The sequence below is a fragment of the Danio rerio genome, chromosome 4 (genome assembly GCF_049306965.1).
Source record: "Danio rerio strain Tuebingen ecotype United States chromosome 4, GRCz12tu, whole genome shotgun sequence".
Taxonomy (NCBI): Eukaryota; Metazoa; Chordata; class Actinopteri; order Cypriniformes; family Danionidae; genus Danio; species Danio rerio.
In genome coordinates, this window is record NC_133179.1 from 50,662,023 (window position 1) to 50,800,000 (window position 137,978).

Sequence of the window (137,978 nt, forward strand, 5' to 3'; positions counted from 1 at the left end):
ATCACTGAAGGACAGAAAAACACAAGCCAAAACCAAAGATGAAATCAACTGAGAAAAAAAAACTCTAAATAAAATAATAATCAATAAAAATAAAACAAATTACACAATAAAAAATGTTATTTTTCAACATCTTAAAAAAAACTCATCACATTAAACAACTTATCATGGAGCTTCACCTATTACTGACCTTTGACTTTATTTCTGTCATGTGAACAAAAGCTCTTAATGAAATTTCTGTTGTTCATTTGAAGTCACCATGATGGAGGACAGAGTCTGCTTTAGTCAGGCTCTTCAACTTATTACTATAAATGACTTTTATTTTGGCTGCTATAGATAGTGTTAATTACACTATTAATACATATAGCATGGAAAGCTGAAAGAAAATTAAAGTGTCAGTCTGAAGAGTTTTTTAATGATAACATAGCCATCCTTTCCAGCTTGTTTTCTAATTCAATATCATATTAGTTATGTGTGAGAAATAAATAATATACATAAGTGAAACCACTGAAGCTCCAATAAAATAAAACCAATATTTACAACGAGAATGCTTGATCTATGGCAGAACTTAAAAACACCCACACATCAACAATTAGTCTTTGAATCTCAATGATGGTGACAAACAAAAAAATAAAAATCAAGTAATAAAAACACTACTGAAATATCACCTCCCAAAAACAACACAAATAAAGGAAAAGAAAGAGATTGTAAGAACATAAAGCTGCATAATTTATTCATGCTGCGAGCTTTGTACTATGCTGGTACCCAGCATGCATTGTGGCATGAACTATGCAGCTTTTTTTTAGCAACCACAGTTGAGGTTCAGATCCTGATTCTTGATGTCTGTGTGTCATTAAGAGCAAGCTGGAGCTTGAGGGTTTAGTGCATAACACTCTTGATTATTAATTGCATCCTAATTGTTTGTTGAATCTTCTATGAAGAGCAGCAGATTATCAGTAGTTTTGGCCCATGCAGTTTTAATGCAATTATATTTGCATATTTTTAGCAATCAACTTATTAAACTCCTGAAATTATATCTATAACTATTAAGCACAAACAATATAGTTTCTCTTGACCTTTCTTGCTATAACTGATGAGTTTTAGAAACACAGCTATAACAGTCTGAGAACCATTAGGATATAAGTGTACAGCTTCAAGAGCTCTAATAAGCAGCCTCTGATCTCCATGATGGTGAGGTCAAATGAAATATTTTTAATAAAAAAATATTCTTACAGAAATGAAGTCAAACTGTAACCAGTGAAGCTGCTTAAACTATTATTTAATGGAGTTGTTTAATCCTCTCTTTTAATTCAGCTGGTTTGGTGTGAGGCTGTGTCTGTAGTTCCTTCAATTTCTTATTCCTTCAGTAATTGTGCTTGTTAACAGCAGGTGTCTGAATTCACTTATTTGTGGTCATTCACTCTGTCTGGACTAAACTAATTGATCAATTTAAGGGCCAGGTGAATGAGGGTATGGTGAGATTTCAGACACTCTGATTAGTTTCTCAAATACAAGGGTTTTCTACAAAGGTAGATACATGTTACTCTGTGTGACAAGGAGGCAAATCAGCTTCTAACACCGAGAGGGTTATTTTACCTTTATCTAACTCTAGAATTTTAACACTACTCTGAATTACCACAACACTAGAAATTTAACACCAATTAATTTGATTTGCAATGAACAACTGTATTTTCATTAACTAACATGAACAAATACTGTAGTAAATGTATTGTTCATTGTTCATGTTAGTAAATGGATTAAGAAACATTAACTAATGAACCTTATTGTAAAGTGTGACCAATTACTCTCTCTCTCTCTCTCTCTCTCTCTCTCTCTCTCTCTCTCTCTCTCTCTATATATATATATATATATATATATATATATATATATATATATATATATATATATATATTATAGGTTAGAACAGAGAATGTGTTAGGGTTAGGTTTACATGGTTATGCAAATAAGTTAAGAGGCATTTAGGCATTTACTGAATTTTGCATTTTTTAGAATAACATCACAGAATAATTTTAAGTTAATTTACCATTTTAAATAACTGTATCGTAGTCTTAGAATATCATAAATGCATTGGAGAATATTTGAGGTATGAATGAATCAAGGTAAATAGCAATATGTGTGGCTCATAATAAATGGATTTGAGTTTCTGTGGTTTCTGAGCGCCATCTGCTGGTTGATGTCGGTTGCAGAAAGTGTTGCTTTCAGTTTTACTTTTATTTGGAAACAAACAGCGTTAAAGCGTTGTGCTAATAGTTTAGATATTTCCTTCAAGGGTAATAACCTTTAAGCACAATTTTTGCAAACTGATTTGATAAATGTTACTGTAAATGTAAATGTTTTTTTCTGTTAAAGAATAGTTTTGTTTTGTATTACTGCTCATTCATGATGGCATCAGGAGAACATTATTATGTGATAAAACACTGCACAAGATTTATATGAGAGAGTCAAAGAGATTTATTAAAAAAAAAGAGAGTTTTACAAAAAAAAAAAAGAATCTAGACAAAAAAGACAGATCTTCAAACTGCATCTGTGGTTATGTTGCTGACTGAACAGTCAGGCAGCCAGTGTTAGTGAGGCCAGTACAAACTGTTTTCTTTATAATTGTCATTTTAAATGTCATTTATTCTTGTGATTCAAAGCTGCATTTTCAGCATGGAGATCTGCTGTTTTTCTATGATCAGATGTTATTGGTACAAAATCACTAACAATGATTCTTACAATTATTAAAAAGAAAGTTTAAAGTAATAATTTGTGTAACATTGCAATAATTTTTAAAAAATTATACATTTATTTATAATGTTTAAAGTATTTCTAATTATTTAGAAATTTATTATTTTGAACTTTCATTTTTATCATTTTCACAAAACACAGATGGAGATTTAAAAATCAATGTAAGAGATTTACCAAACAGCTTTATTACAGAAAGTAAATTAAATAAATTACAGTAAAAACAACTTAGTTACTGAATTGTTCATTTAAACTGACTTTAATTCATTGAAAATCCTTGATGATATCTTTATAAATAGAGAGATTATTTAGAATGATGGAGTAATAGCCACCTTTATTTTAAGCAGAAAAAGTTATTCTCAGTTTATCTAAAACCAGTAAAGCTTGGCCATGAATTAAATTGACTTAAAGCTCTTTAGTTGACTAAGAAGTTCTACAGTAAACTGCTCAATACACCTTTTTAAGTTCACAGCTGTCACAGTCAGACCAGGTACTCCACCCTTCCTGATTCCTCATCTGGTCATCGTCCTGTTCGTCTTTGTTTCTGTTCCAAGACCCACCACTGCAACAAAAATAACCCACCACTGCACCCACAATAACCCAGCACTGCAGGGGGCTAGCACTGTAAAACAGCATGGTGGTCTTGCACCCATTTGTTCAAGACTTTGAAACTCTTAAAACACATGGTGTATACATTTAAGAGTTAGGAGATTATGTAAAAGGAAGTGTATTGTCATCTGATAATCTAGGTGCTCATTCAATTTGCAAGACTACGGGAGATTTCCACTGTTAAACACACATGTCGATTTTGAATTGCCAGGAGGTGTGAAATCCAGGAAAAGGGGGTCCAGTCAGGATCATTAAAATTGAGAACCAAAGAGGAACATGCCAGGCAAATTGCTGAAGTGGTACATGATGATGTTTTTAGTGAACAGTTGGAAAAAAGTATGTTAGAAAAAATACAGACTGGAATGTATTTTCAACAGAAATATTCTGTAAACTGAATTTATGAATGTTAAAAACAGCAGATTACTGGCAACCACAGCTGCCAGTATTTTTCCGTAAAATCCAGAAAGGAAAAATAAAACAGCAAAACGTTTTTTGTGTCACCATTGTGGAGGATAGTAGTGTCTGTGTTCAAGTACAAGATGACCTGAGAGTATTTGATGTTATGCTGCATCTTCTTTTGTTTAAAGGTAACTGTGTAGTTACTAATGCAGTCAAAATCTGGTCACTAACTGCAATCACACATGAACATATTAATACATCTAATGACTTTACACTTTGTGCACTAAGCTATGATTTTGTAAACTGTATCAGTTCATGAAATATGGTTTCACGTCAGCCATCCCTACTATATGGCTTTTTTTTATTTCCATAAAAAACTTTTCTTTTTGTCCTATTGTAAACAACTCAACAAACAGCATATTTTCTTTTTGTTAACATGCTTAACTTTATTTCTGTCAGAAGAGTTCGAAATAAAAATACAGACTAAAATGTGTTTTTACCTAAATATTCTGTACGTTGAATTTATGAATGTAAAATGTTTAAAACAGTAGGTTACTGGCAACCACAGCTGCCTGTATTTTTCTGTAAAATCAAAAAAGTAAAAAAAAAAAAAACAGCAAAACGGTTTTTGTCACCATTGTGGAGGTTAGTGGCATCTGTGTTCGAGTCCAAGATGAACTGAGAGTATTTAATGTTATGCTGCATCTTCTTTTGTGTAAAGGTAATTGTGTAGTTACTAATGCAGTCAAAATCTTTTTGCTATTTGCAATAACACATAAACACATTATTGCTTCTAATGATTTTACATTTTTGTGCACTAAGCTATGATTTTGTAAACTGAACATTGTATCAGTTCATGAGATATGGTTATTTTTCCTAAATTTATACAGTTCTATAAAACTTACATATTTTTCACAGAAAGTTTCTGGTAATCACAGCTGCTGGTATTTTTTCTTAAATTTAACAGATATTTTACACAATAAGAGTTTGCTAATTAACACTCTCTTGGTGTTGATAATGTTAACACTTTCAAAAGTGATATTTTAAACACTTTTATAGTGGTTCCCATATAAACTCTGAGGGAGTGTTAATTTTAAGTTAAAATCTACTATCTAACTACTTTAGATATCTTAGTTAAATCTACTATCTAAAATTTGCAGTGTGTCTACTAAAATGCACAACATATTAGTTTGTTTATTGTCAACATTATTGTGAACAGTGTTTGCTTTACAAGGGAACTTTTCATTCACTGAGTCACTATGGTTACTTCTAATGTTTGAGGGAAGTGCATTTATTTTGAACTTTGATCAAAACTGACTGGACTTACCTGTGCATTCAGTTCATACAATATATAATATTATATATAAATATAAATATTATGATATAATGCATAATAATTAAGGGCATCGCAGTGGCGCAGTAGGTAGTGCTGTTGCCACATAGCAAGAAAGTCGCTGGTTCGAGCCTTAGCTGGGTCAGTTGGCATTTCTGTGTGGAGTTTGCATGTTCTCCCTGTGTTCACGTAGGTTTCCTCTGGGTGCTTCAGTTTCTTCCACAAGTCCAAAAGCATGCGGTACAAGTGAATTGGGTAGGCTAAAAAAAATTGTGTATATCTGTGAATAAGTGTGTTTGAATGGGTTGCAGCTGGAAGGGCATCCACTGCGTAAAACATATCCTGGATAAGTTGGCAGTTCATTCTGCTGTGGTGGCCCCTGATTGATTAAGGGAATGAACAAATAAAATATTAAATTAATTTCTTATATTGGACACATTCCAGTCAATCAGAATCAGTAATTTCAACAGACCATCGAATTTATTATTTAATGCAATAAACAAATATTCCATATTTTTGTCATTATTATGGTTGTACAACTTTGATGTTCTTGATCTTAGAATTCACCTTTTGCTGTTGAAGTAGCTCTAAAAATGTTTAAACTATTTTCTTAATTTTTTGATCACTATTTTTAGGTGAGAATTGGCCCCAATTATTCAATCACAGGTGAACAGTTTGCCCATGTGAATTGGTGTTACGTAGCGGATGCACCCCGCTACGCACATAAGTTTAAGGATGACCGCTATAAAAAGTGGTCACCCGGAGTCCCCGTTCCTGTTCCCCCAAGCACACACACACAGGCCAAGTTGTCAATAAGGGGTATCAGATTTATTAAACAAAAATATCAAAATCAGAATCAGGGAACAAAAAGGCCAAAACAACAAACAAAACAAGGTACGCTACCTAATATTAAACCTCTTACCTATACCAAAAATAAAATTCCATAAATAAAGCATACAATTCTAACCTCCATAACTAACCACAAAACAGGAGAAAACTGGACAAAAGAAAAAGGGCCTTCCCGTTGATCATTCAGCATTAAGGTAAATATTAGCCACAGCTAACACATGATACCGTCCTAGTACCGTATTTAACAGAGTATCTCACCAGATGACTTTGAACAAAAGGTTTCAGACAGATCACTGCCGCACAGAGAACTCAGAGCGAACTGCTCGCTCGCTCGCACACACACACGCACACACACACACGCACACACACACACGCACACACACACACACGCACACACACACACACACACACACACACACACACACACACACACACACACACACACACACACACACACACACACACACACACACACACACATACAAACTCACACACAAACATAGACACTCTCACACTACACATGCACACACACACACACAAACGTGCACACTCTCTCTCTCACACACACACACACACACACACACACACACACACACACACACGCACGCGCTCTCTCTCACACACACACACACACAGACAGACACAAACAGACTTTCTCTCACTCACACACACACACACACACACACACACAAAGCTGCTGACTGCTCCTGCAGAGGATTCTGGGTAAATCTCTCGTCAGTCTTCAGCTCAGTTTCACTGATGATCCAGAATAAAGCCCAAACCCAGGGCAGAGCGGCTCAGTGAATGTGGTCTGGACTGAGTGGATGAGGCTCATTGTGTCTCTATAGATGTTGTAGAAGATCAGAGTTCCTGCACTGTGATCCACAAACACTCCTATTCTCCTGCTGAGCGCCTTCACTGGGAGATCAGTGTGTGTGTGATTGTGACTGAATATGAATCTGGAGGAAGAGCAGAGCAAACTCCAGGACTGATCATTATATCCAAACCAACACTCATCACCTCCTCCCTTCCTCCTGATGCTCTTATATGACACTGATATACACACACCATCTCCACTCCAGTCAATCTCCCAGTAACAGCGTCCACACACACTCTCTCTGCACAACACCTGACGATCATAATCAAATCTGTCTGGATGATCAGGATACGGCTGATTCTCTCTCACACACTTCACCTCTCTGTTCTCCTCAGACAGAATGAGTTGAGTGTGTGCTGTGTTTGGATCCAGAGTGAGGAAACAGACATCTGAACACAAGAACACACACATTTACAACCACAGCTGTGTGTGTGTGCGTGTGTGTGTGTGTGTGTAAGAGAGAGAGCGAGAGAGAGAGAAAGAGAGAGAGAGAGAGAGAGAGAGAGGGAGGGAGGGAGGGGGGGGGGAGTATATGTGTGTGTGTGTGTCTGATTGTATAGCTGCGTCCCAAATCGCATATTTATGCACTATTCTACGCCATTTTGTAGTATAAATAGTGTAAGTAGTGTGTTCACACTGAAAATTTTAAAAATAATTAGTGCACTTTAATTACCCGGATGATGCACTTATTCAGCCGCTAAAATGAAGTGTGTAATGATGGACACTTTACGCACTCAACGACCGCATGTTTGCTTACGTAGCGGAAGGGGCGGAGCTATCGGACGCACACGTTGAATAACTTTATTTATTTTGGATGGTAAAAGCAAAATTCTCCTACGATTGTGATTATAGCGCCTCCTGATGGTGAATGCGGCAATACTCACGGCAGGTATTATTTGATAATTCTGTTGTTTATTTCACTGATTTGGCAACCGTCAAACGTCATCAGGGAAACGGTTTGAATTTCCGCTTAGTAAAAAAAAACATAAGTGTGCCATTTGGGACACCACTACATACATATACTATCCTGTTGAGTGTGTAAGTGCATAAGTACATAGTGCATGAGTGCATAGTGTATAGTGTGCCATTTGGGACGCAGCTTATGAGAGAGAGAGTGTGTGTGTGTGAGAGAGAGAGAGAGAGAGAGAGAGAGAGAGAGTGTGTGTGTGTGTGTGTACGCATGTGTTTACTGCTCTGTGTGTATGTGTGTCTGTTTGAGAGAGAGGAAGTGTGTGTGTTTGTGTGTGTCTAATTGTGTGATCATGTACATGGGTGTGTGTGTGTTTGAGAGAGTGTGTAAGAGTGTGTGTGTGTGTGTGTGTGTGTAGTCCTACATTTGCATGGTCCTGCTGTAATCCTCTTCCCTCCTCCATGATCCAGACTGTAAACACACACAGATGTACATTCAGTCAGTACGCACACACACACACACACACACACACACACACACACACACACACACAGGTTTTCCTTTAGTCAGTACACAAACATCAGCTTATAACACACACACACACACACATACACACAAACAGGTTGTCCGTTAGTCAGTACACAAACATCAGCTTATAACACACACACACACAAACACACACAAACACACACACACCACACACACACGCACACACAGACACACAATAAGACATGTGGAGTGTGTGCTGAATGCTGGATCGTGATTGGCTGATCTCAGTGCATTAATAACTGCAGTAAAACAACATGAGTGTGTGTGGAGCTGTCAAATCAGCTTCTGAATGACACACAGAGCTTTTAGATCAGATGTGGAAACAGAAAACAGAATGGAAACACAGAAACAGACAGATATAAAGACTGAAGGATTCATTCAATGATCAATTGACAAAAGCGCAGCACAATAATAAAGCAGAATTCAGTGTTAAATAACTTGAAATATGATGGAGATCTTCATCTTCTGTCAAATGCCTCTTCATCATCTCCAAACATTGCTAAGTTGGAGAGCAGTGAATCCAGACCAATCTGCAGTCCTCCTCGCCCTTTGGAAGCTTGGTGGGTTTGTGTTCTGTTTATTGTTCATAATACTTCAGTTATAAAGGATTAGTTTAGGAGTTTTTTGTCATTTGCTTTATTTGAGTTTGTTCAACATGTGATTGTCACTGGACTATATCAGAACCAGCATCACTGTCTGCTGATCACTTTTATTGCCTGATATTTTGTGTTCATGTTAGTTTAGAAGCAGAAAAGAGCCAGATTACAAGATATGTGAGATATTTGCCAGAAACATCTTTGTTATGTCCACATTGTGAATGTAAATTGATATTGTTTATTTTCTTCCTGTTTATAGTTTCACTCCGCCCTTATTAAAGTGTGATAAAGGACATTCTGTGTCTGTGAAGTTCATGAGGGAGAGTTTAACTTGCTGTTAAAGTATGCACAGGACGTATTTGGAGAACAGTACACACACATCTCTGACCTGATACTGTACAGTTCTTCAGCAGAAATGTAGAGAACAAGTTTCACTGCTCAACTACAATGCTGAAACTGTACAGTGTTAATATGAGATATAATATCACGCTTAATGTGAGAACTGCCCCAGTGCACTGACATATTTAACAGGTTTGATTAATATCTGGTCACTAGAAGAAGAGTGAAATATCAAAGTATCTGTATTCACAATAAAAAAGGCAGTGCTGCTCCACATACTTGAGTTTGTCCAGTGTGTAGTTTGGATCCTCCAGTTGTTCAGAGAGCAGCTTGACTCCTGAATCTCCTGGATGATTGTAGCTCAGATCTAGCTCTCTCAGGTGTGAGGGGTTTGAAGTCAGAGCTGAAGACAGAAAACCACAGCCTTCCTCTGTCACCATACAGCCAGACAATCTACAAACACAGCAATAGTCCACATCACACAGTTGGACAATCACACATCTCTTTGTGTTGTGAAGATGCTGACTGCTGTTTCTGCTCATGTCAACAGCAGTGATGAACACACACATCCTGATCAGCTCTCCTTATTGATCGAGCCCTCGCATCAGCAAACACACTCACACACTCAACAAGGACTCGACATCATCTGTAGAAGTGTACAGAGCAAAGACATTGTTCATAATACACCAAATCAAGCTGTAAAGTCTGCTGTGAGGAGGAAGAAGACACACTTGAGCTCAGAAGATCATCTTAAAGTCATGTATAAAACACAACAGGAAATGAGCTGATTTCATCATTTATATTGTGATTCTGTTGTGGACTAAAACAAAATGAGCTCAGACAAACACAAAGCCGCTCTCTTCATGTGTTCATCACCTGACCCACAGTCACATTCACACTGATGGTCCATTAGGGGACTTTTATTCTGTCAGGAGAGAAACACCTGATCAATATTCATGACTGCTGACTCTCCTTCACATTCAGCCTTTCCCAGATATTGTTTTAAATGAGCAAGTAATCAGGATTATTTCAGACACTTTATCATGAGACTTTTATTTGTTTTCAAGAAACTGAAACTGCACAAATATGAGAGCAGCTCAAACCTTCTGCAGGACACAAAACAGCTTGACTTTAGCGTTTAACTCTGCTGCTTTCACACCTCCAGATCCACTGTTCTGCTCTGAAACAGGATTAACACTGGTATAATGTTTATTTGTGTTCTTGCTGCGCTTCACTTTCACACGGAAATGTTGAATGTCGACATCTAGACAGACACAACCTGGTAAAGTTTTCAAACAGTGAACTGAGACTGCAACTATTAGTGAAATCTATATTAAAGCTCTTCATATGATTTAGATTTACAGTAATTGTTTTTCATGTTTAAATCTGATTTATTCTTGTGTTTAAAGCGTTTGTCATTCCTCTACTTCAGTGTCTCAGACTCATTCAGAAATGATTATTAAATGCTGGATTAATGCACAAGAGAGTTTGGCGAACACGTTTTACACCATTTCAAATATATATTATATGTGCGGCTGTATAAGTCACATACAGCGCTCAGCATAATGGAGGACAGCCCATTCTGAAAACCAAGACTTTCCTCCATTTCTCAGTCAATATAGGCAGTGTATTCTGCTGCATTTAAACAGAACACATTTATTAAACTGATTTATTTATGACAATCATATTTTAGTCACCAAACATATTCAGAAATTGAAAGATAATACAATTAAATTCAGGCTAAATACTGCAAAAAAAACAAAAACAAAAACAAAAAACTACTTAATTTCAGCTAAATGTTTTATTGTTAATTTTCCTCTTTTTACATGTTGTATTTAATATTTTTCTATAACATATACATTTGAGTGCACTAGTTTTTGGACCATTATCCTGAGTTATTTTGTTAGATGAGCTCTAGATTTGGCTAATCTATTGTATATGCACAAATATAATACTGTAAAGCTTCCTATTAAAATATGAATGTAAAAGAGAGATTAGTGAGGGGTGTACTTATATATGCTGAGCACTGTATATTGTTCACCCAGAGTGTTTACATGGTCACACAGCAGTAACACAACAAGCATTAGCCGCATTTCCACTATCAGGCCAGTGCGAGCCAGGGCTTATATCGGGCCAGGCCGGGCCAATCGCCCGGGAGGTTGAGCAGTGAGGCCGAAATCATGTCGCGTTTCTACTGTGGGGCTAGTAGCTCGCAGCGCGTCACGTAAACCCCGCCCCCAGAACATCCCCCGAATCGAACGTCACTCAAACCGCCCACTTCAGCCAGAATCATGCAGATAAAGCACACCATCACATCATCACGAAACTATTAAAATTAGGACAACCAAAACAAACAAATGACACGTTACTGTACAGCAGTACAACGCATGTCTATACGCACATGCCTGTGTGTTTTCATTCATCATATTCATTTACTCGCCGACCGACTGGCATCGAAATCCAGTGGTCTCGCCACTAACGGAGGGACCCGGCGCAGGGAGCACACACATCCATAATATAACACCACATATATAAAATTCTCCGTTAATAACTCGATATAAAATGTTTTTTATAACATCCTCTAGACAGAATCTGTCCAACATTCATCCCAAATGCTCCGGAGAGAACTGAAACATGATTTTTTCCCACTATAGGCTTTATGACACTTAATAGGTGATTCCCTTTATTTAAAAATGTTGCTTATTATATCTAAAGTAAAGGAAAGTGTTCAGTGTTTCAGCACATAAGAGCAGCACGTAATAAAATATACCCTATATTTCGTTGCGCTCAGCAGCTATGCACTAATAAAGCTCTTTATGTATTTAAAATGTCCTTTTTTAATTTTACCACGTTATATAAAAACATACACACTTGTTTGAGGACACAGAACACATTTTGAACTTGCAGTTTTCCCCGTCAAAAAAGTGCTGCGCGGCTGCAGACAGAAAAAAAGGTCACCTAGTTTCTGCTTTCACTCACCCCGAAAATGCTCAGTTTGCATGATTTGATTAATTTCATCGTATCCAAATACTTTATAAATAATATTTAAAACATTTTCCGGTGTTTATTTATTTTTGTTTTTTTTAGAAAATATCTAAAATCTTTTTTTCAAAGAGGCTTTTGAAAAATGAAAGTTTAATATAAATTTGAAACAGTTTGATATAGTACCTAATTGTTATAGCTATAGCTTTTGTTAGTTTTATATTGGTTTATTTATTTAATGTGATTTTATTATAGGCCTATCTAATATTTGTAATTCTTTAAATTATTTCAATATAGGGCTATTTTATCTAGATATGACACTATTGTTTTGAGCCTACAAAAGTGGGCATGAAATTTGTAAAGTTTAATGTCCTACTGTTGTATTCATATAGTGTATTATCTCCAAAATAAATTAAAACAATAAAAATAAAAGAAAAAAGCCGCTCGCGGCATCAACAGAGCTATGAATGGAGCGCTTTTTTTCGGTCTCACACACATACACAGGCATCTAAACGCGCAAAAACACACTTACAGTATTAAACTTGACAAAACCTCTTGAAAACCTTTACTGTCTGCTGTGTCTTTAATATGGTGTAAAGATTATTATGCGTTATTGAAACATCAAAGATGCAGCAAAGAAAGATCATTTTATGCAACAGCCTTACATTTAAAAGAGAAACTTAAGGGCAATCATATGCAAAAAAGACCCCAGCCTATAATTTGTTCCAGATGTTTTCTTTCCCTTATTTATTTATTTGTTTGGCGCATGTACTCGAGTGCGAACGGAAAACTGTGCCCGCCTCTCCTTTCACTCCGCCCCGAAGCCCCGGCTGGCCCTCCTTGGCCCAAGGTATTCGGCGGGCCGAAAAAGGCTGGCCGTTGGCCCCGAGAAAGCCCCGCTTTGGCCCGATTAGGCCCCGGAAGTGACAGTGGAAATGCCACTGGCCTTGGCTCGCCCTGGCTCGCTCGCTTTAGGCGCGATAGTGGAAACGCGGCTATTGAGTTTGGGCTAGCTTCTGCAGATGGACATTGCTGTACACTGCCCTTGATGGGTGAGTGGGGGAGTGTCTGTTGTCTCTCAGGTGTGAATTATTCATAAGAATTGTCACTCACACATACAGCTGAGATCACCCAAAACAAACTTAACAAAATGTAGATCATTGTAATGTTTTCTCTGAATGAGAGAACAGAATAATTTCCACATAATTGTGCAGTAAATATTCTAGTCTACAAGACTGCTTACTCTAAACTCTTGTTCAGGCACATTCAGTGTGGTTTATGGATCTTATTTCAGCAATTTTTTTCTTCAAAACCTACTAACCACACATAATATTTGTTTTCTAAAAAACACAAGCATGTGCATCAATATTTCTCACAAATTATTGTAGCTCAGTTTGTGCTGAACACAAATAAAACACATGTTGGCCAGTTCTGTGTAATAAGTAGCTGAAATCAGCACAGATGTCAGGGCATGTCAAAACATCTCAGGGGTCCCAAAATCACCTCAGACCCCTGATGGTTAACTACAGGTATAGTATGAGCAGTGTGAAACATAATCACTGATAAACCATAATTCCTGTTATCTGGGGTTTAGTATCACCCAGGGTTAACATGTTCAAGCATGAAGAGCTCTAATATGAAACTGTCTGACTGTAGCTATTGTAGGGTAGAGAATAATTTACCTCAGTGTCTCCAGTTTACAGTTCACAGTCTTCAGTCCATCAGAGAGTTTCTTCACTCCTGAATCCTGCAGGTCATTGTTACTCAGGTCCAGCTCTCTCAGCACACAGTTTGAGGATTGTAGAGCTGAAGACAAACTCTCGCAGCACTGAAGAGTGAGTTTACACATGACCAATCTGAGAAATAAGAACACACATTACTAAAAACCACACTGTTAAAGTGATCTGTCTGATGTAACAAAACAAAAAATCATTCAATCAATCAATCAATCAATCAATCAATCAATCAATCAATCAATCAATCAATCAATCAATCAATCAGGTGTTTAAACTCAGACCTCAGTGTCTCCAGTTTACAGTTTGGACTCTTCAGTCCATTAGAGAGCTTCTTCACTCCTGAATCCTGCAGGTCATTGATACTCAGGTCCAGCTCTCTCAGCACACAGTTTGAGGATTGTAGAACAGAAGACAAACTCTCACAAGAATCTGCAGTGAGTTCACACGTCATCAATCTGAGAAAGAGCACACATTACTAAAAACACACTGTTAATGTGATCTGTCTGATGTAACAAAACAAAAAATCAATCAATCAATCAATCAATCAATCAATCAATCAATCAATCAATCAGATGCTTAAACTCAGACCTCAGTGTCTCCAGTTTACAGTGTTGACTCTTCAGTCCATCAGAGAGCTTCTTCACTCCTGAATCCTGCAGGTCATTGTTACTCAGGTCCAGCTCTCTCAGCACACAGTTTGAGGATTGTAGAGCTGAAGACAAACTCTCACAGGACCGAACAGTGAGTTTACAGAACTGTAGCCTGTGTAGAGGACAAACACAATATGTATGTGTTAATTTGGTGTGTTTGATAGTCTGAAGCACATCTGACTGTAGTACTGGTTTAACTTCACTAGTTAGTGAGCACATCTGCTGATTTTAGCTTTAAATAGTATGTTTGTCTATAAAACACAATTAAATAGCTTTATTCAGATGTTCCAATAACCCAACTCTTTATTAAACACCTAACACAAGACAGGAATTTGTTTTAATTGTTTTATTTATTAATATTTTAATGAACAAACTAATGACAATAATCTTCTGTAGCATCTTTAAAGTTGCATCTCAAAGCACTTTTCAGAATACAATTAAACAGATGCATATGTGACAGAATTATAGAAGATATATAAATATATTCGAAGAAGATATATAAAGAAGATATATAAATATAATACATTGTTGTTTGCTGTTTGTGTGTTTTTGTTTCTAAAGATTCCTCCATGTCAGTGATCAGGACTGTCTGCCCTGTAATCTTGCCTGCAGTTCCTCAGCCTTATCCAGCCATGTCCACCGTTTCAGTTGACTCTAGTACAGCAGTTTCAGTCTTCTCCAGTACATCAGACACAGTTACTAGCGCTAACAGTATGTTGTAGCGAGGACATAAACAAGGATGTAAACAACGGGAAATACTGTTTGGCACTGCTAACATTTCAGCTAAAAATTCAGTGCAAATTCAGTGCAAAAAATGCAGAGTCTCTCTATAAGGACACTTTCCCTGCATTCTACATCTCAGATAACTAACACTCTAAAGATATAAGAATGTTTCATATGACTCACACATGCTTATTCTGAATATATGTGACAGACTCTTGTCAGATGATATTTTAGAGAGCTGGCGTGAGCTTCAGCTGTGTCCTCTGTGTCATTTTCTGTCTGATTCAGGCTCACACTGATACAGCTAACAGCTACTCTGACTGATAGGATTTACACAGCGCAAAAGTGTGTGCTTGTTGGGCCGTGACACTTTTCCTGGTGATGTGGAGCCGATCCGCGAATCACAGCACAATTTTAGCTGACAACAACATTAGCTGACCAATCAAAGCCTTTTGAGGACGGGCCTTTCAGAGGAACTAGGAAATATGACATGTGTCTTCATGTTAGCTGAGTAGCTGTATATAGTCAAAGTTAGAAATATGAAAAATAAGCTGATTTTCTACAAATGAAGCATGAGCACACATCGCATTGCATCTTATCAACACAACCAAGCCTTAAAAATACACTCTAGACCACCGCTTTAAGGACATCCAGGCAGTCTAGAGGTGTTTGAAACCTCCAGAAAGGTGGGATCGCATCATCATGGAGGGTTTCACCAGCTCCACTATTGCTCTGTGCTCCTGCTGTTTATCCTGATCAACTCAACTCAATTAACTTCTAAAGCACTTTCAACCAACCACAATGGCTACCAAAGTGCTGTACATAAAACACAGAATACAAGCAAACATACAAGAAACCAAATACATCAACTTACAACACACGAGTAAAAGCTGAAGAAAATAAGTGTTTCAGTGACCTCTAAAAACACTCAAGAGTTGGAGAAGTTCTTAAAGAGAGTGGAAGATCGGCCCAAAGTCTTGGAGCAGCAACTGAAACAGCTCTATCACCTCCACATATCAAGCGTGATCGTGAAACTTGCAAATAGAGTCGATCCTTAGAATGAAGAGATCTCACGGGTTGGTGTATATTAATTAGCTCAGAAATATACTCAGGGGCCATGGAGGGATTTACAAACATACAGCAGTACTTTGTACTGAATTCTAAACTGTATTGACAGTCAGTGTAGAGAAACCAGTACAGGTGTAATGTGCTCTCCTTTTCTGTGCCTGTTAAAAGCCTGGCAGCTGAGTTCTCCAATCTCTTATATCAGTCAAACTATTAAACAAAGCCTGAAGGGTGGATTGATTTGAGAGTCATCAGCATATAGATGGTAATTTATGCCATGCTTTTCCAAAAAATTTCCAACGGAAATAAGTAAAGGGAAAACAAAACTGGACCCAATATCAAGCCCTGCAGAACCCCACACAGTAAGTGAAAGACAAAAGAACAAGAGTTGCCCAAACTGACTGATGTAGTTCTATACTTCAGATATGAAGAGAACCAGTCCAAGGCTAGACCCTGGATACCAGCGTGTTCTCTAAGATGATTAATGAGGATGTCATGGTCCACTGTATCAAAAGCAGCAGTGAGATCCAATAATAGAAGAACAGGGCTACCTGAACCAAGCTCCAACAAGACATCATTTGAAACCCACAATAGAGCGGACTCTGTGCTATGACCAGCTCTAAACTGACTGAAATTTATCAAAAACATTATTATTAAACATGAAATCATTCAGCTGTACAGAAACAATCTTCTCCAAAACCTTTGAGATAAAAAGCCAGATATACAGGATCTGCTCTGGTTTACTGTCCAGTAGTCCCTGCCTTGGCTTTATCCTCCTCTCTGTCCACCTGCCTGTCAGTTTCCCTCTCACCATCTGTCCTGTACCCTGTCATTGTTTCATTAAGCTGCCTCTCCCCCCATCACCCTTGTCCACTGAAACCCATCCAGCTGCTGAACTCACTCTTGTTTCGTGTTTTCCTCTGAGGATTATCTGGAATCTTCTCCTAGAAGGGAGCTGTGTCACGGTCCTGGTTGTCCTGTCCTTGTACTGTTGTGTTTTCCTTGTGTTCTCTGTGTTCACCCCAGTTTTCCCCATGTTACCCTTGTTAGTTACCCAGTTACTCTCCACCCCCTTGTTAACACACTATTCTCTGTGTGTTTAAGCTCCCCTGTTTCAGTCATTATATGTTGATCATAGTTTGCTGTATGTGTGTGTGTTTCTCTTGCTTGTGTTTTCTGCTCTTCAGCTCTGTCAATATTTTTGTGTATGGATTTTATTTAACATTAGAACTGAACCTAGATCCAGCTCTTGCATTTGTCTTACCTGCCTGCACATTTAAAAGAAGATATTATAAAAAAGATGGTTGTATGGCGGTTAATTGGTAAACACTTTCGCCTAACAACAAGAAGGTTGCTGGTTTTAGTCCCAGCACCAGTTTCCCCCACAGTGTGGAGACATTTGGTATAGGTGAATTGGGTGAACAAAACTGACCATAGTGTACGAGTGTGTGTGTGTGTATGTGTGTGTGTGTGTCTGTGTCATTGTTACCTAATAATTATCAGCATAGATATGAGTCAAAATAGACAGAATGGAGAAAACATCGGTGTGATCATTCCACTCCAGTCCAGAAAGGACTTTAAAGGTTCTGTATCATTTTATAGCTGACTTGTGTGCAATTTAGACGATGACAGCCATGTCACCCTCAAGCCCAAGACCGGTTACTTCCTGGAGCTAAGCAGGGCTGAGCCTGGCCAGTACCTGGCTGGGAGACCACATGGGAAAACTAGGTTGCTGTTGGAAGTGGTGTCGGTGAGGCCAGCAGGGGGCGCACATCCTGTGGTCTGCGTGAGTAATAATGCCCTAGTGAAAGTGAACGGGACACTACACTGTCAGTGGGCGCCGTCTTTCGGATGAGACATTAAACCGTGGTCCTGACTCTTAGTGGTCTTTAAAAATCCCATTGCATTTCTCGTAAAGAGCAGGGGTGTAACCCCGGTGTCCTGGCCAAAGTCCCTCAATTGGCCCTTACGATCATGGCCTCCCAATCATCCCCATGTCTTTTTATGACAGCTAAACACCATTAGCTATTGACCTACGAGGTAGGAAAACCAACTGGTGTGTAAGTCAATGGTTACAGGTTTCAGCTTTCTTTAAATTATCTTCTTTTGTGTTCAACAGGAGAAAACAAAGTTTTAGAAAGGTTTATATCCATGAAGAGTGAGTAAGAATTAGTAAATTCACTTTTTGGGTAAACTTACCCTTAAACAACCACTGCCAAAACATGAATCTGAATGTTATTTAAAAAACACTATAACATTACATAATGAACAATTATTAATGTATTTTGCAGTTTAGTTGATATCAATAATGTTCATGTTCATTAACATGATGTCATGTCATTTCTTATTTTCATCCGCTTATCCATTGCCGGGTTGCAGGGGCAGCAGTCTTAGGAGAGAACCCCAGACTTCTCTCTCCCCAAACACTTGCACCAGCTCCTCCGGGTGGATCCTGAGGCATTCCCAGGCCAGCCGAGAGACATAGTCCCTCCAGCTCGTCCTGTGTCTTCGCCGAGGCTTCCTCCCGGTGGGACAGATGCCTGAGCCAACTCTGCTGACTTCTGCTCTTCAGTGTTTGAACTCTCAGCAGTGAAAAGTAAACCACACTGAACTGAACTAAACTGAACTTAAACACAAAACTGAACTGACACTGTTTCAATTTACTATGATCTTCTATGTGAAGCTACTTTAACGCAATCTACATTGTTAAAGTGCTATAGAAATAAAGATGAATTGAATTGTTGATGTCGAGGAGCAGTGGCTCTACTCTGAGCTCCTCCCATATGGCAGAGCTCCAGACCCTGTTTATAAGAGTGCGCTCTGCAACCCTGCGAAGCAAACTCATTTTGACTGCTTGTATCCAAAATCTTGTCCTTTTGGTCATGACCTAAAGCTCATGACCATTAACATAATATACTGTATTATTTAAATTCAGGAAACGTCTACTTCTTAGATGAAAAAAAGAAGCACTTTGACTTACAGAGCTCTTTTGGAGTTTTTGATGACTGCTGATAGTCTGATGAGACACTCGTCTGATCTCTGGAATTTCTGAAGCTCAAACTCCTCCAGCTCCTCCTCTGAGGTCAACGACACAAAGACCAGAGCAGACCACTGGGCAGGTGAAAGGTCAGCAGATGACAGACTTCCTCTACTGAGGTGAGACTGAATCTCTTTCAGCAGAGTTTGGTCGTTCAGTTCATTCAGACAGTAGAACAGATTGATGGATCTCTCTGGAGACAGATTCCATTCAAGTTTCTGCTTGATGTAGGCAATTATTTCCTCTTTGCTCTGGTCTCTGTCATCCTGCTGTGTCAACAGGCCTCGTAAGAGTTGTCGATTAGACTGGAGAGACAGACCGAGAAGGAAGCGAAGGTAAAGATCCAGATGCCCATTCTCACTTTCCAGAGCCTTGTCCACTGCAGCCTTCAGCAAATCAATCATGTCTTTATTTTTGCTTTTCTGTTTAAAAAAACATTCATTCTTCTTGTCTCTGTCTAGAATCAGATGTTGATAAAGGGCTGCAATGAACTCCTGAACGCTCAAGTGAAGAAAGCAGTACATGGTACCAAGAATGATACCCGTCTCCTCCTTAAAGATCTGGGTACACATGCCTGAGTACACCGATGCCTTGTAGACGTCAATGCCACAGTCTTTCAGATCGCTCTCATAGAAGATCACATTGTTTCTTTCCAGCTGCTGGAAGGCCAGTTTCCCCAGTGAAAGGATGAAGTTTGGATCCCAGGAGACATCTGGTGTGTTTTCTCCATCATACTTTCTTCTGCTTTGCTGGATCTGAAAGCGGAGAAAGTGTGTGTACATCTGTGTCAGAGTCTTGGGAGATTCCTTCAGTGTTTCAGCATGAGCCCTGTGTTTCAGTTTCAGTATGTTCTGGAGAACAGTGGCTGAAATCCAGCAGAAGACTGGGATGTGGCACATAATAAAGAGACTCTTTGACTGTTTAATGTGATCAATGATTTCTCTGGCCTGATTCTGATCTGTGAGTCTCTTTCTGAAGTACTCCTCCTTTTGGGCATCAGTGAATCCTCGTATCTCTGTCAGCCGGTCGATACAGTCAGCAGGAATCTTACTGGCAGCTGCTGGTCTGCTGGTGATCCAGATTAGAGCAGAAGGAAGCAGATTTCCCTTGATGAGGTTCGTCAGGAGAACATCCAGAGAGACTGCTGAAGATACATCACCACACGTCTCATTACCAGCAAAGTTCAGAGGAAGACGACATTCATCCAATCCATCAAGGATGAACAGGACTTTGAATCGTGTGCTTCTTGTAAGGTTCAGTCCTTTAGTCTCTGGGAAAAACTGAGTTATGAGGTCTTTTAAACTTTGTCTTTCTTTCTCCTTTAAGTTCATCTCTCTGAATGGAAGAGGAAATATGAAGCTGATGTCTTGATTTTCTTTCCCTTCAGCCCAATCCAGAACAAACTTTTGCACAGAGACTGATTTCCCGATGCCAGCAACTCCTTTTGTCAGGACAGTTCTGATCTGCTCGTCTTGTTCAGCTGCTTCAAACAAATGTTTGCATTCAACTTGTATCTCTAGTGACTGATGACGTCTGGAAGCAGCTTCAATCTGTCTGATCTCATGTTCAGTGTTGACCTGTTCACTCGCACCCTGAGTGATATAGAGATCTGTGTAGATGTTATTCAGAAGTGTGGAGTCTCCCTGCTGAGCAATTCCTTCAAACACACTTTGATATTTCTTCTTCAGGCTACATTTAAGCTGATAAACGAAGAACAGCTCATCTAAACACAGGAGCAAAGAAACAGAGAGATTTAGTCTTGACTTATTTGTAAGTGACAGTCTGACAGATCACCATGAGTAGGGCCAGACAGAACTTTCAGACTTTTTTTGCTATTTCTGAGAATTGTGTAGTATCATAACTAAAAAGTTAATATATGAAAAAAAACTTTTAAACATAAAAATAATAATATTTAATATTTACAATACAAATCCAATTAGATCCACTTAATTGTTAAAAGCACAAGTCTCGTATATAACAGATCTACTAAAGGACAGAAAATATGACTCTACCAACTGTATTGTAAATAAATCATATGAACATTTTTATATTAGTCAACAATATCACTGAAATTAAATAAAAACTGAATGAATATAATTGAACACACATCTACACAAGTAAATAAATAGGCTCAATGATGGACTAAAAATCTGTTGAAATCTGCAGGTTTCGTGTATGTCTATCCATGAGTCTCTTACCCTGGAGAGTATCAGCAGCTTGAACTTGCTTCATCTCTCTCAGGAAGAAGAGTGTGAGATCAAGAGCTGCTTCTGTGATTCTGCTTCTGTTCTCATTAAACTCCTTTACAAACTCTTGTCTGTTTTCTTCTTGTAAGATTTTCCTAAACTTTTCCAGTTCATTCTTCACAAATCTGATCATTTTGCTCTCAAGATTCTATGAGTGAAGAAAAGAGAAGATCAACTTTTAACCAACAGATTCATTCACACAGAGTTGTACATCCACAACCTCCTCAATAAATGAAAATATATTATAATACAGTATACTACTGGTCTGTTAAATGCTTGATTCTGATTAGCTGATGAATATTCAAAGGTTATTTTCAGATAAACACACAGTTAAAGTACATCCAAGCAGGTTTTGAGCACATTACACTTTAGGGGTTCACACACCAGATGAGGAGCTCAGCGCTGCAACATGGCCTGCACATGACAGCTGGAAGTATCACACACCAGCAACACACATTCACGTTATTAAAAATAAAACTATCCAGATGGCGGTCCTGTGGTGCAACAGAAATATGAAGTGTCCTGCGTCATAGCTACCCAGCCAGCAATGACATGTAGGGCACGGATGGGTAAAGTACGGATTATATGGGAACTTTGGGGGCATGGGCTTTGGCTGGGTGAAATCAGCGGATCCTATGAAGGTTTTGTAGTACAAGTCCCACATAGGAAGCCCAAATGAGCTGATTACATGGGCCCCATAAGGGACAGGCATGGGCCAAGTGGGCATTGGTTTGGTCTGGGAACACATATATGGGTCTTGCATGACATATTTACAGGGTTCTTACACCTTTTCTAACTTCAAATTCCAGCACTTTTCAAGCACTTTCAAGGTGCATTTTTATGCTTTTCCAGCACCTAACAACCGCAGTAAATTACGTTTATATTTGGTGTATGTACTTTTCCACATTTAAATCCATAATTTGTGCTATTTTACAAAACACAATATAACATTTCAAATTAAATTGTTGAATACTTGAGCATAGATTTATTGGAACAGTTCATCCAAAAAATGGTAAAAAAAATAATAATTCAGTTATTGGATGAAGTATCTTTTTAAGTTTGGTCTTTTTCTACCTAAAGTTGATTTGTCTAAAATGAACTTACAGTCAGATTTTGTTTGAGTGTAGTACCAAACTTTCAAGACCAGACGTTCATGATATTTCATGTGCATTGCTATTTAAAATTCCTGTAACAAATTGAATCCTTACGAGTCTGAGAATATCCTTGCTGCAAATCAATGAACTCTTCCTCTGTCAACTGTTTTGAAAATCGGTCACCAAATATGGAAACCATAGTTTGCAAGCTTTCATAAATTAATTTTCTTTTCAGCTTAGTCCCATTGTTAATTAGGGGTCACTACAGCAGAATGAACCGCCAACTTATCCAGCATATGTTTTACACAGTGGATGCCCTTCCACCCGCAACCCAACACTGGGAAACACCCATACACTCTTGCATTCACACAGATACACTATCCAATTTAGCCTATTCAATTCACCTATAGCCCATGTGTTTGAACTGTGAAGGGAAACCAGAGCACCCAGAGGAAACTCATGCGAACACAGGGAGAAATTCCACACAGAAACACCAACTGACCCGGCTGGGACTCAAAGCAGCAACCTTCTTGCTGTGAGGCGAACATGCTACCCACTGTGACACCATGACGCCGAGCTTTCATCAATATTACTTTTTATTTTTGTCAATATTACTTTAGGTTAGGACTAAGGTACTGTTGTAACTGTATGCAAATGTCCAACCTGACAAATTGTGACAGTTAAGGGGTTAAAGGAAAACATGTTTAATGGTTCAAAAGGTATCACCTCTCTGTATAAGTCTTTATATAACCTATCTATAAATGACAAATAATCACCAGACTAGGGATGTGCACAATTATTCGATTAATCGAACGCATCAGCGACAATCGAGCATGAAAACAATGATTGATTGGCTCTAAAATTAAATTACTTTCATTCTTTCTGATTGGTTATGCTGGTATTTGCGCTGTAATTTGATATTTGATTGGTTATGGTTGCAGGGAGTAGTTGCGGTCTAGAGGCGAGACTTGAGCGCAGACCAACATAGGGGGGGGTCACACACCAGCTTTATTTTATTTACTTCCACCGACTGATCACTGATCACCGACTGATTACCTATAGCTATCGTAAAAATATTCAGGCTATTTTTGTTTTAAGTTTACGCAGCCAAATTTTGCTAGCTTCTAATTTTAGTTAGGCTGTGCTACTTAACAGTCGTTTGGTTAAGTTTTGGTGAAACTTTATTTTTGCGAACCTTTTACAAAAAAAAAAAAAAAACTTTTTTGATCCACATCTGTTGTGATGCTGCTGAAGTAAAATAAATATTTTTAATAAAATAACTGAAATGCAGAGTATCGTGTGTTTTTATTGCTGTTGTCTACAATATAGAAAAAGGTAGGCTATAGTTTTAAAACGGATACAAAATATTTCTATAAATAATAAGACACATATTGAAGGGGTTAATACTGTAAAATAACTGTTTTCTTTTTTCTGCGGGGCTTCAGTTGCCGTTGTTTTAAAGCGCCCAACGGGAGAACCGCATCCACTACATTCTGGTTGGCCTGTAGATCAAGCTCACATGCATTTTGTGTAGATAAACACAATTTGTAATATAACATTTTCATATTGTGTCTCTGGGCTTTATTATTAATTTTATTTACAATGCGTCATATAGAAAACCTATACATGCCTCAAGTCAGTGGCGGTTCTAGTTTAAAATGGGACCCTGATCGAACCACCTGCTTTTAGAAATGTACTTAGAAATAAATAATAATCTTTATTATTATTATTTTTAATATTATACAATTATTATTCTAAATATATAATAACAGAAATCCATCCTACATGTAGCCTAACTGAAAGAAATGTAAAGACACAACTAAAGTGATATGCTAAGATCTCTTAAGAAATCTTTTGCTTGAATATTAAAGACAAATCTATAGAATACAAAAAAAAATCTTTTATGTAGCCTAATTATCTGTTGTCTTAGACCCGACACATGGCTGAGAATTAATGTTAAGTCTTACCTCCCTGATTCATCATCTCTTCTGCTTCATAGCCATATAGTCAAAATAAGATCATTATCATCAGTTACTCCGGTTACACAGTACATAAGTACACAATACATTTTATCGCCGTGCATTTATACAGCCGGTATTCAGATCGGGAGCGGAGCAGAGCAGAGCAGCGCATGAGGCGCGCGGGAATGGTTTTCTGCGCGCATGATTTCGGCTGGAGGTCGGCAAGCAGGGCCGGATTAACCAATGGGCCTTATGGGCACAGGCCCAGGGGCCCGTGCGCACTAGGGGCCCCTGCGAGCGGGGAGAAAAAAAGACAATTTCGGAGTGTCTTTTTAGGCTAATTACAAATAGCGCATCTAGTTGGAATCTAGTTGTAATAAGCTATTTAGGGTTTACGCCCATCGATGCCTGATTGATAGAGACAAGATGAGTAGAGAGCTGTTTAGCAATACAGCCTCAGTGGCGCACCTTGTAAGGTGCGCAGCTTCATGTTTTGACGCTATTGAACATCAACTCGGTTCGAATCCACCATCAGCTGAACTCGTGCTACTTTTTTTTTTCTCCCCGTTACATATCAGATTGGAAATATATTTATTTTTGACAGGAAGGAAACATTTTTTTAAAATAATGCAAATGTGATATAAAGTCACAAGTGTCTCGTGGGTATTTAACAATGTTTAGCCTTATAGGTGCCTCCCTCTCTGCAAAAACTATATTGCTCAGACAACTGTATTTCCTCTGAGCAAAAAAATCGCGATCACATATTAATATTATTATTATATTTAAATTGCCTTTCTTTCTTGAACTAAACAGGAGGCTGTCATTGGTCAAGCGCGGAAACGTCAGTTTTGTAATAACCGGCACTAAACTGAGCAGACTGTATTTGTAACGTTATATCTGTCATAGATTAAAAATGAGTGGACAAGTGGATTTAGCAAACGCGAGAGAAAGAGGAGAGGAGGCATCTTTATTGAGGCATTTTCCATACACACCATCTTTAAACAGACCCATGATCAGGAGAATGAGGGTACAGAAGAAGACGTTATGGTAACTTTAAATGATGAGTGGCTAGCATTAACCAGGCGGAGGAGGCTAACGGCAGCGCAGCGCGGACTGGATTCATCGTGTGAGAGACAGACAGAAAATATACATAAATACATAAATATACATAAATATATATATATATATATATATATATATATATATATATATATATATATATATATATATAGTTTTATTAGTATTTTTATTCAATGCTTTGAAAAATAAGTTAAATCTTTGTAGACTATAAATACATATGTACTATATATCATTTATTTAATATGTGGGCAAAAAATTATAGATTCATTTTATTTAAAAATTATTAAATTCTTATTTTTAAATTCAACTAGGGGTGCGGCCAGGTAGGGGGCCTTACAAGACAATGTGCCCAGGGGCCCCTGAGGTCTTAATCCGGGCCTGTCCGCAAGGCATTTTTTGAGACTCGACCAAACCGTGCGCGCGGCGCCGCGTTTGATTTGAGTTGAATAGGAAACATTTTGAAGAGATTTTGTCTAAAACAGTATCAAATCTGCCAGTGTTCTTGTCATTATCTCTGATCCAGACCTTTACATTTTCGCGGCAGCAGCTCTCTGTCATCTGAACTGAGTGATTGACAGTTTATATTAACCAATCGATTCGGGTTCATTGCAAGAGCAGTGGGCCAATCAGAAGAGCTTTAAGGTGGGGCGGGCATTGTGGGCTTTGTTTACTGCAGCACGTTGACATGACGACTGTTTAAAACTGTTTCTGAGCGCTGCGTTCAGCGTTTTTAAGTGCAAAAATGCATTCTGTGTGAAGCTTGCATTGATAAAATTTCGGGCGCCTATGCAACCAAAACGGTCGTAATTTCGGAGTCCTGCAATTTCAAATTCAAGCAGTTTCAAGCACTTTGTTCAAAATCCAAGCACTTTTCTAACCTTGAAAACACTATATTAAAAATCAAGCATTTTCCAGGATTTCCAGCACCCGTACGAACCCTGTATTTATGGACCAAGTGGGCATTGGTTTAAACTAGTAATGCACATAAGGGTGCTGCAGAGAATTTCTATAGGCCAAGAGGGCATGGGCTTGAACTGGGAACACAAATATGGGCCTTGCATGTTTGCCCAGTTAGGACCAACATAAGATGCTTACAGAGCCCACTTTAAGCCCATATGAGCATTCAGGGTTGAATTCTGGTGCAAGCCCACTTTAAACCCCTTTAGGCAGTGGGGCCCAAATGGGTCCTTCATGAATTGCCTATTTAAGACCTACATAAGACCTTATAGATCCCACTTAAAACACATCTGAATTACCCAGTTAGGACCCATGCAGTACCCTTACAGGTCCCACTTTTAGTACGTCTGGGCTTTCATGGCTGTCCCCAATGTGGATCCTGGGTGCAAGCCCATAATGGGGCCCACATTTGCTGCCCATGAAGCCCTCATCTGGGCCCCACATGTCATTCCTGGCTGGGGAGGCACCCTAATAGAAATCTGTCTGTGGCAGTTCAGCGTTTTGTGGTGCCGAGAGGCGCATGCGTTGTGTGAGCCCCTTTACCCATCACTACTGCTGAATGATTTCAGATATTTCACAGCTACAAAAGACAAAAATCACACCAAAACACAACACAGTCTTTGAGTAAGATGTTTAGGAGACTAGTCCTCCACACAATGTAGTCCTGTTTTAACCAAGCCATCTGTGTTTAGACGTCTATTACACTGATATATGGAGAAATTGACTAGTCTGTTGAATTATTAGAGAATAATGCACATCTGGGACCTGTTTCAGTAAAGATGTTTAACCAACTCTGAGTTTACATTTAAACTCTGAGTTGATTTACCGAGAGATTGAAAACTTTGTTTCAAGTTTTCGGTTTCAAAACAACTTATCTGAGTTGGGTCAATCAACTTTGAGTAGACCAACTCAGATTTAAGCGCGCACATCGTGACTATAAAAAAAGCATTATCAATGAAGCAAAGATATTACGAGTGACTATGACAACATCTTAAAAAAAGAGATCAGCATTTCTTTCTCCAGCTGAACTTGATCTGCTCATGCAGAGTTATAGCAAATATGACCATATATTTAAAAAAGCAACACGAATGCATCAGTGAAACAGAGACAGTTAGCATGGGAAATTATAGATGCCTAAGTTAATGCGTAATTTTACATTTAAAGTATTTAAATATTTAAGTATAATAAAATAAGTAATGTAATGTGTGACGTTTATAAAATCTTTACACACGTTCCCACTTTTATACATGTTGATCAGTTTTAATAGATTTAAAAATGCACTTGTGTGTCTGCCTTTTTATTGATCACTTAAGTGATAGAGGTTGATATGACATTTAGAATGTAAGCAGAATGGGCGAGGCAGTGGCGAAGTAGGTAGTGCTGTCGCCTCACAGCAAGAAGGTCGCTGGTTCGAGCCTCGGCTCAGTTGGTGTTTCTGTGTGGAGTTTGCATGTTCTCCCTGACTTCCCATGGGTTTCCTCCGGGTGTTCCGGTTTCCCCCACAGTCCAAGAACATGCGGTGCAGGTGAATTGGGTAGGCTAAATTGTCCGTAGTGTGTGTGTGTGTGTGTGTGTGGATGTTTCCCAGAGATGGGTTGCAGCTGGATAAAACTTGCTGGATAAGTTGGGGGTTCATTCCGCTGTGGCGACCCCAGATTAAAAAGGACTGAGCGACAAGAAAATGAATGAATGAAAGTAAGCCGAACTAAAAATAGTTTTTAGAAAGACTAATAATCCTAATTAATGTACCTGTCCCTGTTGAAGGTCAGTTTATTTAAGCTTTATTTATTAAAAAAGGACAAGCCATTCTCGTACGTGACTTTGTTCTTTGTGTGACTGTAATGTAGCCAATAGCAGTGTTTCCATCCAAATATATAAATTAAATGTATGTGCAAAACTGGAATATTGCATAAAACATGCGAGTAAACCAACATTTCCATCCAACGAGTCAAAGAGAACAAAATCAACACTTCCTGATTAACTGGTGCCAAATATTAACAGTAAAAATTTACTGCAGTAGAAGAAGTTGAATCAATTATTTCTATATTTAATAAATGTCCCTGCGCCTCAGAAGACAATGCTGACACACAATGAACATGTAGGGGCATTTGAAGGCATGAGACACAGAGAACAGACACTCCTGACACGCTCCAAACGCTCTGGAGGTCATTAATAAAATAATAACAGTAATACTGAAATGGTTAAGACTTTTTTAAATGAATGAGCAAAAACAACGTTTCAGACGTGTTACAGTGTGCTCAGCCTGCTGGTTTATCCATTCACACACATTTTTATCATCAGCATATGATCTCTTATAACAAACCTTTTTTTTAATGCACATTCTGTTATTTGTTCAGTAAAAGTGTTTTCATCATAGTTTATGTGCATCTTTTCTATCGAATAATAGTTTATCCTACTCAGTTATGCACGTGTTTTTTATGTGTATTTTCCAAAGTGATGTGCATCATGTCGTTTCAGTCAATCGTTTTTATGTGCATCTCCAAAATAAGCGTTCAAATAGGTGGGTGGAAACGTAAGGCTAAGACGAGAAATACCGCTTCGTCTTTGAAAAAGATGAGGAGACCGACAAAAACTCTGAGTTGAGAGAATAAAACCTGCTCCTGACCAGGTTAGGTTCACAGAGTAAGTTACCACAGTAACTGACTCTGAGTTAAAGTTACCTCTCTTTTAGAAACAGGCTTGACTTACCCTGCTTTCTCGAGTTTGACAAACCTGCCATTTTGAAACGGAAAACCCAGAGTTTCTCTCATTTGAGGGTTAAAATACTCTGAGTTTTCACTTAACCTCCTTTCTGAAACAGGCTCCTGTTATATATGATGTCAATTTCCTTAAAAAGAGCTGAAATACTCATTTTGATCATGTTCATGAGATAAACACAGATCTGAACAGTAAAGGTTATTATCATTTTTATTTGTGTACATTCATAATCACAACTAAACTACAAGTTATTATAAAACTGACAGGGAGTCGTTTCTCTTTCTGGGTCTTCTGTCAACATGACTGACAAACATGTCAGAGAAAACAGCTGAATCTTCAGGAGCAAACTCATTTACAGAACAAATGCTCTTTATTTTAGAAATCTGTATGAAAAGAGTGCAAAGCAGAACTCTGAGCTCATCAGCCGGCTAATCACATGACAAGTATTTTAAGAGTGTTTTGTGACCATCATGAAATTACAGAGTGTGTTTCTATTGGGGACTAATTCATCATCTCCTACCGTCTGTTTCTACTGTGCTGTTTGTCGTCTCCAGTCTGCATTTTAGAAATGTGTTAAAGGGTCACGAAACACCAAAACACATTTTTTGAGCTGTTGACAGTCGTATATGTGTCCCACACTGCTAAAAACACTATTAAGACACCTATATTTCACTAAAAAGTGTAAATTGTTTGTTTTTGCGTTATTTCAAGCAAATTCGTACTTCCTGTTTGAAACGAATTTTTGAAGCTGCGTCACGGTCATGACATAATAGCCTGTATTCCAGCGTGCAGACTGGGCGTCTGTGCCAGAGTGAGTCTTATTACGTCTTACAGTGTGTTGCATTAATGCATGAGGAAGGCTTGGTTCAAACCAATCAGCGCGCTCTATTGTGCAACTTCATTAATATTCATTACTGTCACAGTGTAGACGGCAGAAACGCCACGTTGTGTTGGCAAAACAAGCGTGAAGTGTTGCTTTTATAGTTTGCTGCAGTAAAGTTTCGTTTTCATTTTCTCTCTGTGAGAGCGCAGACTCACGCGTGGATTAACAGTGTACGCGACGCGCGACAACAATAATTTACGTGTCTAAGGAGGATTATTGTTTACCTGAGAGCTGTTCTCATCTGTAAACGCTGAGATCCAGATTCGCTAGTCTCCTCTAAATAAAGACGCGGCTCTAGTTGCTGGTGATTGTCCTGTCTCTACAGATTTGGTAAGTGAGCGACCAGTGCTCTTTGTTTATTCAGTTCGTATTTTATTTGTATCAAACAAACTATTGCACCGAGTGTAAACAAGTTAGCACTAACAGTTACAACCAAACTATAACCTCGTGTTGGATTTTGTGACCGGAATAACACACGCGGCTTTCTGACGCTATCTGCCGTGTGCATTTAAGTTTCCGGGAAATGCAGAGTTTTTTTTTCTCTCATTCGCCGTGCGGTATCAAACATTGCATGAAAAATACACGCTTAGAGGAGTTCCTCGAATCAAATATCACGTTTGTCGGGAGGGGCATGAATGAATTCCCTGAATGAAAGAGCCAAACTGCAGTTAAAGTCCACCATTTAATAATTTGGCAAATAATTCGACTACAGATGTCCATGTAAACACAGTCACATTGTCCGCTGTGGGTGTGTGTTTTGACTCTGAAATTCAGCGCGCCCAAATAGACACTCCCACACCAAGCCGCTTTTCTTCCTCCGACACTCCCCCCTAAACAGAGCTGGACACGCCCACTTTTCTGACTTTTTACAAAGTAGAGGTGTGAAAACACACAGCTGAAACGAGGGGGTTTCATGGCCCTTTAAATAAGACCCTCTCTCACCACACGCCTCCAGTGCACATGGTAATGCTTAAGGGGGCGTAATATTGAAATATTCAATATGGGTGATATTTTAAAAATTTGACATGGTTCACAAAATTATTCCAATATTATCGCTAATATTCACTGTATCACCCAGCCCTACTCATGATTATTGTACATGCATGTTTATATTTCATGTATAATATCATCTTTCATTGTTTACAATAACATTCCCTCAACCGTCACCATTTTAAAGCACAGTTCTGTATAGCTCAAAATAAGCTGCTGCATGAATGAATGAGATGATGAAGAATGATGAAGATCTGCTTATTCTTTAATGTGTCCTTTCTGCAAGTGATTTACTATTACTTTCAAAAGTCAATCCCTGCAGATAATGTGATATGAAGATCCGGTATGCATGTCTAGTGCAACATCTTAGAAGAAGCAGAAACATTAGATCATTCCAGAAAGACATAATAATAATAATAATAATAATAATAATAACATGAATAAATAAAAGCAAAAAAAAAAAGTTGGTATAACTAGAAACCAACTTTTTGCCATGTCGAAATCATGAGAAATTAAGTCGTGATCACAAGAAAACAAGAGAGAAAATATGTTTATTGCATGACCTCTTAGGACCTCCATAGACTATTTAAGACTATTTATGCAAGTTTATTTAGGCATGGGGCCAAGTTCATGCAGGTTACAAGATTCAGTTCTCAAAGGTCTTGTGAACAAATATTTCTGTGTTTCATGGAGTTATTTCAGTGATTTTATGACTCAAAATGAGTTTTTCCTACCTGGAAGATGGACTGGAGATTGTCTGTGAAGCTCTTGTGTCTCCAGAGAGTCTCGTCTCCTGAATCTGCTGACTCATATTCATCACTGTTAACAGATAAAACTACTGTAATCATAGAGGCAAACGCATACAGATACATCTTACAAACACTGAACATAATACATGTTCTGTATACAGATATTCATTCATTTTTCTTCAGCTTAGTCTCTTATTTATCAGGGGTCACCACAGCGCAATGAACTGCCAACTATTCCAGCATATGTTTTATGCAGTGGCTGCCCTTCCAGCTGCAACCCAGTACTAGGAAACACCCATACACTCTAACACACACACACACACACACACACACACACACATGTTTGTTTTTGTGAAAAGTGGGGACATTACATAGGTTTCCATTCATTTTATACTGTCCAAACTGTATATTGTATTGCCCTCACCCCACCCCACCCCTAAACCCAACCATCACAGGAGACTGTGTGCAGCTTTACTCTCTGATTAAACTCATTCAGTGTGATTTATAAGCATTTTGAGAAATGAGGACGTCACCAATGTCCTCATATTTCACCTCCTTTTTGTAATACCTGTGTCATACCCATGTCATTATACAGATTTGTGTCCTGATATGTCACAAAAACACGTACACACACACACACACACACACACACACACAAAATGGCCATTTTAGTTAATTCATTTCCCCTATAGCGCATGTATTTGGACTAATATGTTCAAAACAGTCCATGTGTGAGCAATAATGTAAAACACTGAATATCTTTCGGAAGATGATGGGGTTTCCCCACTGAAGTTTGGTGGATTCCACCCTTTTGACTGGTCACTCTTCAGAAACACTGAGCTGGACACACATGATCCTGATCTCACACTGAACACACAAACACACCAGAGGAAAAAAAAAGTGTCACCACCTGCTGCAGTCTCTCTTATGAACACAAGAGGGCACAGTGTTTCATTTCCAATCAGCCCCTGTGCTCCTGGTTGTCTCTTTGTAGCAAAATTAGCTCATAGAGAATTATAAATGATTAATTACTCATAATTTCCTATGAGCTCAATTAGTTAGTGCTATAACTTTATTCATCACTTGTATTGCCTCTTCCTAAAGCAGCTGAATGTTTGTCAGATCAGTTTCAGTGTTCAGTGGAGTTAATTAAGCCTTACTTGTGTCACACTTCAAATTGTTCATTATTTGCTCGTAAATTAAATCTGTCAGAATACTCTAAATTTTCATGCCTGCGTTCTCTCAGAAAGGCAGAGGATCACAGGAGTTATTGAACTTGTAGATTTATTGTTAAACACTCACATGGAAGACAGAGGAAATTTTCAATCTCTGAATTAATCTACATTAAAATGGCTCTTCTGCTGAAGGCATTCAGAATATGTGTGCTACCCAAGCGGCAACCTCCCGCTCTCCCTTAGGAAGCCAATACGGAAGTAACTAAAATTGCAATTCATCCTAAATTCCGCTAGTCCTGGCCGCTTCTGGCTCCAAAACAGAGCAAATTTCAATTGAGCCCACTGTTAGAATGGCCAACTTTACAGCAGAAAAAAAGGTGTTTACAGCCTGGTACAAAAAAAGATTTTTCGTTAATACAGCTAATATTACCCTTCATGACAACTGTGAGGGGGATGAATTTTTTTATAACTCATCCGTTTTCTTTATATTAAGTTATATTAAGTTTGCATAATTAAGGGCGTTTAGGTTTGCATAATTAAGGGCGTGTCCACTTGAGTGACAGCTAGGTCTCGTTGGTCGCCGTCACGTCACCTCAGCTGAATCCTGCAGATTAGCCACTGATCTCGGCATATTTATTGTATTTCTGTGTTGTTTTATGTGGCTTTACACAGTCAACTGCCTTTTGGACTTGTTTCCAACAATTAGATGCAATATCATGCTGAGTGCACTTAATTGTGCTCACAAACCATTCATGTGGCCTCTGTTTCCCATGTGAGTAAAGTTATATACTTGTATACCATCTCTATACATGTATTTGTTTTATTTAAGATCATTTATCGTTTATATTTATATTTGAAGCTGTAAAGCACTAAAGAATCTGTCAGATTGATTAGCTGTAGGCTCTAGAACAGTCATCTGAAGCGTTGTCATACAGTGTTATGCTGGAATAGTCTTACATTAACTAACACAGACTATATCTGAAGTGTTTGGAAGTAATTTGCGTTTTCCTCCTGTTGAAAAACGTCATAAGAACAATGTCTAGTGGCTCGATGTATTACAGCAGTGTTTTTAAAAGTCTAAACACTTTATTGATATAGTATACAACCAAGCACAAGTGGTCAGAACACAAACGAGTCACAGGTGATAAAGTATTAAGCGTTCTCCCAAAGTAAAGCGTGTCTGAACCAGGTCCAAGCTAAATGCCAGCAGGTGTCTGAATCTCCGCTCACTCTCCGCCTCTTTGCCCTTGTTTGGTATCCCGCCGTGGGTGTGATGACGTGCAAACAAAATGGCGACGGTTGGCCGCGCCTACTTGTGGCTTCTTTTGCGCTCTTTAGAAACCTATGGGTGACGTCACGGACACTACGTCCATATATTTTACAGTCTATGGTGCTACCCAAATAATAAGTCTTTGAGCCAGGTGGAGCATTAGACCAGGGGCTCATCTCCTGTTTCCAAAATGCATCACAAACTGCTTGAGGAACTGTTCTATTCTGACAATTGGTGATGAAAATAAATGATGTTCAATAAGATTTACTTGTGTTTACTCACTGTTTATTCAGTTAAACATGAATGTTAAACTGTAGGCCTACAAACAATGGATTCTGGAACAGTAAACAGAGATTTTTGATGACCCTAATGCGACTAAAGTCATAACTGAACTAAACAGAAATGGGATTAAGACATGTGGAGTATGCAGATATTAGTGGCATTACTAAAGTAAACACCGCCATCAGACTATTACTGTCATGTAGGACTTTTCAATATATTTTCCGCCAAGATCCACACACACGGCTGTCAGTAAAGGACCGCAAGCGCACACACCACGAAATGCGGAAGTTTTTTTCTCTCCATTCGGCGTGCGTTATTAAAGGGTCACGAAACACCAAAACACATTTTTTGAGCTGTTGACAGTCGTATATGTGTCCCACACTGCTAAAAACACTATTAAGACACCTATATTTCACTAAAAAGTGTAAATTGGTTGTTTTTGCGTTATTTCAAGCAAATTCGTACTTCCGGTTTGAAACTAATTTTTGAAGCTGCGTCACGGTCATGACATAATAGCCTGTATTCCAGCGTGCAGACTGAGCGTCTGTGCCAGAGTGAGTCTTATTACGTATTACAGTGTGTTGCATTAATGCATGAGTAAGGCTTGGTTCAAACCGATCAGCGAGCTCTATTGTGCAACTTCATTAATATTCATTACTGTCAGAGTGTAGACGGCAGAGACGGCACATTGTATTGGCAAAACAAGCGTGAAGTGTTGCTTTTATAGTTTGCTGCAGTTAAGTTTTGTTTTCATTTTCTCTCTGTGAGAAACGCGTGGATTAACAGTGTAAGCAACGCGCAACAACAATAACTTACGTGTCTAAGGAGGAACATTGTTTACCTAAGAGCTGTTCTCATCTGCAAACGCTGAGATCCAGATTCGCTTGTAGTCTCCCCTTCATAAAGACGCGGCTCTAGTTGCTGGTGATTGTCCTGTCTCTACAGATTTGGTAAGTGAGCGACCAGTGCTCTTTGTTTATTTAGTTCGTATTTTATTCGTATCAAACAAACTATTGCACCGAGTGTAAACAAGTTAGCACTAACAGTTACAACCAAACTATAACCTCGTGTTGGATTTTGTGACCGGAATAACACACGCGGCTTTCTGACGCTACCTGCCGTGTGCATCTAAGTTTCCGGGAAATGCAGAGGTTTTTTTTCTCTCATTCGCCGTGCGGTATCAAACATTGCATGAAAAATACATGCTTAGAGCAGCTCCTCGAATCAAATATCACGTTTGTCGGGAGGGACATGAATGAATTCCCTGAATGAAAGAGCCAAACTGCAGTTAAAGTCCACCATTTAATAATTTGGCAAATAATTCAACTACCGATGTTCATGTAAACACAGTCACATTGTCCGCTGTGGGTGTGTGTTTTGACTCTGAAATTCAGCGCGCCCAAATAGACACTCCCATACCAAGCCGCTTTTCTTCCTCCGACACTCCCCCCTAAACAGAGCTGGACACGCCCACTTTTCTGACTTTTTCCAAAGTAGAGGTGTGAAAACACACAGCTGAAACGAGGGGGTTTCATGGCCCTTTAAACTCCATAACACTCTTACTAGTCCTCACTCCTTATTTGCGTCTAATAGCCCAGTTTGTCACGGCAGCATGAATGAAATGTTCATGACTTAAAGTGAAACTGTTGAACTGCAGTTAAAGTCTGTTTGCTTTTAATGAGTCTCCTGTTTTCATCACTGCAGACTAAATCAGTAATCAGAATGAAAGAAGAAATGCCCGCATGTGTTTAGCATTTTTTGTTATCACAAACACAACAGTAATCTCTTAGTGTTTGAGCTGCTTTAGCTTGTTCAGGGATAATTATTATGATCTCCTAACAACGGAGAAATACTGAGAAATCTCTGTAAACTGATGGCAGCCGTTCAGCCTTATAATCTTAAATGTGAGCAAAAACAGCTGTTTTACCATCTCTTTAGAAATGACGCTAGAGAATCATTCAAACACTAAATTACTATAAAAGTGACACTAGTGAAGTAGAAACGGTTTCTGTTGTTCTGACGTCAGCTGCAGAAGAAAGTAGTTCCTCATACAAAAGAGTTTTAGACTCATTGTGTTTGGTTTTCTTTTTCATATACACATGATCATGCTGTCACACTGTTGTATAAACACATCCCAAAGCTGCTCTATTGGATTGAGATCTGGTGACTGTGGAGGCCATTTAAGTACAGTGAACTCATCATCGTGTTCAAGAAACCAGTCTGAGATGATTGAGCTTTATGACATGGTGCATTATCCTGCTGGAAGTAGTCATCAGAAGATGGAGACACTGTGCTCATAAAGGGATGGAAAAGGTCAGCAGCAATACTCAGGTAGGCTGTGGAGTTGACACCATGCTCAGTTGGTACTAATGAGCCCAGAGTGTGCCAAGAAAATCTCCCCCACACCATTACACCACCACCAGCCTGAACCACCGATACAAGGCAGGATGAAGCCATGCTTTCATGTTGTTGAGGCCAAATTCTGAGTCGAGCATCCGAATGTGTCAGCAGAAATGGAGACTCATCAGAGTTTGGTTTCTCCAATCTTCTATTGTCCAGTTTTGGTGAGTCTGTGTGAATTGTAGCCTCAGTTTCCTGTTCTTAGCTGACAGGAGCGGCACCCGGTGTGGTCTTCTGCCGCTGTAGCCCACCTGTCTCAAGGTTGGACGTGTTGTGTGTTCAGAGATGCTCTTCTGCAGACCTTGGTTGTATCGAGTGCTTATTTGAGTTACTTTTGCCTTTCTATCAGCTGGAACCAGTCTGGCCATTCTCCTCTGACCTCTGGCCTCATTAACAAGGCATTTGTGCCCACAGAACTGCCGCTCACTGTATATTTCCTCTTTGTCGGAGCATTCTCTGTAAACCCTAGAGATGGTTGTGCATGAAAATCCCAGTAGATCAGCAGTTTCTGAAATACTTAGAGCAGCCCGTCTGGCAGCAACAACCATGCTGCCATGTGATTGGCTGATTAGAAATTTGTGTTAATGAGCAGTTGGACAGGTGTACCTAATTAAGTGGCCGGTGAGCATATAATATAAATCAATCGTTTGCATGATAAGATAGCTAAAACTTACACATTCATTCCTTTTCTCTTTTTGGTCAGGTTATCTTCATCCCCGTCATAAACTTTAGGGGTGAGTCATCTAAAATGTGAATATTTGGGAGTGTGATAGTGAAATAACAATCATTTTCATTCTGTACGATTAGCTTGTCTGTATAAGAATGTTACATTAATCAAACATGAACATGTTTTGGTGTTTACGCTCATATCTGCGCTCGTTTCTACATTGCATTAATAAATGAGGCCCGTTGTGTTTGCATCTCTGTCTCTCTGTTCTGGGGATTTTATTTTTGCCATTTCCTCACATTAGAATTATAAGGTTCTATCTAGGGCTGGGGAATATGGCAAAAATAAAAATCTAGGTTTTTTTATAAAGTTTGACCGATTCACGATTCATGATTTCGATTTTTTTTTATTGTGTAACTAGTCAACTTAAAACATTACAACAACATGACTGAAGTAACATTCTCTTTATAAGTAACTGGAAACCCCATCTGGTTAAGGAACATTGTATTTTTAATGGTCATGCCATATATAAACTGGTCAACAAGGTGTAAATTGTTTGCAGAAGATAAAAATAAAAATATTTGTGTAAATATTGCAGTTGTGGGAATACAGAGGGATTTTTTGCAAGTTTTGCTGAGCTTGGGAAAGATAGGCTGTCAGCTCGGCTTCGACTTTGTCTTCTTCTGATTAAATGTCAGGTTGTAATGCTGCTGCCTTTTTCTTAAAAAGATACAGTGGAAGAAAAGAACTGACCATTAAAACTGTAAAGCCTAATTTAACCCAATGTGTGAAGTTGTGGACGTATAGCAGGAGCAAATACAAGTACCAGATGTGTCTAATATAAAATAATCTATTTAATATATTTTTCTTCTTTCTCCCTTTTAAATAACGATCATTTGATGCGCTTTGCAGCTCTCTCTGTATTATGCTGCCTGACTGCATTGCTGGGTTTCAACTAGGTCCGCTAAATAACGTCAGGGGGGCAGGTACTTTCACTTTTACTGCTACAGCTTCTCACCTCTGCTTGAGTTTAAACCAAAAGAACAGTGCTGTTCGAACTATAAGATCGATGCAGTGTTTCACAAAGCAGGTTTTTACATCCTTCGTATATGTTGTGATTGAGTTTATTGACTTGATGAGGGAATATGTCTTGACAATCCACACAGACGCGACTTAGTAAAGCGTGAAGTCATGAAAGGTTTTACTTTTTGCATTAGTCTGATTGTAAATCCCCTCGCAGTGGTGGAGTAGCGTGAGAGAGTGGACCAAAGCGCATTTAATGCAAAGGCTATTAACAAAATAAAAATACACAACTGAAGACACTTAAATGCTTGTATTTGTTGTTTTTGCACCAGCTCTGCGATGCATGCCCACAACTTCATGCATTGGGTTAAATTAATAAATTGGGTTAAATAAATGATTTGATTAGGCTGTCCAGTCTCTGTGTTCAGTCTGTCACTACCATGATTGAAACCCAGACAGGCAGTCAAGCAGGTCACGACACGGAGCACACATGACAGTTTAAAGAATCACACACCAGACGCGCACATTCGCATGATATTTAACATGAAACTAATCTGATGGCGGTCTGTGGCTCGGCTGAAATATGAACTGCGTCCTGAGTCATGGCTGGGCGCCCTGAATTGCGGCGTCGGTGTGTGTTCCCTGATAGAATCCTGTGTTTAGAATTCTAAAATACATGGCGCTGCACGTCGCTGAGCAGTGCTTCTTGTGTGCGACCTGCCTCATACAGAGAGAGAACCAAAGCGCTTTGGTGCAATTATAATGTATAATGTATGAAAAAAAATCACGATACCTCGATTAAATATAAAATTAAATAGTCTTAAAACATAAATTTGAATTAATAAAAAAATAAATAAATAAAATCGCCCAGCCCTAGTTCTATCTGACATTTTTGTTAATTTAAAATTAATGGACAACTTATTTACATTATGGGATGTTTTTTTTATAAGTCATTGACATTTTAAGACTTTATTAAAAAAAACAAATGTCACACACAAACTGTTTGCTCTGGAATGCAAAAACTTTAAAGCTCAATATCTCAAAATCATTCAGAACACAGAGTGAACCTTAAAACTTCAAGGTGATGATTTGTCTGCCATCTTGTTACTTGGATTATTCTGTGTTTGCTTTGATCTTCACCTTGTCTTTGGGATTTTTTTTAATAGATGCTGAACATGGAGCTTTTAAAGCATTGTGCAAATATAATAAAATGTTCTAACAAATCCTGAAACAGTCCATGAGTGAGCAATAATGTACAACACAACATACCTTTGGACTGATGATGGTGTTTTCTCTCTGAAGTCTAGTGGAGGCTCTTTTGACCGGTCACTCTTCAGAGACACAGAGCTGGACACACATGATCCTGATCTCACACTGAACACACAAACACACCAGAGGAATAAACTGCAGGACAAACTTCAGTCTCCTTTACAAGAGATTATCAGCCAAATACGAGTTTGTTCAGTTTAATTCAGCAAAAACTAATAGTTGACTGAAGGTCTGTCTGATCAGGTCACCAGATTGAGCTGTCTGTAATCTAGAATGATCTAAACACATTTGCTGAAGCTGTAAACTGAAGCTTTGTTCATCATTTGATCAGGCAATAGCAACACAAATAAGTGCATTGTTGTTGGTCTTTGTTCTTCAGAGAAAGTGTTGAAATAATGGTGTAAAAACAGAGTCAATACCTGTGTTTCTCTGAGAGAGAGTCCTTTACTCGCTCCTTTGCCATACTGCAGCTAAAACACCAATGCAGACATTAGCAGAGCTTTGAGGAAACAATTAGCCGCTGACCATCACCTGGAGATGACAATATACTGAGATGCACACTTTATAGCAATCAATGCTCACTTCACTAATAACACCACACTCAAACAGACCACATGATGAGGGACACCACAAACTGAGTCTCAGTCATCTCAGGCATTCACAGCATATATAAATAAAATGATTAACATTACTGCAGTTTGTCTGTCACGATAATTTCTGCTTTAGACAGCTATTAACTTATTATTTTATTTATTTATTTGCTTAGTTAATAGTTAGTTAGTATTGATACGTTACCAGCAGGCCCGGCCCCAACCAATTTGGCGCCCTAGGCAAGATTTCAGGATAGAGATAAAGTTGGTTTTATATTCACACATTCGGACTTTCCCCTTAATAATATAATTTCTTTAAAGTATTATTTGCAAACTCTAAATAGCGAAATCATATTAGCACTCAATGACTATCAAAGTACAACATTGTTCACAGTCAAATAAACAGTGTTAATGTTGTTTTCAAGTCACACTTGCATGCTAATTCCTATTGAATATTCAAAGTAACATGGTAAACAATATAGAGACTTCTAAATGAACGAATGTGCGAATATAAAACTAACTTTACCTCTATGATTTCAGGTGGCGTCCCTTCACATGGCAGTAAATTACACTGCTAGTGTACATACAAGAAACTAAATAGCTTTTTGGTCGACTACTGCAAGCCAGGAAAACGTCAGATAAATATGCCAAAGCAATTAACAATAATGTTGAACAGATCTAATATTTACACATTTGCTTGAGGAAGAAATGATGAGGACAGTTAAATGCAGTTTAAGGATCAACCGCATTCTTCCGGTTAACGGAAGCTCTGCTTTCACTTTCGATTTCCTGACTCTGTTTAAAGTTTATTTTGTGCTGAATGAGCTGAAATTATCGAGTCAACCTGATATAGAAAAGCACAAACACATTCAAGAGATACAAATGACCCATTATATTGTTCAAATGACCGTGTTTGGACGTGTTTAATCGGTGTTTAAGGCTTTGAGCTTCAGGAGCAGACAGTGCTATAAATCACGCTTATAAACACGCTTATACACATATAAACCCCTTCATCATCTCCACAAATCAGCTTAATGTAGAAGTGTTAAACTCACATACAGAAGTACAGACGTTCTTGTGCACCAGGAACACGATGTGAGCTCTTTGACGTTTTCGGTTTGTCAACTTCTTCAGTATTTTGGCGGTTGTCAAACTATAATGTGCTTCACCGCCTCCTGCTGGACTGGCTGATTCTAACATGGAGAGAGACGGGGAAAATCTCACCATAAATTCAAGGGAAATAAATCAAATAAATCGCTGATTAAACAAAGAAATCCGGTTAAAATTGTATTTTTTTTTAACAGACCAGATTCTTTCAGACATGAATTATTGTAGCTTCCATATGTTGACTCTAGTATATAATCCAGAGTAAATGTAAGATTATATCTAATAAATACTTCTCTTAATATTTGTCTTTTGTATTGATAATCTTGACATTATTACATGCTGCACATGTTTCACACTGATTACAATGTGAGTATAAGTCATGTGTGTGCTTCTCTATAAACACAGTGTCTTGTTTAGTCCTGTATGTGAGGCGGTTATGACCATTTCCTCACTCCGATTATTCCCCATTTCTCTTCCTTCACAGATACACCATTGGATTGTATACAGATGTCTTCCTGAGTCATTTATACCCCAGTATTCCTGCCTCATACTCTCTGTCTGTATCTTTATTATAGTTTTGACTTCAGCTTCACTTAATTTACCCTGATCTGTGTGTAAATGTGAGACTGTGTGGGTGTTTCCCAGTACTGCATTGCAGCCACTTTACTTTTCTCTTGCATATGTCCTCCATCAAATCGAACATGTTCTCTAGAACTCTACAGTCTCCACATTAATCATGTTCCTGAACTCCATTAATGTCAGTGTTTAGTTTAGTCGAGTGTGTCCTCACCTCAGTCTAGTTCACATCACTTCCTCCTCTCTGTTACTTACACACGTTTCTTTGTCTCCACTAATATTTTAATGTTATATAAATGTCGTCTCTCCTTATCTTCATCCTAAAATCCTCATCATTCTGTCTTAATATTTCCCTTGATAATAGATTTATTTCAGCTTTTCCTCCATCTTCCTCCTCTTCATCGTCTCCTGTGCAGATTGATCAGCAGTCTGATGTCCATGTGTTCCTCTATGTGCAGGTCTCCAGCAGAAATCAACCGTCCCTCTTTCTGATATAGACCATATAGAAGTGTGAACAGTCTGAACACATCAGCCCCAGGGTGAGCGCTGGGATGGCAAAACAAAAGTAAAGGAGGTTACATTTAATATATTTACATTTATGCTTATAAGATTTCTGATAAGGTGACGCAGTGGTGCAGTAGGTAGTGTTGTCGCCTAACAGCAAGAAGCTCGGCTGGGTCAGATGGCGTTTCTGTGTGTTCTCCCTGCGTTTGCATGGGTTTCCTCTGGGTACTCTGGTTACCCACACAGTGTGCAGTACAGGTGAATTGGGTAGGCTTAATTTTCCATAGTTTATGAGTGCGTAAAAATGTGCTGGATAAGTTGGCGGTTCATTCCGCTGTGGTGACCCCAGATTAATAAAGGGACTAAGCCGAACAGAAAATGAATGAATGAATAATAAAAATATTCCAGTTTCATTAGATTTCTGAGTCGACTGCACATTTCTTGAATTTCTAAACTGAATTGAAATTGGGTGTCAGCTGATGTGTTCTGGACATTTTCCTCGCTCCACTTCAGAAAGCCGCCACTAAACCCTGAACCAGAACTGTTGGTTGCAGTTTGTTGCCATTATAAAGCTCAGAACTGTCAGTGTTGAAAGCTCATCGTATTAATCTAACAGAAAACGTAAATAAACTTTCATAAATAACATTTTCATAAAATAAATACATTACAAATACATTAAACTTAAAGAGCATGGAGTAATGTTTCAGAAGGAAGAGCACACTGACTCTGCTTATTTTGATGGGGTTTATGCTGAAGTAGTTCAATCGGCATGCACATTAAACTGCATCTGGACACATATTGGCTGGACAGAAAGCACCAAGGCCTTAAAGAAAAACAAATAAAATCTTCTTTCAGGGGAAGCTTGCTTGTACAAAAAGTGTAGAATGATGCTGCGTCGTCAAGAAAAGTCACAGAAGAGCTGAAGCAACTGAGCAGAACACAGAACTGGGGGGTCAAGGCTATTGCTCTCACGGACAGAGCCCTTCATGTACTGTATGTCAACAGAAGTGCCGGCCGCTTGTGCTTTCACTTCAGTTAATAGTTGTTTATTTCTCTCAGTCCTGGAAGTCCTGCTTTAAGTTTGTGGCATTCTGTTCAGTTTTATCTGTGAGGACAGAAGTAAGACAGGTACTCAGTCTTCTAGCACAGAGTCATTGTGTTTGAACTAGACTGGCTCATCACTAATGCCTGAAGCACATCTGACTCCATGTGTTTCTGAAAGGGTTCAAATAAATTCAACCCAACGCAGAAAACATTTACACAGTGATGTTGCCCAGATCAGTGAGGCCTGCTGGCCATGTTAGTGGATGTAGACTAAACACTGCATTTGTCCCAGCCCTCGCCTCTTGGATTTCTTGAAGCAGTGAGTGGATGAGGTTATAAGAGATTCACATGTGATTTAACAGTCAGAGGAATGATTGTGGAGCTGTGGAGCATTATTTACACATGCATAAATGTGTGGTGAGAAAGAAGAAGAACTGGGAGAACTTTCAACATTTCTGTCACAAACCAAAGCTATCTGTCATGTCCCCGAGGCACTTCTCTGAAATTGCATGTAGAAACAAATTAATAAAATGCACACAGTGTCTACATTTTTTTTTCAGTATTAAACTATTTATTCGACTTAAAATAAAAATAAAAAATAAAAATAAGATTTATTTTAAATAAAAAACAGGCTACAAAGTTTTGTCCCTAAATATAAACTCAACCCTATTAAGCCAGCATTGTTCCACCTATAGCAATTTATATGTATTATTACATCACAGACAGGAAGTGACATCATTCAGCTCTCTTTAACAGCACGGTGGAAAATAAGGCGAGATATATTGTCATTTATTTACATTATTTGATGTTTATTATGGTTAGGAAGGGTACGGTCAAGCTTAACAATTCAACCCTGTAACGTAAAACTAAGATGGAGTATGATTGTTTTCTTAATTTCCAAACAATTTGACATATTCTACACTGTTAAAAATTGTCCCGTTAAAAAACAGTAAAATACTGGCAGCTGCAGTTGCCAGCAATGTACTGTTATTTTACAGTATGTTGCTGTAAAAATACATGGACTACATTGATTTACACAATACTCAAGTGAACTCATTTTGCTCACTGAAAGCAACTGCCTCAACTTGGTCAACTGCTGAATGAGTTTATGAAGTAATGTGCTATATATGCTTAGAAGCATACTTATAATGATAACTTATTTTAGTTAATTAGAAAAGTTTGGTTTAACTCTAATGTCTTATTTTTCACAACAGCACACATACATGTAAATCTGGAATCACCAGAGAGATTCTGACTGCATCAGCCACTAAACAGCCGCTATCTTTAAATAGAGAAACATACAGAATAACATCAGCAGCTCATTGTTCATCTTTAACTCATACACTGGCTCTACTCTCCTCCACAACGGTGACAGACAGAAGAAATTAGCTTCAGGTTTTACAGTAAAATACTGTTTTTTTCCTTGATTTAACAGTAATCTACTGGCAGCTGTGGTTGCCAGCAATATACTGTTTTTTTACAGTCTATTTCCGTAGTGTAAATTAACAGTATATTACTGTTAAAATACATTTTTACACTGTGTTTTTACCTCTCACACCTTTAACCCTTTAAACCCCAGAGCATATACTTCAATTTTAATTGAAGTGTCCACACTACTGAGTGTTCAAGAAACATGGAGCAAAGCTGAAGTAAATTCATTAATTAACTGACTAATTAAATGATAATTGAAGATTAACAATGAACAAATGAAGAAATACTGAAGGGAAAAAACAAGAACAGAACATACAAAACTTTAGTCACAGCTTTATAATGAAATAACCTGAAGAACAACAAATGATTAAATCATTTAAATGATCAGCGGATGATTAAACAACTCTACAAACATCATCACCAGCTACACTTATTACTTAATACATGTATTTTTGTATAACATCTACTAAAGTTCTTCTTGAGAAAAAGTGAAAGTTTTACGTCTCCATCATGGAGAACAGAGTTTGCTTTAGTTGGGCTCTTAGCCCTGTCATTTTTAACATTAATATATCTTGGCTGCTGCAATTGTTGAGAACTATGTTTAAAAAGCTCCTTTGTTGAGGCAAGCCAGCCAAAAACCTAAATAAGATCTGGTGATGTTCATGTTGCTATTAAATGGCAGAGTCTGTTCTCATTTAGTATAATAAAATTTACTGCTCCTATTCAATGTTAAATCTATTGTTTTACATTATATGTATATATATGGCAATGATTTCTGGAAGTTTTTAAGAATATCTTGGACATTAACACTGCTCTATGGTGTAAATCGCACTCAAAGAGACATCAATAATCAGCGTATGAACCTCAATAATGGTGACAACTAACAAAATTAACAGTTTAACTCACAAACAGGCAACTGAAAGTCTAAACATAAACAACAGCAGAATCAAACACAAATAAAGAAAACTGTTAGACCATTATACAACATTTATTTATACCGCAATGCATGCTGGGATATTTGTACAGTGCCACTCCCAGCATGCATTGCAGCATGAAACATTTGAGATGTTACCATTGTTGAGATACAAGGTCAAATTCATGAGGTCTGAGTGTGTATTTGTCATAACTGAACTGTTTTTGTATGTTATTTCTTAACTGTTAAGTAATTACGGAAGTATCTTTTCTGTTTCCACTTCTCATTAATTAAATTAATACCTGCAACTAAGCATAAAATCTATTGCATGTGGCCCTTCTTCCAGATTTATACCAAAATATTTATCAGAACTAATTTCAGACAAATGGATTTCTCTATTTATTGACTTCCCAACTTTATTGCTATAGTACAAACGTTTTGTAAACTCTGTATTACAACAGCTGGAAAGTCGTCTTAAATTAGATCAAGGGTGAAGAGCCCAACTAAAGCAGCCCCTCACTCCATTACGGTGACACAAAAAACACCTTAATTTCTGTTGGATCTCAATGGGAATAGTATGGAAGTCAAATCAGTCAGTAATAAGTGTGTGTCTGCTGTTGTTTGTGGAGTTGTTTAATGATCCTCTGCTGAGACTGAAGCTGTTTTATTTTATTTTATTTTATTTAATGTTGTAACTCAAGTCACTGTTTGTGTTTCTTTTCTTCAGTAATTGTGATTATTAACAGCAGGTGTTCATCAGTGTCTGAATTCACTCATTAGTGTTCATTAAAACTGTCAGGTGAACTATATTAGTTAACTAGTGTATGAAATAGTGAACAAGGACACAAAGTGTGATTTCAAACACAGACTTCAAAACATCGAATCTGAACTCTGTTAGCTCACAGTTTTCTGCAGTTGGTTACTTTCTCGAAAACAAAAATGATACCCAGAAAGCACTGTTTTTAACAGAATATTACTGTTTTAGTGAAAAAACATTATTTTACCGTAGAATCTGACCGTTTTTTAACAGCAATTTTTTACAGTGTAGCACATAGACACTAAGACAAATTGTAACCTTAAAAAAGAAATAAGGAAAAACAGTTAGCTGTAACTGGCTGTAACAACCTATAAAAAAACAATGTTAACATGTATGCCAAACCAAATGCAGGGATATGTGTCTGCTGTATCATTTATTAAAATATTGTAATGTTTTTTTTTTCCCCAATACTTGTTAAATCATAAAACTGACAACATTTTATAGTGTGTAACATTTTTACACATTGTACTTTGCTTTAACTCCACAGAACCACACTGTAGAGAGAATGTGGCCTGAAGTTAACAAGCGGGTCAATTTTCCAATCAAGAGAGCACTTATTCAGATGGTTGACCAGGAGTCTTTGGATATGGAAGATGGGTTGACAAGATACTGTTTGTCCAACCTTACATGCCAGATCAGCCAGATTGGGGTGCAGAGATTTGTTAATGCATGGAACAGTCATTATATTACAGGTATGTTACAGTGCTTTAACATTTGTTTAGACCAAAAATTGATTATCTTTTCTACATTTTGCTGTAAATCCACCTATGACTTGACATCACACACGTATAAATACCCATATACACGCAAGTAATATCCTGCAAGACCACTTACTGTTGTTTATCTTTAAATCTAATCCTTCAGGAGAATATTTACAGGAACAGTAGGTATCTATGACCAGGGTGAATTAAGAGTGAACCAAAATTTGCTTTAATGTAAAATCAATAGTTTATTTTTTTACCTCAAAACTAAACCCTTAATTTCTAGGTAAAGGCATCCCCAATCTGCTGGCAAGAGATGGCTGCAAAACAAGGATTGTCGAGGAACTTTTGCCGAGGGCTTCAGAAGCTGCTGAGTTGTACCATCAGGAAATGGGACATCGTTTGACCAGTTCGTCAGCATTTGGCATTGACCCATTCCGGTCTGAGGAGGATAAAATTAGGGCAGAGACAGAATTTAACTCCCTTTATTTTGACCTTAGAGACGTCTTGAATTACACTGTGAATGAGCATTGCCACTTGTTCCAAGACTGTTTAACTCAGCTAATAAACATCACCAGAAGATGTGCACAGATATAACCCAAAGAGGTGCAAGAATAAATTCCTCAATGTTTTTGTATATATTTTTTACTACTGTAATACATATGGTGTTGTCTACTGTAGCATGCACTGTATTTAATGCAAGACCAGCAGTTATAGTAACTACAGTAGTTAAATTAAAATAAGTATTCTGCAAAAAAGTATTTGAGATTGATTTGTATTTAAGCATACTGCAAATGCATTAAGCAAAACATACTGCTGATGACAAATTCAATGTAAGTTTTTTTTTATTCTCAAACATGCCAACAGAATGTTTGAAACATTGTCTTTAAATCACAAACTGTATGAAAAAGGTAGTAATAACACTAACATACTGTATTTTGTAAACTGCATATAAACATGCATACAAACTAACACAAAACATTTGAAATAAGGGGGGTGGGGGAGTTGTTCATTTGACAGCTTCAACGGGAGTTGTACTGTTCGTCTAAGGCCTTAATGACACTTAGAACCTCAGACAAGCCAGCCACAACCACAATGGAGTCTCTTGATACTGCAGACCTGCATTTTATACAGGCTTGGCCCTCGTCCACTATTGCCTCTATGCACTGTCGACAGCCAATAAGGCTACGACAGCACCGTGACAAGACAGGACTGTCCATCACTCCTGTAATAAACACACACAGAAAAATATCATTAAACTGGAACTTTACATAGTTCTGGTACATACTTCACACAGCTCTTATGGTCAGGGCTGGATTAAGAACACATTGAGCCCTGGGGTTATAGCAAACCCAAGGACCCCAATTTATTTTATTGGCTCACAAAAGTCGTTTTATTGCTATTAATTTTTTGCTAATAGAGATTATCTAATTTTCCACTATTTGATTTATACTGCATTTGATTATTATAAATGTTTTCTATTTTACTAAAGTAAGCGTAAAGCATAAAAACTTAATCACATAACATGAACTTTATTTAGGCTGCCAAAATCAGCAAAAAATATAACTAACCGAAAAACACCTGCAATACTTTCTAAACAAGTGCTTTACAACACTTCAAATAGGGTTTAAAATGTTTACTTTACAATTTATCCAAGCAGAACTTTCAGGTAAACATTAAAAATCCTTGGTTCCAATTTCCCAAAATTTTGGTCTGAAGTCAGTCAATTTCAGAAGGTTAGCATCTTTTTTTTTGTTGGCCTCAGTTAAAATGTCAGATGAAAGCTTGTACCAATATTCAATTGCTTTGGATTATTACTGTAATTTTTATAAAGTAAACATTCCTAAAGTTTGCTTTCTAACTGGTTTAGTTAGACTTGTATGTATTCTTAAAATAGACACTCTGCAATGATGGACATTTTGATAACCGATTGTGTAGGCTATTTTATTTGGATGCACAAAGTCTTGGTTATATTATTTGAGAAGAATGGAACTGACATCGCTTCAGTTATAAGTCCATTCAGCATAATCCCGCCTATCTCAGCCTATCTGACTGCAAGGTAATAACAGATACAATTTATTTCTTGTTCTATGATGCACTTGGCTAGCCTACCCTTGACTGGCCTGTTCTTGCAGTAGAGCCGAAATAAGGGACTAAAACAGGGCTACTCAAAATACAGATTGGTCTACAGCCACTCTGAACCAGTTTAGAGGCCTCACTTTTTAACCCTAATGAGCCAAAAGAAACACTTTACAATATCTGCATGTGAAAGCATAAACTAAAGCAAAAAGGTGTTTCCTGCATCATGACACAAATTAATTAATATAATTAAGGGCCTCCCTTCTGTGGGCCCTGTGGCTTCAGCCCCACCTAGCCCTTGTAAGCCCGCCCTGCTCATGATACTTCATACTGATGATCACTAATGACACCAAGACTGAAATTTTATAATAATACTGCAGCAGTACTTTAAAAAAAAAAAAAAAAAGTAATTTAGTCTTTATGACTGGGTTTCTGAATCATTTAAACATGTAAACACATTAACAAAACATAGTTGTGTTTGTATTTGTAGCTTAATTTAAACTTGTTTTTATCATTGTATCATTATATCATTTTATCATTGTATATAGTGTAACATTGCAGAGCAGTTAGAATTTAGGGAATCATATTGCCATGTAATGCTATAACCCAAATCATACCTTTTCTGCAGTATGCATTTATAATCTTTTAGAGTGTTATTACACCCGTGTAGATTTCTACTAAAGTCTCTCTAACATAACTATTTTATGCAGCACAAGCCATCAGTTACATTCAGTAAAGCCGAATTTATAGTACATGATTTTAACCCTCAACAGATCACTGTGGTGTTCAAAATACTTGTTAATTACACTATGCGACAATACATAAATGATCCTGAATTGGAATATTGTAAATATCGTAAATATTTAATGGGTGTTTTTACAACATATTTCAGAAAGAAACTATTGATATTATGCCACACAATATTTTATATCCAGGGCTCCCTTCAGGGAAAGTTTTATAATTTTGCATGTGAACTATGGTTCTTTTAATGAACATATTGTACATGTCAGCATGTTGCCTAGGTGATTACCTCTGCAAACACAGCACTTGAACGATGTTCTCAGAACATCACTTTGCCGTTCTGTGAGGCCCTCACTGCATTTGCACAGCTCTCTCAGCCTAGCAGACACAGCAGGTAAACCTTCAGATGCTAGTAGAAGCTCCTCAATTTTGTCTTTTATATCACAGAGCCCAGAGTCATCATGTCGTGAAGTTTGCCTTTTACAGAAAAATAAATATAATTATTGACAGATGATAAGACAACAATAGTTTTATTTTTTTTCTGTGAATGGCTTAAAGAACTCAAGGCTCTTATGAGGTCGTAATTGTAGCCAAAGTATGCATTAAAGCAGGGTGTCCAAACTATGTCCAGCTAATTTGAACTCCAACTTGCCTTAATACATCTGTCTGGATGTTTCTAGAAAGCCTAGTAAGAGCTTGATTAGCTAGCCTAGTAGTGTCTGATTGAGTTTGGATACCAGCTTTAAGGCACACTTTGGCTACAGTAGGACCACATGAGAGCCTTAAGTTCTTTAAGCCATTCATAGAAAAAAAATATCAAGCAGTGAGGTATAGCAGGGGTGTTTAGGTCCGTGTGAGGAAAGGGATTGGTAAAATGAGATGCCGGATCCGGCATGTTCCAGCACAAATTAAGCCCTGCCCATATGATACTTTAATGAAAATATGTTTTTTTTAAATAATGTCAACCAAAAAACACAGTATGGACAAGAACCAATGTCAATGCAATAACTGACCCAACACTTGTGTTACCAATTTACCATTTTTTTTATTTTGGTGAAAACCAGCATTTTAAGAGATTAAATATCTGTGCCATTGGTTACTGTGCTATACAAGTACATTTCCATCAGCATCTCATCAATATATTGATATACTGCCATTATGCTGCCATATTTCATAATGCTGCTATGCCTCAATATTGCTCCATTTTATGTAGTAGGCTGTTTGTTATTAATCAGATTAATGTCTGCATGAGACCAATTTTACTTCTGTATTTTGACACCTCTAAGAGAAATAAAATATTGAATTTGAAAACTGCACAGTGCACGTCTTTTTTTGTTTTATATTATTTTCTTTTTTGGATGTAGTAAAATAGCCACTTCATTCAGAAATGAACACTGACAGTTTGAGGGGCGTGGTTTATTATATCATTCTCATGCCCAGGCCATCACACAGATGTCAGAGAAGGCCTATTATTTTAGAGAAGTAAAAGCATTTTCAGATTTGAATTAAAGATTAAGACAAATCATTTTGTAGATAGACTTTAGCACAGAAAGCAAAGATTAATTGTTTAAGACAAAAACGTAAGCTAACAAATTAGTGTTTTAATCCCAAGCAGATGTTAAAAATAAGGGAATTTAAAAATTTCAAGGTTTTCAATAACTTTTCAAAAAATAGTTGTAATGTAAACTGAATGTCCCATCAGACCTGGCCAAACTAAAACAATGAGAATTATAAAACAGTAATAAACTATGCCTATTTTAAACTTTTTTTTTTTTTTTACCAGACACGAGTTGGTTTTGAATATGACAGCAAATATTTTGAAAGATAAATCTAGTAAAAACACTAGCATGGTGGTAGGGTTATTTAAAATAATTTGAATGGATATAGAATGCAATATAAAATCTACTACAGATTTTCCATAATTTGCCTGAACAGTAATGAAAAGTTTAAAGATTATTCATGATCCTACCCTAGTTTTCTTCGCTTTCTTTTACCCATCTCTACAAATACTTGCTCAGTCATGGCAAATATTCGTCTTGAGCTCTGTTTCCAGTAAGACGAACCTGTGTTAGGAAGTTAAAAAAAAGTTGTAAAATTCAGAATGATAGCATTATTAATGAGCAGGGGTGAACTTAAAGGTACAGTAGGTGATTTGCGACAATGGCAACTAGCTAGCATAAATCTCTGAAACACATCACACCTTAAAGATGTCCTTACTCAGGGACAAGTGGTTGGTCGGCGGCATGCAGGAATTACACTCATTACCAAGCCATACTTGCGGTCCCAGACTGAATAGTCAAAGTAGCATGATAAACAATATAGTGAGCACGTCACAGGTTGTCACTGCTCAAAAATGAACAGATGTGAATAAAGCAACTCCAGCTCAGTAAAGCAGGCAGGGTGGAATAGCACCATTTACTGTTTTGTTGTTAAACCAAGTTAAAATCTACACTATCGATGCTGTAAAAGGTCCCTTACAAAACTGAAAAGTCACATCAATCGTTCGCCAGGAGATTTCAGTGGCTGAAAAAAATATCATTTGTAACAAAAACATCTACATCAGCTTTGTAAGCTAAAACAGTTTTAAAACAGAACATGACCTGTCTAACATAAATACTTCAGCCATGGTGTCGTCCTTTCTCCAGCATGCAAAAATAATTCCAATGTTGATTCAGGAGTTTAAAAAGTTGATTCAGCATGTTTTTATCACTCGCACTCTTTCTCTCTCATGAACCCGCAGTGTGTGTATGCGTAAACAGCTGCACATTAGTTCAAATCTGCATTTGCTCACAGACAGTTTGAGCTACTTATCGGAATTATGGGAGACGTCGGCCCGAAAATATTTAATTGGATGAACATTTTTTAGTCTAATGCCTTACCCAGAATATAAAAATACATTTAGATCATTTACTATAATCAATAATGCTATCGGAATGTGAAGAGTCTTTCAACTACCACAACAACATTTTTCTGAAGACAATCACCTACTGCACCTTTAAGTACTTAAAAAAAATATTAATTCAATATTTACTCCAATCCAAAACACCCACCTCTTATGCCAGGGGTATCTAGGAGAACATTGCCTTGACTGTCAGTCAAGACAATGTTTTCGTCTTCCCCCATAGCAAGGGCTTCCTTCACTTTTAGTTTCATGGCTGACAAACAGGCCTCAGTTTCCTCAAAGGGAATAATTAATGCCTTTTCCTGCACAATTTTTTCCCCCTCCAGCTGACCAAGGAAAATGGTTCTGTGAAAACACAAATACACACTGTACCTATCAAAAGTAGTTATTTTAACAGGGTATATACAGCAATTAGAGTACATTTCAATATGAACTTTCCATACATTAAATCCCCAATAGGTCACTTTGGGTTTCACTGGTAACATTTTAACTTACTAAATACTGATTTGTAAGAAAGCACTACTATTGAGTCTCACAACCTCTATAAAAGTTTCAGTAGAATTACAAATTCTGACCTATAAATTATTTAATAATTACTCACATTTAATACATCAACACATACATCTATAAAAACACAGATGCATTGTTCTAGATTTTTCTGGCTTGACTGTGATTTTTATTTTTAATAAATTGGCCAATTCCATATTGTAGAAACAAAAAAAATGTGTATAAAATGAGCATGTACAACTTTTGTCTGTTCTTTAACAGGCTGAGATAACAATTGCACTTTAATCATGATAAAAACAAAAATTTACTCAAGATTTTATCAATTTTATATATTACATCACATCCCGACATTTACAGATTAAATTTAGGCAAACTTTAGCATAGTGCCAAGTGCTCAAAATTATTGTATACACCCCATTCTGGAAATAAATGTTATCCATTTCTCAGTGAATATAGGCAATGTATTTTGGTGCAGAATTACTAAACATATTTATTGAAAAAATATTTTAGTGACCAAAGATATTTAGAAATTGAAAACTAATTTATTAAATTGAATTAAATTTAAGCAAAATATTGCAAAAATAAACAACCTACAACATTTAAACAAAATATTTATTTTGGACCGTTATCATATGTTATTTTGTTAGATAAGCTGCAGATTTGGCTTCAGTACTGACTAATCTAATGTATATGCACAAATATAATGTTGTAAAGGTTCATATTACAAATATTAATTTAAAATGGATATGTGAGGGTGTACTTCTATATGCTGAGCACTGTATATTGTATAATTAAAAAAAGATACAAAATATAATATCTTGTAAAATAATATTTAAGATTTCTAATACTTTAAGGGCCTTGAATTCCTCCAATTTGCTTTAGCAACTTTTTTTACCCTGTGGACAACCTGTTTAAACCCACATTGTTTTATAACTTAAGTCAACTTTTTTGTTTAACAAATTTGTTTATTTCACTGCATCAACATTTTATTGACATGGACCAATATATATCTGCTAAAAGTTACTGATTTTAACCTACCTCTGAAACACTTTTGAGGTGACATTAACTGCAGGACTAACTGTGCGTGCAGAATTTGTTGCAGTGGCAGATCTAGAAAAGCTAAATCTTGGTCGACCGGGATTTGGGTAAGAGGGACTTGGCACTGGGCTAGGCAGTGGCCCAACTGCCTCATCGCCCATCACCTCAAATACACTTCCACCATTCAGGTCCAAACAGCTGAAGTATCCGGATGTTGTGGGGAAAATCGAGACCCCCGCATTACTTATTAAATATACACTTGACTGTGTTACCTACACAAAGGAGACAAGATAACAAACATCACTTAATCAGAATACAACTCAGTCAGAATATTAAGCCACACTTTGGACAAAAATTGTATTTGCTTTCAGTGCTGGAAACGCTTGTGCAGTGTTCGAACTACACCATGGCCTTTAGGGAGCCTATTTTTTTCTGATAAAAATTTTTTTTAGCACAAGCTCTGTGATTGGTCGGCTTGGTACCGGTGATGAGCATGGGTGTGGCTGCACTTTCAGGACCGCATCTTTAGGACCGTCACCTGTCGGATTGGATCATGGATGCGCTAAAAAGATGGACGACGCGGATGACAAGGAAAGTGTGAGTACCGATTTTCTATTAAGTTTTATTTTAAACTGTTAAAGTATGTGTTTTTGTAATGCTGCTGTTTTAAACTGTGAGTTTATGCAGAAATGCCCAATTAGCCCGCATTATTTTTTTCCAGAAGAATAAAATATAATAATAATAAATATGGACAATTTTATACAGCCAGAGTGAGAGCTGCTATAACAGTTAATTAATTTTCTAGAGTTCGTTTTCTAGTTTGATTGAATGTTACGACGTTCATAGTTAAGGTATAAAACATTGTTGATTTAATGGCTTGTTGACTTAACGGCTAATGTGCTTAGTGAAACATGCATTAAACTAAGATGGTAAAAGAATGTTGATGTGTGAGTTTCAGATTTATCCACATTTTACTGTATTGTGGAAACCTCTACTCAATGTTGTATTACATAAGCACATTAAAAATTGTGCTGACTGCCTGCTTGCCCCACAATGTGTTAATAGCCTGATGTTTTGTCATCGTTTTACAGTGATGAATGAGATGTTTGACCGTTTATAAAGTTAGGCTTATTCTGCAGGCCTTAACCATATAGAGTCTCATATCTTTAATGTATATCAGGTATGTTTTACCTGGCGAATAAGTGATGTCCAATATGATTGGATTGCTTAGGCTCATTGTAGAAAAGAAAACAAACTACAGGATTATTTTCATTGAGGTTATGTCAAGCTGTTGAGTAACACTATAACATCTGCATACTATAAATAAATTATTAAAGGTTCAGGACACCCTGGAGAACTTTTTTTTTATATTAACAGATTTGTGTGTGTTGAGCATCAGTTAAGACAATGTTAGCACCTGTGTGCTTTAATTGTGGGGAAAACTGGATAATTTTGAGCTTTTGTCAGCTAATTTCAGCTTCCTGGTTTAAAATGATTTTTGGGGCGGGATCAAAATCGGCGACGTAGTGCAGTACTGCAAGTGCAATGATGACGCGTCGGTTTCTCATTATTATTCATAGCGGAGTTTCTTATCCTATTAGAAGAGCCGGCTGCTTAATTATTCATGAGACCTGCCAGAGTCAAGCCCAAGCTGTGAGACACGTCACGGACCCACGGCACGGGCACACAGTATTTAGCTGTTCATGAAGGCTCATATGTGTTTCTTTCCATGATTCACTTGGTTTGTTGCATGTTTTCCCCCGCGATCTTGTCAGGGCCGATCATACAGAAAAGCTGTTGTGCTGCAAGCATTTTTGTCGGGAGAGCAGCACGAGAATTAGAGAATGGCGGACGCTGTCTTTTATAAGGAGTTCGTTCACATTCAGAAACAACACTGTGCTGCTGTGTTCGCCTAAATCCTCCAGATTACCAGCAGGGCTAACGGTTAAAATAGACAGGTCAGGAGACCTGCTGCACTGACTCTGCTGGATACGGGGATCGAGGGAAAATCCTCATTTATAGGGTTTACATGAACACACTTATCTTTATAATGATATAAATTGTGGTTTTGTGTATATGAAATTACGAATAACAAATGTTGCAAGGGCATTAAATCACTGTTCATTTCTTTGCATTTTAACTTTGTAAACTATAAACTCATGCGTCTCCTCACGGTTTGTCTCATTTTGTGAGCTAGCTAGCTTCGTTCGCTCACGTTCTCCCTTGCTGGCCACGCCCACTCCTGCCAGATGCTCGCAGAGCTCCACGCCCATTAATCATGCATCTTTTGAAAAAATTCTGGAAGTAGACTTTAACCGAAAGTGGGGGGTGTCATGGCCCTTTAAGCATTAACAAAGTTCATTTATTTTTATTTTATTTGTTTAGAATTGACTCTACATTAACAGACATTAATAAGCAGTTTATACAGTTACAAATGCTAGCTGTGTTCTTGAGTTTATAGCATATCTATGATGAAGTGTTGCTTATCTGTGATGTTCTTTTTCCAGAGGAATGTCTGGCCAAATAAGTATATAAACTGCATGCTGGGTGCTACTCATTTATGAACCCAAGTAAAATGATTTGCTGTTCTGTGGTGGTATTTTAGTCCATATTTAAATGATTTTTTTTTCATAGGCCATCGTATATGCTCTAGGTGTCTTGAGGAGCTTGTCTTTGGATTATGCTGAGCAGGTCTTTCTTTCTGGTAAAGATTATCCTTACAGGTTAGAATATGGCTTATTTTTGCACAATGCTCGAAGAGCCTTCTTGTTACTGGTATATGTTAACTCAACAGTGATTGTTCTCTAGTTCAGTGAAGTAGAAGAATTTAACAGACAGATTGACAAACAACTGACGAAAGAAGAGAGACCATTCAATAGGTGGGTATTGCTCTTATATACTTAAAAATATAGAGTTGGGAGTAAGGTGTCCTGTTTGGTTCTCCTAACAGTGCATAAGCTTAAGCCATAAATAAATAAATATAATTATAAATGTAATTATATATATATATATATATATATATATATATATATATATATATATATATATATATATATAAATTATATATATATATATATATATATATATATATATATATATATATATATATATATATATATATATTTTTTTTTTTAAACCTTTTAAATGTTAACCTTTTGAATTCATATACATGATTTTACATATTCTAGAATATGTATATTCATTTATTTTATTTTCGGCTTAGTCCCTTTATCAGGGGTCGCCACAGCGGAATGAACCGCCAACTTATCCAGCATATGTTTTACACAGCGGATGCCCTTCCAGCCGCAACCCCACGATGGACGCCCAGTGTTCTACAGCCTCCAGTGCCTAGACTCTGCACGTGAAGCGTGGCTAGAGGAGAAATGGTTGTGCCCAACTAAGCCTAGTTTCTCTCAAGATTTATTGCTTCACTTTCATCAATTGGTAAAGCTTTGTTCCTCCACTGTCGCCATTGGCTTGGGACTTGTAGAGCTGCGCATCAATGGATTTGCTCTTCATTGTTTGGACTTTCAGCTGTGAAAACTAAACCACACTGAACTGAATTTAATAAATGTTAAGCTGCTTTGACACAATCTACATTGTAAAAGTGCTTTAGAAATAAAGATGAATTTAATTGAAATTGATTAGAATATTCAACACGCTTCCATTTTTCTCAGAAAAATATTTATAAAGGTGCTGTTGACTAGAAATTTTCACCAGATGTTGATAACAATTTGTTAAGTAATTAGATTTGTTTTCTATTCATCTATTTTTTTCTTTGGTTTTCAGGTCAATAGCACCTTTAGAAATGTTTTCAGAAAAAATGGAAACGTGTTGAAAACTTAATTTACTCCACTGTGTGTGTGTGTGTGTAAGCATATATATATATATATATATATATATATATATATATATATATATATATATATATATATATATATATATATATATATATATGTGCACACACACATATATACATACATACACACACACACACATACATGAAGTCTCTCCCTCTCATTCACAGGAGCTAAAGTCTACAGCCAGTCTAAATGCAGCAACTAATTAAACAGTGGGGTCATTTTTGTGGTTGAATTGCACTGATTAAAATTTTTTTTTAAAATATATAAAAAAAAAAAGATTAAAAAAATGAGTGTGTGGATATTTATATAAATGTACATTCTTGAATCATTTTTGTTTCTTGACTCTCTACAACCTGTTTTTTCAAATTAGTAACTGCGAATGCTGATCCCATTTGATTTCAATTTATTTTCCTTAATACTGAGCTAATTAGTTCAATCTAATGGGGTTCATCAATAGTATTTTTAAAGGAATTTAAGATTTTTAAGGCACTCAACTATTTATTCATTTATATTTTAGGGGTAATTGTTACTCAAAGTAGGCGTATCAAACTTTAACCACTGGAAAAAAAGTGCCTGAAAGTCTCCGCTATATCAGTTAATCAGGTAGGTGGTGCTGGAAATGCAGACCTGAAACTGAAGTTTCGCTATTTAATTCAATTCGGTAGGTGACGCAGTTAAACTGGTACCAGAAATGCAGTTTCACTATGTCACCCAATCCGGTAGGTGGCGCTACCGCATAAAAAAATTGGGTATTAAAAATGCGGTCCTATAAATGCAGGCCTGAAAGTGCAGCTACTCCAGTTTAGCAGGATCATAGTATAGCAAACAGCGAGCCGAAGTATCAATGCAAGGCTACCAGCAAGGCAGGCGCGGGGGGTCATGCAAACCCTTGAAAAAGTATAAATAAGCCTTAAATCGCCGTCTTGCATGGATGAATGATTATTTTTGTACTTTTCCAAAACAATCCATGATCACATTACACAAATCTTAATCCGCACGTCTAAACAACTCGATATTTTTGACGACACCCCCCCCCCCCTCCCCGTCAATGAGGCAGCACGTGCTCATGCGTTGTCAATAACATATTTAGCCTAAATATGCTTCACATAGACTAAACTTATAATTTTAACAAAACATCAACTGGAAAACGAGTCTTATCTCCTGAATCTTGAGAGCTCTTTAAGTAAATTTTGAGTTCAATCGTTAGGTAGTCTATATTTTTACATTCTATCAAGATTACGTCAGTTTAACGAGAACAAACCTTAAAAATCCTTGCTAAATTATCCACAGTCACGTCATCCTCCCTTAAAACTGCGGAAAAGGAGCCTCTCTTCAGCGTATAAGTGGTGGACATCTTGCCATCGTTTGCTAGACGAACGTTACAGGGCGCCAATTTGATCTGTAAAGAACTTATGTCACATCCGTTTAGAACCACCTGCGCTACTAGTGCTCGTGTCTTAAGCACATGCCGCCACCTACTGTTCATATCATACAGTCCATCAGGATTTCAGCTCTTGATTTCAAACCTCGGTCCATTCAAATGACACACTTTTATTACATTATGCCTTAATTATGTCGTTCAGTTCAGTATTATATATTGAATTAATACCTTATATAAGCTATTATCTTATACATTCCTATTAACATTTGTGTATAATAGCCTACATAGCCTAGGTTTCTAACTTTGTCAAAAAAAATTAAAATCAATACAACAAAGAAAGAAAACAAACAACAGAAAATATAAATATATATATATATAAAGGCGAAAAAGCGATTAAAGTGTATCCTTAAAACGATTGTCACAATGCATTAAAAAATAGCACCATTTTTAACCCACTATTGCTCAAAAGTTATGTTTTTAAAAGAAGACAATTTTGAGGAGAAATGTGTCACATTTGTGCATTTAACAGCTTAATCCAACCCAAAATCTGTTAGTGACACCGCATTCAAAAATCAAATGTGGAGCAACATGTACTTCATCTACAAATCCACAAAACAAGCAAGTCACATCAAAATAACCATATAAATAGATAAATTAACAGGATAGATTTTGTGCAAAATCTGCTTCAGTAGCACAAATTTATGTTTTTATTGTATGTTTTTATACAGAATGACTGGTTATGTGCATATGATATGTAATACTTTTGGTTAAGATGGTGTGTGTAAATGCTACAGACGTAGCCTATTTGAGCATACAAAAGGTAATATCTGGGTGTAAGAACACACCAAATACAAACAAATCTATGGATGGCAATTTTCAACAGAAAAAAATAATGTGCTTCAAAAAATCTGAATTTTGACATAGGCAGTTGACACAATTTATAAGTAAAAACTGTTATATTTATGTAGTTCGAAGTCTGTTTGAAAAAAAAGACTCACTCACTTTATTATTATTATTATTGTTTATGTTTTACTGAACTGTAACATAAAAATATTGCCAAAATACAGCCAAAAATATGTGTAATTGCTAAAAAGAAAAAAATCTTGAAATAATAATATACAAATAGTGTGAGAGCAATTTATCTGCATTGTATGGACATTTATCTTCATATAGAGTTTTTTTTTTTTTTTTTATAAATTATAAATAATATTTTTTCTCTATGACTTGTCAGAGTTGTTGGACAACAAAACTTAACTATTTTATAGTGGACTATTTTATAACTATTTTCATGAAAGTTAACATTGTAAATAAGCTCCGAGATAAAACTTAACAATTGCACATGGGCTTCACAGGGAGCTTCAGTCGCATGATTTGTATGGGGTCCTTCCAGTTTTTACTTTACAGAAATTAGTTTACAGAAATAAAGAAAATAGTTACTATACTAATACTATTCAGTGCCATTTGTGTCCCTAGGGCATTATATGGTACAGAATAATTAAAAATTCAACAAGAAAAAATTTCTGATAAGATTATCCAATTTCAACAATAAGACCCGATTATAAGTGCTAAAATTAAATTAAATTTAAAATAATTACTCTAATTTCAGTGCAAGTGGCTGAATTGCCATGTCCCAGTTTATGTATGCTCAAGTTCAGTTAAAAGTATAATTTAGAAAACCGAATAAATTCTATGCTTTTTATTTATTTTTTTTATTGTCATATAATACTTCTCACCAAATGCTATAGTTTTTAATAAATTAAAACATTTTAATAAAATCTTTAAATTAATGTGTGTCCCTGAAATGAATGTCTCCGTTACTTTAATTGTAATCCACATAAAAAAAATCCCACTGATTGTTTCTCTAGTCACATGATTCTCAGGAATTCTCACAATTATGGAAATTGTCTACAAGAAGCAGAGTTAGTCTCACTCTTTTATCTTCTTTTATTTTAAGCTTTTCAGAGTAGTTTTCTGTTGTGATAAAACATAACATGTTCACCCTGTTACCCATTTTCATAAAAGGCAGGGGTGTCAAACTCAATTCCTGGAGGGCCGAAGCCCTGCACAGTTTAGTTCCAACCCTGCTCCAACACACTTACCAGGTTTCAAACAAGCCTGAAGGACTCAATTAGTTTGATCAGTGTTTAATTTGGGTTGGAACTAAACTGTGCAGAGCTGCGGCCCTTTTGGAACTGAGTTTGACACCTGTGATATAAGGGAAACATTTTCTTTTCTTTTTTGTAATTTTGAGAAATACCGTTAATAAACATGTTTCAAATCTTCTTCAGATCATCATGTGCTAGCTCGTTGTTCACCATAATGGTAGTAATGCCTGAGTTTTGCAAAAAATGTTACTCCTGTTACTGTCCACACTGTTACTGTTTTGCTTATAGCTTAAACATGGTTTATAGATCAGTTTAAACCATGTGCATGATTTTCTCAGGGAACGGCACGCTTGTCGGCTGCAGAAAAGCAAAAATGATACAGGGCACGCCATGGTGCAAACCAAAATAAAATATTGATTTTAAAATATAGTTTTATTTGCAATTTTCAGTATTTCACTATTTGTACTCTACTATCTGTATGAAAATGCTCTTTATATTTAATTTGGCTTTTTGGACAATTGATGTGATGTCTTAGATCTGACATTGAAAAATGTTGCTGTGTTTTTGTTGGATAATTCAGTAACCATCATTTTGTTATTAGTAATCGAATGAGAGTGTGGCAAACAAGTTGCCTAGTTCCTATTGTAATGTTAACCCTGTTACTCCTCTTTCCACCCTGTTAATGATGTAGTTTTTTCATATTAATTAAATAAAATCAACATAAATTACACATTTTTCTGGTTACTTGTATCCAAAGAACTGACAAAATTAAGTCACTTAAAAACAGGATTTAATTGCATTGCAATCTATTTTTATACTAAATGAAATACATTAAATTTACAATGTGTCATCATAGCAAGCTTTTTTAGATAACTCTTGTTTAGTAATAGCTTTTAAAAAATACTATTGTTTGTGTTCTAAGCAATAACAGGCATAAGCAGTGTAAAGTGAGGGACATTTTAGCCCTTGGAAAATGTAAATATTATAGTAACTATTTATTTTAAACACCTTTAAAAAGGTACGAGAATGTTCTGTAAAAGGGGCACATTTGGCCTGTGTTACATGTGAAAAATCTGTAAAAAATGCTATGTAGTATCCTGAACTGGACCAGTATATTTTTTCTTATAGTTCAACATGTGCTCCTTCAACTGAAATTATAAAAATACCAAAAAAATGTAAAAAAAAAAAAAAAAAAATCAGTGACAGTTACTACCCTGAAATGGCACTGAATAATAGGAATAACCCATAAATTTAAAAAACGATTAATTAATTTGATTAATGAAATTTCTTAATTCGTGCATTCAGTCTTCTCTGTCAAATTGCATTACATCCTTTTTTTTTTTTTTAATATTACAGTTTCTTAATCTTCTGACAAAAGGCTTCTGACTCTGTTCCCCCAAATTGTCATCTCTCGGTTGTACAAAAATAGAGGACTGCTTGGATTAAAAATAGTCAGAGTATGAAGGTTACAATGAGTTATTTTATCTGAAGAAGGAATATTAGGTTAGTTGTTGTTCATCTTTATAACTATGACTGGTATTGTATTTAATTAAATTGTTATTGACTACTGTTTTCTTAAAGTGCTACAATACTTGCAGATAATTGCTACTTTTTGCAATATATTACGTTAGATGGCCCATAAGGAGCAAATATTTTACCGTTCATTGAATCATTTATTCGTTTTCAGCTTAGTCCCTTTATTAATCTGGGGTCGCCACAACGGAATGAACTGCCAATATATCCAGCATATGTTTTACAAAGCTGAGGCCCTTGCAGCCGCAACCCATCACGGGGAAACATCCACACACACTCATTCACACACATACACTACGGTCAATTTAGTTTACTTAAATCACCTGTACAGCATGTTTTTGGACAGTGGGGGAAACTCAAGCACCCAGAGGAAACCCACACCAACACAAGGAAAACATGCAAGTTCCCCATAGAAATGCCAACTGGCTCAGCCCAGGCTTTGAGGCGATTGTGCTACTCACTGCGCAACCGTGATATATTTAAAATACTAAAAATAAAATATTGTGCTGCTATTGTCACATCTTTTTACTAAGACTAGATACCCTCTATTACTAAATATAGAATGGACGCAAATGCGCTGTACGTCACATTAACATTAGGCATATCTTTTTTTTCCATTTAAACGTACGCCCACTTTTAATTTGAAAAACGTAAACCCTTGCCCCGCCTCTTACGTTTATATTCTCTTGCTTTCAATGCGGATTGATAGCGATATGTTAAGAAAGCACGCAGGAAAGTTTTGCTTTGCGAGTTATCCATCCTGAATTGGTAAACGGCGTGTGCTCCGTTCTGCTTTGCCGATTGCAAAGCGTGATTGGGAAACGGTTTGCCAGAACATACCCTGACCCTCCTTTTCTTCTTGTCAACATAAAATGCATTGCGGAGCGCCTCACGTCTCTGGAATGAAGAAGCGCGTTCGTTGTGATCGGCTTTTATGAGCAACACATATTTGTTAACTGGCATGACAGTAACACGTGCAAACACACGTGCTTACATATGTTTTTTGCCAAAAAAGGAAAATGAAAGAAGGATATTCTGGCCACAGTTTGACAGAGGAGTTGACGAACCAGCGCTGATCCTGGTCGTCTGTGCTGCCTGGAGCCGCGTCATAAACTCAACTAGGCATATTCATGATTTAGTGCAGACTACAATCAACAAACCACCCTTTTTTCCATTTGGAAAAAAACAGCTATTAATAGTTCTTATATACATTTTAAATAGCCTAATCTACAAATCAAACAAAGACAAATATTTTATAACTTCGCACCAAACTGATGCTTTCATTTTACAGCTTATAAAACATGTATGCAAATTAATGCAGTATCACATGTAAATAACAAAATTGTTATATGCTTAGCCTATACTTTACAAAATGTATAGGTTCAAAGCCTTATGGTTCATTGTCATTATCTTTCACTATAGGCAGCGCGTGCGCACATGAACCGCAAGTAAGACGGAGGAAATAGGTTAAGTCATTATGGCCAATTATGGCAATATGTAAAATGTTGTTTTCTTATTAAACATTTATTTCTGAAATGTTACTAAAGTGGTTTATAGTTAAATGAAATGTTCAGTTCTAGATATAACATATGGATGTTATGTAATGTAAGTCAGTAATTGTAATGCAGCATCTTAATGAACAAATATGCGCTAGTCATTGGCTTATATTAATAAGGAGTTCAAAAATGGTCACGTCCGTAACGCAAAATTGTGGTTGTTTAGAGCAAAGACCTGAGATGAATTGGCGATCATAATTAGTATGGACATATTTTGGCTTTGTATACAAAGTTTCATTTTATTTGTTATAATATTTATTCCACAGTATAAACTTTTTCATTAAATCGTTACGGACGTGACACGTGACCGAAGCTGCGTGATGTCTTAAATATGTAGCTCATAAATCAAAAGGGCAGTAATGTTATGAAAAAGTAAGGGTAATTAATTATACTACAGACTCCAATCCTTCTGCAGAATGATTACTGTTAACATAAAGCATGGAAAAGGTGAGTCTTTAATCCCTTATTCTAAAGCACGAAATGTGGTTGGATTATAATGAAATTTACCATTGGCACAATCCTCATATTTCATGGATAAACAAACCAATTTCATTAAAAATTTAACAAGAGCACATCATTACAATAAAATATAGACCTTAATGAGCAAATTTAAATAGGTTTTGTTATTTTGGTCAAAAGTTAATTTTTTCATGATAAGGTTGACATTTTCATGGAATTGCTCATATATATATATATATATATATATATATATATATATATATATATATATATATATATATATATGTTGTGGGATCACCTGGGGCCTGTTTCAGAAAGGAGGTTAAGTGAAAACTCAGAGTATTTTAACCCTGAAATGAGAGAAACTCTGGGTTTTCCGTTTCAAAATGGCAGGTTTGTCAAACTCAAGAAATCAGGGTAAGTCAAGCCTGTTTCTGAAAGAGAGGTAACTTTAACTTAGAGTCAGTTACTGTGGTAACTTACTCTGTGAATCTAACCTGGTCCGGAGCAGGTTTTATTCGCTAAACTCTGAGTTTCTGTCGGTCTCCTCCCCTTTTTTAAAGATGAAGCGGTATTTTTCGCCTTACGTCTCCGCACACCTATTTTAGAGCTCATTTTGGAGATGTGCATAAAAACGATTGATGGAAACGTCATGATTCACATAACTTTTGAAAATACGCATAATAAAACATGTGCATAACTGAGTAGGTTAAACTTTTATTTGATAAGATGCACATAAAATACTAAGTGCACTTAACAAATTACAGTATGTACATTAAAAAAAGGTTTGTTAGAGATGATGATGAAAATGTGTGTGAATGGACAAACCAGCAGACTGAGCACACTGCAAAACATCTTAAATGTTGTTTTAGTCATTCTAAAATGCCTTTACTGTTTCAGTATTAGTGTATATGATTAATTACCTCCGAGCGTCTGGAGCGTGTCAAGATCTCCGCGTCTCATGGCTTCAAACGCCCCCACATGTTTATTGTGTGTCAATTGTCTTCTGAGACGCAAGTACATTAATTAAATAAAAAAATCATTGATGCAGCTTCTTCTACCTCAGTAAATTCTGTTTTTGCTGTTGATATTTGGCGCAAGTTAATCAGGAAGTGACGATTGTGTTCTCTTCGACTCTTAAACGAAGAGGATAAAAACGCTGTTTTATTTTTAGGCGTTATTCCAGTTTTGCACAAATTTATGTAATAGCCTATATTTTGATGGAAACACAGCTATTGCCTACATTTTTGTCACACACAGAACAAAGTCACGTACGAGGCTTGTCCTTTTTTTTCATAAATAATTAGCTTAACCTTCGACATGCACTGTTACTAGTTTAATAGGATTATTATTCTGTCTAAAAATTATTTTATTACTGCTTACCTTCTTAATGTTATATCAAACTCTATCACTTGATCAATAAAAAGGCAGACACATAACAAGTGCACTGTAAAATCTATTAAAACTGATAAACGTGTATAAAAGTATAAACGTCACACATTACATTACTTATTTTATTATACTTAAATGTTTAAATACTTAAAATTAAAAATTACGCATTAACTTGAGCAGCTGTTTTCCCACGCTAACTGTCTCTGTTTCACTGATGGTTGCTTCTTTTTAAATATATACGCTCATATTTGCTATAACTTTGCATGAGCAGATCAAGTTCAGCTGGAGAAAGAAATGCTGATCTCTTTTTTTAAGATGTTGCCATAGTCACTCATAATATCTGCGCTCTATTGATAATGCCTTTTTATAGTCACAGTGTGCGGGCTTAACTCTGAGTTTGTCTACTCATAGTTGTTTGACCTAACTCAGATCAGCTATTCTGAAACTGAAAACTCTGAGTTTTTAATCTCTTGGTAAATCAACTCAGAGTTCAAGTTTAAACTTTGAGTTGTTTGAACCTCCTTACTGAAACAGGCCCCTGGTGTCCCCAATAGATTTTTCTATTATCCAATCGTATAACTCTTGGGTGTGTATATAAGGGAGGATTTTGGTGTGTGTTTGTGTACTGAAGCGCTTGTGCGTCACTACCGGAGTCCCGCTGGTTCTGCCTCTGCCCCTTCCGTTCCTGCAGCGTCTGCTGATAAGATTGGCTGTAGCCTGTGTTGCTGTCACCCCAGCTGGATCGCGTTTTATTCCTGGGCTGTTTTAATCTACAAATGCGTCCGTGAGTGCATGTTGCCAACGTGGCTCGCAAACTAGAGGAAGGATAACTGTGTGTGGGCACACCGAGGGAGCAGCATTAGTGATATTGCTGCTTTATAGACTGCTGCTTTTATAAACCACTGCTTTATAAACCACTGCTGCTTTTATAGATCACTGCTTGATACTGCTGTTTCATACTGCTGCTTCATTACTGCTGCTTTATATTGCTGCTTTGGAGTCCGTTTGATGCAGCTTCATTTGTCTGATACCGGATTCATGTGCGAACCTTAACGTGAAGATTCCAACCATTGTGCTATGAAGCACAGACTCAAATTGCCTTCACATTGAGTACTTGCATACTAGTAGTAGCTGATACATTTTGAGTGCGTGGATTCATTTGTGTTTTCTGGGCTTCATTATTTTTCTTTTCGTGCCGAATTCATTGTTTGATTTGTGCTTCCTGTGGGAAGTTTTTTTTTTTTTTTTTTGAGTTTATTGGTTATTATTATTATTTTATTATTATTATTATTATTATTATTGATGTTTTTTTTTAGTTTTTCTTGCAAGGAGATTTTTAGGAATCTCTCTTGAGGAATTTCTGTGTTGTGTGAGATTGTGACTGTACAATTGTTAATTGTCATTTTTGTTTTGTAGGAGCTGAGGCTTCCAGGCAGGCCGTTGGTTGTCCATCGTGCGGTGGTGGGATACGACACTGAGTGCAGTGTGTGTGTTGTGTGCTCACGTATGCTTGTGTGCGTGTGTGTGGTGCACTTGCGGTAAGACCATTTGTAATTTTGTAGAGTTTGGTGCTACATAACTAGTTTACCTGCCACTGGTAAGCCTCTACTCCTCCCATTGTTTTTGTTGTTGTTATTTATGTGATTGTGCAGCTACTATTAGCTACCAAGTTTTTTAAAAGTGATATATATTGGATAATTATGTAAAGTAATAAAGTCTTTTTTGTATTTTTGGTATTCACGTCTCATGCCTTTTTCTTCACACAAAGAACCTGTGTTAAATTCCCTGTGATCAGGGTGGTGTAGTCAGCTTTAATTTAGTATTTTTCTCCCAACTTACAGCTCCGCTACATATACATACATACACACACACACACACACACACACACACACACACATATATATATATATATATATATATATATATATATATATATATATATATATATATATATATATATGCACATACACACATACATACAGACATATACACATCATTCCAGAGTTCCTGAGTTGACAGTGAGCAAATAGAGTGTACCATATTTGTTCAGTCAATATGTTGTCGTTTAACATTAGAGGCTTGGTAACATCCAAAAGAGGGAATATACAAAAGAGGTGCATCTTAATACAAAAAGAAAAAAAAAAGAATGATGAATAAAATGGGAGAAAAAAAATCTACAAATTAATTAATAATAATTATAATAAAAAAAAAATGTCATATTCTCTTGAATCACAAAATCTTCCAGATATAGCAAAGTTGACTGTGAGGAAATACATTGTCATATTTTTAGTCAATATGTTCTCATTTGACATGAGGAGTTTAGTAACATCCAAAGAGTATAATAGAAATAACGTATACGAGAAAATAAAATAAAAAAAATACATTTTCTAAAGGCCAGGGAGTTCTTCAAAGTATTTCATAAAGGGGGAGCATTTGTCTAGGAACTTGCATTTCGATCCTCAAATCATGTATTTAATCTTTCCAATTGAATGTAAGACATCACTTCCTTTATCCTTCCAGCATGCGTTGGGGGGTCTACCTTTTTCTACTTGAGTAATATTAATTGTCTTGCTAGTAGTGTAGTGAAGGCAATAACTGAAAGTATGTCTTTACTAAGATCAATATTCTCTCTTGGAATCCCCTTCCAAAACTCTTCTAACTTGGGACAAAACCAGAACATATGAGCAGTGGTAGCAGGTGATTGTGAACATCTACCACATGCAGGGCTAACATTTGGGTAAATTTTGGCTAATTTAGATTTAGTAAAGTGTAGCCTATGGAGAACTTTAAATTGAACTAAACCATGTCTAGCACATAGTGAGGATGAATGCACCTGAGTTAAAGCACCTGCCCATTCTAGATCTGAAAATTCTCTATTTAAATCACTTTGCCAAGCTTCACGAATAAACTCCAGGTTCTGTGGGTTTATAGATGTAATAATTGAATAAATGCTTGAGATGAGTCCTCTGCTTTGTGCGTTCAGCTCAAAGCAAATTCTCAATGGGTGATCTAGGGGGGATTACTGGAAAGAAAACAAATACCTTCTTGATGAAACTCCTAATCTGCAGATCTGTGTAACGGGAAATGTCCTACAAGCTCTTCAAAAGAGCAAAAAGTATTGTTTAGTATAAATCTTTTAGAAACCTAATTCCCCTTTCCTGCCATGTAGAAAAAGCAGAGTCCATGTAAGACGGTGGGAATAGAATGTTAGAGACTACAGGACCCAAAATGGAAGCGGATTGTAGACCAAAATGTCTTTTAAACTGGGACCAGATTTTAAAGGTGTGAATTAATACGGGATTAGGAGAGGAGAAATAATTATTTCCCATTAGAGAGAGTGAAGAGCAAACCAGGGAGCTAAGTTTGAATTTAGAGCAAGATTGTTCCCCTTGTACCCACACAGGGGTATTTGGGGGATCCACACTAGGTAACCAGTAAATTGCTGTCTGGATATTACTTGCCCAGTTATAAAATAAAAAGTTAGGTAGTGCCATCCCTCCCTGACTTTTTGATCTTTGCAATAAGGCCTTCCTGATGTGAGGAGTTTTGTTCCACCACACAAAGGAGGAGATTAAACTGTCTAGTAAAAAAATTCTTCCTAATAAAAATAGGTATATTTGAAAATCAATATAAAAACCGTGGTAAAACAGACATCTTTATTAGGTTAATACGACCCGCTAAAGATAGGGGCAGAGAGGACCACCTCAAAAAGTCTTTTTTACAACGATCCAAAAGTGGACAAAAGTTGGCCTTAAACAAATTATTAAATGATCTGGTGACTTTTACACCCAAGTATCTGAAACTCTCAGATACGATTTTGAAGGGGATAAAGGAAGAGTCTCTAAAGGAAGGTGGAGTGATTGGGAAAAACTCACTTTTGTTAATGTTTAGGTTAAAGCTAGAGAATTTGCCAAATTCTTTTATTAATGACACAATTTTAGGTATTGATATGACTGGGTTTGATACATATAGCAAAACATCATCGGCATATAGGGAAATTTTATTCTCTGTACCATGTCGCATAATACCTTTAAAGTCAGGGGACTGGCGAAGCCTAGCAGCTAATGGTTCAATCGATATTGCAAATAACAACGGTGAGAGGGAGCACCCCTGTTTGGTGCCTCGATGCAATGGAAATATTCAGAGTATACATTGTCTGTGCATACTGAAGCAACCGGAGAGGCATATAACAGTTTGACCCATGAAATAAAGTCTGTAGGAAAGCCAAACTGTTTAAGGGTGTAAAAAAGGTATTCCCACTCTAGTCTATCAAACGCCTTTTCAGCATCGAGAGATATTATTGCTTCTTGTTCACCTGGGGTAGAATGTGTGTATAATACATTATATAAACGTTGTGTATTGTTAAAAGAATTACGTCCACGAATAAATCCAGTTTGGTCATTAGAAAGTACAGAAGACATGACAGGTTCTAGGCGTAATGCAATAATTTTTGATAAAATTTTAAAGTCCACATTAAGAAGTGAAATTGGCCTGTATGATTCGCAACAAGTAGGATCCTTGTCTTCCTTTGCTAAAAGAGAGATAGAAGCCTGTGTGAGTGTAAAGGGAAGTGTTCCAGCAACAAAGGACTCGTTATAAACTTCCACAAGAAGAGGTCTCAGTAAAGTTGCAAACTTCTTGTAAAACTCTATTGGGAAACCGTCAGGTGCTGGAGCTTTACTGCTTTGCATTGCTGCAATAGCCTCCAAGACATCTGAGACTATAACAAGTCTTCCCAGATAAGAAATTAAAGTCAGAACTTATAGTGGGTAAGTCAATTTTTTCAAAAAAAGAATCTAAAAGTGTAAGATCGTTGGGATATTCTGAGGAGTATGAGGTAGAGTAAAAATGGACAAAGCTCTCATTAATATCCTGAAGAGTATATGCCATAGATCCAGAAGTAGCCTTAATGCTAGTTATCATCCTTGAATTACTTAATTGACGAGACTCAACAGCCAATAGTTTACTCGCTCTGTCCCCAAATTCATAAAATGTATGACGGGTTTTTAATAACCTCTTCTCTTCTTGTGATGTTGAAAAGCAAATTATATTCTGCTTGAAGACTAACTCTTTCCTTATATAAATGAGGGCAAGGAGAGATGGCATACCGTTCATCCAACTTATTAATAGCCTCTGAAATATACCTAAGCCTAGCAAGTTCCTTCTTTTTCACATATGAAGAGAAAGCAATTATTTAGCTTTTAATGTCTCTCATAATATAGATACATCAGGTGTGTCATTTAAATCCAAATAAATCTTAATCTTATTGGTTAAATAATTCATAAATTCTTCATCTGCCAAAAGCAAAGAGTTTAGTCTCCAGGGCGTAAAGGGGAAATGCTTAAATGGTATTTTAAGTACAAAAGAAGAGGGGGCATGATCAGATAATAATGCTATGATACTGTCGTAATTCGACTTCTTATCAATTAGAAATGATCAGACTGGAGGTTTTGAATATCAGAAATTAGACTTTATTTTCCATAATAAAGCCGAGAAAGAGCAGAGCAGACCCCAGAGCATTCTGAAGTCTCTCCTGGACAATTCCTATCTTTGGTTCTCTCTTTCTCTGCTCCTTCTAAAGTCTCTGTGTATTCAGCAATCTTTATACAGGTTATTTTCCACACCCCTAGGTGTCTTGTTTTAACTTTTAACCATTTTAGGATAGGTTTTTACTCTAGGTGGCCCTGTTATTCTTGGCTCCCAGCCAGCTTGCTATGGTCAGCGAGATGTCACAGGTCTATGTCCTGTCAGCAACTGTTTTGAAACCAAAGTTCTCTCTCCATAGATGCAACTTATGCAAAAGGACTAAGTGTTAACATACACTGTCATGATAGCATAATCACTTGATAACATGTTACTCACTCTAGCTTCTGCCACATATAGCTTCATACAAGTATTTAACATATATAATCAGTGCTTTACATATTCAGTTATTCTACACAGTCATTCTTCAGCACAGCCTTCTCCTAGTGTTGCTCCTGTGCAAGCATACTCATCTTACACAGTATTTTTAACACATGCTGGCATGTTTGCTGCAAACACTACATACATTTTGAGAAGAGAAAATTAACTGCTTTACACTTAGAAAATACTTTACACTGAGAGAATATAAATCTTCTTCAATATATACTAGATGAAACCAGGGGAATGAGACTCTTATCCACGAAAAAAAGTCAATGCGGCTGTACGAGTGATGTACCGGAGAAAAAAAGGATGTTTTGGAGGAAGGGGAAAGAAATCTCCAGGGGTCTAATAGTCCAAATTGATCACAAAGATTCTTGATATTTATAGCTGCTTTGGAGGGCTGTATAATTTAAGAAGAGGATCTATCCAGGAATGTGTCCAAGACGCAGTTGAAATCCCCACCTATAATTAATTCATAACCATCAGCTATTGGAATAGAATTGAACACTTTATTGAAAAAATTCGTCAAAGTTTGGGGCATAAATATTAACAAGAATCACTTGCTTGTCTAGCAGACAACCTACAACAGTCACATAGCGACCATGAGTGTCACTGAGAGTCTTTTCACTGGTGAAATTAATATTTTTCCTGATGAGAATAGCCGTACCTCTGCCCTTTGCATTGAAGTTTGAATGAAATACTCACCTTTTAATTGCCGTAAGTGAGGAAAAACTTTCCCTCTTTTTAAAACATTGTTTATGCCTCTCACGTTCCATGTTATGAAATTAACATCACATTGATTAAACCTAGATATGATACCAAAAAGTAGTTGTAGATAAATGAAAAATTACCGAGTTTATGGCCAACGACACAAACATTTTGACTCCTTTCATGATGTGATCAGTGCAAGGTACAAATAAAAGAGAGAAAAACACAGTGTAACCCCACCCCCTCCCCCCACCCATGTCACAACCCACATTGAACAAAACCTGTCTGCTGGAATACAAACAACCATAACTCACCAGCTTGTGTTTCTGCTCCAATGGGGCTAATTTTTTTACAAATAACAAAAACAAGGAACATTTGAACTTGAACTTATACAGAGTGTGTGACAGAATAAGCCTAAATTTAAATTAACTTACAGTTAGTCTTTCCAGCTCTCCATCCTCTGGAACGATTAGGTATATTTAACTCTCCGCTGAGACTTGATGAATAAAAAAAATAAATAAATACCCATTTCCTACCACGATGTGCCTCTACTCATTTGGTGTTGGGAAAGAATTCCTTTAACAAATCCCATATCCTGCTGCGGACAGTCAAAGAAATGTCTCGTTGCTTTGTGATTTTTCTGTAGTCGTGCAGGGAAGAGCAAGCCGAATTCAGTGCCCGCGCCTCTGAGTTGAACCTTGACCGAGTTAAACACCGCTCTCCATTTCGCTACCTTAGCGCTGACATCGGGGTAAAAGTAAATGCGTGTTCTTTTGTACAACACATGTCCCTTTTCCCTGGCCAAACGAAGAATTAATTCCCTCGATTGGTAGTGATGCATTCGCACGATGAAGGGCCTGTGGGCTTGATTAGGTTTCGGCGGGGGTGCTAGAGAACGATGGGCTCTATCCACCTCCGGTTTTCTGGTAAAGTTTTGTTCTCTGAAAACCTCGAGTAACATAGTTTCAATAAATGCAGACGGATGTGTCCCCTCGGTGCCTTAAGGAATGCCAATCACACGTATGTTGTTCCTCCTGGATCTGTTCTCCAAGTAATCAAGTTTGGCCTTCAATTTTTCATTTTCTTTCGACAGCACTGAACTCGTAGATTCTAGGGCTGTAACACGACCGTCAACGTCGGAAAGTGTTTCTTCCACATCCTTCAGTTTCTGTTCTTGCTCTAATAGTGATGTTTTTACCGTGGAGATGGATGATTTAAGTTTAGGGAGGATTTCCCCTCTGAGCGCGGCTACCTCAGATCTAATACCGCCGTGGAGTTCTCTGATATCTCCCTGGTCCGACATGTTGACGTCACCACTCTGCGTGTTGCTCACATCCTCGGTAATATCAGCTGCTTTTTTAGAATTATTTCTCGGCATGTTGTTTACTTTGATTTAAGGATCGAAAATGGGATTTTCAAGTCACTTCACTCAATAAGTGCAAATAAGTCATTTAATACTAATAAATGCAAAAAGCAGAAAACTTTCCGACCTCTCACGCCGCCATCTGTACTCCTCCTATATATGAATCTCTAATCTTATTTTATAGGTTCAACATTGCTGTAAATATTCTTCAGAGACCTCTCAGATTTCATCTAAGTTGTTTACCTTTTCTAAATCTTCCATCAACACACTCGTGCTCAGAGAATCTGCACAGATATCTTCAGCTCCAGTGGTTTGTGTGTTGTCTTCAGGACACGCCCACAGTCAGGAGAGTCTCATGAATATTCATGTCAGTGTCACTCTGTGTAGCCAATAATATTTCAGGATATACCTGTAGATCACACAGGTGTGTTTTAGTGAAGTGAAAGAGTGAAAGAGCTCAGATTGTGTTCCTGCTGCACAAGAGCGTCTGTACTTCTGCATGTGAGTTTAACACTTCTACATTACGCTGATTTGTGGAGATGATGAACGGTTTATATGTGTGAGTGTGATTTAAATGTCTGATCCTGAAGATCAAATCCTCAAACACAGATTAAACACTGAGTCAAACACGCTCATTTAAACACTGTGTCTAAAAGCTTTATTTTTAATCCCTTTAAAGTGTTTGTGCTCTTCTATATCAGACTGACTCAATAGTGTCCAATAATTCAGCATTAAATATAACTCTAAACATTCAGAATCACCAAATCAAAAGTAAAGTTAAAGCAGACCTTCAGTTGAACAGGAAGAAAAGCTGCTGAAAAACAACAAGCTGACGATCCTTAAACAACACTGCATTTAACCTTTGACCGTCAGAGTAACTCATTAACCAAATAGCCTCTTTAGTAGAGAGACATTTTATTACTCACTAAATCAACAATTGGCTGAACCTGAACTTCTCTTGATAAACTCTATATGACATGCATTTACCTTAAATCAAATGTGAAACAGCGGAGATGTCAGATCAGGGTTAAACCAACTGCATTCATGTTAAGGACTATATAAATATATATATATATATATATATATATATATATATATATATATATATATATATATATATATATATATATATATATATATATATGTGTGTGTGTTTGTGTGTGTGTGTGTGTATGATTGTTTCCTGAAAGCTCTGCTAATGTCTGCATTGGTGTTTTAGCTGCAGTATGGCAGAGGAGCGAGTAAAGGACTCTCTCTCAGAGAAACACAGGTATTGACTCTGTTTTTACACCATTATTTCAACACTTACTCTGAACAACAAAGACCAACAACAATGCACTTATTTGTGTTGCTATTGCTTGATCAATTGGTCAAATGGGGGTACAATTTTCTTCTTAGCTGGTTCTTGGTGATAAATGTTGGAGAACTACTGGTTTAAAGCCTGTTGTGTAGAGGTACAATTTGTCATTTGACTGTTGGTCATCAGTTGTAGTGCGGAAATTAGTTTATATGGATTTATATGGAGAGAGACCTTTGCACTCTTGTCTTGATATGTCTGAGAATATTAAAATAAGCCCCTCAGCTGTCAGAACACAGTAAACACAGTAAGTGTATTTCTGCACACTCACTATAATCTGCTCTTTCACTCCACTGAACGTTCGAGGTTACTAAAGTAACCCTTCGTTCCCCGAGGAGGGGAACGGAAGCACTATAAGTGGATTTGATTGTAAAATCCACGCATTGGGAGGTTCGGTTTAGAAGCTACTCGTCTGAAAGAGTATTGAACGGGCCAATTAAGAATGAATTGGCAGCGCAAGCCTGCGCAGGTGAGCGGCATAAGCAATCAACTGAGTATATAAGCTCACCTGGCGCCAGCAGACGCTATCCTTTTTAAGCTGAAGAGACTTTTAACAGCTAAGGGACAGTCATTATGGCGACGGAGTATAGTGCTTCCGTTCCCCTCCTCGGGGAACGAAGGGTTACTTTAGTAACCTCGAACGTTCCCCTTCGGGGGGAACTCCAGCACTATAAGTGGATTTGATTGTAAAATCCACGCATTGGGAGCCCATTGAAAGCGCCATAATGACTGCACCTTACCAACACTCACCATGAGAGAGCGGTCAGGCAAGCGTGACGCACCCAGATCACGAGAGGCGTGGTCCTCCAACGTGCCCTTGGCCCTAACTTATCCTACTTCAAAAGAAGTTTTACGGAATAGGTATCTTTTTTTGGGAGTCGCTAGCGTCTAGATAATTCTAGAAATACACGACAGTACGTTGGGAAGCGTGCAATCCCGATAGGGAGGACGCTTCGGAGGCCATCCGTTACCCAAGGGGGGATAGATGGCAGAATTTACATATAGACTAACCCTAAAAAGGGGGAGTACGCATAGCAAAAAAGTGGTTAGCAGGGAGGGAAGACACGGGTCCGCCCAGGGGGGGGGGGGGGACTTAACCGTGGCGGAATAAGCATATGGGATCGCCTAGTGGGGATCACGCATAGCAGGCACCTTTACCCAAAACGCAGGCTGACCAGCGGGCAGACCTACAACGTAGTGGGCCAGCAAGTGACTCCTCCGCTGAGTCAGTGCTGGGGGCCACGGAGGAATCTGCAGGGCTCACCTAATGGGGAACTTTACTGACAGATAAAAAGGCGCACGTATCTCCGTGTTAGGGAAAATGGCGCAGCAAGCGTGTTTCAACACCCTACCAAATTGTTTCCTCAATCACCAAGGGTTACCTAATACCCTTGAGGAAACCGGCTCCACTCGCCTTGCAAATGTGTTGGGTGTCACCCAGCCCGCAGCTCTACAGATGTCTGTTAGAGGGGCGCCGCGTGCGCACGCTCGAGAGGATGCGAAGCTCCGAGTGGAGTGCGCACGCGCTCTCGGGGGACGCGGCTCATCTCGGCTCTGATAGTGAAAGAAAGGCATCCACAATCTAGTGGGAACTTATTTCGGTACGGCACTTCCCTGCTGCCGACCGCTATAACAGACGAAGAGCTGCTCAGATGATCTAAACTCTGAGTGCGGTCCGGATAATACGCAAAACGCGAACTGGACAATAAAGAAGGGCTGGGTCTGCCTCCTCCGAGGGCAGCGCTTGCAGGCTCACTACCTCGTATTAAAACAGAGTGGTAGGAACCTTGGGCACATATCGCGGGCGGGGTCTCAGGACGTGAGAGAAGCCAGCCCAATTACAGGCACGAGTCACTGACTGAAAAATGCCTCCGGGTCCCCGACCCTCTAATCGATATCAACGCGACCAGCAGAGCTGTCTTCAGGGACAGAAAGATACTGAGTCGAGGATCGAAGGGATCTGACGCGGCTTGTGTAGCGAGGGCGAGATCCTAAGAGGGCATAAGAGGGGGCGGGGTGGATTAATTCGCTTAACGCCCCTGAGGAACCGGATGATGAGGTTATGCGTTCCCACGGTGCTGCCAGCCACCGCGTTATGAGAGCGGAGATGGCAGCCACGTAACCTTGAGTGTGGAGGGCGACAGCCTGCTCTCCAACTTCTCTCGGCATAAAGAAAGCACAACGCTGATCTGGCAAATTACGGGGGTCTTCTCAGCGAGAGACACACCATTCAGTGAATAGACTCCACGTCAGGGCATAGGCACGCTCGGGGAGGGGGCTCTAGCCCGAGTGACGGTATTAGCCACCGCAATCGGAGGTTACCTAAGTCTTCCTCGCGTCTAAAAATCCCAAAGATCGGCGAGGGTGCCAGGTGGTGCCCTGTCCCTGAGAGAGTAGGTGCTCTCTCCAAGGGACTGCCAGGGGAGGGCTATCGCGAGGGAGAGCTCTGACATCCAGGTCCGGTTGAGCCAGAGGGGCGCAACCAGCAACCTGTTCCTCGTCCTCCCTGACCTTGCACAGTAACTGCGCGAGCAGGCTCACTGGGGGAAACGCGTACTTGCGCGTGCCCCGAGGCCAGCTGTAAGCCAGTGCATCCGTGCCGAGAGCACTCGGTCAGGGAAAGAACAACTGGCAATGAGCGATCTCGGGGGAAGCAACAGATCGATCTGGGCTTCCCCGAATCGCGCCCATATCAGCTGAACAGACTCGGGGTGGAGTCTCCATTCTCCAGGACGCAAGGCTGCCGTGAGAGCGCATCGGCTGCACGGTTGAGCTTGCCTGAATATGAATGGCGTGCAGCGACTTCAGCCGCGGATGACTCCAGAGGAGCAGACGGCGGGCGAGCTGAGACATGCGGCGAGAGCGCATACCCCCTATACGGCTGATATACGCCACCGCCGCTGTACTGTCCGTCCTGACCAGCACGTGTTGCCGCTCCAGCACCGGAAAAAAAAAAAAAAACGGTGGAGAGCGAGGAACACTGCCAACAGCTCCAGGCGATATGCCAATGCAACTGGGTACCTTTCCACAGGTCCGCAGCCGCATGCCCGCAACGCACAGCCCCCCAGCCCGTGTTGGAAGCGTCTGCTGAAACGACAACAAGACTGGACGCCTGTTCTAGAGACACCCAGGCCTGTAGGAACGAAGGGTCGCTCCAAGGGCTGAGGGCGACACAGCGCAGTAACAGAGACTCGGTGTGCGCGCGTGTGCCATGCGCGTCTGGGGACTCGATCGTGATCAGCCAGTGCTGAAGTGGTCTCATATAGAATAATCCGAGCGGCATGAAGCGGCTGCGGATGCCATATGCCCCAGGAGCCTCTGAAATAGTTTCAGTGGGACCACTATTTTACTGTCGAGCTCTCTCAGACAGTACAGCATCAGCTGAGCGCGCTCTCCGGAGAGGCGCGCTGCCATGGTGACCGAGTCCAACTCCAGCCTGAGAGAAGAGATCCTCTGCACGGGGGCGAGTTTGCTCTTTTCTCGGTTGACCTGAAACCCCCACAGGTGGAAGTGCCAGAGCACTTTGTCTCTGTGCATAATCAATTGCTCCGAGAGAGGGCAAAAATCAGCCAGTCGTAAAGAAAAGTATGCAGATGCCCGCGAGCCGAAGGGGCGCTGAGGCACCCTCCGCGGGCTTGGTGAGGACCCGCGGAGACAGAGAGAGCCCGAAGGGGAGGGCCTTGTATTGCCGAGCTCGACCTTCAAACGCAAACCGCAGAAACTGACGGTGGCGAGGAAGAGTGGAGACATGGAAATACGCGTCCATCAGGTCTAATGCTGCAGACCAACCCAGAGGACGAACGCTGACGTACCAGCAGTGGGGCAGCGCGGAGTGGGTGTGCTGATCCGGGAAGCTCGCGGGTCCCACGGAAAAGCTGGAGGTGAGATATTTGAAGAGCTAAGTCGGCGGCGGTGCGAAGCTCGTAAGCCTGGGTTGGACCCACCCTCGTGCAGCTCGGCCAGCGCCTGCGCTAGGTAGCGCTGGTAGGTGGCTATCGCATGCAAGGCGGAAGCAGCCTGGCCCGCAGCTATGTAAGCTCTAGCTCCGAGGGAGGTAGATAACTTACAGGCTTTGGATGGGAGACGAGGCGGACCCCGCCAAGAAGAGGCGCCGCGCGGATTTACCGCCATCGCACACTTAACCTGAGGAATCGCCACATACCCCCTGGCTGTTCCACCGTCAAGAGTGGTTAGGGTGGAGGGACACGCAGCACGAGCAGAAAAAAGTGCTTTACAAGACCGCGTGAGCCTACTGTGCACCTCCGGGAAGAAGGGAACGCCCCTCTAGTCGGTCCGGCCGCGGAGCTGGGGGATAAACCATCTCCAACCCACGGCCGAAGCAGCCCGGGAAAGCACGGCTAACATGTCCGTTTAGGATCCGTAGTGACAGCGCTCACCAGCCCGAAGGGGGCGAGCGGGTCTGGATCATCATCGGACAATGAAAGCCCACCCTCCGATGCCGCGGTGGACGTCTGGTCTCTGGTGTCATCGGGCGTAAGGGCTACCATCTGTTAGACGGATCGCTTCCCCCGCCCGAAGCTTGGATGGAGCGCTTAGAGGAGCGGGAGGTCCGCGGGCGACGGATTATCTCTCGCCGAAACCCTCAGATCTGCCCGAGTGCCCGCTGCAGAGCAGGGGACATCTGGGGTGGTTCGCCCTTTTGCAAAGGCTAGCCGCGATCTTTACTGCGCAACAGTCATGGCATCGCAATGACGACATGAACTGCCCGCGAGCAGCGCATTAACATGCTGGACCCCCCAGGCATGCAACACAGTGCCCGTGCCCATCATCCGAGGACAGGAAACCACCGCATCCAGAAACGCACAGTTGGAGCGCCGTCCTGAAAAGGACGTGCTGCACGACTGTGTTGCTCTTTCTGTGAAGTTTGCAACTTTATACGCACCGCTCTGGAGGACCGGACCCAAAGAACGCCAGGCAAGGGAGAAACCCAGCTCGACCGTCTGCCGCTACGTGTACACACTCTGGACCGGGAGAATGCTCTCGTTCGCTCAGAATCGCTGGTCACAGCAGGAGGAACCCTCATCGACTCGATCAGAAAGTCTCTGAAGCGAAAAGGATAGCGTCTGCTGGCGCCAGGTGAGCTTATATACTCAGTTGATTGCTTATGCCGCTCACCTGCGCAGGCTTGCGCTGCCAATTCATTCTTAATTGGCCCGTTCAATACTCTTTCAGACGAGTAGCTTCTGAACCGAACCTCCCAATGCGTGGATTTTACAATCAAATCCACTTATAGTGCTGGAGTTCCCCCCGAAGGGGAACTACATATACAATGCAGAAACTGTTCAGCTAAGGCTGATCTAAAGGGTTAATGCTGACAACTGATGATCAACAGGAAAAAATCTTTCCAAACAGCACCAATCAAGATTGCATGATCAGATGCTGATATTGCTTCATTATAGGAAGTCATTGGGGTAAAAACAGCCACAAACTTAACAAAAGGGTGCTACATTTGAACAACACACACAGATTAATACAGATATACATGTTAAACTTAGTGTGTAGCTCAGTGAAGGGAATTTTATTTATTTATTCTCTTTTCTACCTAGAGATTATGTTAATGTTTTGTTTTTATATTTAAGCCAATAATTAGTCTACCCTTAATTAAACTGAACAAACTCATATTTGTCTGATAAACTCTTGTAAAGGAGACTGAAGTTTGTCCTGCAGTTTATTGCTCTGGTGTGTTTGTGTGTTCAGTGTGAGATCAGGATCATGTGTGTCCAGCTCTGTGTCTCTGAAGAGTGACCGGTCTAAAGATCGTCCACCAGAGTTCAGTGGGGAAACACCATCATCTGCACAAAGGTATTGTGTGTTTTACATTATTGCTCACATGGAGTGTTTTGTGTAAACCATCAATTCAGTAGAGAGAGTCATTTCTGAATAAATCAGTTGTTTAAATTAATCAAATGACTTTAGTGATTCATGAAGACATTTACAGACACCTGGCGTCTTATTCAGAGGATCTTTCAGTCAATATTAATATCAGATTTCTGTCAATTATTTCATTTGTGGAGCATGAAAGATTGTTTGAAGAAGTTTATAACTGAACTGTTGTGTAAATACATCTAAATAAAGGTGAAGCTTTTGAAGGTAAATGTAGCTGTGTTGTTTTGTAGCTAAAAGTGTGTATAATAATGAACTGTAAATCAAACTTTCAAAGCTACTTTCTAATAATGACTTTGTGGTTGACAGGGCTTTGTAATGACAGAGACAATTGACTGTAATTTCTCAGCTAAATATAACTGAAAACTCAAAAACAAATCTCTCCACTGTCTCATTATGAGCACTACATGTATTATTTTCAGTGTTTGTCAGATATATCTCTGTTTGCCTGTAAATGTGTAATTACAGTAGTTTTATCTGTTAACAGTGTTGAATATGAGTCAGCAGATTCAGGAGACGAGACTCACAGGAGACACAAGAGCTTCACAGACAATCTCCAGTCAATCTTTCAGGTGGGAAAAACTCATTTACTATAAACAAATAAAATAAAAATAGTTATTTAAAAATATACTGCTTAATTCAAATGTCGAGCAATTCATTTATTAAGGAATAATTGACTTCAGTTCATTGAATTCTTATAAAATAATGCACGACTGTGATACTCGTGGAGTCTCCGTTACACCTCTGTGTGCATTATTTTCTAATAAATGAACAGATTAGTCAATTATTCTGCATATCCCACCAAGTCATTTTGGTTTAATAGATGTACAAATGATTATGGCTTGACTAAAGGCTGAGCTTGTGCTTTTGGTGAAAATCTAACAGTAGTCCAAATCTAGACTAGTCATCAATACAAAGATTAGACAGACTTCATTCGTCATTCTGTAGCTGTCAAATAATGAACATCATTCAGCATTCATAAATGTGCTCAATGCCTGTCTGAATTTACTTCATCTGAAAAAAACTGCACACCCTGTAAAGCACAGTCCTGTAGTATAATGTTGAATAATGTATTTTCAATTGTTCAGTTGTTTGTGCATGAACAGCTGTATGCCAATGAGTGTTTTGGTTAAATATTGATCTTCTCTTTTCTTCACTCATAGAATCTTGAGAGTAAAATGATCAGATTTCTGAAGAATCAACTGGAAAACTTTAAGAAAATCTTACAAGAAGAAAACAGACAAGAGTTTGTGAAGGAGTTTAATGAGAACAGAAGCATTATCACAGAAGCAGCTCTTGATCTCACACTCTTCTTCCTGAGAGAGATGACGCAAGATCAAGCTGCTGATACTCTCCAGGGTAAGAGACTCATGGCCATCAGTCAGACTGACACTTACTAATATAGCTGGAAAAGTCAAGACTAAATCTCTCTGTTTCTTTGCTCCTGTGTTTAGGCGAGCTGCTCTACATTAATCAGCTTAAATGTAGCCTGAAGAAGAAATATCAAAGTGTGTTTGAAGGAATTGCTCAGCAAGGAGACTCCACACTTCTGAATAACATCTACACAGATCTCTATATCACTCAGGGTGCGAGTGAACAGGTCAACACTGAACATGAGATCAGACAGATTGAAGCTGCTTCCAGACTTCATCAGTCACTAGAGATACAGGTTGAATGCAAACATTTGTTTGAAGCAGCTGAACAAGACGAGCGGATCAGAACTGTCCTGACAAAAGGAGTTGCTGGCATCGGGAAATCAGTCTCTGTGCAAAAGTTTGTTCTGGATTGGGCTGAAGGGAAAGAAAATCAAGACATCAGCTTCATATTTCCTCTTCCATTCAGAGAGATGAACTTAAAGGAGAAAGAAAGACAAAGTTTAAAAGACCTCATAACTCAGTTTTTCCCAGAGACTAAAGGACTGAACCTTACAAGAAGCACACGATTCAAAGTCCTGTTCATCCTTGATGGATTGGATGAATGTCGTCTTCCTCTGAACTTTGCTGGTAATGAGACGTGTCGTGATGTATCTTCAGCAGTCTCTCTGGATGTTCTCCTGACGAACCTCATCAAGGGAAATCTGCTTCCTTCTGCTCTCATCTGGATCACCAGCAGACCAGCAGCTGCCAGTAAGATTCCTGCTGACTGTATCGACCGGCTGACAGAGATACGAGGATTCAATGATGCCCAAAAAGAGGAGTACTTCAAAAAGAGACTCACAGATCAGAATCAGGCCAGAGAAATCATTGATCACATTAAACAGTCAAAGAGTCTCTTTATTATGTGCCACATCCCAGTCTTCTGCTGGATTTCAGCCACTGTTCTCCAGAACATACTGAGACTGAAACACAGGGCTCATGCTGAAACACTGCAGGAATCTCCCAAGACTCTGACACAGATGTACACACACTTTCTCCGCTTTCAGATCCAGCAGAGCAGAAGAAAGTATGATGGAGAAAACACAGCAGATGTCTCCTGGGATCCAAAGCTCATCCTTTCACTGGGAAAACTGGCCTTCCAGCAGCTGGACAGAAACAATGTGATCTTCTATGAGAGCGATCTGAAAGACTGTGGCATTGACGTCTATAAGGCATCAGTGTACTCAGGCATGTGTACCCAGATCTTTAAGGAGGAGACGGGAATCATTCTTGGTACCATGTACTGCTTTCTTCACTTGAGCATTCAGGAGTTCATTGCAGCCCTTTATCAACATCTGACTCTAGACAACAAGAAGAAGCATGGATTGTTTTTACAGATAAGCAGAAATAAAGGCATGACCAATTTCTTGAAGGCTGCAGTGGACAAGGCTCTGGAAAGTGAGAATGGACATCTGGATCTTTACCTTCGCTTCCTTCTCGGTCTGTCACTCCAGTCTAATCGACAACTCTTACGAGGCCTGTTGACACAGCAGGATGACAGAGACCAGAGCAAAGAGGAAATAATTGCCTACATCAAGCAGAAACTTGAAGGGAATCTGTCTCCAGAGAGATCCATCAATCTGTTCTACTGTCTGAATGAACTGAACGACCAAACTCTGCTGAAAGAGATTCAGTCTCACCTCAGTACAGGAAGTCTGTCATCTGCTGACCTTTCACCTGCCCAGTGGTCTGCTCTGGTCTTTGTGTTGTTGACCTCAGAGGAGGAGCTGGAGGAGTTTGAGCTTCAGAAGTTCCAGAGATCAGACGAGTGTCTCATCAGACTATCAGCAGTCATCAAAACCTCCAAAAGAGCTCTGTAAGTCAAAGTCCTTCTTTTTTTTCATCTAAGTAGTAGACATTTCCTGAATTTAAATAATACAGTATATTATGTTAATGGTCATGAGCTTTAGGTCATGACCATTAACATAATATACTGTATTATTTAATGACCGAAAGGACAAGATTTTGGATACAAACAGCCAAAATGGGTTTGCTTCGCCGGGTTGCAGGGTGCACCCTTATAGACAGGGTCTGGAGCTCTGCCATATGGGAGGAGCTCAGAGTAGAGCCACTGCTCCTCCACATCGACAATTCAATTCATCTTTATTTCTATAGCACTTTAATAATGTAGATTGCGTTAAAGCAGCTTCACATAGAAGACCATAGTAAATGTAAACAGTGTCAGTTCAGTTTTGTGTTTTAGTTCAGTTCAGTGTGGTTTACTTTTCACTGCTGACACTGAAGAGCAGAAGAGCAGAAGTCAGCTAAGTTGGCTCGGGCATCTGTCCCACCGGGAGGATATTTTGACTCGTATCTATGCTGATAATTATAAGGTAACAATGACACAGACACACACTCGTACACTATGGTCAGTTTTGTTAACTCAGTTCACCTATACCAAATGTCTTCACACTGTGGGGGAAACAGGAGCTGGGACTCAAAGCAGCGACCTTCTTGTTGTTTGGCAAAAGTGCTAATCACTGAACCATTGTGCCACCCTCTTTTTTATTATATCTTCTAATCGTGCAGACAGGCAAAACAAATGCAAGAGCTGGATCTAGGTTCAGTTCTAATGTTAAATAGAATCCATACACAAAGAAAACGCCAGAGCTGAATACCAGAAAACACAAGCAAGAGAAACACACACACATACAGCAAACTATGTTCAACACATAATGACTGAAACAGAGGAGCTTAATCACAGAGACTAGTGAGTTAACAAGGGGGTGAAGAGTAACTGGGAAACTAACAGTGGTAACATGGGGAAAACTGGGGTGAACACAGAGAACACAAGGACAACACAACAGTACAAGGACGTGACTACCACGACCGTGACACAGCTCCCTTCTAGGAGCAGATTCCAGATGATCCTAAGAGGAAAACACAAAACAAGAGTGAGTTCAGCAGCTGGAGGTGTTACAGTGGACAAGGGTGATGGGGAGAGGCAGGTTAATGAAACCATGACAGGTACAGGACAGATTGTGAGGAGGAAACTGACAGGCAGGGACTACTAGACAGTAAACCAGAGCAGATCCTGTAAATCTGGCCTTTTATCTAAAGGTTTTAGAGAGGATTGTGTCTGTACAGCTGAAAGATTTCATGTTTAATAATAATGTTTTTGATAAATTTCAGTCAGGTTTTAGAGCTGGGGTCTGTTTCAGAGAGGAGGTTCAACCAACTCGGAGTTTAAACCTGAATTAAATTTCAATTTTCAATTTTTGAATTTGATTATTGTCATTGGTTTGTGTGTTAAATAATAATAAATAAAACCATAATTAAAACAATAGTAATAACAATAAATAAAATAAATCTTCTTTTGCTGTGTTAGGAGTTTAATTGTCACTGACTCAGTCCCAGTCATTCCCCTCGCTGGCCAGCAGAGGCCGCCATCCCCGGACTTCTAAGCATTACATCATCCACCTAGACTGATTGTGCACACACCTGAACTGAATCCAGTTAACGACCCACGCTCCCTTTATAAGCCACACTCAAACACCAGTTCATTGCGAAGTCTTGTTCAGCCACGGCCAACATTTCTGAGCGTTATTCCCTGCCTGATCTTCTGTGCTTTACCCCGGACTGTTTCTGACTCTGAGTTGCCTTCTGCCTGCCTTTGACCCACGCATGTTATACGGACTCTGAACCACGCCGCCTGCCCACGACACACGCTTGTTATACAGATTCTGAACCACGCCGCCTGCCTCTGATCTATGCCTGGTAAATCACTCTGTCTGTCAGCCGCCAGCCCCATGATCTATATTGAAGGCTGTTGATGTGAGTTTGCACTTTAGTGCGTATTGTATGTTTGTGATTGAACAGTGTCTATTAAATACTGCAAAATGGATCCCTCCGTGTCAGTCTCCTCGTTACATTATTAAAGAGTTGGGCTATTAGAACATCTGAAGCAAGCTATTTAATTGTGTTTTATGGACATTATTACGATTTAAAGCTAAAATCAGCAGATATGCTCACTAATACCTAGTTCACGCTAGAGGATTTTAAGCCTGATTTGAGCCCGATTTGGAAGTTAACGAGCTCGCCGACAGATCGGGCTGTGATCGGGAAGAAATCTGCGGGTGCTCGGCGCTCGCCGCTCTTTGTGTGAACTACTGAAAAACGCATCAACGAGCCTCGCTGACGCATCGCCGACACCTCGCAGACGGAAATCCAACATTCAGCATGCTAAATATTCCAGAGCAGTCGCCGACTCAACCCCACATGTGGTCAGATGTAGTGACGAGCTGCAGCCAATGAGAGAGTAGATCAGCATGAGCCGCGTGCCTGTGTGTTCAGGAGCTCAGCAGAAACATCTGTGATTGGTCAGAATGGGAATCAACGCACTCTCTTCATTCTGGGTTAACACAGACACGAGAGTAGGCTATATTAACAGTGGAACTAGAATTCTGTAACTATTAGAATTACCATACTGCTCATTCTGACCGTTCTTATATAAAACGCCATATTGTCACAACATATTTACATTCAAAGCTATTATTGAGATATTAAAATTAAGCTTTGAATGTCTGGCATCATATTTAATGACACCATTACCCTAAAAATATCATCTTTTTTTGGTAATACAGCCTATAAATATGTACTTAAGATACTAAAACACTTAAAGGTGTTGGCTTTCATTTTCACTTTCAAACAGGAGCTACTTCACAGCACAGAATATGCTGTTTTGAAAGATATCTAAAGTAAATTGATGTTTTGCCATCAGAAAGTTTTGTTTATGTTAGCAGGAAGTTGCTAGGCTAAAAAATGCACATGTAAAGTCAGTGAAAATTATCAGACATGCATGCAGTCATTTTAACCAATATGGTAATTTAAGGCAGAAATGCTCAGTTCTTTACTGTTTTGTAATAAAAAAACAATGTTAGAAAGAAATACACTGATAGTTAGAAAACGGCAGGGTGTTATAAATATGTTAGTTTTATTTCAAAGAGTTATAAAATTACAAAAATTAAAAACTCTCTGTGTATCTATCCACTGGAACCTTGCAGATGAGTGATTAATCCGCTGATAAATCAGCTGATTTGACAATGTTTTTAAATGCTTTCTCCAAAGCTTGAAACGCTGTCAGTGATGTCATGAGCACACAAGCAGCCAATAGTGTTCAGCTTTTTCTGATGACTCCTCCCTCAAATTTTCATTGGCTGTGGTTTGGTAGCTTGAATGAGCTGATGGGGAATGAGTTGTTGTCAGATCATGTAGTGTGTGACCCCCCTCTTGTGGATCGTTCACTGAGTGTTGCGTAGTGTGAACACCACAGAGATTAAAAGACACAAAGTCAAGTCATGTAGTGTGAACAGCACAGCGATCTGCTGATGTTTAAAATCCTGTAGTGTGAACTAGGCTTAACTAGTGAAGTTAAACCAGTCACTTCAGCCAGACGTGCTTCAGACTATTAAACACATCAGATTAACACATACATATCGTGTTTGTCCTCTACAAAGGCTAAAGTGCTGTTATCTTACTGTTGAGTGCTGTGAGAGTTTGTCTTCAGCTCTACAATCCTCAAACTGTGTGCTGAGAGAGCTGGACCTGAGTAACAATGACCTGCAGGATTCAGGAGTGAAGAAGCTCTCTGATGGACTGAAGAGTCAACACTGTAAACTGGAGACACTGAGGTCTGAGTTTAAGTATCTGATTGATTGATTGATTGATTGATTGATTGATTGATGTTTTGTTTTGTTACATCAGACAGATCACATTAACGCATTGTTTTTAGTAATGTGTGCTCTTTCTCAGATTGATGACGTGTAAACTCACTGCCGATTCCTGTGAGAGTTTGTCTTCAGCTCTACAATCCTCAAACTGTGTGCTGAGAGAGCTGGACCTGAGTATTAATCATCTGCCGGATGCAGGAGTGAAGCTTCTCTCTGATGGACTGAAGAGTCAACACTGTAAACTGGAGACACTGAGGTCTGAGTTTAAACACCTGCTTGCTTGATTGATTGATTGATTTTTTTGTTTTGTTTTGACAGATCACATTAACAGTGTGGTTTTTAGTAATCTGTGTTCTTCTTTCTCAGATTGGTCATGTGTAAACTCACTGTTCAGTGCTGTGAGAGTTTGTCTTCAGCTCTACAATCCTCAAACTGTGTGCTGAGAGAGCTGGACCTGAGTAACAATGACCTGCAGGATTCAGGAGTGAAGAAGCTCTCTGATGGGCTGAAGAGTCAACACTGTAAACTGGACACACTGAGGTAAATGATTCTCCACTCTACAATAACTACAGTCAGACAGTTTCATATTAGAGCTCTTCATGCTTGAACATGTTAACCCTGGGTGATACTAAACCCCAGATAACAGGAATTCTGGTTTATCAGTAATTCTGTTTCACACTGCTCATACTATACCTGTAGTTAACCCTCAGGGGTCTGAGGTGATTTTGGGACCCCTGAGATGTTTTGACATGCCCTGACATCTGTGCTGATTCAGCTGCTTATTACACAGAACTGGCCAACATGTGTTTTATTTGTGTTCAGCACAAACTGAGCTACAATGATATGTGAGAAATATTGATGTACATGCTGGTGTTTTTTCGAAAACAAATATTATGTGTAGTTAGTAGGTTTTAGAGGAAAAAAACCAGACTGAATGTGCCTGAACAAGAGTTTAGAGTAAGCAGTCTTGTAGACTAGAATATTTACTGCACAATTATGTGAAATTATTCTGTTCTCTCATTCAGAGAAAACATTACAATGATCTACATTTTGTTAAGTGTGTTTTGGGTGATCTCAGCTGTATGTGTGAATGACAATGCTCATGAATAATTCACACCTGAGAGACAACAGACACTCCCCCACTCACCCATCAAGGGCAGTGTACAGCAATGTCCATCTGCAGAAGCTAGCCCAAACTCAATGCTTGTTGTGTTACTGCTGTGTGACCATGTAAACACTCTGGGTGAACAATATACAGTGCTCAGCATATATAAGTACACCCCTCACTAATCTCTCTTTTACATTCATATTTTAATAGGAAGCTCTACAGTATTATATTTGTGCATATACAATAGATTAGCCAAATCTGGAGCTCATCTAACAAAATAACTCATGATAACAGTCCAAAAACTAGTACAGACAAATTTATGTGTTATAGAAAAATATTAAATACAAAATGTAAAAAGAGGAAAAATTAACAATAAAACATTTAGCTGAAATTTAGTAGTTTTTTTTTTTTTGCAGCATTTAGCCTGAATTTAATTGTATTATCTTTTAATTTCTGAATATGTTTGGTGACTAAAATATAATGTTCATAAATAAATCAGTTTAATAAATGTGTTCTGTTTAAATGCAGCAGAATACACTGCCTATATTGACTGAGAAATGGAGGAAAGTCTTGGTTTTCAGAATGGGCTATCCTCCATTATGCTGAGCGCTGTATGTGACTTATACAGCCGCACATATAATATATATTTGAAATGGTGTAAAACGTGTTCGCCAAACTCTCTTGTGCATTAATCCAGCATTTAATAATCATTTCTGAATGAGTCTGAGACACTGAAGTAGAGGAATGACAAACGCTTTAAACACAAGAATAAATCAGATTTAAACATGAAAAACAATTACTGTAAATCTAAATCATATTTGAAGAGCTTTAATATAGATTTCACTAATAGTTGCAGTCTCAGTTCACTGTTGGAAAACTTTAACAGGTTGTGTCTGTCTGTGGATGTCAACATTCAACATTTCTGTGTGAAAGTGAAGCGCAGCGAGAACACAAATAAACATTATAGCAGTGTTAATCCTGTTTCAGAGCAGAACAGTGGATCTGGAGGTGTGAAAGCAGCAGAGTTAAACGCTAAAGTCAAGCTGTTTTGTGTCCTGCTGAAGGTTTGAGCTGCTCTCATATTTGTGCAGTTTCAGTTTCTTGAAAACAAATAAAAGTCTCATGATAAAGTGTGTGAAATAATCCTGATTACTCGCTCATCTAAAACAATATCTGGTAAAGGCTGAATGTGAAGGAGAGTCAGCAGTCATGAATATTGATCAGCTGTTTCTCTCCTGACAGAATAAAAGTCCCCTAATGGACCATCAGTGTGAACGTGACTGTGGGTCAGGTGATGAACACATGAAGAGAGCGGCTTTGTGTTTGTCTGAGCTCATTTTGTTTTAGTCCACAACAGAATCACAATATAAATGATGAAATCAGCTCATTTCCTGTTGTGTTTTATACATGACTTTAAGATGATCTTCTGAGCTCAAGTGTGTCTTCTTCCTCCTCACAGCAGACTTTACAGCTTGATGTGGTGTATTATGAACAATGTCTTTGCTCTGTACACTTCTACAGATGATGTCGAGTCCTTGTTGAGTGTGTGTGAGTGTGTGTTTGCTGATGTGATCAAAAAGGAGAGCTGATCAGGATGTGTGTGTTCATCACTGCTGTTGACATGAGCAGAAACAGCAGTCAGCATCTTCACAACACAAAGAGATGTGTGATTGTCCAACTGTGTGATGTGGACTATTGCTGTGTTTGTAGATTGTCTGGCTGTATGGTGACAGAGGAAGGCTGTGGTTTTCTGTCTTCAGCTCTGACTTCAAACCCCTCACACCTGAGAGAGCTGGATCTGAGCTACAATCATCCAGGAGATTCAGGAGTCAAGCTGCTCTCTGAACAACTGGAGGATCCAAACTACACACTGGACAAACTCAAGTATGTGGAGCAGCACTGCCTTTTTTATTGTGAATACAGATACTTTGATACTTCACTGCTCTTCTAGTGTCCAGATATGAATCAAAGCTGTTAAATATGTCAGTGCACTGGGGCAGTTCTCACATTAAGCGTGATATTATATCTCATATTAACACTGTACAGTTTCAGCATTGTAGTTGAGCAGTGAAACTTGTTCTCTACATTTCTGCTGAAGAACTGTACAGTATCAGCTCAGAGATGTGTGTGTACTGTTCTCCAAATACGTCCTGTGTATACTTTAACAGCAAGTTAAACTCTCCCTCATGAACTTCACAGACACAGAATGTCCTTTATCACACTTTAATAAGGGCGGAGTAAAACTATAAACAGGAAGAAAATAAACAATATCAATTTACATTCACAATGTGGACATAACAAAGATGTTTCTGGCAAATATCTCACATATCTTGTAATCTGGCTCTTTTCTGCTTCTAAACTAACATGAACACAAAATATCAGGCAATAAAAGTGATCAGCAGACAGTGATGCTGGTTCTGATGTAGTCCAGTGACAATCACATGTTGAACAAACTCAAATAAAGCAAATGACAAAAAACTCCTAAACTAATCCTTTATAACTGAAGTATTATGAACAATAAACAGAACACAAACCCACCAAGCTTTCAAAGGGCGAGGAGGACTGCAGATTGGTCTGGATTCACTGCTCTCCAACTTAGCAATGTTTGGAGATGATGAAGAGGCATTTGACAGAAGATGAAGATCTCCATCATATTTCAAGTTATTTAACACTGAATTCTGCTTTATTATTGTGCTGCGCTTTTGTCAATTGATCATTGAATGAATCCTTCAGTCTTTATATCTGTCTGTTTCTGTGTTTCCATTCTGTTTTCTGTTTCCACATCTGATCTAAAAGCTCTGTGTGTCATTCAGAAGCTGATTTGACAGCTCCACACACACTCATGTTGTTTTACTGCAGTTATTAATGCACTGAGATCAGCCAATCACAATCCAGCATTCAGCACACACTCCACATGTCTTATTGTGTGTGTGTGTGTGTGTGTGTGTGTGTGTGTGTGTGTGTGTGTGTGTGTGTGTGTGTGTGTGTGTTACAAGCTGATGTTTGTGTACTGACTGAATGTGAATCTGTGTGTGTTTACAGTCTGGATCATGGAGGAGAGACGAGGATTACAGCAGGACCACACAAATGTAGGACTACACACACACAAACACACCCTTTCTCTCTCACACGCACAGGCTCACACACAATTAGACATATACACACACTCGCACACAAGCATGGCCCTCTCTCACACACAGACACACACACTCGCTCTCACACACATACACACTTCCTCTCTCTCTCACGCTCACACACACACAGCAGTGAACACATGCACTCACACACACACACACACGCACTCACACACACACACACACACACACAGCAGTGAACACATGCACACACACACACACACACACACAGCTGTGGTTATAAATGTGTGTGTTCTTGTGTTCAGATGTCTGTTTCCTCACTCTGGATCCAAACACAGCAAACACTCGACTCATTCTGTCTGAGGAGAACAGAGAGGTGAAGTGTGTGAGAGAGAAACAGCCGTATCCTGATCATCCAGACAGATTTGATGTTCATCCTCAGGTGTTGTGCAGAGAGAGTGTGTGTGGACGCTGTTACTGGGAGATTGACTGGAGTGGAGATAAAGATGTGTTTATATCAGTGTCATATAAGAGCATCAGGAGGAAGGGAGGTGTTGAGTGTGGGTTTGGACGTAATGCTCAGTCCTGGAGTTTGCGCTGTGATTCCTCCAGATTCATATTCTGGCACAATAACACACACACTCGTCTCCCAGTGGAGGCGCTCAGCAGGAGAATAGGAGTGTTTGTGGATCACAGTGCAGGAACTCTGATCTTCTACAACATCTATAGAGACACAATGAGCCTCATCCACTCAGTCCAGATCACATTCACTGAGCCGCTCTGTGCTGGGTTTGGGTTTGGTTATTATGGATCATCAGTGAAACTGTGCTGAAGACTGACGAGAGATTTACCCAGAATCCTCTGCAGGAGCAGTCAGCAGCTGTGTGTGTGTGTGTGTGTGTGTGTGTGTGTGTGCGCGTGCATGTGTGTGTGCGTGCATGTGTTCACTCCTCTGTGTACATGTGTGCATGTGTAGTGTGAGAGTGTCTATGTTTGTGTGTGTGAGAGTCTGTATTTGTGTGTGTGCGTGTCCATGTGCATGTATGTGTGAGAGAGAAAGTCTGTTTGTGTGTGTGTGTGTGTGTGTGTGTGCGTCCATGCGTGTGCGCGTGTGTTTGTGTGTGTGAGAGAGTCTGTGTGTGTCTTGTGTGTGTGTGTGTCTGTGTGTGTCTCAAATCTTGAATCAACTGTAGAGAAATCCAGCAGCTCAATGAATAAAGGAGAAATGAAGTGTGACGTTCGTTTCTGCTCTTCAGATCTTCTTCTTCTTCATGATTTGACTTGAACTGAACAATAAAAACACATTTATTCCAGTATTTATTGATCTGTTCATGTTAGTTGATGACAGTAAAGTTGTTCTCTGTTAGTTCTTGTTGACTCTCAGTGCATTAACTGATGTTCACCAGCACAACTGTGCATTAATAATGCTTAATAAAGCGAATAAATCAAGCTCAGTAATGTCTGTGTCCAGTAATAAGCCTGTAACTCTTGACTAGATGAAGAGTTTTCAGTGTTGGATTGACTAAAGTAGGAAAACACACAATTTAGCTGAAGCTTTCCTGCTGCGCTCAGAGAAATAAAGACTTCTGCTCCATCAAGACCAACACAGAGACACTGAGGAGGAGCTTCTGAACACAGACCAGACGCTCTCTCAATCACAACACACACACACACACACACATTCAGCGTCTGTAGACACATCTGCACACTCAGCCACAGTTACACACACACACACATTCAGCACGTCTGTGGAAACATCTGCACATTCAGCCACACACACACACACACACACACACACACACGCATTCAGCACGTCTGTGGACACATCTGCACATTCAGCCACAGTTACACACACACACACACACACACACATCTCTGTGTGTATTCTAGTTCAGGTCAGTTATGGTGTCACTGTACATGGAGTCAGTCTACAGCTAAAGTTCTCTACAGTTGTATAGCCGCGGGGTTTAATGTGTTGATTTTATTCTCTACAGATATATCTCCTATGACTAAAGTTTGTCTATATTTTATTTCTTATTTCATTCAGTCATTTATTTCTCATCTTTAATCTTGTTGTGTTTAAGGTCATGGCTGGTCGTATAAGCATTTCACTGGATATTGTCGTGTGTATGAGTTTGTATTTGATAAAGAAAGCTGAATTTTAATGTAAAGTCAAATGAGATATTGAATAAACAACATTTCAGCTGAAGTTAAAGTCTTATTTTTCTTGATTCTTCATCTTTATTAACACTTGATGTGATTCTCCTTTGTATATTCACTGGGTTCAGCTAATGTTGTGTCTAACAGTAATATTCTGTGCTAGTTTTAGCATCCTGATCATCTTGAGTTGCTTGTCCCAGCAAACATGCTACTTTGGGGCCCATAAGGGGCCACTGTGGGCAGCACACTGTGGGCCCAGATACCGGCGTGAAATGTAGGGCACGTGTGGGCCCCACACTGTGGGGCATGTGTGGGGCCCCTTTGGGACAGCCCAAAAGTGCGGGCTGACTGTGGGCTATCCCACACTAATCAGAGCGGGTTAGCCCACAGTCACCCCACACTTTTGGGCTGTCCCAAAGAGGGCCCACACATGCCCCACAGTGTGGGGCCCACACGTGCCCTACATTTCACGCCGGTATCTGGGCCCACAGTGTGCTGCCCACAGTCAGCCCACATCATTAGGCCCACAGTGGGCTGATCGCAATGACCCCGTATGAGCCACTGAGTTTGGTTCTACTTTGTACATACAGAAAACAATTATACAATGCATATTCAGAACAATGACAATACTTGACAATAAACTGGGTCACGGTAATAATTATTTATTTACAGATTTTAATAACAACAACACAAATGAACAATTGTATTATATTGAAACAGAAGTATATTTTAAAGAAAATCAAACATCAATAAACAAACAAAAGAAAAAGCAATTCAAAAGAATTAAAAGGAAGTCCCCTCTGATTTTTGGCCCTTCCTTGGCGCCCACCATCTCTGTCTCTTGAATTCCTCAACCATGCTTTTATTGCTGATTCTATTTCACATGCCGTTGCTTTGCTGGATTTTGTTACAGCGTCTGAGAAAGAAAACAATTGAAATACAAATGTTAAAATCAATACAGAGTTGTTTAAGTTCTATGGACCCTTTTCACATTTTCGGGTTCCTTTGTAGCAGAAGTTATCATACTTGGATGAAGTGCAATGATTAGGAGAATACAACAAATATTTTGCATTTTAATTTGCTCTAATAATAAAAGAAAAACTTGATAGTGTTATCAAGACTTTCAAAAAAGCAAAACATAAACAAAATAAAATAGTGTGAGACAGATAATGGCAGCCAGAAGAGAACAATGTCAGATTTACTGTCCTGCCCATAGAAACTGCATTAGAAACACCTGACATGATCTCGAGCAGTAATTTTTTTTTTGTAGTTTGATGCACAGATGACATAATACAAAATATAGCTTTAGAACCGTACATACATTTTTTTAAAAATCTGACAAAAAAATAAAAAAAAAAGATTAAAGATGTTGATCACCGTTAAACGCATCATAACCTTTTTGTGAAAAGGGTTCATTTACTCTTACAAAAAAAAGTATTCTCAAGTAGATTATTAGTATACTCATTTTAAACTACAATTAAGAAAGTATAGAGTATATACAGTATACAGTTTGGTGAAAGCGTACTCACTCGTAGCCTAGTGGATAGAGAGTTAGACTTATGATTCAAAGGTTGCAGGATTGCATCTTGGCACCTCAAGGAATTGTGTGTGTATTATAAAAATATACTGGTGACATGGTGGTGCAGTGGGTAGCACAATCACCTCAAAGCAAGAATGTCGCTTGTTCGAGCCTCGGCTGGGTCAATTGGCATTTTTTTGTATAGTTCGCATGTTCATCCCGTGTTGGTGTGGGTTTCCTCCGGGTGCTCCGGTTTCCCCCACAAGTCCAAAGTCATGCGGTACAGGTGAATTGGGCAGGCTAAATTGTCCATAGTGTATGTGTGTGATTGAGTGTGTATGGGTGTTTCCCAGTGATGGGTTGTAGCTGGAAGGGCATCCGCTGCGTAAAACATATACTGGATAAGTTTGCGGTTCATTCCGCTGTGGCGACCACAGATTAATAAAGGGACTAAGCACAGAAGAAAATGAATGAATGAATAAATAAAAATATACTACCCATGAGTTCACTTGCAGTACAAATAAAAATGTCTTTGTGTACTAGTGTACTTTTTATATAACAGTGTGCCAATTTAGTCCCAAGAGGTATTCAAGTAGTACACTTACAATTATACTAGTAGTTAATACATGAAGTATTAATACTCTATTAAATCTGAGATTAGTTTTCGTTTAAAGGTTGTTTCTGGTTCTAAATTTTTAATGCTCAATAGAGCAAAACTATTATGATAATTGACAGGCTTGAAAATTAGGCAAATGGACTACAAAGCCCTTTCCAGATAGTACAGTTCACTTCTGGTAATGGCAGAAGACATATGGGCCAGCCGATTAGACACAGCAAGCCAATTATCGTGAGCTGTGGGTCTTTGTATGTGGGCCAGATGTGGCCCGTATGTCTTCTGCCATAACCAGAAGTGAGCCTTAGTTTGCCCAGATGTGGCCCAAAACTGTTGAGTTGAGTTGAGTTGAGTTGTTGTTTGCTGTATGTGGGCCTGAAGAATGTGGGGGATGTGGGGCTGGGCCAGATGTAATTTGCCATCTGGGTTGGATTTTAAAAAGACTCCAGAATAATGAATAGTGTTTCAATCTGTGAAAATTTTATTTGACAAATAAACATGTAAATGTTCCTATGCATGACTAGTAATTTTTTCTTTAGATTTCTTTTTTCACTCCTGTACAGAGGGTTATCATATAGAAACATTACATACTCTACCTATAACTGCTTTGCAGATCAGCATGCTTCCAAAGGCTTTTTTCTGGCCAGAACCCTTCCAGCACAGTTGCTGGGCCAGTAGGGTTGTCAGCATTTGGACCAGGATCCGTCTTGTATTGGTGCTTGGATTTGTACCCCCAACTGTTTCCAGATACTTTGTCTAAATTAAGATAAAGAAAGAAACTTACTTTTTTGTGAGGCGATAAAAGTTCTTAATTTTGCCCTGTTTTTTATTTTTTTATTTATGCAGTGGTTGTCAACCTCAGGGCGAAACGGGTAACTGGATGCATATGGCCCTGGCATGTAGGCACTTGATTGGCTGCCCTTTAAGATTTTAGAATAATTAAAAATATATATTAAATGTATAACTGTGTGCTCTTGAGCTGCCTGTATTGTTGTGCAATATTCTGAAAGTTATTTTAACAAGCTTTAGGAATTAGACACGCATATGTCTGTAATTACGCCTTCTCATTGGCACAGCAAAGACATCCTTCTGTCACTCTAAACATGTAAATTGTATGAATCTGTTTGGAGAAATTGTATGAAATTGTATGAATCTACAATTTTAAAAGAAAAGTATGAAAAACAATATGAAAACAATGTCTGTGTTAATTTTAAATATAAATATATATAAATAAATATATATATATGTGTGTGTGTGTGTGTGTGTGTGTGTGTGTGTGTATGGGTGATATTTTCTTGAATTACAAAAAATGTTTACATTTTTATAATCCTTTCTTTGTGTGCTCTTTCATGTGACAGATGAAAACATGTTTGACAGTTTATAAGACTATATCTTGCATAAAATGCAAGTGAGAAAGAGAAGGAAATGGTTAAATGCATCTTGAATTGTATAATTTCCTATATTTACATGATTTGTTAATGAATTCATGATAGAGAATTATGAGGCGGCTCCTTCCATCATACTTTACGCCTGCTCAAGGCATGATAGATCAGGCTTGATGAAAGACATAAATGACACATCACATGTTATTTCTGGGGGTTTTCACGCAGACCAAGTTATCATTTCTCAAATATTGCATCTGAAAGGTGCTTTTAATTACTAATATTCTACTGCAAGCTCTCAGTGGTGCAACATTAATATGACCGATATAGCTTATATTTTAGCATCTATTTCTGTAAATTAATAGTAAAACGTGCTGGATAAGTTGGCAGTTAAGTTGACCCTGATTAATAAAGGGATTGAGCCGAAAAGAAAAATGAATGAATGTGTAGGATCTAGTAACCAATTTAGACACAGAAACATGGTTGAGAATCACTGGCTTAGTCAATAATGACAGGTCTTTTTTTTAAATTCCAGATATTTAAAAATAATAATGATAATAATAAAACTATTTACCACTGCACTGTAGCAGGCCTCCTCCCTCAGCTTGTTCTCTAAACTGTCAAGGTCCTTTAGGTTTTCTAGTGGCAAATTTACACCCTCTGACAAATTTGCTGAGGTGCTTTGGTTTGTCAGTGCGAGTAGCAGTTGCTTGATGACAGCAACCTCTTCTTTTAGATGTTCCAGTTGTCTTATTATGTGACGCTCTGTTGCTGTTGAGAAAGAGAGAGTGATATATGCAAACAAGGGGACAATGAAATGTAAAGAAATTGTAAACTTAAAAAAAGAAAAAATAACATTAGCTACTGTTTACTATCATTCTACATAATTTACATACTTTAACTTTCAATATCCATGATAATAAATAATGATGATAATACTTAAAGAACTAAAATAATGCTTACGTGTAATTGTCTGTCGTGCCAATGGTGCAGGTGGTGCTGGGGGTGCAGGCCGGGGTGATGGTCCTGGTCGGGCTGGTGATGTCAGCTGAGAGGGTGGAGAGGGAGGAGAAGGTGGTACGGGTAGAGCGCGTTTGCGTCTTTTAGTTATGTCCTCTTCATCTGAAGACTGGCAAGGATTTGGGTATCGTGAATTTGGTCTGATGCAAATAAAAAGAAATAAAAAGTTACAAGCTAATTTCACCATAATAAAATTATTAACTTTGCTTTACTTCAATGGTTGTCAAATAGTTAATAAATAAAATGGAATGCATGAATGATTTTTTTGCTTAGTAATGCATGAATGCTTCCTCTAAATGCATTTTATTTAAAGGTGTCTTTCTTGACACTCAAAGTCACCATACAGGATACACCATACAGGATACACCATACAGGATGCATCATACAGTCAGTTCAAACAAAAACACAATAAAAGTCAATAGAATATAAACACATAGGCATACTAAATGGGCTCTATGTACAGCTAGTGTTTTCCAGCCAACGGTAAACTTCCTGTGAAAGCTTAATGTGACCATTTTTAACTTCATAAGGTTCCTTTTACAGCCTCAGTTAAATAGACTTAAGCATTCATTTAGTTGTTCTAGCTTAAAATGAGATGGCTAGTGCCATCTGGAACAGAAGGCGAGCACAGAAACTCCATTGAAACTACTGGGGTAAAATAAACTGTCATATTTTAAAGCCATTGCGGAGGATTCCTTTCTTATATCACTGCTGAGACTGGTTGAAATTAAATGCCCATATACCCTTATTAAAATAACGAAATTATATCATGTGCTGTGAAGGACTGATTAGTGTGCTCACTAAGTTTTTAATTTTGAAAAAAAAAAAAATTCTGGTTTTGTAAAATGAAATACAACATACTTACTTTGAATATTACACAAATTTTTATTCTGGAGAAAGTCTTATTTGTTTTAATTTAGGCTAAAATAAATGCAGTTTTTAAAAAACAACAACATTTTAAGGTCAATATTATTAGCCCCCCTAAGCAACATTTTTCTAATTGTCTAGAACAGGGGTCACCAATCTCGTTACTGGAGGTCCAGGGCCCTGCAGGGTTCAGCTCCAACTTGCCTCAACACACCTGCCTGGGTGTTTCAAGTATAACTAAGACCTTGATTACCTTGTTAAGGTGTGTTTAATTAGGGTTGGAGCTAAAATCTGCAGGACACCGGACCTCCAGGAACAAGTTTGGTGATCCCTGATCTAGAACAAATCACTGTTATACATTGACTTGTCTAATTAACATAGTTAAGGCTTTATATGTACTTTTAGCTGATTATTTAAAAAAACAATTCAAATATAAAAGTAATCAGTTATTATAAATGAGTTATTAAAACTGTTACATTTAAAATTTTTTGAAAACATCTTTCTTCCGTTAAACATAAATTAGGGGGTGGGGGTATCTGTCTGTCTATCTGTTTTATCTGTGCAGGCTCATAATCAATGAAAAGATACTCACTTTCTTTTGCGATGTACTTTTCCCACATTGCTGTCATTTTCAGAAGTAAGGCAAGTAGTTTTTCAGCTTTTTTTGCCTTTTGTCTGGCTTTCTCATAATCTGCTATAAAACATGAAATAAGCAGAATCAGGACACTGAGTTATAATGAACATTTGGGATTGGTGATTGAGTGTGAATGACGGCTTTAATGTCGCTGAATGGGAAATGACAGGAGAGGATGATTAGAATAACTTGGGCTATTGGGAGTATGCAGAGCTTGTCACTGATTCAAGCTTATAGCTGGATGGATGGAGGCAGGTAAATAACCAGGTGGCTAACCAGACCTTGGGTCCATTCTTTGTATGTGGATTACTCATCTAGCTGGATTTGGTTATTGATGATTTAGCACAATCAATCAAACTTTAAAATTTATTTGAGATTTGTTGTCATTGCAACATGTCTGGTAGCTCAAACCTGTTCAGGAAGCAGCACCTTATTTCATATAAACAGGATTAGATCAGCTCATTTCAAGCATACAGAAAATGCAGTTTGTAACAGCTGATATTTTCTTACAATAGTAAAATAGGTTATATATACTGTATTGGTTTGGGGAAAACAAGAAAACAGTAAAAACATTTTATAAAAATAAAAATCAAATTAGTAACTAATAATATTATTATTTGAATCAGACTGTTATGTTATCTACACAAAAATAAGGGTGCAAAAACCGTGATGGTGGTGATCCTTCTCAACGGCTTTAAAGAGAACATGTATGGTCTAATTTTAAGATACCAATATGGACTTTTTAGATACAAACACATACTTTTAAAAGGTACGGACCCAGTTTTAGTACAGTTTCTGTATGTTGATATGACTAATAATGCCATGACTAATATTCTTGTTTCTTTTAAAAGAAAAAATAAAGCAGTCCTGCACATGTTTTTACAGCTATAATATTTTAATGCTTCACAAAAGTAGGATACACCTTTTTGATATCAAAATGCTATTTAGTTATATCACCGGATTAAGAAACTACTATCATAAAATCCACTCTAAAAGTAAAGCTAAATAAATTGCTAATTACTCTTGACACCTGAAAGTGTAAAGCCTGCAGCCTACAACAGATGTTAAAAGTCATTGCGTATTATTTAACAAACTATGTACTGACAATTTTATCCCATTTTTGCATACATTTTATTTATTTATTTCATTTTTGCATACATGGATAATTGAATATTAATCTGATGATGTCATTACGCTGCTGTGCCGTCGGCCAATTGGTGCATTGCGGATCATGATTTTGAAGAACGATAGATGTGTGTCACAATAATCACAAGCAATCTCACGAATTATTATATCATTTAATTTAATCTGATTCGCGAGCTTTTTTTAAGAGGAAATCCTGTTTTAGTTCAAGTCGTTTTTTTAACGCAGGCTACAGTTTCATTTTCAGATATTTGGCTTGAGGCAAACAAGCTCGCAGGCTGCACTGAAGAGAATTAGAAGTAAGTAGGCCTAAATACATTTTTGGCTGCTGCTGTAGGCTATTATTATAATGCAATATTGTCAATAGATGATAAATTCTAGCACAGCTTCACCTAATTTATTATTGAATTGTTCATTATCGTAACTTCTAGTTTAAATAGGAGAACAACACCAACACATTTTGAATGTTCATGCGTTGACTAAAACGTATTTGATCGTGCCTTTTGTCTGCGGAGGCTCTGGATCAGCTGTCAGATTAGCTATCTCAGCGTACGTTCGACACCGCAGTAAAGTTAGTTTGATGTTTGACATTCATTAGACATTCGGTTTCAAACCAAGTAAAATCTTTGCTCCTTTTAAAATTTGAGCCAAGAATATGTCAGATGAACATAAATATGTGCCCTTTATGCTGCACAAGGCTTAATTTCTCAATTAAACAATAATTAACCATTCAAATGAATTAAACAATTCAACCACATGAAATTATACAACAAAACCAGGACCAAAATGTTCAGAGAAACATCCTAGTTATTGCACAAGACTCTGTTTTTGAAATAAGCCCTTTATTTATTTTATAATCATTTTAAAATCCATATTTTCAGTACATTAGATGCACTGTTAACACTTAAATAAATTAAACTCTGACACCATTTGAGATAAAAGATTCAAATCAACTCTAAAATATTATTCTCTATAATTCACAAGCTTTGTTTTGTAGAGTTATGCCTTTGTTGATTTTATATATAGTACTGAATCCATATATTCAGTACATTGGATACACCTTAAACACTTAAATGAATAAAGAATAAATTTTAGAAATTCTAGAATTCAAGAAATTTTTAGAGTTGATTTGAATCTTTTATCTCAAATGGCGTCAGTTTAATTAATTTAAGTGTTTACAGTGTATTGGATGTACTGAAGATTTGGATTCAGTAGTGTATATAAAATCAACAAAGGGATAACTTTGAAAAGCAAAGCTTGTGGATTATAGAGAATACTATTCAGACATTTTTAGAGTTGATTTGATTATTTTATCTTAAATGGCATCAGAGTTTAATTTCTAATTTACTTTTATCATTTTTACATTCAAAGTTATCTTAAAACTATTATAAAACTGATAAAGTGCTAATTCCAAAAACAGAGTCTTGTGCAATAACCAGGATGTTTCTCTGAACATTTTGGTGCTGGTTTTGTTGTATAATTTAATATAGTTAAATTGTTTAATTCAATCGAATGGTTAATTTTTTTTATTTATTTAATAGAGAAATTAAGCCTTGTACAACATAAAATGCACATTTATGTCTTTCTGATGTATTTTTGGCTTAAACTATAACTGGAGCAAAGAATTTAATTGGTTTGAAAATGAATGTCGAATGAGTGTTGCTCCTAATTAAGCTGCATTAATTGGTAGGCATTCACGCTGCAACATATAGGATAAGACATTTTTTGAGCATTTTGGTAACTAATGCACGATCGTCTCAATATAATAGCTCTTTCCTTTGACTAACAGGCGTTTGCAGGTTGTATTGATGGAGTTTAGTTAATGAGTCACTGGTCATTCACATGTTTATTTGTACCAGTAGAAGGGTTGTGTGTCAATTTGTAGTACTATTCTAATAAGTGTTGTGAAGACAAGCGTATTTATAATGTTTATCCTTATTTTTAGAAGCTGACGTTGGTAATTGTACGATGCAGAGAGTCTAGTAATATCCATGTTTAATATGCATTCAAAATTGACGTCTTTTTGGTTTCACTGTAACACAGAAGAGATTAGCTTTATTTTTCAATGAGACTTTCTTGGCAGAAATCACAATTTGATTATTTGCTGTAGATTGACTTATAATTTATTAAGTCACATTGAAATAAAGGGTTACAAAATAATTCCCAATCCTGCAAGAGAGAGTAATATCCGGTACCATGTGTCAAACAGTTTGATTGATGACTGCCACGCCCCTTTTAGGGCGGGGCTTTCGGTGTAAACCCCGCCCCTTTCCGTTAATTAGATTCTTATCAGTTGAATTAAATTAATAATTCCGGTAATCAGATTCTTATCAGTTGAATTAAATTAATAATTCCGGTAATTAGATTCTTATCATTTTAATTAAATTAATAATTCCGTTAATTAGATTCTTATCAATTGAATAAAATTAATAATTCCGTTATTATCACATTAAAATGAGATATTTTAATATTATGAAATAGATTTTAATGAAATAAATAATATCAACCGTTATTAAATCTATATTATTTAATATTGTACAGTATTATATTTTAATTATTGTAATAAATTCAGTTATTATAAATATACAATATTATATTGTCATTATTGTTTTAAATTATGTTAATGTAATTAACTAGTGTTAATATATTATGTTAGAATTAATAAACTGTGGTATATGCACCGCTGTGTTGCCTTTGCTCTGATGTGGTCAGAACAATGACTGTAAAAAATATGGACGACGCGACAGCCCTTTTTCCCATTGAACGCCTTGAGGGCAAAACGCCTGCTTGACGGGCACAAACTGTCGCAAAAGACTGCTGAAATTGGAGCCAGACATGCGCAGAAGGATTGTCTGATGGAGCCAGAGGAGGAGCCGCGAAAATGAGCAGAGTCGAGCTTCCAATCAAACGCTTTATGTAAAATCAACTACGCCCCCCGAACTTCTCAGCATGCGTTTGCTGTCATATCAACACAAATGGATGTAATAACGTTAACAAATATGAGGGTTTTATATATTCAATCGCGCCAGCTCCAGGCCGCAGCGCATAACTTACTCGCGGCGTCGCGGGGTGATTCCGGCTCGCATGCGGCAGCGCCTGCTCGCTCGGCCGCCGCATCAGGCTCGATTGACTCGGACTGGAATCGGGCAGTGAGTCCAGGCATCCGGAGTAGGTCCAGCAGAGGTAACATTAGTCAGTCTGAGCTCTAAGAGATAAGTCTCCGGCAGGCGAGAATCTAGCCGGAACTGTGTTTTGCTATCTGGGTGGCTAGGCGTGTATCAGCAAACTAATAAAGCCCGAAAAAAGCCCTGAACTTAGCGAATAAACAGTGTTCCACCAGGATCATGTATGTCAGAAACTATAGTTTACTGCTGAACTCATTTTGTCATGGTAAAATAACACAGAAATCGAATAATAACATTTCAGTCTACTTCAGTCTCCTGCCGAAGCTCAGACGCCGCGCTTTGAGAAACTGTCAATCACAGCTGTGTATCACGATGACACGCCCAGCATTAAATTACTGCTAAAAACAAACTGTTTACAAAAATGAAGATCTGCACCTATTTCAGCACAATAACCAGTGCCTTAATCGACCAGAACTATCTTTCGGGACATTTTATTGCAAGTGTAATATTTTTTTTTATTTGGGCTCAAGTCTCCTTCATTAACACGGAGGAGGCGGGCTTTATGACTTGTACTGCAGCCAGCCCCCAGGGGGCGATCTAACGGCCGAAACCTTCACTCAAACGTAGGCTTGCGGCACACTTGGGTCAGAACTGCGTGTCTGTGTATGTGTGTGCGTCTCTCCGGCTCGGGTGTGGGTGTGTCGAGCGGGCGGGTGTGTCGAGCCACTGCGTGGCTGTGTGTGCGGGAAATTTGAACCGGTTGAAGCGTGCTTGAGAAAGATAAAAGACATCTGATGACTTTTACAGCGTATGCGTGTATCTGATAAGCGAACATTATGACATCGGTTGTTAAATAAACGCAAACGTCCGTTTACATGGTTATCGTTCAGTCCGGCTCTTTCCGGTTGTATAAGCGTGAGACTGTGTGTTTTTATATCTGTTTGCGCCTCTCTGGTAGGACTGTGGGTCTGGGCAGTGGCTCTGGCTGTGTGTCTGTCTGTGTCTATCATGGTGTGTGTGAGTGATGATAAGGAAAACTTATCAATAGACAACACCACGTCAACTGTTTGTGAAAGATTAATATCAGATATGGAACATATATCTGTATGTATGTGACTGTATGTAGTTGGTGTCTCCTACTTAATGCTATATGTTGTTAGGTGATTAGAAAGTGTGCTGATATTGCATATCTTTATGTTCACATGCAGCCAACTGTGTGTGTGTGTGTGTGTGTGTGTGTGCGTGTGTGTGTGTGTGTGTGTGTGTGTGTGTGTGTGTGTGTGTGTGTGTGTGTGTGTGTGCACTTTTGGGTCTGGGTTTTGTCTACTTGAAGTCACGACACAGTATTTAATGAATTTGCCTTTATTATTGCTCATTAATAGGTTATGTTGTTTTTCACATTATTACTACATTAAACCAATAAAAATTTTAAGACAGACAAAAGAGCATCAGTCATATCATTTTAATATATCAATGTTGAAACTATCAAATTAGAATATGTTTACAATAGTAATCTATTAAATAGCAAATCTCAATCTGTATTGACGACAAATTGTCACACCTTGTAAAACAATTTAATCTAAAAATGTAGTTCTATACTGTTGGTTGAAAATCACAGATGTAAATTCAAGTTGTCTTTGTGATTAATGAAAAACTGAATGATTTTCTTTTGACTAACACATTTTCAATATATTTACAAGTATGTTCTGTAATTTATGGCACACATTGTAGTACGAATAATCTAAAAAACTTAATGTTTTTTCATCACTGGTGTAGATTTGAAAATAAACATAAAATATTTACTATAAGAACTTATCAGTCTTTAGACAGTATTGATATTTCTGTTTCAAAAAGTCAACAAAATGTATGTATTACTCGTAGTAATTGTGAAACTCACAATTCAAGCCATGTATCTTAGTTATGGAATTTTGGTATTTCAAACTGATTTGAATGAATTAAAAATACTTGATATTATAAAGAGAAATAGATTATTTCAAATATTAAACAAAAATATAAACAAACATTTATTTTCAGTTTTATCTAAAAACAGTACAGCTCTGGCCCCCAGTTAACTTTACTTAATGTTGAACAGTTAATATGTATTAGTTTAACTACTGGATGCAGCATTTATACAGTATGTTCACATAACAGTGACAAGTCAAGTAAGTCTACAAATTTTTCAAAATTAGTCAAGTTTACAAGTAGTTCTTGAAAGTAGACTGAGCAAATGATGCTTTTCATTGACCATTAGATTTAGATGAGTCAAGATTATTGACACTACCCAAATTTTGTAGTGAGTGTATGTTTCTTTAAACTGAATGTTTTTCATTGACATACACATTTTCAAATGAACAATCTAAAATTTAACTGAATGTTTTTCACTCAGGATATAAAACGTTATCATACGGAAAAGTGGTGTTTAAAATACTATTGATTAAACTTAACGCATGACTAGAGTTTTGTTTTTACAAACAATAGCATTGAAATAATTCAAGCTTATGATTTTGCACTCTGATGCACTTTCAACACAAAATGTAAGCTTTTTATGTATGTGCTAAAAATCCGTAATTTTGCGCCACTGTCAGAGTTCGTATGTTACAAAGCATACTTGCTTTTAAAACTGTCGGTTCACCAAATTTACTTAATGTTGTTCCCTTTCTTCTGGAGTTTTTAAGAACATCAATGTTTCATTTAAGGAAAAAAAATGTGATGTTTTGAAATACAATGGTTACATCAATATGGTCCAATGGTTAGAATTTCTGGGTTTCATAATATGGGGATTTTTAACCTCTAATGTGTCCCAAGTAACATTAATTACAACACTCAGCTACAGTTATTTGTATCGTAGTTGAATGCTACACGCAATACTGTCAACAAAGCACATCAATATCAAAGAGTAAACACATTTTAATTTAAGAATACTTTGCAGTAAACTTTAATAAGTTTATTTTATCAACCCTCGAATGCAGAATGTTTTTGAAACATTTCAGTATATTTTACTACCACTGTCATCCCACCAAATGATTTGAACTAATTCAAGCAGCCATTTTCTGCTGCACTTTTTAACACAAAATGCCTTTGCAAACTTTTTGCATATACGTTACAAGTCTGTAATTTTACACAACTCTCATAGCATCTGTTATGAAGCAAACAGTAAAAGTCGTAATAACCATTTCTACTGCCAATTATCTATTGTTGTCTAATTCTGCATAATATTTTTTTTTTACGAGAACTATGAATCTACAAAACTAAATTGAATACTTGCCACTAAGTCCGCATTAATATGTTTTTGCAACAGTGTCTAATGTACAGTGTATTAGAAATATTTTCTTTTCAGCTGTCGTGAAAGTTTGAGTTTTAAATGTTTTGGATTTAAACCGGTGACAACCAACAATATTATGTATACCTTTTGTTCATACACTTTTTCAAATGAATGAAAAATTATGAAATTGTACGTCAGTACTTCTAGATTTAAAACTAAATTGGGCGACAATTTTTAGGTTGTCTTTCCAAACTGACTACAAAACCGTTACACATGAGAAGTGTCTGTTATTGGGTTGTCTTAAATGCGACCAAATTTATTAAATGATCTACAGTTTATACCTTTTTGCTTCAAACAAGTAACCAGTCCTTGACACGCTATGCAACATTTTTAATTGTCTAAATATGTAAATATTCATTTGGCATAAATACAGGACTTTAATAAATGTCGACAATGCTTCTATTTTTTGTTTCACACTGTCATGTTTAGCATCTAGCTCATTTTCTAACTATTTACAGTACAGGCATAGACACTTTTTAGAACAAGCAATAGGTCATTTATACCGCTAGACTTTGAATGCACCAATTAACACTTGGCCAATCTTGCGACTTTACTTTAAGTTAATATTTTGTATGTAAACCTGATCCTGTAAATTTAATCCAAAATTTAAAAATGACTAGGTTGGGTAATGAAACGCCAAGTAGGTTATTTTTTCTTTAGAAATACTTGTAGAATTGAAAATCTACTTAGTTACATTAAAACATTTTACTTGTTTAACACAAAATAATAAGTTCACTTAAGCTGAAAAACGTTTTATTTCAAGCACATATACACTGAATTGAGTCAAAGCTGGTTAACGGAGCAGTATAAATGGCTGTAGATCAGCTCTACATGGGCCATGAATGTAATATTAATAGATTATTTGTGTCTTTTTCTAAATAGTATAGCTCATGAGGTGATTACAAAATGAAGTGCATATCTATATATTCACAGGCAATGGAATATGAGCTTATGTATGGTTGTTTGTTTATTTGTCTTTGTTCTACATAAGAAAATGTTTAATTAAAACTCATGATTATTCCACTTTATTTAAATGTAAAGCAATAAATAAAATTATACAAATATTTGGATGCCTACTGTTTAGGCTATCCTACATTAAAATAGATGTTTTAATCTAAACTGAATAGTCTGAGTTGGTTATTAGAGTTTGATGACTCAACACTAATAACCTTAATGATACATCATACATGAAGATTTTTAATGGTCAGATTGTTATGAAGTTAACAAACACTTAATATGAATTAAGATACATATAAGTTTAAATAATATAAGTTAAACATTATTTTGGTAAATAACCAACATTATTTAACAGTTGTTTCAATATATAAAAAACTACACTGAATTATTTTTAGGTATAACCATAAATAAAGTTTAAAACTTTAAAATTATAATACTTTATTTGTATAATCAACTCTTTATTGTTCACTATCATTATATATAATATGTAAACATGTTGTATTTAACATTATTAATACATATTGTGTTTTAGAATAGAATCAATCATAATATTACAGTATCATACTTTTTGTCTATTAAAGTAAATTATACGTTTTCAATATTAATCCAGTGAATGCCATATCTTAAGTTGTAATAACAACATTTTAGCTTATAGTTGTAACTTTTATTTTGAGACTTAGGCCTAACAAGAACAAGGTCTTAGGCCTAAGTCACGAGCCAACAACAATTCACTGTTTTGGTTCACTAGCCCTTGAGGAAACCCTCTGAGATGTATGAAACAACACATGACACTGACGATAAGAAAGCAATACATTTGGCAGTCGTGATAGGGAACATATTGCTATACCATCTTGCAAAGAAAGTTAAAAAAAAAAACTTGAAATGCTTAAAAACAGCATGCGTGATGTTGACAATATTCTTTAATGCCTACTAAAACTTTTTATTAGAAGTTTAAAACCTTTTCAACTTCTACTCTAAACCTGAACATTCTAAGTTCAGCCTTTTCAAAACAAACTTACTTTAAATCAATGGGTATTATACATGATGTGATCCGACACAGGGTCATTAATTATTATCTTGCTTTACATTTCCTTAACTCAAGAGTCAAGCTACAAAATAAGACATTTAAAACACTAAGTACTAAACCAAAGTCAGAAAACATATCCTCTTTTTCTAATAGACAAAACACTTTTTAAAATTATTCTACTTGAGCTGTTAATGTACTGTAAGTTTATTTTTATTGAATCCATTACAAACTTCTTCTACAAATATACCAATCGGCTCTGTTGTGCGTAAGCATCTAATAATTTAAAGATCTTTTCTAAAAGAAATAAAAAATAGTTGTTCTTCTGATATTGTCAGAACATCCCTGCGGTTGCAGAGCAAATGCATTTACTTGAATTAGGGCTACACACTTTGTAAAAATACAAAGTAATAAATAAAATTTAAATAAAATTTAAATGTATCAATTAAGCTGATAATTAATAAATATACATGAAACTTAATTTTCAAAATGTACATAACTTTATCCTTTAAAGTATTTCACGAGAACCCTGCCACTGTAAAATTGTTTACAGCATATAAAAAAAGAGACATACAGCTTCAATTCAAACTACATAAATTTGCTTATCTAATAGATCAACTTTTTTTTTTTGTTTTGTTTTTTTGTAACTGCCATGGTCTTTATTTACAATATTGCTGTTTTCAAAAAAACAATTATCATACTTTCATAGTAAAATCATAGTACATAGTAAAATCATGCTTGATGAATTTAGAAAAATATGACCATATACAACTTTCCATGAACATGATTAAATTTTATTGTGACATTTTTAGACTGGTCTTTAATATAGTTACAAGATGTAAGGTACTCGAACAATGATAGGTGATTGCTGTACTTAAGGTCTACTTTTGTGATTTGTAACCTTCTTGAGTACAATTAAAATTATTGTTTAGTTTTACTTCATTACTTTAAAAAATATAGTACTTTTTACAACTTCCAATTTTATTTACAGTCAAAAAGCTTTGATTCTTTAGAAGTCATGTCCCGTCACATCGAGCTCCACAATACTCATCAACCCCAGTAAGTCTGCTATCAGTACACTTCTGTTAAGCTGTTAAGAAAATATACATTCAGTCTGTTACCTGCGTACACATCCACAAAATTTAAATTAGATGCTGCACTAAAATAAACTTAAACCTGACTTAAGTATATTTAAACTTATAAAAACAGAAAGGGTTTAGTTATTTGTCATATGCTTGTTCATTGTTATACGTGCACAATGTTATTACAGTACGTGTTCTAAATACATTTGGTTTGTAGTTTTTTTTTTTACTCCTTTTGATTGATTGGATAATTCAACATACTGCATGCCCACATTATTTTTCATATAATGTTACAGACACAAGTATTAAGATAGATAATAAATTAGTTTGAGTCGACTTAACTGAAATTAATTACTGCGAAAAATCCTAAATTGTCAATGAACATGTCAAATGTCAAATTTTTATAAAAGATGGTAATCTTATAATTACACAAATATAATTGTTTACTGCAGTGAAAAAAATAATTAGATGAAAACACAAGAGTATACAGCTAGACAAAAGGCCTGTATACTTCAAAAGAGTCAACAATTATCTATCTTGAGATGCCATGTTTTGAAATTCTAAATTTGGTATATTTTAATTGTAACTAAATTGTACTACAGCATAATCTCTAGGGTATTTAATGTACTTTTATGTATACAAGTATACTTTGACAATAAGTTCATTACATGTTTGATTAATGTTTGAAGCTAACATTATTTTTATGACAAATAAATTATGAAAATTTTAAAAACCCACAAGTAATTTAATATTGTACTTATTTTGTTAAAAATTGCTCAGTGGTTACTTCAGCTGTTTCCAAAATGGCTTCTACAAATAGCATGTCATGTTTTCAATAACAAACTATCCCTAGTGGTACATGCTATGTGCACTACTAGTTAACTAAGGCTATACTAGCAGTACTCTTGCAAGTGTACTTTCAAGATACTAGAGCACTATGGATACTACAGTTTATGATTAGAAATTAAATCGCTAAACAGGTTGGACCTGTGCTCCAAGTGTTGAAGCATCGAGCACACAGCACCGACAGGTGTTTGTGGGTGGTGTGTGTTTGTATGAGCACATGATGGTTTAAATGCTGTCATAAATGCATCATTACATCACATCATTCCATCACAACCTATTTATTTACTACAAGTTAAAGTGAACTACTATTCTTATAAGTTGACAGGATGTACAAATAAAAATGGTATATTTAGCTGTGTGTTTAATGTCTACTACTGTGACACTTGAAATTATACCTTTACAGTATACTATACTGAAAAGAACACAGTAAACATGGAAATCTTGACTTTTTTGTTTTGACCCTGCAAAAGGCTTGACTTTATCAAATCAACATCTGCACAAGTTAATTCATGGGTTTTACAACTTCAGGCATGATGAATAATTTATATTTAGTGCCTGTAGCTTGATAGTTAAATACAATTAAACACAGACGGTTCTAAAGTAGGATAAAGCGTTGTATGTCATTCATTAATGCTGTGTTGTGAGAGTTTTTAAAGTTTAAACAACAATCTATGAATTAAATCTTGCTGTTTTTTTTACTATAACACAAGTACTATTTAAATCTAGCACACTTTGTTTTACTCAGTATGTTAACATTCAAATGATTATACCTTTATATGTGCACAATTTTCACCACATTGTTTAATCTTACACTTGAGTAGCATTTTGAGTAATTTTTAGACCTCTGAACACAAACATGACATACGAGACTAGTTGTTTTCTACTATATACTCATTTATTACACTTGAAATGTCACACTTATAGTTAATAATACATGTCTTAGACAAATAATGTCATAGACCTAATTCTCACTGTACATAGTACAATTAGTCAGTTATTTGTAAGTTGTATGCTTACATGCTGCACCTTAAAATATTATAGATTTACAGCAAAACAAAAGGTTTGCCCCAGGAATCGGTTGCATGCAGTTCTTTGCCGACTGTCTGCTTTTAAAAAACAGATATGTACTTTTGTATATTTTTACCACTTTTACAATGTTGCATCAAAGTTGCAGAATAATGAATAAAAAACACTTTAATATTTCAATTAGTGGAAATATTCCACAATCACAAACAAACAAGGCAGAGGCGACAGCTTTACATACCCTCACAGATTTAAAATGGCTAAATATGCTAAATAAAATGCTAAATATTCAATTAGCACAATCAGTAGCTTTAACTATTTAACAAGATGTCAAGCACATGATGTTTAACTAAATTTATAAGCTTGTAATTTCAATTTTATTATAAGTATTTCACTAAAATTATAGGTCTAAAAATAGATTTAGTGTCACATAACATAACAATAAAACAAAAATACTTGTGCAAACAGTTTTTGTAAAGTTTGTGTCAAATTGGGAAATGTTGGTACTCGTAGATTATTTATATTATAGTGATGCTAAAGTGTATGTTTATATATCACCAGAACGTATAAACCATAGCTTTAACTTCTTTATGTTTTAACAGATCCAATTTTAGTAGGCCTAGATTTTTAACCAAACTCGACTTCTTAAAATATTTTTAATCTAATAACCAATTATGGATAACGTCTCTTAAACTTTTTCTCTTTCTTTACCTCAAAGGCATTGTAATAAGTTATATGGGATATTTCATAAATGTAATTGTATTTTCTTACATGTATATTTCACTTAAAATAAATAGTGTCTTGTATCGTTACATTTTTAATTCCAAAACAAATATGTAAGTGTAGATGTAAGCGTATTTCTTCTCAATCATTCTTTTAAAAAGAACACTATCAAGAAATATGCCAATTATTAATTAAATTTGTGATTGCTTTGAGCCCTAATAGGAAACCAAATAGATGACTATAATGAACAATTCAGACTGCACAATTATGTTGAAAAGCGAATACATATTTGCATAAAAACATTCAAATTTATTTTACAGACCTTTTTGTGTAGCAACCGGTTTTGAAATGTCTTCAGCTGAGCATTATATTTTGTCAGCCTAAAACTTCCATGAAATGTGAAAATCTGTAATATTAGTTCTCTAAAATCTTTCATTGTGAATATATTTATGGTATGACCCTGTATAGTTTTAGCAAAATAGGTATCCCTACATCATCACACCTATGTCTTAAATAAATGAAAAAATGTTAACTAAATGTTTATTCATGACTTTTATGACATCATGGCAGATATTCATTGTACTGACCAGTAAGTGAAGGTGGGCCTGATTGAATGTGTAGATAAAGCAGCCCATTGTTACTACTAGCTACCAAGGAGTAGGGTAATGCTTTTGGGCACAGTCACTGATACCAGAACTTTCTACAAGAACCCATTGATCAGGAGTAAAAAGATTAAAAACATAAAAAGATACTATCTCCGAGGACCAGAGATCCTACTTTGGTCTTGTTTGCACTGAACTATAAGACTGAACTATCGCTGTTTAAGGACACCAGCATCATCTATAAGGTACTACTGCTTATGATCTACACCGATTATTACATACTTTGTATTGTAATAAAAAAAGTTTTCTAAAAAATATTTTCTGATTTCTTCTGACAGCCCCTTGCAAAGATGGCGGATTGCTATTGTTCTCAAAATGCTGACAGTGATGCGCATGAATGGCCTGAGTGCGACACTGTTTTTCATCGTCAAATAAGGTCTATTGTGGATGACATGTTTAAACAGCATTATAGGGACCATATGGTCTTTCTTCTGGAGAAGATCATTAATGATGCGTGTGGTTCTAATCATGATTGTATAGGAGATGGCAAACGTGTGAAAAATCTCAAGAGAGAAATGGACGTTGTGAGAGGGGCCTTAAACTCATGGGCCGATAAGATAAATCAATTGACACACCTGTGTGTTCGTAGCAATGGTGCTATCTGTGCAACCATTACAAAAATTCTGGAGGTGTTGACTGAATTGAGTGATGAGATGGGAATAATGCAGGTTCTATGTATGTCTACATATATAACAGATATTTGTGTGTCACTGTTTTCACAAAACAAAATAACAACTATTGCTGAGATTGTGGACGTTTTGACCAGCCACATACTAGAACATGACAAAATGCTTTTAGCAGCATTTCTTTGTTGGTTAGATATTCAGTAATGTCGTTATTGTTCTGGTGTACCCTGTTTTTCAATGTATGACTGTATATATTTATATTTTTTTAGTTGATTTGTTTGTTGCAATCCATATTTGTTCATTATGTACTACTCTATTTCAGTGTATGTGCTTGAAATAAAACGTTTTTCAGCTTAAGTGAACTTATTATTTTGTGTTAAACAAGTAAAATGTTTTAATGTAACTAAGTAGATTTTCAAATCTACAAGCATTTCTAAAGAAAAAATAAACAGCTTGGCATTTCATTACCCAACCTAGTCATTTTTAAATTTTGGATTAAATTTACAGGATCAGGTTTACATACAAAAATATTAACTTAAAGTAAAGTCGCAAGATTGGCCAAGTGTTAATTGGTGCATTCAAAGTCTAGCGGTATAAATGACCTATTGCTTGTTCTGAAAAGTGTCTATGCCTGTACTGTAAATAGTTAGAAAATGAGCTAGATGCTAAACATGACGGTGTGAAACAAATAATAGAAATATTGTCGAAATTTATTAAAGTCCTATATTTATGCCAAATGAATATTTACATATTTAGAAAATTTAAAATGTTGCATAGCGTGTCAAGGACTGGTTACTTGTTTAAAGCAAAAAGGTATAAACTGCAGATCATTTAATAAAGTTGGTCGACGCTTAAGCCAACCCCAATAACACACACTTCTCATGTGTAACGGTTTTGTAGTCAGTTTGGAAAGACAACCTAAAAATTGTTGCCCAATTTAGTTTTAAATCTAGAAGTACTGACGTACAATTTCGTAATTTCTCATTCATTTGAAAAAGTGTATAAATAAAAGGTATACATAATATTGTTGGGTGTCACCGGTTTAAATCTAAAACATTTAAAACTCAAACTTTCACGACAGTTGAAAAGAAAATATTTTCAATACACTGTACATTAGACACTGTTGCAAAAACATATTAATGCGGACTTAGTGGCAAGTATTAAATTTAGTTTTGTAGATTCATAGTTCTCGTGAAAAAAAAAATTATGAAGAATTAAGACAACAAAAGACAATTGGCAGTAGAAATGGTTATTACGACTTTTACTGTATGCTTCATAACAGATGCTATGAGAATTGTGTAAAATTACAGACTTGTAACGTATATGCAAAAAGTTTGCAAAGGCATTTTGTGTTAAAAAGTGCAGCAGAAAATGGCTGCTTGAATTAGGTAAAATCATTTGGTGAGATGGCAGTGGTCGTAAAATATACTGAAATGTTTCAAAAAACATTCTGCATTCGGGGGTTGATAAAATAAACTTATTAAAGCATTAAAGTTTACTGCAAAGTATTCATAAATTAAAATGGATTTACTCTTTGATATTAATGTGCTTTGTTGAAAGTATTGCGTGTAGCATTCAACTATGAAACAAATAACTGTAGCTAAGTGTTGTTATTAATATTACTTGGGACACATTAGAGGTTAAAAATATTCCCATATCATGAAACCCAGAAATTCTAACTCTCATTGGACCATATTGATGTAACCATTGTATTTCAAAACATCACATTTTTTTCCCTTAAATGAAACATTGATGTTCTTAAAAACTCCAAAAGAAAGGGAACAACATTAAGTAAATTTGGTGAACCGACAGTTTTAAAAGCAAGTATGCTTTGCAACCTACAAACTTTGACAGTGTCGCAAAATTACGGATTTTTAGCACATACATAAAAAGCTTACATTTTGTGTTGAAAGTGCATCAGAGTGCAAAATCATAAGCTTGAATTATTTCAATGCTATTGTTTGTAAAAACAAAACTCTAGTCATGCGTTAAGTTTAATCAATAGTATTTTAAACACCATTTGTCCGTATGATAACGTTTTATATTCTGAGTGAAAAACATTCAGTTAGATTTTAGATTGTTCATTTGAAAATGTGTATGTCAATGAAAAACATTCAGTTTAAAGAAACATACACTCACTACAAAATTTGGGTAGTGTCAATAATCTTGACTCATCTAAATCTAATGGTCAATGAAAAGCATCATTTGCTCAGTCTACTTTCAAGAACTACTTGTAAACTTGACTAATTTTGACAAATTTGTGGACACTTGATTTGTCACTGTTACGTAAACATTTTGTATAAATGCAGGATCCAGTAGTTAAACTAATAAATTTTTTTTCTGTAGAAAATTAACTAAAGTTAACTGGGGGCCAGAGCTGTAATTTTTTTTAGATAAAACTGAAAATAAATGTTTGTTTATATTTTTGTTTAATATTTGAAATAATCCATTTTTTCTTTATAATATCAAGTATTTTTAATTCATTCAAATCAGTTTGAAATACCAAAATTCCATAACTAAGCTACATGGCTTGAATTGTGAGTTTCACAATTACTACGAGTAATACATACATTTTGTTGACTTTTTGAAACAGAAATATCAATACTGTCTAAAGACTGATAAGTTCTTATAGTAAATATTTTACGTTTATTTTCAAATCTACACTAGTGATGATCAGTGTGCAAAACATTAAGTTTTTTAGATTATTCGTACTACAATGTGTGCCATAAATCACAGAACATAATTGTAAATATATTGAGAATGTGTTAGTCAAAAGAAAATCATTCAGTTTTTCATTAATCACAAAGACAACTTGAATTTACATCTGTGATTTTCAACCAACAGTATAGAACTACATTTTTAGATTAAATTGTTTTACAAGGTGTGACATTTTTAGATTAAATTGTTTTACAAGGTGTGACAATTTGTCGTCAATACAGATTGAGATTTGTTATTTAATGGATTACTATTGTAAACATATTCTAATTTGATAGTTTCAACATTGATATATTAAAATGATATGACTGATGCTCTTTTGTCTGTCTTAAAATATTTATTGGTTTAATGTAGTAATAATGTGAAAAACAACATAACCTATTAATGAGCAATAATAAAGGCAAATTTATTAAATACTGTGTCGTGACTTCAAGTAGACAAAACCCAGACCCAAAAGTGCGCACACACACACACACACACACACAAACACACACACACACAAACACACACACACACACACAAACACACACACACACACACACACACACACAGTTGGCTGCATGTGAACATAAAGATATGCAATATCAGCACACTTTCTAATCACCTAACAACATATAGCATTTAGTAGGAGACACCAACTACATACAGTCACATACATACAGATATATGTTCCATATCTGATATTAATCTATCTTTCACAAACAGTTGACGTGGTGTTGTCTATTGATAAGTTTTCCTTATCATCACTCACACACACCATGATAGACACAGACACACAGCCAGAGCCACTCCCCAGACCTACAGTCCTACCAGAGAGACACACACGCACAAACACACAGTCTCACGCTTAGACAGCCGGAAAGAGCCGGACTGAACGATAACCATGTAAACGGACGTTTGCGTTTATTTAACAACCGATGTCATAAATTTCGCTTATCAGATACACGCATACGCTGTAAAAGTCATCAGATGTCTTTTATCTTTCTCAAGCACGCTTTAACCTGTTCAAATTTCCCGCACACACACCCACACAGAGACGCAGCCAGAGCCTCTCGCCACACCCACACGCAAGCCGGAGAGACGCACACACATACACAGACACACAGTTCTGACCACATCAGAGCAAAGGCAACACACCGGTGCATACACCTTAGTTTATTAATTCTAACATAATATAATATATATTAGTATATATTATAAGTTAATTACATTAACATAATTTAAAACAATAATGACAATATAATATTGCATAATTATGATAACTGAATTTATTACAATATTTAAAATATATTACTGTAAATTAGTTAATAATATAGTTTTAATAACGGTTGATATAATTTATTTCATTAAAATCTATTTCATAATGTTAAAATATCTAATTTTAATGTAATAATAACGGAATTATTAATTTGATTAAAATGATAAGAATCTGATTACCGGAATTATTAATTTAATTAAACTGATAAGAATCTGATTACCGGAATTATTAATTTAATTCAACTGATAAGAATCTAATTAACGGAAAGGGGCGGGGTTTACACCGGAAGCCCCGCCCTAAAAGGGGCGTGGCAGTCATCAATCAAACTTTTTGACACATGGTACCTTATATTCCTCTCTCTATCCTATCATGACATTGTATGTAAACGCTTAGTTCCTTTGCATAAGTTGCATCTATACTTTGCTGACATAGACCTGTAACATCTCTGTTGACATGAGCTAGTGGGCTGAGAGCCAAGAATAGCAGGACCCCTTAGACTAGAAACCTATTCAAAAATGGTCAAGAGTTAAAAAGAGACTTAGGGGTGTGTATAATAATCCTGTATAAAAATTGTAACAAACACACTGAAAGTTTAGAAGGAGCAGGAGAGACTTCAGAAGGTGTCCAGGAGAGACTTCAGAATGCTCTGGGGTCTGCTCTGCTCTTTCTCGGCTTTATTATGGAGAATAAAGTCTATTTTCTGATATTCAAAACCTCCGGTCTGATAATTTGTAATTGATGAGAAGTCAAAATTTACGACAAATGACGCCCAAAATCATGGGGCTGGAAAGAGATGGACGGGTGACACTGGACATGCTGGGGCTTGGAGGAAAAACACAAATATGTGGCCACGATAAAAAATGGTAAGCAATTTTCGCTTATACGTTTGTGTTTTTTCTACCAAGGACCTGCTTGTAACGGTAAAAAGTCACTTGAACTGTTTCTCCAGCTATAACGAACTACAAGTAAAACTAAAAAAGTAAAAGTAAACATAAAAAAGGAAACAAAGGGGTTTTGAATACCAGAAGAAAATAACAATTTGCATGCAAATGATCTGTGTTTTCCTAAGAGGGCCTTGACGGATAGGATAAACGTTAACTAGTAACTGTTACTCATGTTTGGGAAATTTTTTAATGATGAAGAATATGCCTAGAGCATTTTTAAGTTTTAAAAGGAAGTTCTTAAAGTGTGGTGACAGTTAAGAGATTAAAGCAGATTAATAAAGTATAGAGAGAAGCGCGCAAAGACCTCGGAGTACCCGTTCTGTTTTAATAATAATAAATATTATTATTCAGGAGGCTGGGGGAAAAAAGGCAAAAATCCTGTGAATTGCTATTTTTACTGAAGGACAGTAAAGATGGGAGCAGAAGTAACAGGTCACTCAAGAGGAGTGTAGTGGAGAATTCTGTGGTTACAGCTCTAAGGTTAGAGGCTGCTCGGACAGGTCACTCAAGAGGAGTGTAGTGTCTTTATGTAATTGTAAGTATTTGTGTATTTGTCTGTGTTGCTGGGGTGCTTAGAAGCCTTCACCTTTGATCTAGAGAGACTAGAATAGAGGTGAGGTTCAGGCTACACAGTGTAAGAGATGAGGTTAGGACGAGTGAGAAGTATGATTGTGTTTAGAAGTATGTTTGCAATAAGAGTGAGTTTAAAAGAATTATCGTTTTATATTGTAATATAAAAGAAGGACTGCATATGTTGTGTGATTTAAGAACAATAAGATAGAGAGTGATGCAGTTTAGGGAAGAGATTGTGATACAGAGGAGGTTTAAGCCTCATAAAATTAATTGAGATCATATTGCATTTGAAAGACACAGACTGAAAAGAAGAATATATACTAGTTAAACATTTTTCTGAATAATCTCTGTGTGTTTGAAGTGTTTTTAAGTATGAAATAGGCAGAGAGGGGACTGAAATTCCTGACATGTCGACAGTCTGGAAGAAGGTCTGCTTCAGGAGTGGTAAGAATCTGTCTATTTTAAGAACAAAAGTTTCACAGGACAGATAGAAGCTAAAGAGTCAAGATATATTATAAGGTATTAAATAAATAGAAATATTATAAAGTAATGTAATAAGATAAATGAAATAAGGAAATCCCAATGATAGAATAATATTTAATAAATAAAAAGTTTTAACAAAAATGCACCTAGAAGCTATACTAATGAATATTAAGAAATAAAAAATTGAAGCATAGAAATATCTACATATGGAGATTAATAGTTATATTGATCAGAAAATAAGTTTACTAAATCAGTATGAATAAAAATAGATAAGTTAATGATTTGAGTAAATAAAGAACTAGAGAAGAGGAAAACTTTAATGAATATGGATTAATTGAAGAGTTAATGATCAAATGTTTAAGAAAAAAAAAGTTTAAAGAAAAATGAATTAGGAAAATCTAGGAGACAAAAATGCTAATTTTTGAAAAAGAAAAGAAGCATAGGAAAATGGAAAAAAAAAGATCCAAACATTGTTTAATAGAATAAAAAGAGAAGATGTTTAAAAATATATATTAAACAGATAAGATAAAAATTAGAAAAACCAGTAACATTTGGAAGAAACTAAGATTTGGCTTTAAAAGATAAAATTATGTTTAAGTGCAATAAAATATTGTTGTGGTTTACGTTGACTGTTTTCATCTGTTTTAAAGTCAGCTACAGGCTGTCATCTGAGCCAACAGCTATTTGTAGTAAAAGTAGTGAGTCAAATGTAAAGCATAGACACTGAGGAGACATTAAAGAACATCATAGTGAGTTCAAAAATTTTATAGTGAATATTTTATGTACTTAAAAAGTGATTGAGAATTACAAATTGCATTTCAGATTGGAAAAATGCTTAAAGTAAACAAACGTGGAGTTAACATAGTACTATGAACTTGAAGCTATTGCAGTAAGGATTTTGAACAGTTACATTAGACATTAGGCCACCATATAGTACTGTTGAATTAAAACAGGTATGGAAATGTTAGAGAAATTAAAATAATGTAAGATGTAATGTAACTAGTGAGGAAGCACTAGAATAAATTAGGAAAAATAAGTGAAGCACAATCTGAAGCCAAAGAAATTAATTAGAAGAACATTTAAGAAATAGAAAATTAAGCATATTTACATATAATAAAAAAGATTGATAATTAGAGAAAATAAGTCATTAAACAGCAAAAGGAAAAAAATGATAAAAGGAGTCTTCATTTGATAAAAAAAAAAAAAAGATTTATTAAGTCATGAGCTAAATTCTATATATATAAATTAAGAGGATATATGGATGAACTTTGGGGGACTGTAGTCTCGTACCTACCAGACATCTCTGAGTGTACTGGCAAATGGAAAGGTGTTTGAAAAACACAACGAGCAAAATGGCTGTTGACACTTGTGACATGCTACAGCAGTGATGCAGGCACTGCATACTCAGGATTTACTGAGGACTGAAAAAGCTACATTTTTTCAAAGACATTCAAAAGAGACACTAACAAGAGACTGATGAACTGATCAGAGAGAAAAAAAGCTCCACCAGAACTTTACATCAGCTGAGACAAAGAAAGAAGCCAGCCCAAAGAGAGAGGGGGAAACACTGTGCCCTGATATGAAGGAATTTCAGGACACCACAGAAGCACCAATCTGTGAGCTAGTTGTCTCAGGTTGCGAGGTGGGATAGTCTGACAGTCCACCTCAAAGTAGCTCCTATAGTCCAAATTAAGTTCAAGCATTACAGAAGGAAAATTAAGAACAAAAGTGTAGCTACCCATTCTTGTATCAAATCAGACTCCTGTCAATTTGAGATAAATTATTATCATGCAAATTTTTAAGTAAGAAAAAGTGTCATAAGGAAATTCTACAGTGAAACTTTAAATGTGTAATGTTGAAATTATAAATTATGATGAATGTTAAATAATTTAGGTTTAAGTTTTAATAGGTTTAATCATAAAGGTCCTTAAACATAGAAGGATAAATTACAATGCAGGAGAATAACTAAAGAAAAAGAAAAAGCTTTTGATAAGGCAATAATATCTAAGCATAATCTTATTGTGAATGACTTAAATCAAGATTGGATATTGAAAACTGGAAAAATTCAAATCTAAAAAAATTATTTATAGTTAAAGGAAAGATTGAAATAACAATTTGAAATAAATTAACAGGACATAAGGTCAAAAAGTAACAGTTCTAAATTACTATAAGAAAAATTGAAAGAGAAAAGTGTTTAAGAAAAAGATAATGTTTTACATGAAAACATATGTGAAGAATAATTAGAAGAAAATATTAAGGAATAATAGTTAAAACAGAGCAAAAAGGAACCTACAAAACATACAGTAAGTTTTAGTCAGCTGATAAAAAAGTGCATCAAAATTGTATGAACAACAATTGAGGGGAATGCCTTAGGAAATAATTGTCAGCCAAAAGAAAATAACTCAAAGACAAAAAAGGAATTAATATATAGATCAGAAAATAAATTAGTAAAGGAAAGAAGTGTCAAATTCCAACTAAATGATTGTCATTACAGGACTGAGATGCAGATGAAATCAGCCAGCAAAGTGAGGGTTAAAATTAAATCAGATGTAGATCTGCCCAGAAAGAAAAACACTAGATGCTGAAATAGGTATAAAACTCCATTGAAAAGTGTAAAAATAGGAGTATTAATAGAAACATTTACTGTAATAAACAATCTGTCCTAGACATTTCTATTTAAATTTAAATTTAAGAGTAATAAATTATAAGTAACTAATAATATTTAATTGAAGTTAATTTGATAATTAAAATAAATGGTTAATCAAGACAGATAAAAGAGGCTTAATTTTGATAATATGATTTAAGAGCAATCAATAGGAGAAGATTTTCCAGCTGAAGTTCATATTGTTTGTGGAGATATGTTCTTTTGGATGGTAAATGTATTAAGTGCTTAGTTTCTATTGAGTTTATTTTAGGTAACTACCAGAGGAGGGTAGAAACTTGTTTGTACTTGTGCAGCTTGATGACTAGCAAATACTGTATACACCAGAATGCATAAAGGGTTATAATAAGGGAGAAGATCTTAGGATGGACACTGTCACAATATGTGGATGATTGAATTATCTACAGCTTCACAAAGATCTAGTTCAATTAAAAGACTTGGCTGGAGACCAGTGCTCCAAACAGTGAGAGATGATGACTGTTTTTGGTGGTGACTGGATAGAGAATTATTCCGTAAACAAGCACAGTTGAGAAACTATGATGAGTAGATGATTGGAGATGGTACCAGAAGCAAATTATGAAGCAGGAACAGTTATTCATTTGTGACGAAAGAAGTACTTCCAAGAATTTGAAACACCAGCAGAAATAAGTTCATAAAAGGTTTGCATTCATAAAGTAATGTGGCAAGACGAGGGATAAAACATGAACATTCAAACATAAATGGTGTAACGACCCAGAGGGTGATTTATTTACAGTGCAAGGTAAGGAGGTGAGGGTAGGGTAGCTGTGCAGGTATGAGTCCTTTGGCCGGGTAATGTGGAAAGTCCTCAGTGCTGATGAAGGTTTGGATGGTTGAAAACAGTCTGAGGTGCCGGTCTAGCCACTGCTATCTGCTGGGGAAAACAGAGAAAGGAGCATTAGCGTGTCTTCTCGGAGAGATCAAGCTCACCCTGTGTCTTCTCTTTCTCTGTTTATATGCTCCAGTCTTAATGAGCTGCAGGTGGCGATCGGTGCTGATGAGGTGACAGGTGTTGGTGGTTTGTACTTGTGGCGACGCTGCATTGGAACACTCGCCACATTCCCCCCCCCTTTGCCTCTTCCTGGTCTGAGTTGTCATCCTGTTGTGAAAGAAGGGAGCGGTTAGGGGTGTGTGGGAGGGAGAATGTTTTGCCAGACCTGTCCATCCAGACCACATCCTTGAGAGGCCGTCTGCATTCCCATGGGCGGCTCCGGCTCGATGTTGGACTTTAAAGTGGAAGTCTTGGAGCGCTAGGAACCACCTGGTGACGCGGGCATATGTATTCTTTGCCGAGGCCATCCATTGAAGGGGCGCATAGTCAGTCACCAGGGTGAAGGACCTTCCCAGGAGGTAGTATTTCAGCTCCAGGACTGCCCACTTTATTGCCAGGGCCTCTTTCTCAACGGCTGCGTACTTGGATTCCGCTGTGGTGAGCTTCCGACTCACGTAGACGACTGGGTGCTCCTCTCCCTCGTGTAGTTGTGACAACACCGCACCCAGTCCAGAGTCGGAAGCATCGGTCTGCAGGATGAAGGGGCAGTTGAAGTCAGGGGCATGAAGAATGGGTGAGGAGGCCAGGGCCTTCTTAAGGGTCTGGAATGCATGTTCGGCCACCGGGTTCCAGGTGACTCTTTCTGGCTGTCCCTTCTTTGTCAGGTCTGTCAATGGGCTGGCTACGGAAGAGAAGTTGGGGATGAAACATCGGTAATAAGCCCCTAACCCCAAAAAGGCACGTACCTGGGACTTATTGGTAGGCCGGGGAGTCTTCTGTAGAGCCTCTACTTTGGCTTGCTGCGGTTAGATCAACCCCCGACCAATGTGATATCCCAGGTACTTTGCCTCTGCAAGCCAGAGATGACATTTCTTGGGGTTAGCTGTGAGCCCAGCCCGTCGTAACTCTAGGAGCACCCTCCACAGACGGGTAAGATGTTCCTCCCAACACATCGAGTGGACTACTACGTCGTCAAGGTAGGCCGCGGCATAACTTTGGTGGGGCCGGAGCAATATGTCCATCATTCGTTGGAACGTTGCTGGTGCCCCATGCAGCCCAAAGGGAAGGACCCGGTAATGCCAATGGCCGCCCCTGGGGGTAGCGGAACTTGCCAGTAACCTTTGGTCAAGTCGAGGGTGGATATGAACCTGGCACTACCGAGTCCAGGAGTTCGTCCACCCGAGGCATTGGGTACCCGTCGAAGCTGGATGCTTCATTTAGCTTCCGGAAGTCATTACAAAATCGGAGGGTGCCATCCGGTTTTGGGACCATGACAATGGGGCTGGACCACGGGCTCCGAGATGGCTCGATGACCCCCAACTTCAGCATCTTCTGTACCTCTTCCTCTATTGCCAGCCGGCGAGCTTCTGGAACCCGATAGGGCCGCTGTCGCACAATGACTCCTGGAATTGTTTTGATCTCGTGCTGAATGACAGTGGTGCGCCCAGGGTGCTCACTGAACACATCCTTAAACTGACTGACCAGGGTTTCAAGCTCCGTCTTCTGAATGGCTAAGAGCTGTTCGCCTAGATGTACCGTAGGATGTGGGCTTTCTGCAAAGGTTACCAGCTGGCTAGAAGGGGAAACCCACCGTTTCAGTAAGTTAATATGGTAACTCTGCTCCTCTCGACGTCGTCCCGGCTGACGGACACGATAGTTGACTGGCCCGACCTTCTCGACAACTACATAGGGTAACTTGGAAGTTGCTGTGGGCACTAGCACCAGGACCTGGTCTCCGGGTTGGAACTCTCGAGCTTGGGCAGGCCTGTCATAGAGACGTCGTTGGGCGTGCTGGGCTTCAGTGAGATGCTGTCGTACCAGGGGCATTACCCGTTCAATTCGCTGCCTCATGTCTTGTACGTGTTCGATGAGGGACCGCTGGGGTGCGGGCTCCTGTTCCCAGGCCTGTCGTGCCACATCCAGGAGGCCGCGGGGTTGTCGGCGGAACAGTAGCTCAAAAGGAGTGAACCCAGTAGAGGCTTGGGGCACCTCACGAATGCCGAACAGTACGTATGGGATCATGAGGTCCCAGTCACGACTATCTTCTGCCACGACCCTGCGAAGCATCCGTTTTAGGGTTTGGTTAAACCGCTCAACGAGCCCATCCGTCTGAGGGTGGTAAACGGATGTTCGCAGCTGTTTCACCTTCAGGAGGTGGCAGAGGTCTGCCATCAGCCGGGACATAAATGGAGTACCCTGGTCAGTCAGGATCTCTGAGGGGATGCCCACCCGGCTACACAGCAGGAAGAGTTCTTTGGCAATGGCGTTGGAGGTGGCCTTGCGTAGGGGTATGGCCTCAGGGTATCGGGTGGCATATTCTAGGATGACCAGGATGTGTTCGTGGCCTCGGGCGGATTTTGGCAGGGGCCCTATCAGGTCCAGACCAATGCGGTCGAAGGGTACCTCAATGATGGGTAACGGGATCAGGGGACTGGGGGGGGGGGCTTAGGGAGCAGTTTTCTGGCACGTCGGGCATGCCTGGCAGTATCTCTTGACCTCACCATTTAGCCCAGGCCAGTGGAATCGGTCCCGAATGCGCTGAATCGTGTTGGCTGCCCCTAAGTGACCCGCCATTGGGTGAGTGTGGGCGAGCACCAGGATGGTGGACGTTTTGCTTTTTGGTACCACCAGTAATGTCCTCCTCTCCCCCCGTCGCTCAGCAACACAGTACAGCAGACCATTCTGGATGATAAAGTGTGGGAGGGGGTGAGGAGCAGGAAGCCTTTCCTGGCCCTCCACTACTCGAACTTGGGACCAGCAGTTTCTAAGTGTGTCATCTTCACGCTGGGCTTGTCCGAAGGAACCTCCCCTAGAGACCTGTTGGAACAAATTCATAAAGACATTAGAAGACTGATTCGAACACTCACCCCCTCGCTCGCTCTCTGTGGCCAGGAGAGCTGGTTGGCGGACCCGTTGAGTCCGAGCCCGGGGGCGGCGACGTGTCTGGGAGGGGGTTGCTGCTGGCAAAGACAATAACTCCTCAAACCCTGGCCAATCCCAGCCAAGCAAAAGGGGGACGGGGAGATCAGCTACAATGCCCACTTCCAGGGGCCATGCGCCGTTGCCGGCTGCAATCGTTACCCGCTGTGCGGGGACGTAGCGTGTGTCACCATGCACACAGGTTATCGGGATTGTGGCTTTAGATCCCACTCGAGGCTTGATCAAACCTGGCTGTACCAGCGTCACGGAGCTCCCAGTATCCAATACAGCCGTGATAGTTTTCCCCTCAAGCTTTACTCTGCGAGACGGAGCACCTGATGGTAGGGTCCGGTGAACGATGCAGCCAGCCAACCAGGCACGTGCAGTGGAGTTCACTGGTTCAGTGGGCATGGGGTCATCCGCCGGACTCGGGACAGCCGGTCTGCTGACGGGCTGTGAGGTACTCTCCACCTGCCGCCATGGTGAATTCACCCTCCGGGAGGGAACGGCTGCTCTCTCTATAATGTCCCGGGTCAGTGTGGCCTCTGCCAACTCCACCGCCTCCACTAAAGCTTCCAAACTTGCAGGGTTCCTCATGCTTACAGGCCCCCGGAGTCTTCTAGGAAGAGCACGCAGCAATCTCTCAATGACGATTTTCTCGGCAACCTGGGTGGCGGTTGGGGATCCCCCGAGGAGCCATAAGCGGGCAAGCTTGCTGAGTTGAGCTGCCTGCGCCCGTACTGGGGCACCCTCCTCATACGCCCATGTAGCGAACTGTTGCGCTGCTCTCACCGGCGATAACCCCACACGTGCCAGGATCTCTCCTTTTAGTACAGTATAATCTTCATTTTGGGGGGAATCCAACGAGAAGTACGCCCGCTGTGACTCTCCGGTTAAGAAGGGGGCCAGGATTTGAGCCCACTCGGATTCGGGCCACTCTTCTCTCTTTGCGATGACCTCAAACGTATGCAGATATGCATCAATATCATCCAGGTCACCGAGCTTTGTCAAATGGCGGTGAGCGGAGGTGCGTGCCTCTGGGAGTGGGAGGTGTTCAGCCATCTGGAACAGGCGCTCTTCCATCCTCTGTTGTCTGACGGAGAGCTGTTCGGTGAACAGTTGTTGTCGTGTGGTTATCTCAGAGAGGCGACGCATGATATCCTCCATTTTGTCACAGAGGGGTGTATTCCTCCACATCGTTTTGAGGGAATAGAGAGAGAGAGCAGCCGCTCGCCTAAAAAAATAAAAAAATAAAAAAAAATAATTCAATGTTACCAGATGTGGGGTTTTATCCACTCAATCTGCCCGCATTCTCCACCAGTTGAGGTGAGACGAGGGATAAAACATGAACATTCAAACAGAAATGGTGAAACGACCCAGAGGGTGATTTATTTACAGTGCAAGGTAAGGAGGTGAGGGTAGGGTAGCTGTGCAGGTATGAGTCCTTTGGCCGGGTAATGTGGAAAGTCCTCAGTGCTGATGAAGGTTTGGATGGTTGAAAACAGTCTGAGGTGCCGGTCTAGCCACTGCTATCTGCTGGGGAAAACAGAGAAAGGAGCATTAGCGTGTCTTCTCGGAGAGATCAAGCTCACCCTGTGTCTTCTCTTTCTCTGTTTATATGCTCCAGTCTTAATGAGCTGCAGGTGGCGATGTTGCTGATGAGGTGACAGGTGTTGGTGGTTTGTACTTGTGGCGACGCTGCATTGGAACACTCGCCACAGTAATTAAAATCAAAGTTAATAAGTAATCAATGAATAAAAACATCTAAAGGAGTATGAAAAATTGTGAATAAAGCAAAAGAGAGAGTAATTGTATTATGCTCAATTACCAGAAATGGCTGAAAGAGATGAAGATGATCCATCAAGGCCAAAGCTTGATGAAAATAATAAACTTAATGGGATTAATTTGCTAACAAGTGCATTGGTGAATGATGGCATGGAAACTGACAGAAACAGGCATCTAACACCGCATCGCATGAACTACTATTGGGTCAACCCTTGCAAGAAACCACATGAAACTTTGCATAAAACCTTGCATATAATCTCACCTATAACCTTGCACATAACCTCTTGGAATGGTTTGCAAAGATGTCTAATGCAGTAGGGACTTTTATGAAGAAACAATTAATTGCCATGTGCAAAGCGATATCTGTGCAGGAAACCAGAAAGGAGCCATGTGAGAGAGCAGTGATACAAGGTCCAATTGGTCCAGCTGATCGAGTCTATCTGAGGATGCTCTGGAGAGCTCAGGAGAAAAGGACCATATCTGGATGAGGGCAAATCCAACAGCTGCCAAAGTGGATGCCATTAATGGGGTACCAATGCCTCAAAGGAGCGAAAGGAAACAACTCCAGCAAGGGAAAGCTGACCGGAAACAGAGGAGCCTGAATATTCTAAAGCTCTAAACTACGAAGTTCAACTTGAGGAAGGAGAAGTTTATCAGAACAAAGTAAAGAGTGATTCTGATAATATGCCTGAATACCACATACAGCAGTGCCACAAGTCAAGGGATGATGAATGCACAACTGCAGATTTCAGAACTCAGACTCTCAACCACACATCTCCATTAACATCTATTAAAGTCAAGTGAAGATGCTGGTAGCTTAGAAGAAAAAGGGGGAGGACGTAGTCGGCAGGATTCGAACCTGCACGGGGAGACCCCAATGGATTTCTAGTCCATCGCCTTAACCACTCGGCCATGACTACAAGACTGCCTGTACTGCCATTTCTTTATGCCTAGTACACATATTGTGCATCCAGATGAAACTTTCATCAAGCGATAGCTCAACAGCAAAAGCTGTGGCTCCACAAAATGAGCATCACACGCCCGAATAGGGACTTGAACCCTGGACCCTCAGATTAAAAGTCTGATGCTCTACCGACTGAGCTATGCGGGCTCCACAACAGTAATTTACAAGTAGGCAAGGTTTGGGTTGTGGTCGGCGCAGACCTTTACAGTACACTAAAGTTTACCGTGAGATGGGGTTTTAAGCTTATGGTTGGTGTGGAGGTTGCTAAAACACGACAGGTTACTTTGAGGTTGGGTTTATGGTTTTTGTAGGTGTAGACATCAGTACAACACAATAGTTTGGACATCATGTCATGTAGGAGACATTAAATAGATCAATGATAACTGCAGAATGTCTTTTTGCTGTTGTGGCAATGAATGGACACTCAACAATTGAAAAGATTCCTTCCATGCCTTAGAAGCGTGACTTGATCAGTACTTATCTACACAGCATGCTGGCATCAAAGATCCTATTTCTCTTATATCATATCCCTAGTCTTCCACACTTTAGGAAACGTAAACATTCAGGACGTGCCATTAGCACAGCCTGCACTAAAAGAAGGCTGGAGATAACGGATGGCAACACAGAGTGCGACACCAATGTCACCTTAAAAAACCTGCCGTGACCCAGATTCGAACCGGGGTTGCTGCAGCCACAACACAGAGTACTAGCCACTATACGATCACGGCGAGTTATGAAACAGCCTGTGTGACCTATGTGTGGTATGTTCCTCCCTGTGATAAGCCCCTTTCTCTTCAGTGAGAACACTCTGTTGTTTTTCTCCTCCTACCAGCACAACGCTTTTCCCAAGAAACAATGGAAATGCAAACAATTGACGACTGCTGCAATTTTAAAAAGAGGAGGACGTAGTCGGCAGGATTCGAACCTGCGCGGAGAGACCCCAATGGATTTCAAGTCCATCGCCTTAACCACTCGGCCACGACTACAAGACTGCCTGTACTGCCATTTCTTTATGCCTAGTACACATATTGTGCATCCAGATGAAACTTTCATCAAGCGATAGCTCAACGGCAAAAGCTGTGGCTCCACAAAATGAGCGTCACACGCCCGAACAGGGACTTGAACCCTGGACCCTCAGATTAAAAGTCTGATGCTCTACCGACTGTGCTATCCGGGCTCCACAACAGTAATTTACAAGTAGACAAGGTTTGGGTTGTGGTCGGCGCAGACCTTTACAGTACACTAAAGTTTACCATGAGATGGGGTTTTAAGCTTATGGTTGGTGTGGAGGTTGCTAAAACACGACAGGTTACTTTGAGGTAGGGTTTATGGTTTTTGTAGGTGTAGACATCAGTACAACACAATAGTTTGGACTTCATGTCATGTAGGAGACATTAAATAGATCAATGATAACTGCAGAATGTCTTTCTGCTGTTGTGGCAATGAATGGACACTCAACAATTGAAAAGATTCCTTCCATGCCTTAGAAGCGTGACTTGATCAGTACTTATCTACACAACATGCTGGCATCAAAGATCCTATTTCTCTTATATCATATCCCTAGTCTTCCACACTTTAGGAAACGTAAACATTCAGGACGTGCCATTAGCACAGCCTGCACTAAAAGAAGGCTGGAGGTAACGGATGGCAACACAGAGTGCGACACCAATATCACCTTGAAAAGCCTGCCGTGACCCGGATTCGAACCGGGGTTGCTGCGGCCACAACGCAGAGTACTAACCACTATACGATCACGGCGAGCTACGAAACAGCCCTTGTGACCTATGTGTGGTATGTTCCTCCCTGTGATAAGCCCCTTTCTCTTCAGTGAGATCACTCTGTTGTTTTTCTCCTCCTACCAGCACAACGCTTTTCCCAAGAAACAATGGAAATGCAAACAATTGACGACTGCTGCAATTTTAAAAAAGGGGAGGACGTAGTCGGCAGGATTCGAACCTGCGCGGGGCGACCCCAATGGATTTCTAGTCCATCGCCTTAACCACTCGGCCACGACTACAAGACTGACTGTACTGCCATTTCTTTATGCCTAGTACACATATTGTGCATCCAGATGAAACTTTCATCAAACGATAGCTCAACGGCAAAAGCTGTGGCTCCACAAAATGAGCGTCATACGCCCGAACAGGGACTTGAACCCTGGACCCTCAAATTAAAAGTCTGATGCTCTACCGACTGAGCTATCCAGGCTCCACAACAGTAATTTACAAGTAGGCAAGGTTTGGGTTGTGGTCGGCGCAGACCTTTACAGTACACTAAAGTTTACCGTAAGATGGGGTTTTAAGCTTATGGTTGGTGTGGATGTTGCTAAAACACGACAGGTTACTTTGAGGTTGGGTTTATGGTTTTTGTAGGTGTAGACATCAGTACAACACAATAGTTTGAACTTCATGTCATGTAGGAGACATTAAATAGATCAATGATAACTGCAGAATGTCTTTCTGCTGTTGTGGCAATGAATGGACACTCAACAATTGAAAAGATTCCTTCCATGCCTTAGAAGCGTGACTTGATCAGTACTTATCTACACAGCATGCTGGCATCAAAGATCCTATTTCTCTTATATCATATCCCTAGTCTTCCACACTTTAGGAAACGTAAACATTCAGGACGTGCCATTAGCGCAGCCTGCACTAAAAGAAGGCTGGAGAAAACGGATGGCAACACAGAGTGCGACACCAATGTCACCTTGAAAAACCTGCCGTGACCCGGATTCGAACCGGGGTTGCTGCGGCCACAACGCAGAGTACTAACCACTATACGATCACGGCGAGCTACGAAACAGCCCTTATGACCTATGTGTGGTATGTTCCTCCTTGTGATGAGCCCCTTTCTCTTCAGTGAGAACACTCTGTTGTTTTTCTCCTCCTACCAGCACAACGCTTTTCCCAAGAAACAATGGAAATGCAAACAATTGACGACTGCTGAAATTTTAAAAACGGGGAGGACGTAGTCGGCAGGATTCAAACCTGCGCGGGGAGACCCCAATGGATTTCTAGTCCATCACCTCAACCACTCAGCCACGACTATAAGACTGACTGTACTGCCATTTCTTTATGCCTAGTACACATATTGTGCATCCAGATGAAACTTTCATCAAACGATAGCTCAACGGCAAAAGCTGTGGCTCCACAAAATGAGCGTCATACGCCCGAACAGGGACTTGAACCCTGGACCCTCAAATTAAAAGTCTGATGCTCTACCGACTGAGCTATCCAGGCTCCACAACAGTAATTTACAAGTAGGCAAGGTTTGGGTTGTGGTCGGCGCAGACCTTTACAGTACACTAAAGTTTACCGTGAGATGGGGTTTTAAGCTTATGGTTGGTGTGGATGTTGCTAAAACACGACAGGTTACTTTGAGGTTGGGTTTATGGTTTTTGTAGGTGTAGACATCAGTACAACACAATAGTTTGAACTTCATGTCATGTAGGAGACATTAAATAGATCAATGATAACTGCAGAATGTCTTTCTGCTGTTGTGGCAATGAATGGACACTCAACAATTGAAAAGATTCCTTCCATGCCTTAGAAGCGTGACTTGATCAGTACTTATCTACACAGCATGCTGGCATCAAAGATCCTATTTCTCTTATATCATATCCCTAGTCTTCCACACTTTAGGAAACGTAAACATTCAGGACGTGCCATTAGCACAGCCTGCACTAAAAGAAGGCTGGAGGTAACGGATGGCAACACAGAGTGCGACACCAATGTCACCTTGAAAAGCCTGCCATAACCCGGATTCGAACCGGGGTTGCTGCGGCCACAACGCAGAGTACTAACCACTATACGATCACGGCGAGCTACGAAACAGCCGTTGTGACCTATATGTGGTATGTTCCTCCTTGTGATAAGCCCCTTCTCTTCAGTGAGAAAACTCTGTTGTTTTTCTCCTCCTACCAGCACAACGCTTTTCCCAAGAAACAATGGAAATGCAAACAATTGACGACTGCTGCAATTTTAAAAACGGGGAGGACATAGTCGGCAGGATTCAAACCTGCGCGGGGAGACCCCAATGGATTTCTAGTCCATCGCCTTAACCACTCAGCCACGACTACAAGACTGACTGTACTGCCATTTCTTTATGCCTAGTACACATATTGTGCATCCAGATGAAACTTTCATCAAACGATAGCTCAACGGCAAAAGCTGTGGCTCCACAAAATGAGCGTCATACGCCCGAACAGGGACTTGAACCCTGGACCCTCAAATTAAAAGTCTGATGCTCTACCGACTGAGCTATCCAGGCTCCACAACAGTAATTTACAAGTAGGCAAGCTTTGGGTTGTGGTCGGCGCAGACCTTTACAGTACACTAAAGTTTACCGTGAGATGGGGTTTTAAGCTTATGGTTGGTGTGGATGTTGCTAAAACACGACAGGTTACTTTGAGGTTGGGTTTATGGTTTTTGTAGGTGTAGACATCAGTACAACACAATAGTTTGAACTTCATGTCATGTAGGAGACATTAAATAGATCAATGATAACTGCAGAATGTCTTTCTGCTGTTGTGGCAATGAATGGACACTCAACAATTGAAAAGATTCCTTCCATGCCTTAGAAGCGTGACTTGATCAGTACTTATCTACACAGCATGCCGGCATCAAAGATCCTATTTCTCTTATATCATATCCCTAGTCTTCCACACTTTAGGAAACGTAAACATTCAGGACGTGCCATTAGCACAGCCTGCACTAAAAGAAGGCTGGAGGTAACGGATGGCAACACAGAGTGCGACACCAATATCACCTTGAAAAGCCTGCCGTGACCCGGATTCGCTGCGGCCACAACGCAGAGTACTAACCACTATACGATCACGGCGAGCTACGAAACAGCCCTTGTGACCTATGTGTGGTATGTTCCTCCCTGTGATAAGCCCCTTTCTCTTCAGTGAGATCACTCTGTTGTTTTTCTCCTCCTACCAGCACAACGCTTTTCCCAAGAAACAATGGAAATGCAAACAATTGACGACTGCTGCAATTTTAAAAAAGGGGAGGACGTAGTCGGCAGGATTCGAACCTGCGCGGGGCGACCCCAATGGATTTCTAGTCCATCGCCTTAACCACTCGGCCACGACTACAAGACTGACTGTACTGCCATTTCTTTATGCCTAGTACACATATTGTGCATCCAGATGAAACTTTCATCAAACGATAGCTCAACGGCAAAAGCTGTGGCTCCACAAAATGAGCGTCATACGCCCGAACAGGGACTTGAACCCTGGACCCTCAAATTAAAAGTCTGATGCTCTACCGACTGAGCTATCCGGGCTCCACAACAGTAATTTACAAGTAGGCAAGGTTTGGGTTGTGGTCGGCGCAGACCTTTACAGTACACTAAAGTTTACAGTGAGATGGGGTTTTAAGCTTATGGTTGGTGTGGATGTTGCTAAAACACGACAGGTTACTTTGAGGTTGGGTTTATGGTTTTTGTAGGTGTAGACATCAGTACAACACAATACTTTGAACTTCATGTCATGTAGGAGACATTAAATAGATCAATGATAACTGCAGAATGTCTTTCTGCTGTTGTGGCAATGAATGGACACTCAACAATTGAAAAGATTCCTTCCATGCCTTAGAAGCGTGACTTGATCAGTACTTATCTACACAGCATGCTGGCATCAAAGATCCTATTTCTCTTATATCATATCCCTAGTCTTTCACACTTTAGGAAACGTAAACATTCAGGACGTGCCATTAGCACAGCCTGCACTAAAAGAAGGCTGAAGATAACGGATGGCAACACAGAGTGCGACACCAATGTCACCTTGAAAAACCTGCCGTGACCCGGATTCGAACCGGGGTTGCTGCGGCCACAACGCAGAGTACTAACCACTATACGATCACGGCAAAATACGAAACAGCCCTTCTGACCTATGTGTGGTATGTTCCTCCTTGTGATGAGCCCCTTTCTCTTCAGTGAGAACACTCTGTTGTTTTTCTCCTCCTACCAGCACAACGCTTTTCCCAAGAAACAATGGAAATGCAAACAATTG

The 137,978-nt window shown here is 38.2% G+C and overlaps 3 protein-coding genes, 1 long non-coding RNA gene and 16 other non-coding genes across 23 annotated transcripts; 1 reads left to right on the forward strand and 19 right to left on the reverse strand.

Moving 5' to 3' along the window:
• Positions 1-5,547: 5,547 nt before the first annotated feature.
• Positions 5,548-42,979, reverse strand: LOC137491077 (NACHT, LRR and PYD domains-containing protein 3-like). 3 transcript variants are annotated; one of them, XM_073947366.1, is made up of 12 exons: positions 41,810-42,979; positions 40,580-40,691; positions 40,161-40,265; positions 32,060-32,144; positions 21,595-21,790; positions 19,340-21,119; positions 14,510-14,683; positions 14,203-14,376; positions 13,868-14,041; positions 9,483-9,656; positions 8,144-8,190; positions 5,548-7,198 (listed from the first exon to the last, which is right to left on the reverse strand). In XM_073947366.1, exons 2-12 carry the CDS (start codon positions 40,621-40,623, stop codon positions 6,675-6,677), a joined length of 3,477 nt encoding a protein of 1,158 aa, XP_073803467.1. In that variant the 5' UTR covers positions 40,624-40,691; positions 41,810-42,979; the 3' UTR covers positions 5,548-6,674. The 3 variants fall into 3 exon arrangements, with proteins under 3 accessions (XP_073803467.1, XP_073803468.1, XP_073803469.1); XM_073947367.1 differs by having other exon boundaries at positions 41,806-41,939; XM_073947368.1 differs by having other exon boundaries at positions 40,580-40,630; positions 41,810-41,885.
• A 5,693-nt stretch (positions 42,980-48,672) lies between these two features.
• On the reverse strand, positions 48,673-75,660 carry LOC137491121 (uncharacterized). Of its 2 annotated transcripts, XM_073947807.1 has the most exons (7): positions 74,155-74,230; positions 60,235-60,382; positions 55,111-55,382; positions 53,714-53,910; positions 52,633-52,726; positions 50,953-51,140; positions 48,673-49,068 (listed from the first exon to the last, which is right to left on the reverse strand). In XM_073947807.1, the coding sequence occupies exons 2-7, from the start codon at positions 60,325-60,327 to the stop codon at positions 48,866-48,868; spliced, it is 1,047 nt and encodes a 348-aa protein (XP_073803908.1). In that variant the 5' UTR covers positions 60,328-60,382; positions 74,155-74,230; the 3' UTR covers positions 48,673-48,865. The 2 variants fall into 2 exon arrangements, with proteins under 2 accessions (XP_073803908.1, XP_068076320.1); XM_068220219.2 differs by lacking the exons at positions 60,235-60,382; positions 74,155-74,230 and adding an exon at positions 74,446-75,660.
• Positions 75,661-75,794: 134 nt separating this feature from the next.
• Positions 75,795-95,376, forward strand: LOC110439522 (NACHT, LRR and PYD domains-containing protein 3-like). The gene is made up of 12 exons (XM_073947369.1): positions 75,795-75,875; positions 76,594-76,644; positions 82,450-82,554; positions 83,123-83,207; positions 83,799-83,994; positions 84,090-85,866; positions 89,507-89,680; positions 89,802-89,975; positions 90,086-90,259; positions 92,538-92,711; positions 93,870-93,916; positions 94,228-95,376. The coding sequence occupies exons 2-12, from the start codon at positions 76,601-76,603 to the stop codon at positions 94,752-94,754; spliced, it is 3,477 nt and encodes a 1,158-aa protein (XP_073803470.1). The 5' UTR covers positions 75,795-75,875; positions 76,594-76,600; the 3' UTR covers positions 94,755-95,376.
• Positions 95,377-96,729: 1,353 nt separating this feature from the next.
• On the reverse strand, positions 96,730-103,977 carry LOC141381717 (uncharacterized). The gene is made up of 5 exons (XR_012402345.1): positions 102,076-103,977; positions 100,560-100,756; positions 100,171-100,367; positions 98,811-98,970; positions 96,730-96,998 (listed from the first exon to the last, which is right to left on the reverse strand). It is a non-coding gene; the product is annotated as an uncharacterized lncRNA (long non-coding RNA).
• A 27,859-nt stretch (positions 103,978-131,836) lies between these two features.
• Positions 131,837-131,918, reverse strand: trnas-aga (transfer RNA serine (anticodon AGA)). The gene has a single exon. It is a non-coding gene; the product is annotated as a tRNA-Ser (tRNA).
• A 118-nt stretch (positions 131,919-132,036) lies between these two features.
• Positions 132,037-132,109, reverse strand: trnak-uuu (transfer RNA lysine (anticodon UUU)). Its single transcript has one exon. It is a non-coding gene; the product is annotated as a tRNA-Lys (tRNA).
• A 757-nt stretch (positions 132,110-132,866) lies between these two features.
• Positions 132,867-132,948, reverse strand: trnas-uga (transfer RNA serine (anticodon UGA)). Its single transcript has one exon. It is a non-coding gene; the product is annotated as a tRNA-Ser (tRNA).
• A 118-nt stretch (positions 132,949-133,066) lies between these two features.
• On the reverse strand, positions 133,067-133,139 carry trnak-uuu (transfer RNA lysine (anticodon UUU)). The gene has a single exon. It is a non-coding gene; the product is annotated as a tRNA-Lys (tRNA).
• Positions 133,140-133,648: 509 nt separating this feature from the next.
• On the reverse strand, positions 133,649-133,720 carry trnah-gug (transfer RNA histidin (anticodon GUG)). The gene has a single exon. It is a non-coding gene; the product is annotated as a tRNA-His (tRNA).
• Positions 133,721-133,897: 177 nt separating this feature from the next.
• Positions 133,898-133,979, reverse strand: trnas-uga (transfer RNA serine (anticodon UGA)). Its single transcript has one exon. It is a non-coding gene; the product is annotated as a tRNA-Ser (tRNA).
• Positions 133,980-134,097: 118 nt separating this feature from the next.
• On the reverse strand, positions 134,098-134,170 carry trnak-uuu (transfer RNA lysine (anticodon UUU)). The gene has a single exon. It is a non-coding gene; the product is annotated as a tRNA-Lys (tRNA).
• Positions 134,171-134,679: 509 nt separating this feature from the next.
• On the reverse strand, positions 134,680-134,751 carry trnah-gug (transfer RNA histidin (anticodon GUG)). Its single transcript has one exon. It is a non-coding gene; the product is annotated as a tRNA-His (tRNA).
• Positions 134,752-134,928: 177 nt separating this feature from the next.
• On the reverse strand, positions 134,929-135,010 carry trnas-aga (transfer RNA serine (anticodon AGA)). Its single transcript has one exon. It is a non-coding gene; the product is annotated as a tRNA-Ser (tRNA).
• A 118-nt stretch (positions 135,011-135,128) lies between these two features.
• On the reverse strand, positions 135,129-135,201 carry trnak-uuu (transfer RNA lysine (anticodon UUU)). The gene has a single exon. It is a non-coding gene; the product is annotated as a tRNA-Lys (tRNA).
• Positions 135,202-135,710: 509 nt separating this feature from the next.
• On the reverse strand, positions 135,711-135,782 carry trnah-gug (transfer RNA histidin (anticodon GUG)). Its single transcript has one exon. It is a non-coding gene; the product is annotated as a tRNA-His (tRNA).
• A 176-nt stretch (positions 135,783-135,958) lies between these two features.
• On the reverse strand, positions 135,959-136,040 carry trnas-aga (transfer RNA serine (anticodon AGA)). The gene has a single exon. It is a non-coding gene; the product is annotated as a tRNA-Ser (tRNA).
• A 118-nt stretch (positions 136,041-136,158) lies between these two features.
• trnak-uuu (transfer RNA lysine (anticodon UUU)) lies at positions 136,159-136,231 on the reverse strand. The gene has a single exon. It is a non-coding gene; the product is annotated as a tRNA-Lys (tRNA).
• A 747-nt stretch (positions 136,232-136,978) lies between these two features.
• On the reverse strand, positions 136,979-137,060 carry trnas-aga (transfer RNA serine (anticodon AGA)). Its single transcript has one exon. It is a non-coding gene; the product is annotated as a tRNA-Ser (tRNA).
• A 118-nt stretch (positions 137,061-137,178) lies between these two features.
• trnak-uuu (transfer RNA lysine (anticodon UUU)) lies at positions 137,179-137,251 on the reverse strand. Its single transcript has one exon. It is a non-coding gene; the product is annotated as a tRNA-Lys (tRNA).
• Positions 137,252-137,760: 509 nt separating this feature from the next.
• Positions 137,761-137,832, reverse strand: trnah-gug (transfer RNA histidin (anticodon GUG)). Its single transcript has one exon. It is a non-coding gene; the product is annotated as a tRNA-His (tRNA).
• Between the last annotated feature and the right edge of the window lie 146 nt (positions 137,833-137,978).

Excerpts from the sequence above, each read along its gene's own strand:
- LOC137491077 (XM_073947366.1), bottom strand. The coding sequence starts at position 40,623 with ATGGCAAAGGAGCGAGTAAAGGACTCTCTCTCAGAGAAACACAG. Across the intron at positions 14,377-14,509 it reads TGTAAACTGGAGACACTGAG|ATTGATGACGTGTGAACTCA; the intron begins GTCTGAGTTTAA and ends GCTCTTTCTCAG. Across the intron at positions 9,657-13,867 it reads TGTAAACTGGAGACACTGAG|ATTGTCTGGCTGTATGGTGA; the intron begins GTAAATTATTCT and ends CTGTGTTTGTAG.
- LOC137491121 (XM_073947807.1), bottom strand. The coding sequence starts at position 60,327 with ATGTCCACCACTTATACGCTGAAGAGAGGCTCCTTTTCCGCAGTTTTA. Across the intron at positions 53,911-55,110 it reads ACCTCAAAAGTGTTTCAGAG|AACCATTTTCCTTGGTCAGC; the intron begins GTAGGTTAAAAT and ends GTGTTTTCACAG. Across the intron at positions 51,141-52,632 it reads AGAAAGCGAAGAAAACTAGG|GCAAACTTCACGACATGATG; the intron begins GTAGGATCATGA and ends TTTCTGTAAAAG.
- LOC110439522 (XM_073947369.1), top strand. The coding sequence starts at position 76,601 with ATGGCAGAGGAGCGAGTAAAGGACTCTCTCTCAGAGAAACACAG. Across the intron at positions 89,976-90,085 it reads TGTAAACTGGAGACACTGAG|ATTGGTCATGTGTAAACTCA; the intron begins GTCTGAGTTTAA and ends CTTCTTTCTCAG. Across the intron at positions 92,712-93,869 it reads TACACACTGGACAAACTCAA|TCTGGATCATGGAGGAGAGA; the intron begins GTATGTGGAGCA and ends GTGTGTTTACAG.